Source organism: Scleropages formosus, chromosome 25 (genome assembly GCF_900964775.1).
Source record: "Scleropages formosus chromosome 25, fSclFor1.1, whole genome shotgun sequence".
In the NCBI taxonomy this organism is placed as follows: domain Eukaryota; kingdom Metazoa; phylum Chordata; class Actinopteri; order Osteoglossiformes; family Osteoglossidae; genus Scleropages; species Scleropages formosus.
In genome coordinates this window covers 8300266-8431020 of record NC_041830.1, presented here as the reverse complement: position 1 = coordinate 8431020, position 130755 = coordinate 8300266, and the positions used below count along the sequence as shown (strand labels likewise).

Here is a 130755-nt window from a genome sequence, read left to right as displayed (position 1 = left end):
AATTAAAAGCAATGCACTTCTGAACATCAATATGAGCGACACCACACCTCTTAGTTCATGTCCAGATGAGACCTGCTTTTACCTTCCTAAAGCAGTTGAAAATGTGCTGTGTTTCAGACCACTTTACAAAGAGAGAGGAAAAACACTAAATAATACAGAAAAATACACAAAAAATGCAGAAACTATACTATCCGTGACCCGAAGCAACAAGGGCAGCAGATGGCATAGCGGTGAAAGATTCCACCTTTAAATGCAGCTTTGAACGTCACCTGCCACTGTAATACCCCTGAACAAGGTACTTACCCACAACTGCTTAATTAAAAATGACCCAGCGGTAGAAATGGGTAAATCAAAGTGAGTACATTAACCTCATAAGTGGTTCAGGAGAAAAGCATCAGCTAAACAAGTGAAACGCAATGCACTCAACACGAACAGAATTACTGCATATTTAATGTAATAACATCATAGAACTACATCTCTTGCTTTTCAATATGCCGGTAAGGGTAAATAGAATCTGAAAGCACCAACTAACTTGTTTTTTTTTTTTTTTTTTTTTACAGGGGCTGTGCTAAAATAGAAAAGCATAGTCACAAGTGTGAGGAAGGGGAATGGGGCAGCGTGAACTCTCCATTTAGTTCTGTACGTTGTAAAGTTCGCACTTTTTCTGGTTCATATTTTCAAGTCAGTTCCAGATCTTCCCACAATCTCACATCTTTCCCACAACCTCAAAAAAAAAAAATTTGCTGAGAAATAAGATGTCCCCCATCCTAATCGCTGTAAAGATAAATTTAATTGTGCCACTGTTTTAAATATTAACCCAAAAGACCCAATAGTAACAACATGGGCATAACAGCAGTGGACGGAAATGGCATTAAATTAGAAATGTTAAGGCTGTAAAAAGTTAAGCTTTGAACTATAATGCACTTTAATAAACCAATAAATAAAACTGCATAGGGGCTCAGACATGCAATTATCAACTTGTTTTGCAAATCATATTATCCAACAGCACAAGCTACAAGCTGCATTGCCCAATGACAAGAAACACTGAGATTTCAGTCCTGTTCTTTAACAGCCAAAGGCAAGAATCCCATCCAGTCCAATCCAATCCAAAGGGATCCAAAGCAATCCAATTTCAATAACCGCTTGTCCCGAGAAGGGTTACAATGAACTGAAGACAATCCCAGAAGCTCTAGGCGCAAGGCTGAGGGGGGTACACCCTCAACGGAATGCCAGCAAAAGCAACAAATTTAGTACATGTGGGTATAGCAAAGTAAACTTACATAAGACAGCTCCCATAAGATGCTGGTCTTTCTGGGTATACAGCATAATGCATTATCCATCATGCTTCACTGAGTGCTTTCTGAACAACAGATTAAATGGAAAGAGGCTATTAGTGTTGATGAAGCATTGGTGGTTTAAGTAGCTATCCTGAAGTGCGCAAAGTAAAAGGCTGTGTGGACAACTAATACAAGTTTTTTTGCAAACTGACTAATTATTTTACATTTGAAACTGTTTGCTGCATTCGAGACCCTCCAGGCTACAAGCAGAGTCCATTGTGTAAGGTTACAGCGTAGCAGGTGCAGGGATGGCAAACAGGGCTCAGTTCGAGGTATTGCATAATTTAAAGGAAAGTGACATGCTCTTCTCACCTACTCTTATATGCACTACATCACATCAACGAAGATTTTTTTTTTCCCTCCATTTGGCACAGTCTGCCAAAAAAAAAAAAGTGCCCGAAAAGATTTGCTCTACTCTTAAGGAAGCAAGAAATGATCGAGTGAAGTGTCATTCTGAAACTACTGCGGCGATGGGCTTCAGCAACATACTGAACTCCTAGGGATATTTTATTAATACAAATTAACTTGCCATACATAAATAAAGTTTTTTGACAAAAAACAGCACGATGTAACAAAACAAGACAAAACAGCAGACAGGGGATTTTGGAAGATGGAGCAGAGTTTGTGACAATTGCTGGACAGATTTACATTTGTCATAATATCTTGTGTCATTCCGAAAAGTTTTATGCAAATTGATCATAAGGGATACGGTGAAATGTAGACCAGCACTGTGCCGTGGGAGCACCTTTGCCACGTCAGAGGTATGGATTTTGATTAATCTCCAGCAGATCAGTAAAAACAATACAAACAGGTATCAAAGTATGTGAACTGATCCACACTTTTCAACAATCAGTTCCAGTAAAGAAGCTTGTAAAAACCCAACTTGATGTTATCATTCTCCTTCCTCATGCTTCACATCTCAGGAATGCCTCTGAAAACTGCAATACTCAATTAAGGAGGCAAGCGCACAGAGCCCTCATCAGCCTCATGCAAAACCATCATCTTCCTCGCCGTCATCCTCAGACTCCTCTTCATCCACATTCATTCTGCTCGTGTGACCTCGCAGCGTGCGGCTCTGTGCCTCCACACTGACAGCTCTGCTTAGAAGCCCGCAGAAACCCTCAGCTGAAGCTTGGCGGAATTACGAGGAAGCGAGTGCGATGACTGACAGGCGTGCGCTAGAAGGTTATTCCAGGTAAAATTGGCAGCCATTTCCAATGTAACACTTTGATTTGCTGTCATCTGTTAGAATTCAGTCAAGTGCGTCAAACAAAAAGGTTGTCGACTACAGATGTTTATGGAATAAGACAGTCGAATGTGTAATTAATGGAACAATTCAGGAGAAAGAAAAAAAAATGAAAAAAAATTACTCAGTGGGAGAATGAGCATATTGGCAGTGACCTTGGAAATGACCCTACACTGAGTGGCATTAAAGTGATGCTGTCCATGTCCTGCAAGCTATTCACCACGGTAACGGTGTTCAACGAGGGGCACCCTTCTTGGCAGCCATCCCCCTTCCAGAGAAACGTGTTTCGTGAGCCACTTTGAGCGCCTCCATTCATTCCCTTTTCAGTTTCACTCACTAAACGTGAATCATTTACAAGGCCACGTGATTCTCCTGGAGGAGTCCGCTGAGGGTGGAGGGCAAGGGGGGAGGGGTGGAGTCATGCGTGAGCTACTGCGCATATGCACCCGAGCAGGCGGATTCGAAGCACGATTCAACTACAGTGCAGGAGCAGTGTGTGTCTGAACCTTTCGATTGTCCAAATTAGTGGGCAAACACAGCTGAAATCCTGTATAGTTCTCTGTATTTGGATGGATGGATGGATGGATGGATTGATTTGATTCCAGCAGGGAATGTTCTAGAAAATATGCAAAAGTGTGATAATTCCATCAAAAAAAGTTGGGAAAGATCTTTAGCAATCAAGTATCACAACAATGGCTCGACCTTTATTACAAAAATAATGAAGGGAATCTATTTGTGCATGCGCATACCCACAGCTACTTATAAAAACCCCATGCCCTTACTGTCTATAACACATTAAAGCTCCTAATTAGTCAAAATTCTTTGTGGCAGCCAGGTTTATGGCCACTTGCTGCTGGTAAGAATCAACAAGAATCTGGCTGATGTTTTTCTTCAAAGCACCTTACAGTCATTTGCACAGCTAGGTAACGTTTCATGTAAGATTTCAGGGTAAGACCCTAGCTCAAGGGTACTACAGCAGGAGGAGTGGATGGAATCTGAGTCCTTCAAGTCCACACACAGGCAGCAACACTAACCACTAGACCACCTACCATGCCTTAACTATGTGGAGTGTTAGGTTCAGCAGACCCATCACTCAACTCTCTTGGCCACAACAGCTCCTAGATGCAGGTGTAGCTGAGCCGGAGGCTGTCTGGTCCCTGTGTGTCTCAGCGGTGCTGTGCTCTGTGCTCTTGGAGGAGATGCACGCATTGCCTCCGGCTGAGGTCAGGTCTCGCTGGAGTTCAAGTTTTGCATAGCTGTGCCTTACCCTCTTGTCCAGCTCATCCACCAGGCGAATGCAGCACCGCTCTCTAATTTCCACACCCGGGCCATCTGTTTAGCCTCTCTGCTTATTAGCAGGGGCCAAGCTGAGCCTTCGAATTTCCCCAGAGGACAAAGAACATTTGGCCTCTAACCATAACTTGCAACAGAAGCACTCTTTTGTCGCTGGTATGAGCCGGGGGACAGCGCAAAGGACATCAGGCCAGAGGATGGGCTAAACATGAGCACGCAGCGCTGGGAAACGTCATCAAGGTGATCGCCAGACATGAAATAGGTGTGACCATCCGGGGTGGGGTGACAAACCAGCTCTCTGTTACTGATGTGCCAGACGGCCCTTGGAATGAGAAACCAGCTATTGTTTACAAGAGCAGATTCAAACTCCCCTGTAAACGGATGTGGGGAAATTCAGAAATGCGGTGTAGGTTAGGGCTTTTCTTCGTCTTGCTGACACTTTTCCCTAAAGCAGCTTATAGCGATCTCCCCATTTAAACAGCAGGGTAATTTTTACTGGAGCAATTTAGGGTATCTCCCTCCAGGGCCCTACAACAGGAGGTGGGATTTAATATAGCGGGTAAAGCTGCTGCATTACAGCTCCTGAGCTGCCTGATGGGGAAAAGGTTTAAATCCAGCTCAAGAGTGTGTGGGGTTGCGTGTTCTCCTTGTGCTTGCGCCCTGCAGACATACACAGAAGGCGGCACCAGAACTCCTCTTGCATTCCCTCCTTTGCCTAGAAAAGCAATGCTATGAGCTACCTTTGACTCCATGGCACTTTCGTCTACATGGAACGTAGTAGTGCCAATCATTATGTCACCTTGTCACCTACAAGTGGCAACTGGTAACGTAGTGGATAGAGCTACTGCCTTTTGACCCAAAGGTTGCAGGTTCAAGTCTTGCCTCCGGCTGTGATCCTCTTGAACTAGGTACTTACTCTAAAAATTGCTCCAGTAAAAATCACCCAGCTGTACAAATGGGTAAATAATTCTAAGTTGCTTTGGAGAAAAGCATCTGCTAAATAATGACAACGAATGTAGACGGAGAAAAGAAGTCCATTAAATGCAATAGAGAAAAAATTATCTGTTATTGAAAATATTATCCTTTGGCTAATATTTGTCTACTTAAGACCTCTAAAGCTTCGCCTGGCCATTTCTAAGTTATACGACACCGCAAACACCACAGGTGGCTGAGGCTCGCAGAGTAGTAGGCGGGGAGATGGAAAGAAAGGCCATAAAGGAATATTGTTTAAACATCGATAACTGCTGTAGAGTAAATATTCGCAGCAGCTGCCTCTGAGAGACCTAAATGCACATGGGCCAAAAAGCAACGATATTACAGAATTGGAAGCCGATGCGACCCGTTTGCTCCGGCTCTATCCCGTCTCGTCGCAAAGCGGTTCCGGACACTTCTAGGACGCACAGAAATGCCGCTCAACAACAGCTGGGCATCAGGCCGTGAAATTGCTATCAGTGGAGAGCGGAGGAATGCGATCCTGACAGACGCAGCCGCGGAGGGCGCTCTTTTAGTGACGCCGGCCGATGTTGTGTGACGGCTGCTCGTTGCCGGGCTGAGGAACGTGAGGCAGGCACCTCGGGGATATGTTAACAAAGACGGCAGAACGACACTACATTAACCTCACATCGAGAAACAAAAGTGCGACTCTTAAATGTGTCTCCCAACAAGATTTCGAATCCAAAGAAACTAAACTTTTTTTTTTTTTGCTCACGTCTTTCTATTCTTAAGTTTCCTTGTGTATATTTATATAGCTGTGTAATTTCACTGCATCGATTCGGGGCACGTACCACGACGAGGATGTTATCGCAGGAGGTGAAATTCAAGCCGGTGACCTTCAGATCTGAAGGCAGCAGCTGTAACCACTGTGCTGTAGAACACACAACGTCTCTTTCACATTATTAAACAGCTGTTTCTTGACAAAAGTGGGCCACGTTATAGTGTAAATCAGGACGACTTATTCCAGTTTGATGTGCACCAAATACTGGGGAAGTAGGAAGAAGAATTACTTAAGCCTTGTCTTCTGAGTAACTGCAGTACTGGAGCAGTGTTAACTGGTGATAAGAGTTCCCCTTCTTGCCAAGCCTGAGCTGAGAGCCAGTTCTGCCCTTGAACACCGGCCCGAATTCAGGAAGGCGATCTCCTGCGAGGACTCATGAGAAATGCACCCACCGAGAGCATATTGATCTAAAGCACGCAATTAGAAGTGGGCATCCTGTGCGCGGCTGTTTGAAAGGGGCAGGTCAATTGCTGGAAGTGAACAATAGGGTCAAGTCCGAGGAACAGCAGGCACCAGGAAAAGGCACACTGAAGGGGGGGAGATGGGGGGGAGGGCATAAATCTTATTTTACCGCTAATCTCAAGCTTCGTGTGAGAAGAACGAGGTGACTCTGACAGTGATACACACCGTATTTCATTTGCAATTGCTTCCAATTTCCCTTCTTCTACAGCGGGATTAATGGAAGCTGATATAAAACCACGGGCGCCAGGCAGCATGGCTGTTCAAAGGCAGATGTGTAACACAAAGGCTGCAAATTCAAAGAGGCTGGATGCTCTTCAAGACGAAAAGTAACCTGTTCTTTCCCAAATCAAACTTTATTTTCGTGTTATCATCCAGTTGATACTGAGTGAGTCATGTTTGACCTGCCAAAGTGTTCCCATGATCCTACCCTCCTCAGCTCCCTCTAGCTATTACCTGCACTAAGGTCAAGACGCTGGGTACGGCCTACTAGACCAGCGCCTACAGGACTTGAACTCTCACCACATCCCAACCAGACCGCTACGCTCCTCCACCTCTGGCCACTCGGTGGTCCCACTCATAAGAGGTCCATAAACCAGAAAATTCTCACTTCTGACTCCACTTTGGTGAAATGAGCCCCCTATCTCACTCAGAACTGCTGAATCCCTCTCAACATTCAGGAAGGGTCTCAAAACACATGTCTTTCAGACCACTTCTCTCCTCATCTCCTGTCTTCTCCAAAATACCTTCACACTTCCTACACTTCTACTCATGTAATGTTGTTATCAATATTATCTGCTTTAAAAATGTGCACTGTACAATTTCTACATACAGTTACCCATGAAATGCAAACTGGTTTAAACAGAGACATCAGACAAACTGACAGTACATCCAGAATCACACATCTGCACCCATGTCTGTCAGTCGCCAAAATGCACTTTTGTTTTCTTTGAGCTGTACGTCACTTTGAAGAAAAGCATCTGCTAAATGAATAAATGTCAATGTAAATGTCAATAAACTGACAAAATCATTAGCTATGCAGTCAATGGTTTATTTCTTTCAGAGACATGCCATTTCATTCATAAAAATTACACCAATTCAGCCGGGTGTTTTGCAGAGTCAGGGCCGAGTAAAGCACTTTACTCAAGGGACTCAAGGGTACACGAGCAGGATGGGTCTGGGACTTGAACAAATAGCCTTCATGTATCTCACTGCTGCTCGGATCATCCGATTGGTCGCAGCACACCTTTTAACCAACGGACGACACACAAACGTGGACCGTTTCTAATCCTGATGCCGCCTGCTGCCACATGCAGTGCTGCTGAGACGCATTCGGCCCACTCAGATGCAAAGGTGCTCCGCTTGCCACCCCAGGGTGTCTGACGTCAACACGCACCTCGCTCACCTGTCTCTGACCAGCAGCCAGGTGTTCGAGGTGTTCCGGAGGATAGGGCTCACCTGTCACCAGCCAGACGGCCTGGCCTGCGGGAACCAGTGACAAATCCCAGGATGACAGATCCCAGGATGCTGCCAGACAAAGGAGGAATAGCAGAGCGCTCAGCATGTACAAAAGGTACTCGCAAAAGCGGAAGAGAAGGACCTGCAGGATATTGTGCGCTTAGAAAAGGCTTTTGACACAGCTCTAAATGTGTACATTTATACAGCTGTGTGCTTTACACAGGGAAAAAGGGACAATACCTGTATTCAGTGCTACAGTAACTGCTCTCCTTGCTGGGATTCGAATGTTAAGGCCTTTGGAACGTGCTTCTGACATGGAGTGGAAATGGGACCGCTGGGGGCGACAGGTCAGCGGTTCGCCCTCCCCGTGTCGCCACTCCCCAGACAGGGCATGAGCAACGGCTGAGGAATGCGGCCGGTCGGGAGGTAAACAGGTAACCGCCATGGGAGGATACGACCTTCGCCCGCAGGCATTGTTTTGGGGCGGCATTGTTTGTTTTCGCATGCCACGCGTGAGGCCGGCCCTCCGCACACAAGGCTGCGCGCATGGAGCAGCGTTTCGGCCAGCACGCTTCCGAAGGCTTTGTGTCTGTCGTCACCTCCTGCTGCTCTTCCACACAGAAAGACTGCATTAAAACGTCTCTGTATTATATCCTTTATGTAATATATAATCAGTGTCAATCAATATATATGTATTACATACTTTATTTGCCTAGTATACTAATTATATAATACCTATATGTATATTGACACTGATTATATATTAAATATACAATGTGATTTAATATATATAATCACCCATCATATACATAATACACAACATATATATTTTCTATATAAAATAATCCTGTGACATGATTATGTAGTCTTTATGTTGCTAACCCAGTTCTGTTGCCAATGACAGAATTGAAAAAATTAACTAAAATTGCCAATACATTATGTGATACAGACAACGTTGGGGTTAAAAAAAAACGGCTCAGTTCTATGGCTACGGCTCGAAACACCGCGATTCATAACGATACTCCCAGCTGATCCATATTCAAGATCCCACTCCTCTGCATCATTCTATTGCTTTCTGTCAGCGTGATATGTCTCATGTGGGAGAGACTGTTATGAATTATGGGGGCGAGCAGGAGATACAGAGTGTGATTACACGCCGTGGGGCCCAGAGCAAATAGCTGCCCCCATCGCCAAAGCTTTAATTTAATTTGACACATTTCCCTTGACCCACCCCCTCGTAAGCGTGTTTCTGCCACAACTGCATCAAAAACACAAACCCATAGTGATACACACCATTACATAACTGCTGTCACTGTGTGACATGTGACACACCACAACCGCGGTTTCCACATATTCATATACTGACCATTCTGACATCTGCGGGGGGTGGGAGGGGCGAGTTGTGGGGAAACGGATTTCCGAACCTCCCTTATGGTAAAGCAGGGTGCAGGAGCTGTCGCTCGGGGGGGGTTTCCACTGGAGGTACTGCAGCAAGGGGGGGGGGGGGGTTCCTGTGACGCGCAGAGGACTAATCCTTAATCCTGCCGTGTTCTCCACTGGGAATTAAAAACATTACATGTTCACATCACAATCTGGCCTGAAGAACACCATGGATACCATGCACGTGGTATCACACGCAGCTTTCTGATGTGTGCGTTCAATACAGACTTATATATGACACGAACCCATACAAGAGATTCAATAACAGAACAAAAACACAGCACCCACTGGTTTCGAAAAAGCCCCGGGTAAAATGGAATACTTTGTTGAAATGGAGGGAAACACGGTAAAGCATCCTTAGATTCTCATTTTTGTTTAATGTGCAATGTACACACATTACATTTACTTCTGTAGCTGATGCTTTGTCCCAAAGCTAGATACAATTATTTGTCCATTTGTACATCTGGGTAATTTTACCGGAGCAATTTAAGCTAAGTACCTTGCTCAAGGGTTCTACAGCTGGAGGTGGGATTCGAACCTGCAACCAGCTGAGTCTAAACGCAGCTCTAACCTCCACTTACAGTTCACGAAATCCAGACCCTGAGATCTGCATTTTCTCTTCTGCAAGTGTCTGTGGAACGTTAACGGGCAGTTTTGAGTTACGGCCCTAATCTGTGAAACGAAACCCAGCGGGTTTCATCAACGGACTCCCTGTTCTTTCCTCCCTCCCGTTTAGAGGCCAACACTGGCTCCTCTCTGTAAGAGTCAAAGCCCTTTGGCCTCACGCACCATCTCCGTTGCTCAATCCCCATCTTTAACAGTCTGCCTCTGTTCCTCTCGGGTTATTATTTTTACACACAAAGCCCATTAGGCGAGCCTGAGCTCTGAAAGCACACGGCGGCGGAGACGTCTTTTCCAGTCATAGGGAGGTTCCTGTAAAAACTATTTACTCAGGTTATGGCACAAAACAACCGTGACCCGTAAACGACCAGCGCGCCCATATCATTTACTCTCACACCTTATCACGAAAATTCTTGACAACATTCTGCTTGCACGAGCTGCCCGAGAAGTTATTTAAACTGAGCGAAAGAGAAGACATGGGAATAAAACACGCAGGGCAAGAGGCCTCCTCGGGGAGTCATTCACACAAGTGTCCACTTTTACTTTGATTTCAGTCTCAATAATATCACACGGACAGATGGGCGTCAGAGGTCTTGGTCTGTTACGGCTCAAAACATTTCCTTACGTTTACCTTCATTCATTTAGCAGCCGCTTTCCTCCAAAGCGACATACATCTCATAGAAAATATAATGTGTACATTAGCAGAAAGAGACTTGGATGCATGATTCTAAAGTACATCTGATTTGTTACGTTCCACTGTATGAACCAATGTTCATCACACGAGTAGCTGCATGAAGGTTGATCCAAATAACCCACAATTCCTAATCACATTTTTTAAATTAAACATTTACATTACAGGTGTAACTGTGTGAAAGTCTATCTGTTATTCAGCAGTTATGATCTCAGTGTTATAGGGCCTGAATATATTCCTATTACATGAATTTGAAAGATCATGGGAGAAGTGAGGTTTAAGACCCTTCTTAAATGTAGAAAGAGATTCAGCAGTTCTGAGTGAGGGTGGGAGGTCATTCCACCACATCGGAGCCAGAAGCAAAAACCTTTATGCTTTACCTTTCGGACCTTTCGTTCCTTTAAGGTGATTTGCATTAAACCGCACAACAGAATTGACTAATAACAATAAAACTCCTGAGAAGAATTCATAAAGCATTTTTTTCCTAATAATTTGAAAGGAAGGAATGACTTTCTCACATTAATAATGTCAGACTCCTCATATATCATTTTTGTAAAAAAGAAAAAAATAATACTACCATTACTGCCACAATAAATTAATTAAATGACTAGCTTGTATCCCACAGCGACAGCTCTGAAAAATAGGAACGCACACGCACATACACACACACCGACACAGCCATCTGGTGGTGCTTTACAGTACTGTTTGCTCCATGAGGAACACAATAATTCATCCATCCCCAAGAACCTGACATGAATTTCCATTGGAGATATGCAATGGAAATCAATTTAAAAAACAAAGACAAAAATGTAAGAAAGAATTCATATTCATAACCTTCATAATTCATACAACAGTGAAATTAGATGCTCAAACTTCTTAAATTACATTATTCAGTTATATTTTAAATGTACTACATACATAATAGGTCCATTAACCATTGATAAATGAAATATTTACCTGCAGAAACTCAAGGTTTCTTTTGCAGAGGGCAAGTCAGAGTTCTGAAGAGGGACGGTATGTTCATTGCTCATCTAAATACACAAAGCTAGAGTTCCTTTGGAATCACGGGTGTCATCAACAAAACCCTCCTGCGTGAGATTCTTACATTTACATTTATTTACGCTTAATAGTCACTTGCCATCTCATTTTCAGCAGGTGCATAGAAATTAAAGTATTACATTTATTTATTTAGCCGATGCTTTTTCTCCAAAGCGACTTAAAATGTCAAGGTTAAAATTATTTACCCATTGATACAGCTGGGTAATTCATATGGAGCAGTTTAGGGTAAGTACCTTGCTCAAGGGTACTACAGCCAGAGGTGAGGATCAAACATGCAACCTTTGGATGCAAGGGCAGTAGCTCTAACCACTAAGCTACCAGCTGATTCTTATGAGTTTACCTGACAAAACCCAACGAGAGTCTGTTAATACGGCCAGTTCACATGTTTTTACTACACAATTTAATTATGAGATTTTGAATCTGTGCTCTGCACTCACATAACAGGGTCCTATAAAACATTTGAATGTTGAATATGCAAATGTTTCATTAAGACAGGCTAGCAATAATAATTTTGGGAAAAACAGAAAATACACGGGTGTTGTTGTCCAGGAACCTAGTTTTTCCCTTAAGAAATACCGGTATTTCTCCCTCATAACACGATTAAACGGAAAGAATTAATCCTGTTATAAAAAGAAAGGGTGTAACATGATAAGCAGAGCAACAAATTTATAGAGCATGAACTTTTGTCACTGAGATCTGGAGATCCCATTCTGAAGGGTTTCTACACTTCTTGCATTTAGTGTTTAATTCTGATCAGCTTAAACACAGCTGCCCAAATTGATGATTATAAAGAAGCATTTATAAAGTTTGTATAATACTTTTAGTGGTCAAAGATCACAAAACTAGAACAGAAATTGGATGTAATTATAGCTTTGAAGCACCAGGTGTTACTTCCCCCCCCCCCCATTATTTTCATGTGCTTTATCGTTTATTTCCATTAGATATTTTTCGTACAATCCTGTAATTTAATTTTTAATAGGAGGTTTTAGTATATTCCTGCATTTTATGCTCTCCACCACTAACCCCATTTTCCCCCAAACGGTAACATTTACTATAGAAATTATCATGACGACAATGAACTCAAACTTGATAAGCCAAAATAATTACACAGATTTAAATTTTGCCATTTTTTTGCCATTTATTTTTTGTACATTATTGGAGAGCAATATTATTTAGAAAGTTTGTTTAAAGAAATGAAATTTCATTGAAATAAAGTGTTGCCTTTGCAATTAAAATTCCCCAGAAGAAACTGTGGCGGTAAAACACATCACAAAGACTTTCTTTTGCCTGATAACCCGATGGAGAAATAGCCCATTATGAACAGCTACTTAAAACGGTCATTTTTCCAGGTTCAAATGAAAATACAGCTTAATACATTTTAAACTGTTCAGAACAATACACTGACATAATATGGACGTTACAACGTGCTGCGCTTGAAGTTGTGTAACAAAAAAAAAAAAAAAAAAAACTTCACAGAAACAAGAAATATAAAAACATCTATCAATCCGTCACGTTAGGAGGTGTCCATCTGAGCTGCCTCTGAAACACAAGAATATGTTCGTTATTAAAAATTTACACGAATCATCTGAAGTTGACTGACGAAAGCAGACACCAATTTCCCCAGTTATCCCATTAAGTATGTTTGACTTGCCCAGTCAAATAAGTAACCTCACACATTTTACACGAGAAACAGTAAAGCACTCACGTGTCTCATTAAAGAGGAAGGAGTCCTGGTACTCTTTCATGTACTGCGAGGACCGAGACTCGTCCAGGAAGAGCGAGTACACCCGCTTAATGTCCTCCACCTGTACCTCGGTGCCCTGGACAAAGCAGAAGACGAGGACTTTGTGGTCATTCACCTGAGGCCAGACTTTACAGCGGAATCCATAGGAACACCGAGGACTTGTGAAGTGACCTGGAGATCTCTTGAAAGCTGCACAACAACCGTGCTACCTACGGGCTGGCTTGTTCCACCTAAAACCACTGGTTGAAATAACACAATACAGAAAACTTGTTCCTCTTTTATAATTTTTTGGCTGGGATTTTTATGATTTAATTGCAGACATGCTTTGTACTAGGGGTTGTACAGACTAGGCGACTAGTCAATATGTTGACTGCTCTGCGATGACGCTTTTAGCTTGACGTCGACTAGTCACTGATCACGTGATTGACACTAACAACATGAATACCTCCAAGATGACAACAGGCGAGGAGCCTGGTGGGTCATTGCAGCAAACCAGCAGCGGTTCATCAAGTGAATGGAAATACCTCACTAAAGATGAAGCCTGTGCTACTATCACTTGCAAAAGTACAAGTGCAATGCACACTCATCTGAAAACGCATCCGCTAACACTAGCGGAAGAACGATCCAAATCCTCTCGACAGCAGTCAATTAGCGACTTCAAATGCCCTGCTGTAAAAGATAAAAGACGGCTGTAGATCACGTGACAGTGGGCAAGCCTTCATCCAGCCCACGCAGATGCCCTCATCTTCTTACACACAAACCAGGATCAAAAAGTAAAAACTGTGACTATGACAGCAAGTAGGCTTACAGGCTAGATCGTCAACGAGTTTTGTTTTCCTCCCCAAGTTTTATACTGTTATTTCTTTTGCATCAGTCATTTTTCTTTGGCACTTAAATAGGAGCTGTAGCATAAGCATACAAGTGTTATTGTTGCTGCTGAATTGCAACCCATTTTATATATATATATAGCATATTTACGAGCTGTCTGTTGTCTGCATATGCATTCAGTTTGAGAATACAGATTGTCGACTGTTGCAAAGCATTCCCTTCGCTTGTGTTTTTTATTCATGACATCATCAGCAAGAAGTCAATGTCAACCTCAACCTTTGAAGCAAGTATTGTACCCGAATTAACCTTATGAGTGTTTTTGAACCGCTTAGTACACTTGAGTGAAGTACTTAAGTCAGTCTGCAAGATAAAAAGAAATTAAGGGTCTGAAGAGGTGTGGGCAGTCTGCAGAGTACAGCGGACTGGTACGTACCCCTCGCTTGCGGCAAACCACGCCTGCAGTGCTGATCAGCTGGATGGCATAGCGGAGGGAGGTCTCCAGCCCGATGCGGGTCAGAACCGTGAGTGCCTCCTCGCTGAGTTCAACATCTTCTTCTTCATACCTGGAACAACAGGGAAAAAAAGAGCTTACAAATCAGATGAAAAGCGCAGATTGACCAGATTCTTATATTTATAGCCTAACCAAACAGGCTGTTTGAGAGACCCACTTTGTTGTTTCAGCTGATGGGCTTGTTTAAAGTAATCTTTACATCTAGATCTGCACAACTTACAGAAAATTAGCCTCAGGAGAATTTGAAACCAAAAGTCCCACAATATAGCCTCTGAATCTTACCATTTAAAATTTAAACCGTATGTAGTAAGATTTAACATAAGCGTGACTTTTAAAGCTCCTACAGATTACTACTGGGATTTTGTTTGGTTTAGTAAAGTATTCAAAGTACCTGTTGTACCCTCAGGCCTATCTATGCAGAACAGCACCATCCAGTGGTCACACCTGGTTTTACCTAAAGTCATTTAAGGCTAAAAATACTGGTGTTTGAGTACTTCCCTTAGATGATTTCACATGGAAAGGCACAAAATTAAGCACAAAAATATCTGAAACCACAAGGGTGCTACCAGCATACTAATTCTGAGTAGGACTCATTTAAACAGAGATAACTCCTACCGGATTTTGAGGATTTGGCGGGTCTCCTTTTCACTGTAAGGGGATGTGGCAATGATGATCAGGCGATCGAGCAGGTCGATGGGGATGCCGTGTGGACTCTGGTAGTTGGTCCCACGGATCCTGAGAATATGCACGATTAGGGGGGGGGGGCACAAACACAGGACACTTTTTGCTGGGGAACATTTTCTAATAATAACACCACCCAAAACCATACCTGGTGATGCCTCTGTTGGTGGCCATAATTAAAACAGGCGACAGGTCGCTCTCCAAGGCACGGTTCAGGAAGGAGAAGCACTCCATGTCCAGCATGTGCACCTCGTCAATGAAGAGCACCTGAAACAAAAATAAAAACAGCCCTTAAATATCAAGCTGGTCAGAAAGAAGTATTTTAAATTAGGTAAATGGGCTTGTAGATAATGGTTGATGGTTTCAGGTGCAAGACAAACCCTGCAGAAAACTGCTGAAAATTGAATATGAACTGTTAGTAGGTAAAGGCAAAAAGGCCAAACTAAAACATTTAAAAGTAACATTTAACCATTTATGTGTTGATTTCATAAAATCTCTGGTTCATCTTGTGTAAAAAGTGGATCTTCCCAGAATGCATGTTTTAATGATGTCACGAAGGAAATATTATATACACACACACACACACACACACACACACACACACACACAAGTATATACAGTATTTATATTAGAGTATGGGAACTGACCCCTGGAATAATCTCAGCCTTTCCCTCCTCTCTCCACTCCGAAACCTTGGCATTGATCTGCTCGCGGACCTCTGACTTGATCTCCCCAGTGTCACCTGTCACACAGGACAACAGTCACACATTCAGTCACCAGTGGTTCTACCAACACCCTCCACTCATCAACTGGCAATGACTGGTTTTTAAGAGGACAAAGTGGAACAAACCAGAAAAGAGGGCAAGGAAGCCTTGCGTGCGGCTGTTGATAACGTCTATCTCATGAAGGGAGACTGTGTGGACGACCTCCTTACGCTTCTGCAGCTCCCCCTCGGGACACTGGACAAACTGCGTCTGGAACGGGAGGGCAACATGTTGTGCATGACAAGGACTCCGTAAACGGGGTAGACGGCTGAAAACAGTCTGGATTAAATACACAGCGTGCAACAAGAGGCCAACCTGCGCTCCCATAGCGTCGTAATCTCTGGCTCTGGTGAAGGAACGACCAAGTTTGTTGATCTTGCCTGTGGCCTTATCAATCGTGATCACATCCCTGAAGATGTTCCAGAAAAAAAAAAAAGAAAAAAAAAAAAATCACCATTACTGTCCAAGCAAACTTCCCTGTAGCAGTTCAGTAATGATTACTCAATTAACAGAATTCATTGGATGACAGCAACTCATCTTTCACTTACCCTGCCTGCACACGCTCTTTACTGAGACTCTCAATCATTTTGCTGCCCAGATCATAAATAGTCTCCATTTCTGTAGTTTTCAGGGTCAGTTTGCCCACCTTGGTACCCTAAAAAGCAGAAAACAGTTGGCAATCCTCTTAATGCAGTTTAAGAAAGTCTATGAACAGCAAATGTGGTTGCATGTACAGCCATTAAGATGAATTCTGAATGTGAGGAGGTTGCATTACAACCATTTCTTATGGTGTTTCTTATAAAGGGTGACACATTAAAAAAAATGAATTAAAGTACCAGAATAAAATGTATTTTATGCATGACACAGACACCACAATAATTTATTTCTAACAAAAAATCTAGCTTGTCTTTTAATATTGTCTTTTCATTCATTATCAACAGCATGTTCTCATGTGCCGCTGCAGCAGTGCAGAGTGTAGCTCGTAAGCATAGGTCCTAAAGCAGGGTTCACCCTGACGGGAGATATTTTAATAATTGGGGTTGTGGACATTTATAATACAAAGACATGCCTATATCTTTCAACAGTAAAGCTCACAAACACTGTGCTGTTAGAGGTGTTGTGTGGCTATACCACTGAATTTCTGAACCCCAGTGCTGCTACAGTGTCCTTGATCATGGTACTTATCCTGAATAAACGAGTGAAAATCATCATGCTGTGTAAATTGGCAAATAATTGTAAAGAGCTTAACACTAACTTACTTTGGAGATAAGCATGAGCTAAATAAATGTGCTGTTTCAGTTATGTGGAATGATGGTGTTGATTGTCAATACCATAAGTGTGATACAAAGAAATTCTCCCACGCTGCCTTGCACTACATTAAATTGTGGTGAGTACCTGCTCAGAACTGATAACCAGGGACTGAAGTTGTGTTGTTGGGAATCTGATACAGGATGACTAAATATGGTTGTACTGTTGGTTTCATTTACTTCTAATCTATTGCATGCAAAATGTATAAGGAAGTGGAAAAAAAAAAAAAAAAGATTAATAGGCAAAAAAGCCGTTGTACTGAATCATACTATGTTCTCGGTTCTGGGTTCGTTGTGGTGGAATGACCTTCCCCTGTCACTCAGGACTGCGGAAACTGTTTTCAAGAAGGATCTGAAAACCCACCTTTTCCAGATCCGCTTCACCCAAGATCTCTCCAGCTCCTCTATGGTACAACTGTTCACGCATCGTAACTCCAGAAGCATCCCCAGATACAACCTTTATTCAGCCATTACTCTGGTATTGTACTGCTCATTTGTGTGTCTTATAATATTTAATAAAAAAAAATTTAAAAATTGGTGTGAGTACCGGGATTTGTCTATCTTATGTCTTATGCACCTACTTGAACGATGAACCTCGGTGCAGCAAGTGGTAGGGAACAAACTAGGTTTGCTTGAGACTTTCATGTCTGCAGCTATGTCTACCTCTCTCAATGTAATGCATAAACTGTACTTTCGCTGAGATGTACGTCGCTTTGGAATGAATAAATGTAAATGTAAATATACTATATACATTTTCAAAAGCTGTTGAAGCAACACTTCGCTGCACAAGACCCCTGTTACATGAGTGCCGAGTGCCTGTTTACACTGATACCAAATGTGAAAACATACCGTTCCTGTTGCAGGCCTGTCAATCTGAATCTCCACAACTTCTCCCTCAATTATTTCAGTCTCTTCCCTGCAAAGACAGAATTCTAAATGTAAGTTAAGGCTATTATGCTTTACAGGACAGTATAAAAACACTGCAGACAGAACTGTGAAACACTGAGCTTTGAAGCCGAATTATCTCAGTTTTTTACAACTATTAATTTGTTGCTTTTCTCCAAAGTGACTTACAATGTTAAAACTACTTACAATTATTTGCACATTTATACAGCCAGTAATTTTACTGGAACAATTTGTTTATGGCCAAGTATCTTGCTCAAGGGTTCTACACCTGGAGGTGGGATTTGAACCTGCAACCTTTGTGTCCAAAGGCAGTTGCTCCACACTATCAAACCCCATCTCAAGGATTCATAAAAACGGCTTTTTATGACATGCACAAACCATCAAATTATAACTGGTTTTAATTTGGTTGAGCACAAGGTCCGCTCCTCAATCAAAGGGTCACACACTCACTTGATCCTCACTCCAATGGCCTTGCGAAAAGCCTGGCTGAGGGCTTCCGTCTTGCTCATCTCGAGAGAAAAGATCTCACTTCCAGCAATTGCAGTAAAAGGCGTGTCCTGGCCAAGCGACTGAGCAATGCCTGGCAAAACAAGGCAGGACCATGGATCCATTAACAATGGTAAGGAACGACTGTAAAGCAAAAGCCCACAAAAAGGTGAAATAACTAAGCTGGTTACCCATAGCGATGGCTGTTTTTCCTGTTCCAGGCTGTCCTGCGATCAGTACGGCCCGACCTGCAATGTGGCCATCCTTGATCATTTCCAGGATTATACCAGCAGCCCGGCGAGCGGCCAACTGGCCCACCATGCCCTGGCAAACCTGTGACACATGGGCGCTTTAGTCACACAGTGCACAGTAGAGCAAAATCGCAACTGACCAAGCGTGCGACAAGTGCGAGCTTTCAGCAGCTAAGGCTTACCTGCCGCGGTTCTAAGGCATCATCCAATCCAAGGCCCCTGATATGAGAATGGGCTCCTTCATAGAAAAAAGAAAAAAAAAAATGCTGACTTCATTACTCTTCCATCAATGAAAGGAAGTCAGCAAAACATTTAAAAAAGAAGAAAAAAAAAACAAAAACAACCAAGCTGCAGATGTTACCAAGTGGAGGTTGTCTGACTGAACAGGTTTTTAGAGCAGTCTACAGTAAACTAGTAGCGATCAAGTGCAGCGGTGTAAAAGCTGCTCACTTTCCAGTCACACAAAGTCAATGCTCTTTAATAATGATCTTGAGTCTGAGCACAGAGTTAACAATCAATATAATCAACACCAGTGACATGCAACCAACACCCCCAAGTTCTCACCAATCCTCTCGATCCTGGTGATGTCCCGCACCTCCGGAACTTTAGTCGCCGTCATCTTTACATGGAGAAATAGCAACAAACATATAATTTCAAATAACTTTTTTTTAATGGTCATGGACAGGGCAGCAGGTGGCGTTTAGAGCTGATCAAGAGTAATCTGGAGGTTTCAGGTTTGAATCCTACTCATGCCATAATACCTTCGACCAAAGTCTTCACTCTGAATTCCTCCAGTAAGAATTACCCTGCTGTACAAACGGCTAAATCGTGGTAAATCGATTACACAACACGGTTAGAAAGCCTGAAAGCGGTCAGCTAAAATAACAATATTATTATCTAAAAAAAGAGAACATTTTTGATGCCCAGTAAATAAATAGTGTCCTAAAACATCCATGCATTTCACGGACTCTTGTTCTCCGACACGTTTGTGGCTCCGCGAGCCGTTGCCATAGTGACAGTCGCCACTCAACACGGTTTAGTGCCACGGAACCGCGGATCCACTGCGGGTATAAAAGCCACACATTTAAAGGCAAATTCGTGGTTTAAAAACGTTCAATTATGCGGAGTTAGGCAGGAGAAATTAAGACCCCAACACTGACAGAACAGAAGGCGTGTTGTACAGCCAGGAAGCAAAGCTCTAACAATACACAAACATATCGATGGTTTCTTATTTTTAAATTGCATTTCATATGATTAGTTAGACAACAGAGCAAATCTACAAGATTCGCATTTAAAAAAATTCTTGAAAAAACCGCCCGTCCATCACACAACTGATCAGACTTCTTCTGAGTTGCAGTGGTGAATTGGTTTTTATCATGCCGAATAATATCCAACTAGTAAACTGAACCACAACAAACCACGCTACACGCGTGACTAGATTCATATATAATTAGATTTGATACATAAAGTGAGCAAACTATAAACGTGTATTAATTATTCCAGCAGAGTAACCACAACGAAAATTAGCTCGGTTGCTAACTGTGCTAACCTCTTCATTCATCACCGTGTTCTTGTATTCCCTAGGCTAATTACACTATATTAAAATGCGCAATTCGTCGTTAGAAATTCAAAAACATACAGTAACACAATAAACTCCGAACTGCTACCTTTAAAATATACAGTGAGAAGTAAACAAATAAAAGTCTTTCTCGCGTCACTACGCCGCACACGCGCGCCTCACCTGAGCCGCCATGTTTTTCAAAACGAAGCGGCCGTTCCCCTGTGTGCGCTGTACAAACCCCTCCGACTGGAAACACCACCCGGAAACGTAGTCGCTCTGAACATCCGGGCATTCTTTCTTCCTGCACGCCCTTAGGTGCTTCCTGCTTCAATTAGAAAGCTTCCAGTTAGTGTACATTACTTATTCATAACTTGTATACGAAGGACATGTACATTTTTAAGATAGAAACCGATGTTTAAAAGCTTTACAAAGCTCATACAAAAAGATATTTTTTCTGGTCTTTTACCAAGATTGGAGAATCTTTGATGTAACCAACTGCGGGAGTGAAGGCCTTGAGGAAATGTCTTTTGTCCCCTTTGAACCTTGAGCAGAACCACACACACATACACAGTCAGAATCCACTTGTCCCAAACAGGGGTTGCAGCAAACCAGAGCCCAACCTGGCGGTACAGGGCTGGAGGGGGAGGGGACACACCCAGGACAGGACACTAGGCCCTCACAAGGCACCCCAAGTAGGACTTGAACCCCACACCCACTGGAGAGCAGACCTTGGCCAAACCCGCTATGCCACCACACCACCACATCCCCTGGGCAGAACTAGATACGATTTTTTTCAGGCTTTTTGGGAAACATTGCAGTCCTATATAAAGTTCTCAGTAATGATTTTGCGCGTCTCGTATACGCTGACCTTACAACACCCATGAATGTGCTCAATAAATGAATAAAAATACTGCTTTTACTCTATGCAGACTTATTAAATATCAGTTTTCCACGACAGTTGCTGCGGATATGTTTGAACACCTAATTTCTAGGAGCCGTCGTAACACAATTTTTGAAGAGATTTCAAGGAAAATCCATACGCTTAAAATAAAATACAGACTTAGTTTTCCATATTAAAACATACATCGACGCCTTGTCCGGCGCAGGATCGTGTTTCTCCTGAGCCTATCCTGGAATCGTATCAGCAGGAGGCAGGGTACACCCTGGATAGCATAGCAGTCTATTACAGGGCAATCGCACACACTCATTCACTCGCACCTACGCACTCCGCAGGCCGTTCTGAGTCAACACATGAGTGGCATATTTTCATCTCATTTTGAATTTTTTACTCTTAGAAGTTTGACCCCCCCAAGGGCTCGCAAGGACTTACTGATTACTCTGTGTGTCCTAGAGGTTCAACCTAAGGGTAGTTTTGTTTTGCTTTCCTACTCGTAAGTGTTATTTTTCAAGTGGAGTCAATGGACACCCTGTTTCAATGTTCTGGAAACTCTCGTTGCGAAGTCATGTTTTTTTCACGGCTTTTGAAAATGCGTCCAGAGGAGCAGATAACTGCGGCGTAACGTGGCAGAAACTCCACCGGGAACAGCGCACTCAAAGAATTAAAAGAGGACCTTCGCTGCAGTAACCCTAACTGTGATGAGTAGTAAGACAAGATCTCTTATAGCAGTTTGTAAAATCACTGCTGTTTTCTTGGGAGATTTTCAACCAGATCCGTCTGTGTCTAGTTTTCTTTTGATTGTCAGTAATACAATTGCGAACAAGGAACAACAGAGACAAGTTTCATAATCCTGAGCAGTGAATTTATTGACAGCTTTTCAGATTTTCAGTTATTTCATTCAGTTCAGAGGTATAACAAAGCTCATCATCATATATTTACAGAACATTTACTGTTTCAGATTGTTTCACAGTATATTATCAAAGTAATTCATTTATTTTTTGTGTAATATGCTATAGATTGTTATTGCCGAGAGGCAGTCAGCTGGAAATGTGATTCAGGAAAAAACACACACACACACACATGTTCAGAACCGCTTGTCCCTTACGGGGTCACAGGGAACCGGAGCCTACCCGGCAACACAGGGCGGAAGGCCAGAGGGGGAAGGGGACGCACCCAGGACGGGACGCCAGTCCGCCACAAGGCACCCCAAGCGGGACTCGAACCCCAGACCCACCGGAGAGTAGGACTGGGGTCCAACCCACTGCGCCACCGCACCCCCTCCAGGAAAAAACAATATATTAAAATGCCCATCACCATAACAAATTTATTACTTTTTCCATAATGTCTACATTTGGCAGGATAGGTCACCATCACATTAATGAAGATAATCACAAATAGCTGTACAGATTTTTCCCATGAGTTCAGGAAAAATTCAATTGGGATTTTCATTCTGAATCAAATGATGTAACATATGTGCTTCCCTCAGTGGTACAAAAAGTTATTTTACAAAGAAAACAGTTTAACAGTGTACTCAGAGTTGGCATATAGTGATTGAAGATTCATACCAGACCCAAAACCCAGCATACAGGGTCTCACTAAAAGAAGCCTGGAACCTGTGGATGAGGGACATGGTGTCAGAGACACTGTAGAAGGACAGGGTGCCGCCGGAGGGGTCCAGGAAGACGCCGATGCGGGAGGAGTAAGGGGCGTTGATCTCGATTTGATCCTTGTTGTGGCGAGCGGAGTAGCTGGAATCAGAGCAGAAGAGGCTCCAGGACTTGCGGTTGTACCCGATGCGGGATCCATCCCCATAGCCCGTCCTCTTGATGCTCTTGTAGGTGACGCCGATGGAGGCGCCTTCTCCGCTCCAGTCCACCTCCCAGTAGTAACAGCCCCCGGAGAGTTGCTCCTTGCACAGCACCTGGGGCAGGCAGTCGAACCTGTGGGAGCTCTCGCTATATGACTGGGGTTCCTTCTTCAAGGTCGCCTTCCTATTCCCCCTGGACAGATGCAGTTGTCTGTAGGCTGTGCTTGGGTCCAGTGTGAGCTGACAGGCATCTACATCGAGGGAGAGGTGGACAGAATAGGGTGATCATTTGGATTAGATGTGGACAGAATGTGGGCAGTCCATACAAATGTAGAGTATGCGTTTGGGTCCGTGTTTTCCACTTTATTACTGTATGCAGGTCAGTTTCATTAGCTACCCTGTATAGTATATGAATTCAGACATTTTTTGTGTCTTTATAATTGAGAGTGATCTGTCTGAGATCACCAAACCATGAAACTCAATTCAAAAAGACAGCTAATACACCAAACTTACTATGTTTGGTATAGATGTTGAAAGGGTTTCAGTCCCTAAGAAAAGTACACATACTTTTTCAAGGTCTAAAATATCTGTTTTCATTAACTATGAATGTCTATATTTCATACCTTGACTCTAATGCCACAGGACTGACACAAAAAATGGGAATTAAGGAAGCTGAACCATATTTGTGGGATCCATAATTCTAACTCTGGGTTATCCTCTTTCTTTCTGAATTGTTAATTGTATTATTGTGAAGAGACTTCATGCAGTGGAGTAATAAAAGCAATCAATGAAGGAAAAACGTCTACTTGGTTTCTAAGGTAGAAAAACTCATTACCAGCGTATTTTTGAAGTACTTTAAGGAGTCCCTGAAGTGTTAATCGTGTAAGCATAAAGGCGGAAAAGGAAAACACCAGTACCCAAGTCACTCTTTCCACCTCAAAGTTGCATGTAGTTATTGAACCAAAAATAATTTTTTAAAAATGGGAAGCTAATTATGTGTGAGAAAGGTTTTATTGTGTTAAACGTGATGACACCTTCCCTCCACCAGGTCTACCCACGCATGCGATTGCGACACCTGGAAACGTCACCTGCCTCTTGCCTACAGTTTTCCTGGATCGGCAAGTCAAAGCTGATGAGAGACGTGCAGCAAGTCACTGCCGTATGGACGAGAGCGGTGATCTGGAATGCCAGAAGTGCCAAAAAACTCAGAACTAACTGGGACTCACTTTGCTTTGCCTTCATATGTGCACTGGCTTTGAATGACAAAGTCTATTTTTTGCATGCCACTTGTTTACCTTCACACCTGGTTGGTGGACTCACTCATTTGCAAGTCACCTGAACAGTCTGGACTATGAAAGCAGCCATGGGCAAATCACTAAAAAATGGTGGGGTAAACTTGCCCAGCACCGTATTTGATCATTGCTGCATTGTGAAGATCCCATGAGTCGAAGCTAACATGCAGATATTAAGAACCAGCAATGTGGAAAGAATTTAACTTTCTCATTCCATTCTTAGCAAAGAGATCTTCATCATGTTGTCATTTTTACATTTCATGTTACATTTATTTATTTAGCACACACTTTTCTCCAAAGGTCGGGGGGATGAGGGTGCAGCGGATTTGGCCGGGTCCTGCTTTCTGGTGGGTCTGGGGTTTGAGTCCTGCTTGGGGTGCCTTGCGATGGACTGGCATCCCATTCTGGGTGTGTCCCCTCCCCCTCCAGCCTTATGCCCTGTGCTGGCGGGTTGGGCTCCGGCTCCCCGCGACCCCACTTGGGCAAGTGGTTTTTGGAAGTGTGTGTGTGTTTTCTCCAAAGCGACTTCCAATGGACTCTATGTAGTGTTATGAGCCCACACACCTTATTCACCACGGTGACTTACACTGCAAGATACACTACTTACACTGGGTCACTCATCCATACATCAGTGGAACACACACACTCTCTCTGTCACTCACACACTATGGATGAACCTGAACAGCATGTCTTTGGAGTGTGGGAGGAAACCAGAGCACCCGGAGGAAACCCACGCAGACACGGGGAGAACATGCAAACTGAACAGACTGAGCGGGGATCAAACCCACATCCTCTCACACCGCCCAGGCGCTGTGAGACAGCAACGCTACTCGCTGTGCCTCCGTTTCTCCCACAGTTATTAGAAGAGGTTTCCATTTCTTTATGCTTAATAATTAAGTGCAATCTCATTTTCAGAAGGTGCATAGAAATGAAAGTATTACATTTACTCGTTTAGCTGACGCTTTTCTTGAAAGTAAGGAACAATGTTATACTACCTACCATTTTTTACCCATTTATAGAGCTGGGTAATTCTTCGTGATGCAATTCTTCATAAGTACCTTGCTCAAGGGTACCGCAGTAGCATGTGGGAATCGAACCGGTGACATTCAGAAACGCTCTATCCGCTACACTCTGCATGTTCTCCCTGTGTCTGTGTGTGTTTCCCCCCATAGTCTAAATACATGTGTTTCAGGGACACTTGCGGCTAAATTGACTGTAATGTGTCCGTGTGTCAATAGCAGGGGGGTGATTGCAGGGGGTTTCCTGCACTGTATCTAACACTATAAATTACCTTGGACAAAGGTGTCAGCTTAGTACTGCATAATAATCATTGTACATCGCTTTGAAGAAAAGCGTCTGCCCAATGAAAAAAGGTGAAAGCAAATAAGTTTTCTGAAATACAAAATACTTGTAATGTGTTCAGCAAAAAGCCAAGGGGGGGTTAATCAGAAAATGTGGTTTGACAATAGGGTCTTTTTTTTTTATCATTCTAAATCATTTTTAAATAAGAATTGTATTGTTCCACTGCATGGGCTAATCTTAATAAGGAATGCGGTGAGCACAGTAACTCCCATGTCTGCACCGTGTTTTCTTTCGGCCAGAAAGCCAGATCAAATTTCAAAGAATTTTTTCTTTGCCCTTATCTTTTGGACTGAGCAGCAAGGACAATGGGGGGTCGGGGGGGGGGGGAGTTTGTCAAGCATGCAGCATTGCAAAACTTAATGAAGGGCACCAGGACTTCAGCGTTTCCATGTTTGACCCCTTAAACCATTCCTTACTTCATGATTCCTCCTGTCAGCTGCTTGACATATTAGAGCAGTTTAAAAGAAGAACGAAACTCACATTTTAAAAACTCTTCTCTTTGTCTCGGCTCCTGAGCTGGAGTTCTGTACAGCGTGGCTCCGTTTGCTGGGGACGCAAGCAAAGCGGAGATGCTGATGAGAACATGGGTCGGCGAAGAAATTCTTAAAATGTTTTTCATGCTAAACCGTTCCGCTCATTTCTAGCTGGAGTTAAAAAAAAAAAAAAAAAAACTCAGAATCCGTGTCCTCAAATCAGAGTGATTTCACATGAAGTGCAAACCGGGTGTGTTTCATGAAGGACTCGAACAAGGCAAACAAAATGAACCACCCTAATAATTTTTTCACCCTAATCAGTGAATGCAAAGAAAGAAGAAAAGAACTGTGTGCACACCAGTCCCTAACTGGTAAAGAGCTCCTGACGGCCCTTAGAGGAGGGCAACATGCTGATAAAATTGTTTGCATAATTCTGATAGCATTGAACAGACTCATTCGTAATCTCAGTTAGGTGACTCCCAGCCCGTACGTACATTAAAATATTACAGTCAGACTGTGCGAAAGCCAAGATGGAGCCTTGGCATGTCACAAAATGCCCTTAAATGCATTGGCTATGATATTGGTATTGGTATCGCTTATCGATTATCCCAAACGCCACAGTAGCAGCTGTAGTTGTGGCGAACACAAAGGAGCGAGGGGTCAAAATGCCAGTACACGACGTTGATGAAGATACGCTGATTGCATCTACGTTGCGTGTATTCGTTAATATCCACGTGCATCGCCGGTAGTGAAGCAAAATGCGGTGCGGGATTCCGATTCGCTTACATTTCGTAGTCCGTCTTCTTTTGCGATCATCCAGTTGGCAGAATGGCATCTTATTCACTGAAATTAGAATACGAATCCGTTGAATGCCGTCGCCGCCGAGCATTAACGGCACGGCTGAGACGGCGAGCACCATATATGAATTCAGTAATGCAACGTGAGAAATTACTACGGGGTTACTAAACACAGCTACATCCAAGAGGACGGAGATGAATTCCATTCTCCTCCCACCTGTTTTGGCCACTTTGACCAGCTCCTCATTTGTGTACTCATTCAGATGGACCTTCATTTCAGAAACAGCCTTGGTCACCGTCCCGAAAGAGAAGTAGGGGTTTACGGTGACGCTGGGCAGCTCCTCGGCTTCGGTCTGAGCTACAAGCATCTGGAAGTTCTGCAGAAGAGAACCAGCATTTGTGAGCGAAAGTCCAAAATGTAAGGTATGTGTAATGTATTCGACTTGACGGAAAGCTCTGGATAAGGTCACGCCGTCTTCCGTTAGCGAGTGCTTTTTCTCAGTGGCCTAGTCTTGGCAAAATCATTGCCAGCCTGCTTTATCTCATGTACAGCACATTCCCAGCCACTTGCCCCCACTAATCCTGGCCTAAAGAGAAGAGATGTGTACTTTTCCCATACTCCTCCCCCGAACTATTTTACATGCTCCCCACTGAAACCGCAATTTTACAAACACTGATTCATAGCTCGGGATGCAGGAGTGCGAGGACTGAATGGTGAACAGGCACCGCCCTTTATTACAAGTTAACAGTAACAGGAACAGACTTATTAGGCAACAAAAAATACCTTTCTGATGATGGTATGGAAAAAAGGCTAGTTATTATTCCATATTTAGCAAGGAAATATATTTTATTGCTACTGTTTACACCAGAAATTCCCTCTGTAAACACATGGATGATGGAATTATTTTTCTTTCTTCTACTAGAAAGGTAGAATTTGAGCCACATGATCACACCCACAAAATGTTATAAAATTCCCCCCTTGTTTTATGTACACTGGCGTGTCTGCAATTTCTCGTGTGCTGCTCTGTTGTTAATTAAAAAATAAATGATAAATTCCCTGACAAATTTAAAGCACCGGTTTCGGAAACAACGCCATTCCGCAGCGGCTTTCCCGGCTGCAGGCTGAAGCAAGTGATCTGGCTGAACACCTTTACTGGCTAAACAGTCAGGGGCCCAGATTGTTTTTTGTGTAGCCGGTGCTTGAATCGGATTATAAATACGTAAAGGTAGGACTACTCAGTCAGTGGACACCGGAGCACGTTCCAACACTGTATGCTGTATGGCAGAGGCGGCTTCAGCAACCATCCGTGTCACGGGTCTCAGGGTCACCTGAATGAAGTGTATGTGGTCCTCTGTGCGAGAGAGCTGCGTTAACTCGGCATCCCTCTTCTTCAGGTCGGCGATCTCCTGGCTCAGCCGCTCCATGTGGCCCTCGGCACTGTTGGTGGCCGCCCTCTTATTGGAGGAGATGAGCTTGGTCATCTCAGCTTGCATTCGCTCGATGGAACGCAGCATGTCACCGAACAGCTTCTCGCTCTCCTGCAGGGCTCTCTGGGCCGAGCTCTACGTGGGGGAGCAAGGGCTCGTGAGCAGGAGGGCGGACAGTTCCCCGTTCGGGAGTCTGTATAGAGCTATTGATGTGATACTATAACTGAGAGTAATTTCAGGTATGACATTAAGTGGCGGTAATATGATGGTTGTCTTTTATACACATGTATAAACTGAAGAAGAGTGAATTATGGTTCATTACAACTGACTGATTTGATCTAAATAAACATTGAGCACATAGTGTATTCCTAAAAGGAGCAATTGAAATAGAATGAGAAAAAAAGCGGAAAACAGTGATTTGAGCACCATGCCTTACTTTGAGAGCCTCCACGGCCTGTTTCAATTCCTCCATCTGCTTCACTCTCTCGTGGATCTTCTGCTGCACTTCTGCTTGTGTGGCACCCAGGAGGTTCTGAGCAGGAAAAAGGATTGGACCGGTTATACCGAGGATCTCGAACACCTCAGCAGCAAAACGCAATGGTTTCGAAGGTGGAAAAGCGACAAAAAAGATGTGTAATAGGAGGTGTCTGTCTCACACACAAACACACACTCGTGTGCACGCACACTCACGTAGAGCTCAACAGCTTTTTAAATGTTAAGCCATAGAAAGCACAGGCAATGTGAAAAAGTCCATGACAACACCTAATTCTCAAACCATCACTAGTTCCTCACCCCACCAGGTGAAAACTTTTTTGAAGTATTTACAACACCTGGTCACTTTCTACAGTGCTTACACACACACGGCAGGACGCCAGTCCGTCACAAGGCACCCCAAGCAGGACTCGAACCCCACATCCACCAGAAAGCAGACCCCGGCCAAACCCGCCGCGCCCCCGCGCCCCCTACAGTGCTCACGCCTTTGTAAAAATGTACCGCATCACATAGCATCATTGGATTTGCGTCTCATAAAGGTTCTCCACAGGTGCAGCATATTTCCACTCGCTTTCCGATAACCTGTAAGGCATCCATTGCCTGCTACGTTAGTTCTCCGTGTGTGAGACGTGCTCAAACCTGTTTCTCCTGCCTCTCCTGCTCAGCTGACACCATGTCGTGGCCCTTGTGCTCCTTGACTGTACACAGGACACAGATGCACATCTGGTCCGTTCGGCAGTAGAGCTCCAAGCCTTTCTGATGCTGCGGGCAGATTTGGCGGTCCAAGTGGCCGATCTCGTCCACCAGCTTGTGCCGCTTGAACGTGCTGGACTCAAAGTGGGGCTTTAGGTGCTTTTCGCAGTAATGTGCCAGGCACATCAGGCAAGACTTGACCGCCTTGTGCTTCCTGCCTATGCAAATGTCACAACCTACGTCTTGGGGCCCGGCGTAGTTGTAGTCAGGCTCCGGAGGTGGAGGTGGGTAGGTTTCCGAGGTCCGGTGCCCTGTGGAGTATCTGGAGCTCTGGAGCCGACGCGGCGTCGGTCTCTTGCTATAGGCGACTCGGCACTGGGGGCAGACGTAGGTCCCCGTGTGGTCTACATGGTCCCAGTAGGTATTCAGGCAGATGGAGCAGAAGACATGTCCACAGGGAATGGACACGGGATCCCTCAGGTCCTCCTTGCACAGGTAGCAGAGGTTGTGATCCGAAGACATGACCGCGTACCCGCACTTGTCCCCAAGGACACAAGAATCAGCAGCCGGTTAGGTTGGGCAGAAACTGACGCAAGACTGCCAAGGCAGCAATTTATACTGAGTAAACAGGGAGGGAGGTTTTTTTTTTTTTTTTTCTGGAGGATAAACTGGTTGAGCAGAAACTGGTAAATGAAGTGGGCGGTCCCTACTCCGGACATAGGAGAAATTCATTTCTGCCATAGACCAGAAGTACAGGGAGGAAAGAATGAATGAAATGTACGATCTCAGGACTTTGCTTTTCACTATAGTTAGTCAACACTGCACGAGAAGATGAACCACAGAGGTGTGTGTGGTTTGCACTGCGAAAAACACACACACACACACACACACACACCTTCTGAAACGCTTGTCCCATACAGGGTCGCAGGGAACCGGAGCCTAACCCAGCAGCTCAGGGCATAAGGCTGGAGGGGGAGGGGACACACCCAGGACAGGACACCAGTCCATCGCAAGGCACCCCAAGTGGAATTCGAACCCCAGACCCACCAGAGAGCAGGACCCGGTCCAACCCACTGCACCACCGCACCCCCACTGCGAAATGCAAGGAGGTCTAAACTAAATACGAGGAGTCCGGCCTCGGCGAGGAACCGTGGATTGCCAAATGTAGCACTGACAGGCATGATGGTATGAATTACTGTTGCTGTATAAAATTTTTAATTTCAGTTATTTTAGCTCTTTATGGACAATGGGTAATTTCACAGTTTTATTGACAAATTATAAACTAATCTTGCAATCTTGCTGAAAACGACAATGAAAATGCAATGAAAAATGTGATGAATGTGAAATGAAAAAGGAAAAGTGAAATTACATCAAAAAAATGTACAAAACGCACCAAATATTTCTTGGTTTCATACAATACAATACATCGAAATGTCCTATATAGAAATAGTTTCCAGTATGCATGAAATTCTGAGTAGAAGCTTGTTTGAGAATTTGTGAATCTCACATAATAGATGTCACATATTACAGCTTCAAGGAGAGGCGCTGCACAGCACTTAAACTCAAATGCATCGGCTACAAAGTGTCTTCAGTATAATTTAATTACGTTAACATTCTGAGCTCTATACTAAGGTTTTGGACCTTTTTCTTTCAAGTTGGGTGGCACGGTGGCACAGCGAGTAGCGCTGCTGTCTCACAGTGCCTGGTTGGTGTGGGTTTGATCCCTGCTCAGTCTGTGTGGAGTTTGCATGTTTTCCCTGTGTCTGTGTAGGTTTCCTCTGGGTGCTCTGGTTTCCTCCCATGCTCCAAAGACATGCTGTTCAGGTTCCCCCATAGTGTGTGAGTAACAGAGAGAGTGTGTTCCATGGATGAGTGACCCAGTGTAAGTTACTGCGGTGAATGAGGTGTGTGGGCTGGTAACACTACATAGAGTTCACTGGAAGTTGCTTTGGGTAAAAGTGTCTGCTAAATGAATAAATGTAAGTTTGCACTATGGAATTCTGAGGTGGTAGCACAGACTATAATAAAAGCTGTTTCATTCTCTATAAAAGAAGCAACAGCTCAGATCACCAGAAAGCAGAACAACCTTTCATTGAGGAAGAGCGATATATTCTGTCAACAGCAGCCCCCACTCAGACAGTAAGTAGACGGTGGACGAGTCTGGAAGATGGATAAGCGGCTCAGACCATAAACATTAGAGCGCCTTGAACTCTCAGTCCAAACAGAAAGAAGCCCAACTGGAAGACAATAACAGCTTTAAGACACTTAATGCTATATACAGAGGCCAGCTGGGTACAAATATACGGTTTTATTTCCGAGCAGCCTTCTATTTGTTCTTCATGAAGGTCTTGCAGCCCTCAGGGTCTTCAGAGCAAACCTGCTGTTTTGTTTAGCATGCACGTGACCTGATTTAACTCGCGAGAAGCCGCTGACTACAAGCAGGAGCTGGTCTGCTGCACGGCTTCTGCTCCGATGCCGCTGGTAGGCCAAGATCGTTGAAGTGCAGGAAAAAACAGCAAGAGTTTCCGATTAGACTCAGCAACCCAACTGAAAGGAGGGAGGGACACTCAGGAATCTGGCTGAGTGTCAGGAAAGAGCTTGAAATTGATATACATTCCATACCGTTGATGGTGGGCGGCAAACTTTTACTTCTCATCATACTGCTCTTCTCCGCAAAATTTCAGGTTTCCTTCACACCATCATTTTACTCTCGTATTTCACTGTGATCACAAAGGAGCATGTAAGCATTCAACACCAAGCATCTCCACTTATCTGGCAGATATGGAAAACATGGAGATCTAAGATCTAGAATGTGGTCAAGCCAGATAGGTGAGATAACAGGGTGGTCAAGATGACTTCTGAATTCCATTGTGAAAAGCACAGTAAATTCTGCTTATTTACGACTGGCTTACAGAAAACCTTCGAACCCCTGTTTGCGCTCTACACCTACGTAGGAGGACGAGCCTGAATCGCTCGATTTTGGCAGGCTCACGCTCGGACGCCTTTTGCCGAACATAAACATGAATTCGGAGAAGATAGATACATTTCACGGAAACGTTCTTCTTCACGTTCACCGTTCGCCCTCTTTGCTGCCGATCTCGTAAAAAACTATGGGCAGGGATGTAGCCGCAAGCGGCAGAACTGGATTTTCCGAGTCAGACTTTGTCAAACGGATGTTCTCGGGCGGAGGTCGCGAAAAAACTCTCGCTCGGGCATCGGGAGAACTTGGCCGAGAACATCCGAACCTTTCCGTGCGGACTTGCAGACGCGTCAAAGTGTAATCGAGGCGTCGCAAAAAAGCAGGGTGTACACGAGCATCAAAACAGGCTGCGCAAAAGTATCAGACGATGGTCATCGCTGCAGGCGCGTTCGCCGCGGCTGCCAGCAGAAATGTGAAATGCGATTATCTCAGAAGCAGAGGCTTTCCTTGCCGCTCACAGTACATCTGGCAGGTGTGTCGACCGGGAGACAATTAAAGGCTCGCGGCCGAGAACTTTCCTGTTTGCTCGTTGGAAGCCCGTCGGACCCATTATGCACCGAGTGTCATTATCTCGACATCGTTTTTTGGCAAAACCGACACGTAAACAAAATAATTAACCCCTGCGGGTTGCATCAACACAATTTCAATGGCAGGAAATCGCGCCCCTAGACAGTACAAACTGCAGCAAGTAGAAAGCTTTTGCTGGCTTTTATCTATAGGGCGGGTGAGAAAGTCAAAAGTTCACGGCTGGAGAACAAGAGGACAGGGCTGGCCGGCGCGGCAGAGGGGTCTCCTACAGGGTCCTTATCTTCCCTTTGTGCACGTAGCGTGGAGCAGGGCCCCAAACGCTGTAATAACGGAGTCCGTGACTAAATGCACAGTGCAAAAGCGTCTCAACGGTAATATGGTGCAATCAGCTCTGCTGGGTTGTTCACCACACCTTTCCAGGCGCCACCGGGAGCGCCGCGAAAACGGCACCCGGGCTGCACGACACACTTTCGGATGCGCGAAAACACGCATTCCGCACCGTGCTCGGATCACGCGGCCCTTCCGGAAAACCACGTTTCTTTCGCCGCGCTCGCAGTCGTCAGTGTCGGTTTAAGCTCCCAAACGATTAATGCTCCTCCGAGATTCCGAAATCTCCTTTGAAATATTCGGCCTTTTCTGGCACGCGGTGTCGCCCAATTTCCCACCGCACATGAAATGTTTCCATAATATAATGTGGGTAAAGAGTACAGGAAGGGGGTGCGGTGGGTTGGACCGGGTCCTGCTCACTGGTGGGTCTGGGGTTCGAGTCCCGCTGGGGGTGCCTTGTGATGGACTGGCGTCCCGTCCTGGGTGTGTTCCCTCCCCCTCCGGCTTTTCGCCCTGTGTTGCTGGGTTAGGCTCCGGCTCCCCGCGACCCCATATGGGACAAGCGGTTTCAGATGATGTGTGTGTGTGTGTGTGTGAGCGAGTACAGTGAAATGCAGTAAAACCTTTTATGGTACCGTGAAACCAGAAAGAAAAAAAACGCATTGTTTAAAGAGGTGTAAACGGATGTGAACAATATCTTGCCTGTAATTCATAGAGTCAGTTTTTACGGTTGCTTTTCCATGAGTTGGCAAAAGTCCAACCCCCTTGTGTTGGCCGTGCGTATCTATAGCAGAGCTTACAAAGGTGACCATTGTTCTTTGGAGAGAGAGAGAAAAAAAATGTGTAAATACTTTTCCTCCGTGCACTGACCAATCACATGCACACCTGGGATCGCTACTCCTACTCCGAGTTCTGCTGAGACCCTCCCTTCCCTTCCCTTCCCTTCCCTTCCCTTCCCTTCCCCTCCATCTTCAGTGAAGCAGGAAATACTTTCATATCCAACTGTCAGGGCTTAGTTTTGCAAAGCAGAAATTTGTGCCCTTATTCATTTAATCCTCATGTCTTTTTTTTTTTTACCAGGTTTATTGCATGCAGCTTTTAATCACTGAATTATTTCATTTTTTACAATCATTGTTTTTAATTGTTATGTTTAATTTTGTATTAGAGTTACATTGCTGTTTGGCTTTACATGAGTGATTTTACACACACGTTGTCTGAGACCACTGATCCCAAGCAGGGTCACGGCAAACCGGAGCCTAACCCGGCAACACAGGGCACAAGGCTGGAGGGGGAGGGGACACACCCAGGACGGGACTCCAGTCCATCACAAGGCACCCCGAGCGGGACTCGAACCCCAGACCCACCACACAGCAGGACCCAGTCAAACCCCTCTGCACCACCGCACCCCCCTAGTGATTCTACAATTTTCTTCAATTTGTTTAACTAAATAAAGTCATTAAAATTTTGTCTTCATACATCCAACAGGCACCAAAACACTAAAGGGGATTATGGAGGAAGCTCAAACCACGAAATGTTCAAATGAGCGCCAACATATTTATTTACGGACCAAAAACATAACGTGGAGTATACTGCACCTCTGCCATTAAATTGCAGCAGAAATTAATTAACATTCAAGCTAATGCCTTTTAGAAACATAATGATTTTTTTTTTATATAAATACATATTTTTATCTGGGGGCTCGATGGCACAGTGCCTGCTCTCTGGCGGGTCTAGGGTTCGAGTCCTGCTTCGGGTGCCTTGCAATAGACTGGCGTCCCGTCCTGGGTGTGTTCCCTCCCCCTCCAGCCTCGTACCCCGTGTCGCCAGGTTAGGCTCCGGCTCGCCACGACCGCTCGGGACCAGCGGTTTCAGCCAGTGTACGTACACCTTTTTATAGCTCTGCTTATTGCAGTTTTTGTAGCCGTGCTGGGAGTTGAAGATCTCGTGTACTCATTTACCATTTGCTTACTTTACTGCAAATGTACCTTGTCCTTCAGCTTGCAATCCCGCTTCCCCCAGGAGTGGTTAATCAGTACGAGAAAGTAGGGCTACGTGTCACAAACCGTCTCCTGTGACGCCTGGTCAACACAGAAAAGGGGGGGAGGGACGGAGAAAAAAATAGAAACTGGCTTATCAGAAACTGCCCTTCCTAATAAGGAGAAAGGCGAAACTATCAATCAAGTGATGTAAGACATGTGGAGTGGAGGGGGTTCGAGTGCGGGTTGTGTAACCAGCTGGTAGGCTGGAATTCTGCCGTTTCAGAGAATGCGTTTCGCTCGTAGGTCATAAAAAACCGAGAGGCACTCATACTCGGCGTTGACTCTAACTGTCCGTAGTGGTTCTCGGCCAACAAGTATGTCGAGTGTTTGCCAAAGTGTGTGTGTCAAAGTTCACCGCAGCCCCTCCCACCTGCAGCGAATCCTGCCTTTAGGTGCGTTAGGATGGTACCAAGGAATGTCATCAGGTGAGACTAATCCAAACGGAAATGTACCACCTGCTGCATATTTACATTTATTCATTTAGCAGCCACTTTCCTCCAAAGCGACTTCCAATGAACTCTATGTAGTGTTACTATCAGCCCACACACCTTATTCAGCAAGGTGACTTACACTGCTAGATACACTACTTACAATGGGTCACTCATCCATACATCAGTGGAACACATTCTCTGTCACTCACACATTATGGGGGAACCTGAACAGCATGTCTTTGGAGTGTGGGAGGAAACCAGAGCACCCGGAGGAAACCCCCACAGACACAAGAAGCACATGCAAACTCCACACAAACTAAGCAGGGATCGAACCCACGTCCTCTTGCACCACCCAGGCGCTGTGAGACAGCAGCGCTACTCGCTCTGCCACCGTGCTGCTTATAATATGAACACACAGACCCTGTTTTATTTAATATTTTCAGTTTTCACACCTTCACACACACACCTATGAACGTCGGCGAACAGATTGATGCGAAGAAAAGAGAAGGGATGTGAAACAAAGGTCTCTCGTGCTCCGAATGTTGAAATATTCTACATGCTTCAGTCTGTGTCATGACATCGAAAATATGAGATTCGTTTGTCTCAATGATAAGAATGTAGTATTTTTGGGGATGGGCATCTCTTAACTATGTGGCCAATTTGTCTTTCCCTTTTCGTCTCATTCAGGGTGCAGAACTTGTTCGGCTGGTTGCCCTGTAAACACACACACACACACACACCACACCACACCACACTCATCTCCACTAAAGCACACTTCAGATGACCTGTGCGAGTCTTTGTAAAACATCTAGCAGTAAATTCCTTCCATTTATGTGGGCGCCGGGATTTTGCCGTGAGAATTCGCTCGCGTTGCTTAATTCCCATACTGGACTGTCGGTGCATTAACAGAAAAATAAAAGTAAAGTCCCAAACATTGTTCTAAATGCTGCACGCACTGTTTTAAATGTCCTGAAAATGAAAGACAAGGCCAGACCGCGGCTGAGGCTTATTCCACGTAGACTATAAAACGCGAAAAATGCAACGTGAGAAAGAGAATCGGAAAAGTAAAAAAAAAAATTCTGATGAGTTACAGCCGATGCGCATTGGGGTGGAAAAAATAATCTTGTACTCGTGTAAAAATAAGTGACCTGCGCGAAAGGAACGATGCATATGCAAGAGTACGTTTAGCTGAGCGCACAACTTAGTGGGGTCAGGGCCTCATGTTACACTCATTCATTCCACAGGAGTTTGGCCCCGCCCCCTTTCCTCCTAAACCCCGCCCCTCCTGTTTGGAGTTTCAGCGGCCAGGGCTCTCAGCCTGTTTATCTCCGCCTGGCCGTGCTTACGGGCTCAGAGGAGGGAGCTCCGCCTGTTCTCAGTTGTCGGCTCCTGGAATTCAGAAATACGGGTTCCGCCTCCGCGGCGACGCAGTCCGCCGAGTCTTACCGCGGCGAATCCTGACTTCTCCCCCGACAGGTGCTGGGACGATGGCCGAATCCCTGTCCCCGGACCATTTCAGCTGCCCCCTCTGCGTGGGCATCCTGAGGGACCCCGTGGCCATTCCCTGCGGCCACAGCTTCTGCATGGACTGCATCAGCAACTACTGGAACGAGGCCGACTACACGGGCATCTACATTTGCCCGCAGTGCCAGATCACGTTCACGCAGAGGCCCGTGCTGCGACCCAACACCATGCTCACCAAGGTGGCGGAGAAGCTCAAGAGGTCCGGCCCCAGCCCGCCCGCCGCCAACAGTTACGCGGGGCCCACCGACGTCCCCTGCGACTTCTGCACCGGGAAAAAGTTCAAGGCCATCAAGTCGTGCCTCAACTGCCTGGCCTCGTACTGCGAGAAGCACCTGAGGCCCCACTACGAGTCGGCCACGTTCAAACGCCACAAACTGGTGGACGAGCTCGGCAACCTGGACCGCAAGATCTGCCCCCAGCACCAGAAGACCCTGGAGCTGTTCTGCCGCACGGACCAGATGTGCATCTGCGCCCTGTGCACCGTCAGCGAGCACAAGGGCCACGACATCGTCTCGGCGGAGGCCGAACGGAGCGAGAAGCAGGTAAGGGGCGTCCGTGCGCAAAGCCAGCCCTCGGGGTTCTCCTCTCTGTACCTGGAATTCTTCCTCGACCAGACAACCCCGCGAGTCCCGAAGGAACTCGTACCGCCTAGATCCACGGGAAATAGAAAAATCTCAACCAGAAATTGATTAATAACTCCTCAGATGCTTAAAGTGACACCAGCTCTGAAACGACACGTTGAATCTCGCTGCCTCACCCTCCCGTGTGCAATAAAACACCAGTAAAAAGTGTGGAACGAGTTTATAACACTGTAACGCGCGGCTTTTCAAGGGTGACTTTCGAAGGGGCGGTAAATTGTAAGAATAAGAATGAAAAGCGTGCCTGATATTACTTCATAAAGGTGCTCTAATGAAGAAAAAAAAATTTTTGGGAGTTATGGGAACATAAGGGATTTTTTTTAATAATGCGAACACATCTAAGGAGGGTTATTGTGGCTGGTTTTATAGAGGACTTGTACTTGTGTAGTATTCTGTCCAAAGCACGAGTTTGTGCGTACCTTGCACTTTGAGCCCTCTAAATGATGTCACCGGCTTCGGCAGATACTGGCGGCAAGGAGACGTGCGATCCTGCCGAGTCGCTGGGACGCTCGCCTTGTCCGGTGAACGAAATCCCCAGCAAAGTGTTAAAATGCCGCCAGGCCGCTGCGCCGTCCTCCTCGTTTCCGCCGATTCCGCGAAAGTGATCTCACTGGAACGTCTCTAAATTGATGTATTTAATTTTCAATTATAAGTCTGCTGTTTCACCGCAGCCGCTTTCACAAACCCATCATAAACCAAAAGCATGTGACTAGTGCAATATCCATACATGGCAGGCTGTTTTTCTCAGTTTAATACCGGGAGAGGCGTTTAGTGGACAGAAATTTTGCTTTTATGGTTTGTCTGAACTTTACAAAAAAGAAAAGGTGTGCTTTACTTTAGTAAATCTTTGCAGAGATTTACGTCTTCGCGGCCCATCTCGCACGCGCTCATCGGATTCCCAGAAGTCGCCGAGCTTATCTTAAGGAACGGCCTGGTGATCTCGGCTAACGGTGGAAGCGAACGCCCTTCTGGCTTCCAGGACTCAGTATGCGAGCACCTAGAAGCGAGGTCCGCAGCGGCCCACGTCGCATTCCTATCATGGCTGGGATTCCAGCTCTCGGGTGAGATAAAGCGGCCCTTTGCGAGCCGCCCTCTCCGAAGTCCGAGACTAACGCAATCGCCCAGTTCCCACCGAGAAAGCCCTCGAGCCCGATCCGGCGATGGGACCACGGCGCCGTTTCCTCAGCAAACCAAAGTGTGGAAACAATGCTTTCTCACGCTGCCGTTGGAACTCGACGTCCGGATTCACGCTGCGACGTGCCCCTTTTCTAATTGCGCTACAGCGTGTTTCCTTCTGTTCGCGGGAGGGGTTTCCTTTCGGGCCGACGGAAATCGAAGGAAAACAAAGAAACTAACAAAGGATGGAAAGGAACCCTTTATGCACCCTGTGAAAATACATTGGCAGCCAACGGTGCTTGGGAAACAGCGGCGAAAAAATGACACGCGTGTAAGAGACGAGAGCGTCACGTGATTTTAAAGACCGATTTACCGTATTTCTCCTACGTACAAAATGTAAGTAACATATAGGAATGTGTGGCCCCGACCTGGATGAGCGGTCCATGAAAATGGATGGAAATTTACAAATATGTATGAGAGCTCTGAACCCTTAGCAGAATGAAGTGGGCTGTGGTTCGGTGCCAATTAAACATTATTAATAAGTTGTTAATAATATGAGGACACAGTAATTAGAGAGGGGCAGCAAGTGCCGTAGCGGTTAGCGCCACTGCCGTTGGGCTTCAAGGACCCAGGTTTGAATCCCACCTCCTGCTGTGGTGCCAATGAGCAAGGTACTTAGCCTGAATTGCCTGGTAAAAATTACCCAGCTGGCTAAAGGGGTAAATCATAGTAAGCTGCTTTTTTGGGGGGGGTTGGCAGCATATAAATGTGAATTTTCTTTGAATTTAATTTATTTTAATTTTTTTTACATCGTTTTTGACTTGCAGCTCAAGTGCTAGTGATCACTGGGGGTTCGAGGACTTTCTTTTAAATGCCAGCGCTGTTTTTGACCTCTGCTTTGCCTGGATCGCCCTCAACAGAAACTGCTGGGAGTTTCGCAGACAGAAATCCGGCAGAAATGCCAGGAGAGGATGAAGGAGCTGGATGAGTTGAGAACAGCTGTAGACTCCCTCAAAGTAAGTGAGATCGGTGCAATGGGGAGCCTGAAAACTGCAAATTCCAGTCTCGGGACACAGACAGAAAATTCCTTAACATAGACTGTATAAATCAGTGCTAAAATTATAGGGGCTCGTGGAAAATCGTCCGTACTCCACAGGCTGATAGTGCATGAAATCTGAGCTCTCCAGTTCTTCACGACTGTACTATGTACAATATTCACATAAGTTTGGATCCAGAAACATTAAATACCAAAGATTTATCAAAGCAAATCAGAGCCATATGGTCCATATTTAATTTCAGGGAACCTTTTTCTGTTCATTTCCCTTTCCTGTCAGATATGTACAAGTACAAGTCACAGAAGAGAAGTAGCTTGCAGTGTAACACAGTCTCTGGAACACACAATTAGGGGTTGGACTAAGCGTTTGCAAGGAATTATGTATTAACTGTTTCCATGCGGGGTGGTACGCCAGAGCTCAGCCCAAAGGGCCATGGCTGAGAGCGAGAAGATGTTCCGAGAAATGATCAGCTCCATCGAGAGGATGCGCACCGAGGTCACCAAGCTCATCGGCATCAACGAGAAGGCGGCCTTCAGCCAGGCCGACAGCCTGGTGGAGCGACTGGAGCAGGAGATCGAGGAGCTGAAGAAGAAGGAGTCTGGACTGAAGCAGCTGTACAGCACAGAGGACCACATTCACTTCTTGCAGGTAAAAGGCTCCGGACAAAGGCCGATTCATTCGTACAGCTGGGAGTCATGAACCAAACCATATCATTAGTACAGCTGTGATGCTTTGAGGACACAATAATTACACTGTAGGAAGCCGCAGGGCCAGCAGGTGGCATAGTGGTTAGTGCTACTGCCTTTGGCCTTAAAGAACCCCGGTTGAAACCCCACCTCCTATTACAGGACCCTTGAGCGAAGTACCTACCATGAATTGCCCTAATAAAAAAAAGCCAGCTGTGTAAATGTACAAATGTTTAAACAATAGTCAATAGATTAACATTTAAAATGATTTAAGAAAAGCGTCAGATAAATGAATGCTTTAAGTGAAGTAGTGAAGGGCCAGGACTTAAAGCCTTAAGTCCATTCCATTCACACACACACACACACACACACATTGTCGGAAACCGCTTGTCCCATATGGGGTTGCGGGGAGCCGGAGCTGGAACCTAACCCGGCAACACAGGGCGTAAGGCTGGAGGGGGAGGGGACACACCCAGGACAGGACACCAGTCCATCGCAAGGCACCCCAAGAAGGACTCGAACCCCAGACCCACCGGAGAGCAGGCCCCGGTTTAACCCACTTTGCCCCATTCCATTCAGCTATTTAAATTTTGAGTCTATTTCCACGAAAGTGCCACTTAAACTAATAGCAATAACAACAATAATCACAGCAACGCTTCAATTTCACGTTTCACAAAAACAAAAAACATGCCCAGCTCAGCTATGATCGTCACTCTGGTCGAGGCCAAAATTAATTCCGACCTCTAAGCAGAAAAGCCTCTTGTGCTTCTTCTGGCGGCAGAACTTCAACTACCTATGCACCCCGACCGACGATGGCGTCATCCCACGGGTGACGGTGAACCCGGACTTCTCCTTCGCAGCCGCCAGGAAGGCCGTGGCCGAAATCAAGGAGCGCCTGGAGGAACTGGGCCGAGAAGAGCTGCTGAAGATATCGCGATCAGGTGGAGGACTGTTTCTGGCCTCGATTCCCCCCCATTCTCCGCGCAAGCCGCAGCATCCGCGAACGCCCGGCCAACCTTTGCAAGTGGTGTTTATATGTTGTTCTTTCCGCACAGTGAACGAGATCCCGGTTTACACGGTGGAGAACCGAACCAAAGAAAGATCCATTAAAGGTAAACCTTCGTTTGATGTTTATCTCACCGCTTTCGGAGTCATAACTTAATCTGGGCTGCAGCCGCGTTGAGTTGCACGGCTACGTCCGAGTCTTCAAAAGCAGCGCCAGACGGCTTTGCTTGCGTATTTATCATCCGAGAGATATTTGCATAGCGTGGTAACGCTACGGCAAAATATTTACGCGTTCTGCATAGCTTTGATTGCGCATCTCACTGGTGTTCTTCCTGCTGCTTTGACTCCAGCAAGAGAAGTAACAGTGGACAGCTCACCCCCCCCAGAGCCCAGGACCAGATCTGAGTTTCTGAAGTGTGAGTACGTCTTAGAAGTCTCTCATTTTATTATAATTCTTACATTTAATTGTTTAGCTGACATTTTTCTCCAAAGCGACTCAGAAGATTAAGGTTACAATTATGTATCCATCGATACAGCTTGGAAATTTTTACCGGAGGAAATTTTGGGGTCAGTACCTTGCTCAAAGGTGCTAAAGCTGGAGGTGGGAATCAAACCTGCAACCCTTTGGAGCAAAGGGAGTAGCTCTAGCCACTACGCTACCAGCTGTCCCGCATCATTATTATTACTATTATTATTATCATTATAAAAATATATAAGTTTAATATGTCCGTTGTAGGACATAAACTTGTAAATCAGTTCCTCGATATTGGAAATAAAGATTAAGCAAATGAATGAGACAAATCATGAAGGATAAAATGATCAGTCCAGAATAATTTCATTAAAGGGAGAATTTTTCTATCTTGTATCCCTTTTCCTATATCATTTTTATATACCTCCTCTCCGTCCAGACTTCTGTCAGCTCCGCTTGGACCCAAACACCGCATACAAAGAGCTCTACATATCTGAGGGCAACAGGAAGGTCATTCGAACCCGAGACCTGCAGCCGTATTCGGACAACCCGGAGAGGTTCGACAGCTTCGCGCAGGTGCTCTGCAGGGAGGCCCTGTCCGGGGGCCGCTACTACTGGGAGATCGAGTGGAGCGGGGAGTTCTCGGTCGGAGTCGCCTACAGGGGGATCAGCCGGAAAGGGAAGGGTTCCCTCTGCCTGCTCGGCTACAATAAGAAGTCCTGGAGCCTGCTGTGCTCCGACTCCGGCTACTCGGCCTGGCACAACCGGGTGGACAAGGCCGTAAATGGCCCTCACTCTCCCCGGATCGGCGTCTACCTGGACCATTCGGCCGGGACGGTGTCCTTCTACAGCATCGGGGAGACGATGACCCTCCTGTACAGGTTCGAGACCACCTTCACAGAGCCCCTCTATCCCGGATTCGGAGTGGGCACCTCTGTGAAGATCTGTCAGCTAAAATGAACAAAAAATAAACATATATTACACGTAGATATGAAGACAAAGCCTTTAAAATATACCGTCTCCCTTTTTCACCTTTATTGTGTGCTGCAGTTGTTTTGTTTTTCAATAAACATTAGAGTACATTTGCCTGGATGCTCTACAATTGACCTTATTATTTTAAAGTAAAAGATAAAAAGTCAAAACTGTCAACACCTTTCTCACAACAGTATTTTTGTGTCAAGCGTATTGTTACTTTGTTTCTTATTTTTGTATAATAAACTGCTCAGCAAAGGAAATGCGGTTCTATGCCCATAACAGGAAAACAGTCGAAATTGTACTTTAATGGAAAATCTTGATCTTCTGTATACATTTTTACAGAGCTATAAAACTTTGTCACTAAATGAAAATTTCCTCCCCCTGTTTTCAACGTGATTTTTCCTGTAATTCTGAATTAATCTGATGAACAAGACACCTGTTAATTTCAGAATCACCATTCGGCGTACATAAACACGTTTGTTTAGACAGTAATTTAACTTGCATTGTATGATAAAGTTGTAAAATGACAACTGGGAAAATCTAAAGCGTTTCATTTTGTACTTTTTTATTACCAAATAAAAGGAAACGGATCACATATAATATCGACTTTGATGATCACTTCATCTCACCATTCAGTCAACATTTTTCCATTTAAAAATATGATCGATACGTTACTGGTATATCTGTTACACGCTAATATTTTACTTGTCCTTAAGCAGACGTAAGTATTCTAATATGTGCATTCTATTTACATTCATTTTACAAACACCCATTTCTCACAAAACAGGGTTACTGAGGGTAATTTTTTTTTTTTTTCCCCCCAAAAAGAAAAAAAAATCAACATTTTAGGTAATTTCTCTTTTTTTTGGTGGGGGGGGCTTGAATTCCATTTTTTTATGCAAAAAATTCTGTTCTTTTATGAAAAATATGTCAACTAGAGTTAATTACAAAACATAATAAAAGGTTTTTCGCAACAAAACATTATTAAACTTATATTTATTACAGGGTACCCCGGAAGGACATTTTCAATGATTTGCCTCAAGAATTTATACAGTATGACATAAACACAAGATCAGTGCCTCTGTCTTTCCCTCTAAAAAGGCGGGAAACATGAGAACTATTAAAGCCAGGAGAACAGGCCGACATGTTAAACAAACCCCTCCAACAAACAATGGTGTAAAGCGCTTCATTCACCGACTCGGTGTTACATTCAAACTCTTCCGACGGGCTCTTTCCGGTAGGTTTTCTTTTTTCCTACAACATTGCATTTACATTTATTCATTTAGCAGACGCTTTTCTCCAAAGCCACGTACATCTCGTAGAAAATACAATATGTACATTACATTAGCAGAGAGAGATACGTAGATGCAGACGCGTGACTTTGAAGTTAAATTTGTTATTTTCCCAGTGATACAAATCATTCATGTACATCACATGATTAGCTGCATACATTTTTAAAATTCTGCATTCTTGGTTTCCATAAAATTATTATAAAAACAGTCAAAACCCCGTGAGACTATTTTTGCTTTGTTTAAATTGAAAATAACGTTTCGGTTTCTTCAGCTGTTCGCGGCACACTGAACAGGCGAATCTGCGGCGTTGAAACAGGCGTTAGATGCGCTTTTGCGGAAAGCGCCTAGAGACGCCTTGGTTACCGCGGCAGCGCTGCGCGCTCCTTTCGGCTCCGCACCCGCACTCGGTAAATTCGCTTTTCCGTCGCGATGCGATCACTGTCAACGTAATCCGCACAAGTCCAAAATGCTGAAAGCAAAAATACTCGTAATTGGACCAAGCGAGGTAAGGCATGGTTGAGTAAAACGCAAGAGTGGCGGAATTCAATTGGAGTTAAAAAAAAAAAAAAAGTTGAGCGGATCGCGCGCCGCCGGCTAACTTTTATTTTTTTCTCACTTCACTCTGCCAGAGCGGTAAGACGGTGCTGTCAAACTTCCTCTCGGACACCGTGGAGACGATCGGAGGCGAATACTACCCCACGCAGGGGGTCAGGTACGCACCGCGGACGAAGCAGGGAACCCACTTAACGTGAACGCGCGCGCGGGACCCGGCGCTGCCAAACGCGCAGTGTGTGTCGCCCACCGACCGCGTTTCTCCTTTAGCCGCCGTGTTCACGAGCGAATGAGTAATCGTGAGCGATTTTACTACAGTGACATTTCCGTAAAAGGCTCGTCGCACGTGGACAGTGCGCTCCTCGACATACGTCCTTTCGCAGATCAGACCGACGCGCTTCCACTCAAAAGCCTTTCCGTGCTCTTCTTATAGTTGTGTGTGTGTGTCTGTGCATTTCCCACATTTTAGACTGTTTGGATTGCTGAAATGTCCCGAGTACATTTTTGTTGCAACTGGACTGATACAATGTTCATAAATGACTGTTATTGACACTTTGCGCCGGGTGTCCAAACGGCGCAGGTTGTGCGTTCAGATCCCTGTGTGTGTAGCACATTCCAGGTACAGCTTTACTAAAACCTGGACCATTCAAAAGTTTGAGTTCACTTACTTGAATCTGCCCCACCCCCAACATAAATACTATGTTTCTGTAAATACTTAGAAGGAAAATTGTCTCTAAACCTTAAATATACTGGTGCAATGAACATTGGTTCATATGGTGGAAAGTAACAAAGTTAACTCGACTGAAGAATCACACATCTGCAACTATGTCTCCCTTTCTCATAATGTAATGTACAAATTGTATTTTTCTGAGATGTATGTCGCTTTGGAGAAAAGCATCTGCTAAATGAATAAATGTAAAAGTAATGTAAGTATCTCCAAATATCCACCTTCTTCCTTAGTAACAGTTAGAGCAACAAGCCTGGTGCACCAGGTTGAGACCAGGTATGAGGTGACACAGGGTGCACTTTTCAGTTTTTATTAAGAATCCAAAAAAAAAAAACACACAAATTACAAATATTGAGACACTTTTGTCATCAGCAGCATCCATGCTCTTCCACCTCTTTAGTAAAACAAACTTCTGTCCTCTGATAGTCCTATTATGACCGCACTTGCGTTGTTTCATTTGACTGATGCGTTTCTCCTAAGCAACTTACACTATTTCCTTCAATTATTTACCCATTTATACAGCTGGGTCATTTTACTGGAGTAATTTAGGGTTAGTACCTTGCTCAAGGCTACTGCAGCTGGAGCCAAGATTCAAACCTGCAGTCGCAGCCTTTGGGTCCAAAGGCAGCAGCTGTAACCACTATGCTAACAGCTGTTCCTTAATGGGTAACCAGTAATTCCAGGGGTGGGCGTGGTCGCGGTCGCACGCAAGCGTGCCATAATGTCTCAGCAGGCGTACTCACTTCTGACTGATACTGCATGCTAATGTTTCCCTAGGATTCTGGAATTTGAATCGCAGACTTTGGACGGAAGCGTGAAAAACGGTACCTGCGAAGTGGAGCTCTGGGATTGCGCCGGGGACTTTAAGTAAGGACGGCGCCGCGCTGTAGCCGACGTCGGGCCCGGCGCGCACTCCTTCGTCCGGCCGGCATCTCCTCTTTTCGTGACGAACGTCTAGATTATTTCTCTCATTTATTGTGCTGCATTAAAAATGAATCGGTTTCTCGATAATGGCGATGGGCTGGCATCCCCCCATCCGGGGTGTGTGTTGAGTAGCCTAGTGCGCTGCGCTTCCAGGATAGGCTCTGGATCACCATGACCCAGACTTAGACAAGTGAGAGGAAACTCTCAGTAATATTTTCTAGGGCCTGTTGCACTTGTAGTGTTGTTTACTGAGTTCTCCTCATCCCTCCTGACGCGATCTGAAGGTTCGAGTCCTGCTGGCCGGCCTTGATGAGGGACTCCAGCGGGGCCGTAATCGTATTTAATCCAGACGTGCCCAGCCACCTGAAGGAAATAGAGACGTGGCACTCCTCGTTCGTTTCCTCGCAGGGACTGCAGGACAGCCAGTGTCTGCTCATTGCCCACCGCAAACCGGGGAGTGGGACCGACGGTGGACGACCAGCATTAGGTGATTAAAACATGGTCTTTTTCAACGACTTTACCCTGATGGACCTGTATTTTCAGACTGGATTTCATACTTTGCTGTCTTCAGCAGGCCTTCTTTGATAAGAGGCTCTGCCCATTATAGCGGTGGTATTCTAGGTCTTCTCGTGATGCTCCTCAGATACCAGTTAGTGACCCTCAGTGCCTGTGCGCCTTCGTTGGAACTGATTTTTCCTCCAGTTCGAGGTTTTTTGGAGACTCAGTAACGAGGCACAGTAAAGCTGAGAGTGTTGGTTTAGGACAGTTCTTGCCGGATGCTGTCCATCGCACGTGCACAGCTGCACGTTTCTCCTGTGTCTTTTCAAACACCTCACCGCAATTGTAGCTCCTTGTGCAAGGCCTTCCACAGTCACCTTCACACACAAACACAAACGCACTGGCTGAACCCGCTTGTCCCGAGTCGGGTCGCAGTGAATCAGAGCCTAACCTGGCAACAGAGGGTGCAGGGCTGGAGGGGGAGGGGACACACCCAGGATGGGACGCCAGTCCGTCGCAAGGCGCCCCAAGCGGGACTCAAACCCCAGAGCCACCAGAGAGCAGGACCCGGCCCAACCCCCCCGCACACCCCCGGTCACCTTCACCCAATCCAAATTAAGAGAAACTTTACAAATAACACAAGTACTGTCTTCCAGAAACTTCTACAATAAGCCATATCATCGTCATCTAAGAATAATATACTGTAATGAGGAAATAATAATATAATAATAGGAATATATTATGAGTAAATAATCAAAAGTGAAAGTAAATCATATAAGTAGTACTATAATTAAAAGAATAAAAAATGAGTACCCTCCAACACTTAATTCCCACTGTGACCCGCCCTTCTCTTTTTTACTCATGTAGTGATTGATTCCATGACATATGACCTTTTTTATTCCCCAGGAGAGTCCAACATGGTTCATTTTGTTAACATGACACATTCTTCTTTCTGTTGCACTCTGGGTGGTGGTGCTGAGAACTTTTTTCATCAGATGATGTGGTGTACCATGTTTCACGCCCATAGGTTACAGTGGGAGGCAGGGGGGGGGTGTGTGACTGTTTGGCTTTTCTGCAGATAGATGTGGCTCATGTTTTAATGTCTCGTTTCTTGTGCATTTAATCCAAGCTGCTCTTTCACTTCTGCCAGTTTTCTTACTGATGTCGTAATTCATTTTAGGTGACCCGGCTATACATGTTCATCCACTTTTTGATGTCATTGTTTCAGTATGTACTGTACACCCCACATAGTCCATTTCTCATTCGTTTTTTTTTCCCCCCCGAGTGCATTTCTTCCCAATTTTCCCATAATTTAGCTGATTTATTTAAAGACTGTTAAATGTTTATTACTTCTCATTGTCAAAATGTGTGACGCTGATCCAGACATCTAAACTAACGGCTGTTACTGCTGCCAGAATCTTCTAGATATTGACTTGGAACGGCTGAACACTCGACCTCTCAGTTATTTTTTTGTATATAATTTATCCAGAATTGAATTGTAGAACTGTGTGTTCACTTTGACATTAAAGAGGGTCTTTCGATTCATACAAAAAGCCTAATGAAATCCTTTATTTGCTGCTGTACCCTTAACCAAGGTACTTGCAATGAACTGCTCCAGTAAAAGTTCCCCATGTGTGTAAATGGAGTAAATAACTGTACGTAGCCTAACATTGTAATTCACTTTGGAGAAAAGTGTGAGATAAATGTAGATGTAAAACCATAAAAATGAAAAAGTCAGAGGGGAGTGGATACATTTTATAGTTACTCTGGCACTGTCACTTAGTATTTTGGTCAGTTCATCGTTGCGGTACGGTGCGTTACATTGATTTTTTTTTTTTTCTCTTGTGCGTACATAGCATCACAGTTTAACAAACTGCCCCTCGTTCACTCCACCCTGGAAGAGGACCCGGAGCAAGTGAGGCAAGAGTTCCGGAAGTACCTGGGATCCGTCACCAAGACGCTGTCAGAAAGCCGTGAGCGGGAGGAGATGTCAATCATTGCTTAGAACTGAAGGACAGAATCACTGAGGCTTTTCAGACTTGAGATTAGTCTGGGAACAAAGGAATATAGTTCAGTCTTATAGTTCATTAAACATGATCAATTATATCAGAATCTAAAATGGCACTTTGTATCAATTTGGAGAAAGGTCAGCTATTATGTGAACTATGTTGAATTTTGCATGTAAATAAACATTTTCGAATGGGAAAGGATGCAGGATGGAGTCATTATTTTGATACTCAAAAATGACAATATGGCAACCTTATGAAATTATTTACATATTTAACAGATGCTTTTCTCCAAAGCAACTTCCAATGAACTGTATGTAGTATTATCAGCCCACACACATTCACCAAGGTGATTTACAGTGCTAGATACACTAATTACAATGGGTCACTCATCCATACATCAGTGGAACACACACACACACACACACACACACAATGGGTGAACCTGAAATGCAACATGCAGCTGAGGTCTGGCCCCTAAAGATTTACACACATGTGGCTGACACGAAACCATAGCAGGACTATGGTAACTGTGTCAATAGTTGTAGTATTTACACATCCATGGGTTAATATTTTCTGATGTTGATTTTAAAATTTACTGCCATCTTTGTCTCTTTCCCCTAAGAAGGAATTTAAAATAAATTTATCTTCAGTCACCAAGGACCACATCTATGAAAAGACAGATCCACCATGTTTAAAAATGCCCAGGTCTAACTTCTCTTTCATCAAAGGCGGCATAATATTCAATGATAGTATATAAGTTCAATATTAATATACAGTATTTAAATATTACCCCAAAAATATGGATTACTTTGAATGTTTTATTAAGAGACAAGGTATAAATGATTGTAACAACAGACAGGTGTTTAAGAAAAATAGAGTAGATCACCACTTCATGGACGCCAGTGAAACAGTACATGAAGACGTATGTGAAAGGACAGAGTCACAAATCAGAAATGATCCAGGCTGCCATTTTTAGTTCGGATTCCTTTCATCAAGCCTTTCAGGGTCTTCACAGTCTGGGTCATAAAGGCGAAGCTGTCCTGGACGCCACCCGTGCCTTCCTGCGTCCAGGCGGCTCGTAGCTCTCCGATCCACTTTAGCACACCGTCGAGTTCCTCCTGGACCTCTTCCTGCTCCTTCAGTTCTGCCAGGATGGCCTGTCGGGCACACACCTCCGCTTGGTAGGCCTGCTCCAACCGGGCGAGCTCAGCCTCCAGCTTTAGCAGCTGCTCCGCACCTTGGGGATGCTTGCTGTGCGGCTGATCCTCCGGCAGCAGGACGTGAGAGGGAACGGAGAGCACGTTATCCAGCAGCAGGGCCTCCATGCGGTTCGAGAGGCGCCGCACGCGCTCCTGCAGGAACTTGTGCAGCTTCTGAGTGCACTCCCGGGCCTGGTGGCTCAGCTCGTCCTCGGGCCCCGCGCCCGCGAGCTTCCTCACAAACACGGCCTCCACCGCCAACAAGATGTCATGCAGGCAGTCCTGGAAGGCGCTGTACACCCTGAGCATGCAGGTCTGGGGTGTGAATCCAAAGAACTGGGCCTCATACAGCTTGAGAGACTCAGGAGACAGCGGCTCCACTAGGGTGAAGAGGGAAAGGAAGAGGGAAAGGAGGTACATGAGTCACTTCATCCATCCATCCATCCATCCATCCATCCATCCATCCATAACCAAACACTCTTCCAGTGCAGGGTCACGTGGTCCAGAGCCTATCCTGAAGGTACTAGTATCATGAGTCAGCCTATCACAGAGCGATCATCTCACTCACACACACACACACACACACACACAGAGCAATTTGAGTCACCAATAAACACCTGACTAGGAAAGCCGGGTTCAAGCCCACAAACCAGGATCTGAGGGTCAAAAGCTACCCGCTGCGCCACCGTACCGTACGTACCGCAATTGTCAAATCAAATCAAGCTTTATAATTGTCATATCATCGTCAACACAACATATAGAGAAGAGTGAAAATCTTTAGTGCAGATTTTTGTTACAGATTTAATCAAAATAAAAGCGTAATGTATCCAGTGTCTAGTGTGAAGTCTGGCGATACGCAATACAAGTGTGACACTGTCACGTCATTATGCAAATTAGTTATATATAGTTTTATATAAATATGCACACATTAGTTAATTAGGTCCAGTATTGTCGACTCCATGAGGAGTTTTTAAAACTACTACAACGCGCCTTGCGTCGCGACCGACCGACCGACTGTCTGTCTACACTTTAGCAACGAAACACAGCCGTACCTTGGTTCCCGCTCTCCGCCATATTCCGTGTTTCCCGCGCGAGCCCAAGGGGGAGGGCTTTCTCTCAAAGTCCCCGCCCACCGTCTCGACGTCACAGTAAAGTGACCAATCACAATGACGTAAACAGCGACGGAGTGCCGCTCGAGACAATGGGAATGAAAGGGGTAAGTTTAAAGTATTCCTTAGTTCAGCTTTGTTATAAACGTTACCAATTTAAAAATATTTAGTATCTATTTTATCTAAATTTTTGTCTGCTACATAGAGTAGTAGTTGTTGGTTTACGAGATTTTTAAAATTGGTATATTCTAAATGTAATATATATATATACATAATTGAAACATTCTATTGTTAATACGTATATTATTAATATTTCCCATTGTACCACGCCGTTTTTTGCGATTGGTCACCGGAGCCTCGTCAACCAATCAGACAACGCCATACCTGCCGCGGAGGGAACTGACCTTATGATTGACAGTCCAGCGGATTAATCAGGAAAGGGTATAAAACTAACCAAACGAATGAGCGCTCGAGGGCTCTATTTCCTGATGCTCTCTGTCACGCCTTGTGATGACGTGTCCAGAAAGTCCCGGAAGCGCACAGTCAATTCCAAAATGGCTTACCAGACGTTCCAACAGGAGTACTTACAGATTCCTGTTGTGACTAGGGCGTACACCACCGCTTGCGTTCTCACAACAGCCGCAGTGGTAAGTTAACCGCAGTGTGTTTTTGTCTGCCTTTCACCCTCGCGCAAGTTTTTTGGTTTTATTATTGAAAATTAATGGTATCGCTTGGTAGCAATCGTGTAACACACAGCTGACTGTCACACAGAGTCACTCACGTAAGTAAAATATACGTTCACTGATTGTACATCGTTTTTTGGGATTATGAAGTGGAATTCATTATGTATTGGACAGTGTTTTCAAGGCTTGTGTTAAGAGTGATTTTTAGTGCTACCTCTCCATCAGTGATCACCTCAGCCAAATGAGTGAGTGGTGTGTGTGTGTGAGAGTGAGACGTGTTTGCTACTTTCTTCACGTTAGTTGCACTAGTTTTGTTTGTGACTCCTTAACTTTCACATATTTACCGCCCTTATATACTTATGGGCAGCAGGTGGCGTAGTGGTAAGGGCTTTCACGTGAAGGTTTTTGATTCTCACACCCTTCCTCCAGCTCCTGCTGTAGTACCCATGTTGAAGCTAGTTTACTCTGATTTTAAGCAGTACAAGACCCACCTAGCAGTGTAACTGGGTAGATCAGTATTCAGGAGATTAATATTCTAAGGGCAGATTAGCAGAATGTGATATTTCAGTTTGCCTTAGTTGTGCTCCAGCTGTAGTACCTTTTGAGCAAGTGATTTACCCTGAATTACTCCAGTAAAATTCCTCAGCTGTAAGTATGCAAGTAATTGTTGGTGGATTAACACTGTAAGTCACTTTGGAGAAACTGCTGCGTGGGGGTACATGTGATGTGTTCATTCGGTATCCTGAACGTGTTGCCTATATTCTTTCTCCAGCAATTAGAGCTCATCACACCTTTCCAGCTGTATTTCAACCCAGATTTGATACTGAACAATTATCAGGTGAGCCGCATTGGAGCGATCGTTCGTAAAACATCGTGCTGACATTCCAGAGCGCTTACTCTTGCCCTTATTCTCAACAGGTATGGCGGCTGGTGACCAATTTTCTGTTCTTCGGTCCAGTTGGATTCAATTTTCTTTTCAACATGATTTTTTTGTATCCTTTTTAATATATGCTCTCCATGTGTGTGGTTTTTTTTTTTAATTATAAAGACAGCCTTCTGAAAAACTGTTCATTGTAATAGTATATTTGACACTGTTTATCATCCTCATTATTTCCTGCTTTTAGAGGGATTCCTTAACCACAAGCCCACAGGTATCGATACTGTCGGATGCTGGAGGAGGGCTCTTTCAGAGGTCGCACTGCTGATTTTGTCTTCATGTTCCTTTTCGGTGGCCTTCTCATGACCGTATCCTTTTACACCATTGTCTACATAGTCGTCTTAAAAAATAACTTTTTACAAGAAAAAGTTTTTGGATCCCTTTGGAATTACCTGAATTTCTGCATTAGTTATAAAATGTGGTCTGCTGTTCAAGTAAGTCACAGTAATAGCCAATGTGCTTAAACTGACAACATGCAATTGTACTTTTTGGAAATATCGAAAACGGTGTTTTCCACGGTTTTTCCTGCTTGGACTAGAAATATGTGAACCCTTAGTGAGTGATCTTCTTTAGCAACAATAACCTCCATCCTGTAGCTGCTATCAGACTTGCACAATGGTTAGGAGGAATTTTAAATAACTTCTCTCAACTAATTTCTTTGATATTTCATGGATTCCTTGCATGAACAGCTCTCGTCATGTTATGCCACAGCATCGTAATAAGGTTGAGATCTGGAGTCTTGACAATTCCAAAATACCATTTTTCTTCTTTTAGTCATTCTATTGATTTATTCCTGTTTTTCAGGTCACTGTTTTGTTGCATCACCCAGCTTCTCTTATGCTTCAGTTGATGGAGCACTTGCCTGACATTCTGATGTAAAACTTCTTGATACGATTTTCAGTTTATAGTCCCTTCTGTGACTGCAAGCTGTGCAGGCCCTGAGGCTGCAAAGTGGCCCCAAGCCATGATTCCCCCTCTACCATATTTGACAGCTACAATGAGGTTTTGGTATTGCTGAGCAGTTGTTCTCCCCCCCCCTCGCTTGTCTTCACAGAATGGTGTCCCAGAAGTGAAGTGCTGTAGAACATCCAACTGGTCTTTTGCAAACTTCAGACGTGCAGCAATTTTTTTTTGTGTTCTTATAGTGAACAAATGATTAGAGATATTGGCAAGTTCTAGCAATTTGTGCAGGTTCTTTGCTTTTTCCCTACAATTGTGTTTTTTGCTTCTTTTCTCAGGTGTACTCTTGCCATTATCTTTGCAGGGCGCCTACTCAGAGTGGAATCAGTACTGGATTTCTACCTGTTCATATGAAATGTCTTTTGATTTGTGCCTGCCACATGTGACCATATCATTCTTCAGAAGAGTAGTCAGTAACCAAGCTCTGTCATTTTTATAAGCTCAAACCACATATTTCTTGAATAATTAATGCAGAAATTCAGGTCACTCAGAAGGTTCACAAACCTCCCCCCCCCCCCCCAAACTGTAAATTAACAGTATGCATACAAGTTTCAGAAAATTCTGTGACTTTGTGTCCAGATACCTTTGTTTTGATTTGTTTACTAATGTGTTACCTAAGCTGTGACATTTTTTTCATTGTTGGTGAACCCTGCAAAGTTTTTTTTAAATATAAAAAAGGTCTCTTGAGACTTGATCAAATACATTTAGTGTGCTTCCTTTTGAATCCTGTATTTCAGCTGAACATGGTGATCTCCAGTCCAGATGTTTTTTGCCTTTACAGCAGCTCAGATTTTTGGCACCTTTGTGAGTCTGGTTTTTCTGGGCCAGGCGTTTACCATCATGCTGGTGTACGTCTGGAGCAGGCGGAACCCCAATGTACGGATGAATTTCTTTGGCCTTCTTAACTTCCAAGCACCCTTCCTGCCCTGGGTCCTCATGGGCTTCTCCCTGCTGCTCGGTAACTCCATTATTGTGGACTTACTAGGTATGGTTCACCACAAGTTTTTCTTAATATTGGAATGTTTCCTGCAAAACTGTTTCACAGAATAGCTTGATGAGAATGTTCCGCACTTTCTTGTCCTTAAGGTATTGCTGTAGGACATGTCTACTTCTTCCTAGAGGATGTGTTTCCAAACCAGCCTGGGGGTGGCAGATGGCTGAAGACTCCTACTATTCTGTAAGTCAGCTTTTTTGCTGTTTCAAAGTAGTTTTTTATTTTTAAAGAAATGGAGAGTTTATTTTTAAAGATTAAGACCTTATTTGATGCATCAGTTGAAACAGCTTGAGATATTAAAGTTTGTTCGTAACAGGCTTCTGTCTTTGTCACACAGGAAGATGCTGTTTGACAGTCCAGAACAGGATGCAAATTACAACCCCCTCCCAGAGGATCGTCCAGGGGGTTTTGGTTGGGGTGAAGGTCAGCGTCTGGGGGGGTAACAGGACCTCCCTTTTTTTGGATGTTTTGGACAATACCTTCTGAGAGATACAAAAAGACTTTTTTTCTTTTTCCATGCATTTCTCTCATTCTGGATAAAGAGTGCAAAACTGTTCTGTGTACCAGCAAGAAAGTTGCGCTTTGTCTGTGTTTTGAGGCATGCGTCTCCGTGAAACTTTTGACCACACTGTTCAAATAGGGAGACTGTTGCTAAAGACGAGTACGAAAAAGGGCCGAACAACTCCTGAGTTCATTCTGGAATGAACCGTTGATAAAACTCAATACTGAGCTTTTTTAAATGCTGACATGAAATTAATAATACTGCTCTGACTAAGCAGAGGGTGGGTATACATTCAGATCTTGAGTCTTTTATGATTTTACTTTTTTCTTTTTTGCAAGAAGTATGTAAATATATAAATGATCGTGCTCTGTGTCATTCTGCGGTGATTTTTGGAAATTTCATGCAGAGTATGGTGTCTCAAGTCTATGTTTTAAAACTTACACAAAGAGTATCATAAATTGTTCCAATGAGTATCAGTAGAATTCCATTTCGATACAGACTTTCAGAGCTGCTTCAAAGGTAACAATGTGGTTTGGTCTGGTTTAAGTTTCAGTGTTTCAACAAAATTAAATTCACTTGGAGGAAATAGAAATATATACTTGGAGATATGCATTAGTGTTTTTCTGTGCTTAATTTCATCAGAATTGATGCAAGCAAGCCAGGTTAAGATGCAATGTTAATTTTTAGTTTTTCCTAATTGGATAAACTAGGATGCTCAAAGTGTACTTTTAAAGCACAGTACGTTTTGTGCAACACGTAGTCGCTGTACCCAAGGGTCCTGTCAGCATATTGCTTCGTGAAGAACTGATGGTTTAAGGAAGTTTTCAAAGATACTTCCTGTCCAACAGAGGAAGTCTTTGCAAACATTACACTAACCTAGTGTTCATGGCAACGTAAATATAACATACGAAGTCTTAATCTGAATTTAGGGAGAGAAAATATTCAGTGTTTTAGCTTGTGTATATATGCATAGCTGCACAAATAAGGTTTTACAGTATACATTAGAAATTACTGTAATTCTTATTTACCAATACTATACATTGTTCTAACAAGTTCATTTGTAAAAAATTTCTTTTAAGATCTCACTAAGCATTTAAATATAGTCACTACAGCTAAGATTCAGTGTTTTGTATTAAATATAACTGAGGGATGTGATGAGGTTCACCAACACTTAACAAAATATCCAATACAGGAAAATGAGACTCTGAAGTTATAGTAATATCTAAGCATATGGTTTTATGACTGTGTACGAGGAAAAAGTTAAAATGCTTTTAAGTGCTGAGGGAGTGGTACTGAATTGATTAAGCAGTGGACTGTGTCTAAAGGACCAGACTTCGTCCATCCTTGCGAGGTCCGAGCCCTGCTTTTCTGCATCGGAAGCTTGCAAGCTTATACCACATCATCGTAGTCTTCGCTTTCATATGCGGGTGAAATCACATCATCGTACGAATCCATAGAGGTGGTATCGTGGGCCAGGGATGTAGTCATGGACTGTGGAGTCTCTTTCTGCTTGTATGGGGGCGGTGGTGTCTTCTCGTCCACTTTTATGTAGTCTGGCACGCTTGAAATGTCTTCATAGCTGGCAGAAGCTGCCACAGGAATGCAAGATGTACCCCAGAGGACACAATGAACAGAGAGCAGTATTTTTAAATCTTGACAGTGACAGCATCTGTCACTTTATTAGCAAACAATATCGTTTTCATTTTCTAGGATAGAGTAATTAAGAAGATAGATGAAGGCTTAGCATTCAGATACTAACCAGGGGATGATGGGGCAGCAATATTCCTTGGTGGAAGGGGAGGCAGTTGTTCTTCAAGATGTTTTGGATGGTATTGGCTGTTCCTGATTAAGTGGATCACAGGAGGTTAATCCCTATAGAAATTCCATGTGGTAAAACATAGCATGTGCACGTCATGAATGTCTTTAATTTGGGTTTATGCTACGGGATTTTATGCTTTGCAGAATGATTGTAGGGGTTCCATGAAATGGAGCAAATATGACTGCCTAAACTTTGCCGAGTTGACACAGTGTAAACATGTAAAGTTATATCTAAGGTCAGTTTAAACATAAGGGTCATAGTCATTTGCTTTTAGAAATCCGATTCTGTTCTGGGCACTGAAGCTTTTTGCTAGGACTGTAAGTTATACTTACTGGGTATAAAATTGAGGTTTTGAATTTTGGAAAGTATTTTTGTATTGAGCTGCTGTAAACACAAAAACAGAGAATTTGTAGAGTTTAAACAGACAAATAGCATTTTGTAGCACAGTACTGTTAGGACAATATGATACTTCCACAGTCCACATTTATTCATTTAGCTGATGTTTTTCTCTAAAGCAACTTAAGATGTTCAACTACTTACAATTATTTACCCATTCATACAACTGGGTAATTTTTACTGCAGTAATTTTAGGCCAAGTACATTGCTGAAGGGTTCACAAGCAGGATTAATTCCAGGAACTTTTCATCTAAAGGCAGCAGCTCCATCCATTATGCTATCAGCTGCCTCAGTTATTCATAAAATAGTTGGAAATGGAATTTATATGCCACTTCACAGGGAGATTTGAAATATCAGTTCAAAATATTGGCTCTGAAACTGCAGTGAATAATTTTTATAATTTCTAATAACTTTATACTGTAAATGCAAATCTTTGGAATGGTTTTTCAGCATTAGACATTAATTTGGATTTAACCTTTCCTTTTCAGCACAACGCATGGCCTACTGCAAGGTTTTATACCAGTGTATTACTGGGAATTACCTCTCTTGGAGATGCACTTGTTGATGAGGAGAAATATAAGGCCTATGACCAGTGAGACCAGCACCATTCCAATTACCAGGAACAGCCAGAAGTTTTCCCGCAACGGCACCATCTACAAAATAGGCATTTATATACGTAATGTTATAGGAATAGCAAACAATCCGCCAACTGCTCAAGCAATGAACACTAGAGTTATGTACTCCCAGAGATAGCCATATTTTTCCTATTTATTACTTTTTAATTGCTTTTTCCAGAATTTCTGCTACCGGCCGAGCTCATAGATGGCAGTAAAGCACATTTGAGCGGTACAACTCACTTCTACAACGTTTACAACTTGTGGCTGGAGTTTTGGTGTGCCTGTGATCAATATCAAAATGATAAATATAGCGTGTGTTTGAGTGATGAATCGATCAAGAGCTGGCACTGAAAGGGAACTGCAGAAGTGTTTAATGTGTTGTAGCAATATCAGCAATTTTTACAGAACATACATTCTCTGGGATATTTAGTCTTTACTGATTGATTTTTAGAACTGCAGACGAAACAATTTGTGAACAGATGTCTTGTGCCAATTGTACCCATAAGGAAAGGAGCAATTGTTCAGTAACAGCTTCATCAAAAGGGCATCAAAGTACAAAGCATCGTATTGGAGGTAACAGTAAAAAAAAAAAAAAAAAATCCATCAGTGATTTTTTTTTTTTTTTTTTTTTAAAAATCCACCTTAAAATAAAACTCTCAAAGGGGTTACGCAGATTAACCTGTGGCTATGCAACCGTGCTTTACCAGAAATGCATAGTTTTTCTGCATATCAGCAATGGGTTAAAAGCTATGTTTTTAATTATGGCTGACTATCACTTCCCTTTTCTAAGAACCACATTAGCAGTTCTTTATCAAAACTTGCTGCTATCCAAGTTTTTACAAAAATACCATCACTAAAACGTTGAAATTATATACATTAATAGAATTAATATATTTGGATTAAGTGAATACTTTTTTTCTTAGAAATGCTTCTTTTGTTAAGTGGTAGAGGCTATGAGCCTTATTCCTTGCCACTTCAGACCATCAACAGCCATTATGTGCTGTCTAAATTTTGTACATTTCAAAAATATTTCACTTGAGATGGTTTTTTTGATTTTAATAAAAACAAATATACTATAATAAAAATAAAATTTATATTTCTTCATTCAGTGCACACTTTTCCCCAAAGTGATGTACATGTCAGAAAATACAGTATGTGTATTACATTAGGAGAAAGAGACAGTTTCAGACATGTGATTCTTAAGTTTGTTTCTTTCCACTATATGCGCTGATGTTCCTCCCCAAGTATATATTACATAAATACTCTTTACAGTAGAACAAACTTATGAAATTGACTACATTGCAGAGGACAGGAGGATTGACACGTAATGCAGCCAACCAAGAAAATACTAAGCAGTACAAATTAAATTTTTAACAGTGTCTTGTGACTTATCGGGTAATGACCAAAACATCCCGCGCAGCTGCACAACGTCACGGGACGATACATAAACAGTTTAGTGACTTCCTGAGGGGTGATGGAAACTGACAGCCCCGCATACAAAGCCTAGTTTGTCCTGTATGATCTAAGGGTTGTATATGGCTGATGGTGGAAACTAAAGGGTTAATCTACTTCTCTGTAAGAACAACAGGGCTAAAACACTACACTTCTGTTCTGTCACACCTTGGACATTTATTATCAAGGTATAAAATGTTTTCTAGAAGAGGGCATGCAATCAAAATCCTTCCTCATATTCAAAAAGGAATCACTTGTTCTGTGTATGTCGCAGTGATCTGGAGTCTCTCCCAGGAACCAAGGCTATACCTCGGGTGTACCTCGCACGGAATGGTAATTCACCAAGGGACCCGCTCATCTACGCAACGCACTCTTCAGCGGTTTCATGAAGCCGGAGTACACGCACACAATATATACCCAAAGCACAGGGTAAACATGGAGACACTGCATGGACAAGTAGACAGCCACATTTGAACCAACAACCCTAGGAGAATTTTGACGGTATGAAGGTCTTGATGAGTCAGATCATAGACACAGTATACTATTCAGCAACCACATTTTGCGGATTTACAAGCGTTATCTCGTATTATATTGCTTATTCCTTACCCTCGGATGAAGACCACCTTCAGAGAAGAAGGGTGAGACCTCTAACTCGAAGAACTCATCTGGAAGAGCCAAGAATTACTAAGACCGTGGTCGAGCTCCTTCGTGGATACAAGTGGTACATGTAGTGCTTTCAGAAAACTGTTGCAGAACCCAATGACAAGTGAAGTGCACATTCATTTCCTCCCAGTCCTATTTGAGGAACGCTGTGAACCCAAACCACTTGACCACAGTCCCCACCTCATCAAGATCCAACTCCGCCTACAAATCTCTCATGTCCTGCTCTCAGGGACGTTCTCCCTCAAAGATCTGTCATTCTTTGCTTTGTACTTGTATGTCTTGCTGGTGTTTTTACAAATGTGTACCTTTTTGGGTATGTAGTAAGTAGTCCCTCTATGGTGCACTACTGAAACCGTCTCAAGGTTCGAATAATTTTGTGATTTCTAAAGTCAGTTGTCGAAAGAATGGAGAAAAACAGACCTAGCCGATTAACACAATGCTGACTTTCTGCAGAGCTGATAAAACAAATCTAGCATATCACTGGGATTAAATATGAGTAATTAATGAAGAATACAACAATATTACTTTCCATTTTATGCATGTGCTTCATTATTACCAAAAGACCTAACTAATAAATGTTATTAAATTGTAAAAAATGTTGCATGTTTTTACATTGAGCATTCAAAGTACTTGTGTTACTATTTGTTACTTATTAAGCGAATGAGTAATAAAAATAAGAAAAATAGATTAATACCCAAATCATCTCCAAATCTGTCAAAATCTCTTGCTCCATTTAGTGTTATTTCATAGTACTATAAAAAGATCTTGTAAATATTATGTAAAATGAGGAAATGCTAATCTGGGAGTATAAAATCGTTTAGGTACATAAATCTATGTGATGTGTGTTTTTGATGCATTTGAATTTATATGTCTACTTTTGTGTTTTATGGAATGGCCTAGATAAAGTCCTGACCCGAATCCTATTGCGATGTTGTATCAAGACCTGAATGGAAACGTTCAGCCAACGGGGCAGCACGGAGGCACAGCGAGTAGCGCTGCTGTCTCACGGCGCCTGGGTGGTGCGAGAGGACGTGGGTTCGATCCCCACTCACTCTGCGTGGGGTTTGCGTGTTCTCCCTGTGTCTGTGTGTGGGCTTCCTCTGGGTGCTCTGGTTTCCTCCCACACTCCAAAGACATGCTGGTCAGGTTCCCCCATAGTGTGTGAGTGACAGAGAGAGAGAGAGAGAGTGTGTGTGTGTTCCACTGATGTATGGATGAGTGACCTGGTGTAAGTAGTGTATCTAGCAGTGTAAGTCACCACGGTGAATAAGGTGTGTGGGTTCATAACACTACATAAGGTTCATTGGAAGTTGCTTTGGAGAAAAGTGTCTGCTAAATAAGTAAATGCTCAAGCTCAAAAACCTGGAAGTGTTTGCTGAGCTAAAGCAGTCCTACATGGACGAGTGGACTGAGTGATATGTGACCATATGTGACCACAGTGATATGAGACCACGGTCAACAGCTACCGGAAGTGTTCAGTTGCAGTCATTGCACCTAAAGTGACACAAGCAGTCACTTGAATCACCAAAAGATTAAATTTAATGCCACAAAGCTGCCAAAAAGAGGAAACTGGAAAGTAGGCAAATACTTTTTCACGGTTGAATTGACGTGTGACGTGCAGCAATGATAGTAACATTATAACAAGTTACATATTACTAGACACCTCAGTACAACTTGTAAAGTTCTATAGCTCAATTCCCATCGCTCGTAAGGCGAAGCAGACGCCGGAAGAACAATGTGGTAGAATATGTTTCTTTTATATCTTTTAAATCTGTACGAAAAGTTTCTCGAAAAAAGCACCCTACTACAGTCTTACTTTTTTTGTTCGATGAGCCATAACTGCATGCCATGTGTCCTCTCACACAAATATTGTGTATGTATAATTCCACGTTTTTCACGTTTCGCAAGGGAAAAAAGTTCCAAAAACACTGTCACTCATCATTTTTTAATATATAATTTAAAATTTATACAAGTAGCGATGGAAAGAATATAAATAGTCATTTTTTCTTATAAAATAACCTTTAATTTAACGATTAACAATAACAACAACAATAATAATAATAATAATAATATATTTTTGTTGTTTCCATGTATTGTTACGGTCCCCGTCAGTTGTCATTGAGCCCCGCCCTCTCCTCGCTGGCTCCGCGCCTGCGCACTCCGCTCCGTTTCTCCAATGACGTCCATGTCTGTTTCTGCTCGCTGCAGTCGCTTCTCCCGGGACGATATTCTCCTTCTTCCGTTCGGCCGGCCACCACTAACCAGCCCCGGGGAACCATGGCCGATCAGGCCTCGGGATCCGCCCCGCCACAACAGCTCGACGGTAACGACCACCCTTCCACACCCTGGCTGTCCACAGCGGTTCGGTAGCCCCCGGCGGCTTAGTCGCGCGAACCGAATGCAGCGCGAAGGCCGGCGGCGGCCTTGTAATATGTGCGACCGCCACGCGCGCTCTCGCTAACTCAGCTCCCGCGCTGACACCGTCTCGCGCCTCCTCAGCTGCGGGACGGCGCGCGCCGGGGCGCATCGCTCTGCTGTGTGTTGCGGAGAACACCGTGCGGTTACAGGCCAGGCCAGGGGCAGGGGGGCGAAGGAGGTGCGCGGCTGGTACCGCTGAGCGCACACTCCGCGGGGGTGTGTGAGTGAGTGAGTGAGTGTGTGTGTGCCGGTTGTTTCGCAGCTCGGGGTTTCAGTCCCCACGGGAACGGTGGTACCCATATTATTATAGCACCCTTGACACTTAGTTAGTTGTAGCTCGTTAGGCCGGCCTGAGGGCTGAGCATCTCCTAAACGCACATTATTACATTACACAACGTCGACGAGCTAGCTGTCTTAGCACACAAGTCCACGTCTTGTGTTTGGACTGCAGAGCGGGCCAGGGCGAACTCCTAGTCTTAGCTGGAGGTTTACTTATTAGCTGTTTCTTAGCTAATTTATTTTAGCTAGCTCTATATTATCATGATGATCATTGGATTAAAAAAAAATGCACTAGCACTCCAGATGTTTAATTTTGATTTGCTGGTGTGTGACGCATACCTTAGCTAAGTTAGCTTTTGCTGCTCGAATAACTGCGTGATAATTGTTTGTCTCACGATGTTAACGCTGGCTGTTGACGTGTTTTAGTGACTAGATGTGACAGGTTTTGTTAGTTGGCAGCTAAGGCAGCGCAGTCAAGTTGGCTGTCTGTGGAGCGGTGGTATCAACAGGCTGGTCGTGACGTGGTATCACCATTGCTTGTTGTCCTTGTGACGTAATCGCCGGCGTGCTCGTTTCGCGGTGACGTCATTCTCTTCCGATTAAGGATTCAGGATGCAGCGAGGTGCTGTAGTTTACACTCACACGTCAAGTGTGTTTCTCCCTGTACAAATTTTCTTAATTTTACTGTCACTTGTTTGGCCTTAGTAGTTTCTACCAAAAAAAAAATAGAATGATTGATTTACCCATTTATTACAGGGTATTCTGTATCAAATAAGGGTAAGTACCTTAATCTTGTGCACTGGGTATTGTGGTGGCTGGAGCTGCTTCCTTTGGCCTCAAAGGGTTTTAAGAACCCTGGATCAAATCTCACTCCTTTAGTATCCTTGACTAGGGTATTTAACCATAAATTGCTCCAGTAAAAATCCCTGGCTCTGTAAATGGAGAAATGACTGTAAGCAGCTTAACGATGTAAGTTGCTTTAGAGAACAGCATGAGCTAAATTAATAAATGTAAATGTAGGTATCTTGATCACATGTCCTGCAAAGGCAGGGGAATTCAAATCAAAGAACATTCTAATGGCAAGGTGAAAGCCCTAATGGCTATGCTTCTTGCTGCCTGAAAAGTCAAAATCCTGTGCTTAGATAACAAACATCAGTACTGGGCTTTGGTGTATTTCACCACTGCATAATTCATAACCTTATTCTGAAAGGTTAGTAGATATTCCTGGTGAACACGTTTCCAGTGTGTACTGTTTTGCTTGCAGTGCAGTGCAAAAGAGCTGGCCAAGTAGGGATATGTATTACCTGTTGCAATCCAGCAGTCCCTTGCAGTTAAAATGAGTGTTATTTAATTGCCCTAAGCATGAGAATGGAATTCGATTTTAAATATAGATTTTCAGCATTTTTACATTTGGGGTCACTTTGTAGTGGCATTATGCTAGCTGGGCTGTGTACAAGGTGGTTAAATTATTGAAACGTAAGAAACCTACACAGCTCTTTGCAAAGTCAAACGTGAGTCCTAAGTGACAACAATGAACCTGTTGCATTTTTAACATTAAACACAACTCTTGGAAGTCACTAGATAACCTGAATGTAATGGCGATACATGTGTTTTTTCTGCACTACCTTACAATCACTTTAACTTTTACAATTTAAGTGGGTAATTTTACTGCAGGAATTCATGTGTGTGGCCTTGATCTAGGTCCATAACTACTAAGCCTAAGGTCAAATGTCCAAGTCCCTGCATATTGTCTTCATGGAAAAATGGAGTACGGTAATGGGAGTTTACAGTAAGTTCAACACCACTAGCACATAGTTTTCTGAACAAACAGTGGTGTTTATCAGATGCTTATATAGAAAACAATTTGTGTTTTGGTGTTTTTACGGCATGCTCTAAGCACAGCAGACAAAAACATAACTGCATTGCCCTTCAGAGAGGAAGTAGCTGTTAGTTGTGGTTGAAAATCTGTACGGCTGGTGTTATAATGTGTAACGCAAAATTTAAATTAAGGTTAATAACAGCAGCAAAGTTGCACTGGATATCATTGTAGCTTTAATTCACTTTTACACAGAATAAACAAAATTGTGTATTCATTCAGGGAGCGTGACACTGCAGCGGGTTTGGCCAGGTCCCACTCTCTGGTGGGTCTGGGGTTCGGGTCCTGCTTAGGGTGCCCTGCGATGGACTGACGTCCTGTCCTGGATGCGTCCCCTTCTCCTCCAGCCTTGCGCCCTGTGTTGCTGGGTTAGGCTCCGGCTCACCGCGACCCCGCTCGAGACGAGCGATTTCAGACTGTGTGTTTGTATTCATCAGTCCTTTGCTTGGCTCTCCTTGTTGGGATAAAACAACGCAACCATTTTGTCTTTTTTAGGGTTTTAAGCATCAGCCTTTTCGTGGTTTTTAGCTTTCACGTATTGGATCATAATACAGATTAATTTTGCATTATTCACAACAGTTAATAACAAGGCATAAAAACCAAATTACTCTTAAAATTTATTATGTAACTTTAGAAATCTGTTTTAGCAAGAACTTTGCAGTATACAAATGAAAGTCTAAAGAAACATCTTTCTAAGTCCTCGTGACACATGATGGGTTCAGTCGAATTGGAGCTTATTGGTTGATCAGGAATAAAATGATTTTTTCAAAATTCAAGTTAGTGTGCCACACACACACACGTCAATACTATTTATGGATATCGGTTAACCATAGTTGCTTTAAGGAGCAGCATGTGGCATAGTGATTAGATCCACTGCTTTGCATCTGAAGGACTGAAGTTTGAATCCCCACTTGGCCTAAATTCATACAGTAAAAATTAGACAGATGTAGAAATCGGTCATTTGTAAGCAACTGCAATGAAAACATCAGTTGCTCTGAGAAAAAGTATTGGCTAAATAAATAAGTGAACACAAAGACTTTTCATCTCATGTTTAATGTGGTAAAATGTGTAATTTTAAATAAGTGAATTTTGGGATATTGGGAGACGTTTGTTGTCAGATGTGTGTCAGTGTAGCGTTGGGCATCATATGTGGACATTAGCCGTTCAGAACTTTAGAAATAAGCTTTGAACTTAGACATCAGACCAATGCATGTGTATAAATATTAATCAGCTGCTCTGATTATGATTTTTATCATAAGAGGAACAAGCACTGTTCCCATGGGGACAGTTTTCATAGTTGGACATGTGGGCCTTTTTTAAAATTTTTTTACATTTCCATTTTTGAAATTAATATCCCATGATATGGAGGGAAGTGGACCTATTTCCAATCACTTTTGATCTTACGTGATTACATTTACATATATTCATTTAGCAGACGCTTTTCTCCAAAGTGACATACATCTCAGAAAATACAAGATGTACGTTCCATTAGGAGACATAGTTGCAGACGTGTGATTCTTAAGTACAGTTAGGTTCTTTCCACCATATGAACCAATGTTCATCACATGAGTAGCTACATAAAACTGAGAATATCGATGCTTCACGATCATTTTTTTTCTTGAGATACACACAAACATTTACATTACATTACAGGAGTAGCTGCGTTAAAGCTTATCTGCACGTGATCTTAAATTGGAGAGCATGAACATTTACATTTTACATAACCTTAAGAGATCATGGGCGAAGTGAGTCTGGTAGAGGTGATTAGTTAGTAGTAGTATCAGTAAATAAACGGAAATCTTTGAAATTTGTTTTGGTTGTATTTTAGGGCTGTTTTTCATGTCTGAAGTGTTTTTCTGAAATGTTAGTGCCTTGTAGTTAAAGCTATAGAAATTAATGTGAAAGATTTAAAAAGTTTTTAACTGAAGTTATGGGTTAAATGTCACGGCAACATTGAATATCATCATAACAAAAGGGCGGTGTGGGTTTGACAGATTCATGTTTTAATTAGGTTTTGTAATTGTTAAAGCATGAGCTAAACGGTGAAAATAAAGTACATTTACACACAGTGGTGTATAATGTCAAACTCTGTCTTCTCAATTTCTCTAATAGCTTGTAGTACATACTGTAAACCTTTATATTTTGTCATATGAATATAATTCCATGTTGAAATGTGTTTGTCACTGATTTTAAAAAAATACGATTTTCAGATGCAATTCGTTTAGAAAAAAAACAGATCTGAAATAACTCAATTTCCATCAGAATTCAAGTACTTTAATATTCATATTTTAATTTATAATTAACATTTTTTTTCTGCAGCTTGTGTTTAACATGCTTAAATACAGTAAGTTGACATTCACTTCTGCTTTTCAAGGCTATTCTAGTCATGAAATTATTTTAGCCAAGATGTTCTCTGACACCTGGGAGTAAAATTGAAGTATGTCCAAGGCATTTAGTTGTAATTTATAAACTCTTAATTTTGGGACTTTGGTTTATATTTCATACATCATGTCAAATGTTAGTTTGTTTTCATAACTAATGACTTTTGTAATGGTTTTTTTCCCAGTAAGACTACCTTTTTACCATTTTATACTACCAAGGAGTAATGGAAGGTTTAGGATTTGCACTGAAAAACTTTTCATATAAATTTTAATTTTTATGAACTTATTTATCCCTGAGCCTGTGCAAAGCCATTTTTCAGAGAGAAGGATTTGAGCAAGACCTGTCTGCAGCGAAGATCGTTTCTGTAGAAACGACATTAAGCCAGAGCTGCCAGCCGCTGTGCAACCGACTTTGTCAGCTTAAGGAATATTCTGCAGTCTTCCACGTTCTTAAGTGAAGATGGTGCCTCCGAATATTTGGTGGGCTTTGGATGATGTGGTTTCGTAACAAACAGGCTGAGCTTTCCAGGCTGTCAGATCTGTTTTCAGCAGCACATCAAAGGGGGTCTAATACCTGTGACACCCAGATAATGTATATATTTGTTGAAGCGAGAAGTATTTTTGAGCATAGGAGAGTCCATCTCTCCATTTATTTGAGGAGTGAGAGACCACCCTAATTCCCAGTGGAGCAGACAGTAGATTACTAGCGGGGTCTTTAATATTTCAAATGGCGCGGTACAGTCGTGTTTGACGTATTGTTGTTCAGTTATTCAGCTGCTCTTGTTCTTTGTTGTGAGGTTTTGAGTATTGATCTTTAGCGTCTGACCCTACACGTTTGCTCTCTGGGGGCCAGTGTTGAACACGAGATGGAAATTTTCGCCACAGCGGGTAGAATGTGTCTGCTGGTTGAGTAGATTTTCTTTAGTGCAACATGAACGAAATGCATCTATGCTGTGTTGGATTCAGGAGCAACAAATAGTCCAAATCAAAGAAAGAACCCAACATCAATCATTAATCAACACTGGGCAAGAAATTGATTTTACAACTTAATCTAATTTTAATGTGGTGGCTGAACTTCTATAACAAATGAAGAATGTTTCAGGGCACTCAGTTGGCAGCCCTTCAGCTCATATTTTCACAATGTCATTCATTATTTAAGATTTCACTCCTCTGTGGATTTGTATGTGAGCAAGGGCCTGAGGGTGTGGTTATGGGGGAGGGGGCAAAAGCATCCTTTGTGGGCAGTCCTTGTGGAGGCTGGGGGGGTTGCTGCATTGCTTCTTACATTCTCTTGGTCCTCCTCTCCAGCAGGGGGCCTGCAGCAGCGCGTGGAAGCCCTGGAGAAAGAGCGCGCCGAGCTCTTGAAATTCAAGCAGCAGCTGGAGATGGAGTTCAACCAGAAGCGGGCCAAATTCAAGGAGCTTTACCTGTCAAAAGAAGGTAAAAGACTGTTCTCAAACCACCTTCCCTGCCCTGGGGTAGCAAATAAGAACCAGAAAATAAAGATGCGTTCTGCCTTGTCATCATTCTCGGACGATGGAAGCTTTTTATTTAGCTTTATTTGTTGAACATTTTCAGTTTCTTGGCTTGTGTTGCGCTTTTCCTTTCTACATCTGTCTGTTTGTGTCAAGCCCTTTGTATTTTATTGATCAACATTTTTACACTTAGAAGTGTTCCAAAACTTTCTTTCTTTGAACTGATCCCTTCCCTGGCCCTTGTCTGCTCGTGTGCAGAGGAGCTGAAGAGGCAAGGAGCTTCTCTGGAGACTTCCCAGGCGGAGCTGAGCCGCGTTCAGGCCCAGCTGGTGGAGGCCCGTGCAGAGATGGAAAACATCAAAGCAGTGGCCACTGTTTCGGAGACCACCAAACAGGAAGCTATCGACCAGGTGAAGAGGCAGTGGCAGGAGGAGGTGGCCTCGCTACAGGCCATCATGAAAGGTACAGTTCCACCACCGGGCCCTTCAAACCTCAAAGTCTAACAGATTCCTCTGGTCTCATCATATCTTCATGTGTGCTGTTGCTTGGTAGAGTGTGAGAAAATTGTAGTGTTTCTGTAAAGTGTCATTGAGTTGATGTCAGCTCTTTGCAATCAGAGTATCTTGGAAACTTCAGTCCTCTACTTGTGTCTTCAGTACTGAAAGGAGTGTACGCACTGCTGCTGTGTTTGAGTCCACCCATATAGGTCCCTGTCATTCTCTTTTCGTTTCCCTCCTGCTTTCCCAAGCACTTCTGTTTTTTTGAGACTATCCAGACTTCTTATGGCATGTCCAAAATTCGATAACCACAGTCTCCTCAAATGCGCTTCTAGTGACAGTTTTACATCTGATTTGATCCAATATTCTTTGTCTTCCTTCCTGTTTGTAGTGTCTTTAAAACTTTCATCCAGCATCAGTTCAAAACAGTCCCATGTTTTCCTATCCTTTTTAAGGTGCATCTTTCACATTCCCCTGGTATAGTAGGAAGCACTATTGCTTGAACAATTCCCATTTTTGTTCTTACAGATATAAATTGTACTGAAACTGCACAAATATCCATTTATCTAGTTCATGTGAACTTTTTCTAGAACCCAGTTAATAAGTGATGCAATGCTGTACTTATTTCATTGTTTAGTATTTATTTTAAAGCTGTAATTGCATCCTCTTAGCCTGGAAAAATCGTAGAGAAAAGTGTCTACGAAATATGGAAGCACATAAGTCTGTGGAGGGGTTTCGCGCATCATTCTGCTCTCTCCAGCGCTCCCTGCTTCTCCCCCCAGATACGGTGCGGGATTATGAGGTGCAGTTCCACCAGCGGCTAGAGCAGGAGCGTGCTCAGTGGGCCCAGTACCGCGAGGCCATGGAGAGGGAGGTGGCCGAGCTGCGTAGGCGGCTGTCTGAGGGCCATGAGGAGGAGAACCTGGAGAACGAGATGAAGAAGGTGCAAAATGTTTTTCATTACACCACACATTGTGTTTTATTGCACTTCTCCCAATGTTATTAGATCTTTGATATTCAGTGAAACATAACCATTTCTGATTTCATCTCTCCAGTATTACTTTATGGCAGCTGAGGGGAAGTGCATTTGTTATATTCTGTTGGCTTGTTGCTGCAGTGTGTTGTGTCCCTTGTGTTCAGCATTGGACCTGGATAACTAGTGCTGATTTTAATATGCACGGTTTTTAACACTGTACACAGATTATTCTAAACCCTTTTATAAGGCTTGATGTATTCTTTGAAGAAATGGCATGCAGTGCCTGCTTTTGGTTTTGCTTTTGGTTTCCTTCATGAGAGCCGCGCGTTCAAGTGAATGCCTTTAAGGGGAAATCCACCACCTGAAACACAAATTGTGATTCTTGCTGTGCTTCCTATATAGAACAAATAAGACTGACTGGTCTCTAGTTTTTCTGTTTTCTGGGATGTGGATCACAATTTACTTGCTAGTGAATATCAAAGAATATTGTGATGTGTGATTTTTGAGCACATTGGTTGAAAATTAGATGGTCAAGAATGGCTGTGCAACATATTCATATCTATATGTGAGAAATACTTAGTGTTTCAGAAATACTTTTCTGAGTATAAATTCTGCAGTCTGTAGACATTTTTCAGAAAACAATGGAGCAGTTCTTTGTGAAAGATGCTTGTAATTTGATTTCCTTTGGATAGCCTTCTGTGGGTGGACAAATGAGCTCAGTGTTATTCTGGGGTAGAATTCTGCTCTGGTGTTACAGAGCCAGAGATGTGGAGTCTTCTTTCAGTTAAATAAAATGGTAAATGGTCTTACAGTTTTGGACCCGTTAAAGGAATTTCTTGATATAAGTATTGCAGTCTGTGAAGAATCTGACCCACGAAATCGGTCTTTAATTCAATGACGTGAATGAAGCTTTTGATTCCGTTGAATATCCCTAGGCCCAGGAAGATGCAGAGAAACTTCGCTCAGTGGTGATGCCGATGGAGCAGGAAATCGCAGCTCTGAAGACCAAGCTGACAGCAGCAGAGGACTGGGTGAAAGAACTGGAAGCCTCAAAGGTTGGTGCTGCCGCTAACAGCTACCAAATCTATTTTGTGCACTGAATTTAGACAAAGATATTGCAGAAGCTAAGTAACTAAATGGCATGAACATCTGGCAGGTGAAGGAGCTCAATCACGTACTGGAGGCAGAAAAATCCTGCCGAACAGATCTGGAGATGTATGTGGCGGTGTTGAACACCCAGAGAACCGTCCTTCAGGAAGATACTGAGAAGCTGCGGAAAGAGCTACATGAAGGTAACTTTGCCTGACTGTTCATTTAACAGACCCTTTTCTCCAAAGCGCCTTCCAATGAGCACTATGTAGTGTTACCACCCCAGACCTTACTCTCCCAAGGTGATTTACACTGCTAGATACACTATTAACACTGAGTTGCTCATCCATGCACCAGTAAAGTCTTGCTGTGAGTAGTGTGGGGGGGGGTCTTGAATGTCTGTTTGGTGTCAGCAGTAGGGCTTTTTTGTCACCTCCCAGTGTGTCACCTGTTGGAGCTGGAGCGGCAGCAGCACAATCAGTTGAAGCACACGTGGCAACGGGCCAATGACCAGTTCCTAGAGTCACAGAGGCTGTTGATGAGGGACATGCAGAGGATGGAGAGCGTGCTGTCCTCAGAGCAGTTGCGCCAGGTCGAGGAGATGAAGAAAAGGGACCAGGTACGACCTGCCTCCGAACGTACATTCGGATTTGTTCCCGATGCCCCTCTGATCATTCCTGACAGCTTTACTCCTACCCAACTCAACAGTGTGGAACCCAAGTTGTTGGGAGCCACAGGTTATACCGTGTTTGATCTGCTTGAACTCTTTATTGCTTTATTGGTGTCCACTCGCCTTGGGTATCACATGCATGCCAGGTGCAAATTAGTTAGTTTTTTTTTTTTTTTTTTTTAACCTTTAGGGCTTTAGATTTTGAGAATTGCTGGTTTTTAACATATACATAAATATAGGTGAATGCAGCTGGCTGTCAAGGGCTAAAATGTAAGCCAGGTTGTATTAGATGCTCTAGGTTATTCAGTCTGCAAATACTTGCAGCTGATCCTGCTGAGTGATGTTTCTTTTGATAACGGGAACTTAAAAGTGAAAAAGAAAAAGTGAGAAACTTGCTCTTGTTATCGATGTGAAAGGTGACAGCCCCGAAACTGACACGGAGAGCAGAACAAACATGATCAGAAGGCTGCCACGTGTCAAAGGGTTGCAGATGAAGTCTGAAGGCCTCCATGGTTCATTTCCTGGGAATGGTTTATAGGTTGACTGATACAGTATGCTCATTCACTACTGTCACTGAGTGGGGTTTTTGCTTTCCTTTTTATACGTAGGAGGAGGATGAGAAACTGAGGATCAGCCAGGCCAAAGAGCTGAAAGAGGAAGAGGGGGCTGAGCAGACTGATGCAACAGAGGACTCACTTCTTGGTTTGCCTATTGATGATGTAGGTTTTGAAATTATACCCTGTTTGCTCCTTGCTTTTGTGATCAGTTTGCTTAGTGCTCATTACTGACAGCTGTGTATCAGCCAGTGAAGTACAGCCGTAATAAACAAAAGCAAAATGTTTATGTGGGTTAAGGTGTAATATCGTGTAACGGAGCTTAATTTAGAGTTACGAAGTACAAGTCAGTCATTCAGCTGAGTCATTGCAAACACCCATTGAAAGCTGATCGCAGTATAAGGGATTCTATTTCTGTTCTTCAGCTTTAGCTTCACTGTGGTTCTTGGTTAAGGTGTAACTAGGTTTTGCGCCCCTAACCCCATTCACAGACCCACACGAACCACAGCATGCACAGCTCCATACAGTCTCTGGATGCGGACCTGGCGGGCGGCCCGGAGTGCTCTGAGCTCTACAGGGATGGGCTTAGGAGGGTGCAGTCCACGGACAGCTTGGGCTCCTCGGGACCAGGGGCTCAGGCTCGCAGCCTGGGCAGCAACCACAAGGCCAAGTCGGCCAGCAACCTCGATGAGTCAGACTTTGGGCCGCTGGTGGGGGCCGACTGCAGCGGAGGCTCAGAGCTGCTAGATTCAGTTTCTCTGAGCTCTGTTCAGCTGCCTGCCGGCCACTTCCTGCTCACCAAGGACCAAGAGAAGGCCATCAAGGCCATGACGCCTGAGCAGGAGGAGACGGCATCCCTACTGTCTAGCATCTCGCAGGCTCCCGATACGTCGTACCTGACCCCTGCTGGCTACCGGCTGGTCAGCGAGTCCGAGTGGAACCTGCTGCAACAGGAGGTCAGAGCCCTGTCGTACGCTGCTCACCGCTTTGTTTCATAATGCAGCCTTTACACTTGTTTCTACTGCACTGACTCATTGTGCCATTGTCATGTCATTGTAATAACTGCATATCTACATTTCCTTCAGAAGCTTATAAGGAGAGTAATATGTCAGTAAATCACTGTTGAAGGAAACTCTTGAAATGGTTTCTCAAATGTTGAGTTGAAATATGCACAAGAAAATGCTTTTGGTTTTGTGAATCTGTTTTTCAATATCTTGTGTATAAAGGTTAAGAATGCTGGTAGGAAGCTGGGTCGTCGTTGCGACATGTGCTCCAATTATGAGAAGCAGCTACAGGTCATCCAGGGCCAAGAAGCAGAGACACGAGACCAGGTAGATATACATGACCTTATTTCACTAATTTAATATGTGCTAAATTAGTTTAAAATTTTTAGTTTGGGCATGATTCAAAAAATCTTTGCAAGCTGACTCTTAATGTTTATGCAGTTTGTCTTTGACTAATGCGGGATTGACTGGTCATTCCAACATATCATAATATTGACAAAATGAGACAGTAAAATAGACATTTCTGTAGTAAAACAATAATAAAATAAATACCGTACCGTGCTGGTGCAGTGCAGGTAAATCCCACAAATTATGGAAAGTATGATTTAAATTTTTTTTCCTTTTTTCAGATTTTTCCCAGATTTTTTTTGGTGTTCTAGAAAATGTATTAGAAATAATATTGTGACACACTGTGCTGTTCTGTCTTCCCAGTGTCCAGTCACTTGAGGTGCAGTCATGTGAAGATAAACTGCATATATGGCGTGTATTAAATATGGAGCCAGCAGGTTCTAGCAGATGAGGTCAAGGAACTAGACTTAATGAGATGAAGGTTGCAGGGTCAGATCCCTCAAGGAACCGTGCTGGTGTACCACAAGAGAGGAGAGATAGATGTGAACCCACTGTGCACCACGCTAGCTATCTGTGCCAAGAAGACCCAAGGATCTGGCTCTAGTCCCTTGATGTTGATGGCCACGGTTTTCTCCCTGTCATAGCTCGCAGTGAAAGCTGCGGTCACTTTGGTGACTAAAAAGGAGACGGACGCAAATGTCACCACCTTCTGGTTGTGTTACATCATCTGGGAAAACCTGCAGAGTGAGAAGTGGGAAGGTTCAGAGTTCTCATACTAGAAGAGTTGTGTGTCTTTTCGCCTGGGGTTGCCTGAGTACCGTAGCTCAAGGGGGAGACGCTTCATATCGGGCATGGAAAAAAAGCTCTTTTGGAGCACCTTGTTTCCCTAAAATCTGATTACAGAGGATGACGTACTAATGTCTAAGTGAAGCCCTCTTTTTATGTCTTGCGCACCAGGTGAAGAAGTTGCAGATGATGCTTCGACAGGCAAATGATCAGCTGGAGAGAACGATGAATGAAAAACAAGAGCTGGAGTCCTCTGTGAAGGTCACCAATGAGGAAACTAACACAAAGGTCAGTGTGTGGCTCCAGTCCCGGGCTCAGGACCGGTCACATTTTTTGTGCATTCTTCAACAAAAAAAAAAAAACAGAACTACAGTCTGCTTTGGCTGACCAGGCAAGGGAATATTGAAATACTGTGAATATTAGCGAAAGGGCTTTTTTCTTGGCCATCATGCAAATTGCTGTTAGAAAACGCACTTCCTCCTGCTGTGGTGTCCAGGCCTCAGAAATAAGGGCTGGGGTTCCCTGACGAGCGGTTTGGAAGCCACTGCCTTTGACATTTGTGGGATTTCTTTCCGGATGGCTTCGTTTGTTTGGTTTGATAGTGGTGTTGCAGAGCTCCGAGAAACAGATTAATTTTGCATCTCTTTACCTTTAGTGAGATAGATTTGCGAAATGACGGCAGAAAATGTGGTTTGAATGCCAATCAAGCAATTCAGCAGAATAAATGCTCCGTCAGGCCTAATGAATTATCACAAAAAACGTACTTCTTGAAATGACTTTTCTGTGTGGATAGTTTTGAGCAAGTTAGTAATGAAATGGAAGTTGACTTTTTTCCCCTTTCATCAGTGCTCTTTGTCACACTTTGTAACACCATTTTCATTTTTGTTGCTCGTATTAAAAGGTGCACGCCAATTTTTCAAAACCCGGATTAATTAGCAAATTCCTGTTGCGAGGAAGGTGAATGACCATTATTTCTTATTGAAAAATGTAATTTGTTTCCAGACAATGTTGCCTTTGATTAATTAAAATGCCAAACTAAGATATTTTATGTGCAATATATTTTAGTAACATTTTATATTCGTAGAAACATTATTGTCTAGCTTTCCTTTTATACTTCCATTCTTTTGTTATGGATAACCACTTGTGCAGTGCACGGTCATGGTGGTCCAGAGCCTATCCAGGAAGAATAGGGCATGAGGCAGGGCACAAAAAAAAAAAAACTCGATAAGATCACCTATGTTTTTCACTCTGTAAGGTGTGCAGACACTGTGCTATTAGAGGCCCCGTGTAGCACTACTCCCCTTGCTGTAGTGCCCTTAAACATGGTACATATCTTGAACTTAAGGTATAAATGAGTAAGAAATTGTACTAAGTAGCTGTACACTATAAATCACATTGGATAGTAGTAACATGCAATGCGAGGAGACGTGCGACTCCCCTCCCTTACAGCTTGTGTTAGCAGTAACTACAAGATGATGAGCGTACTTTTGATTAAAAAAAAAAAAAAAAAAAATTTAAATCCGTTTTGATTTTAGTAGTGTTTGAAGGTAATACAATAATGACATTTTTAAGTGTTTCAAAAATTTATTATAGCTTTATCTAGGTTTTTGCAGTGTCTAACCAGGAAATAAATCGATGGATATATTAAGCTTGTATTAATTGTGCCTTAGTGGTTAAAGCAACTTTTACAAACAAACTGAAGTTACGAACAGACTTCCATTCTGTTGGCTTCAGAAGCCGAGGAGCCAGTGTGAGCAAGCGAGTTCTTTCTTTGCACACGTAGATTTTAAGCCATGACACAGATTTCCATAAATCTGCTTCTCTGCACTCGGTGTTACTGATTGAATGAACTGCTGGTTTCCGTGTGTTGCGTCAGGACATCCTAGTAACCCTTTGGGTCTCCTACAGGTCTCCACGCTTATGCAGAAGGTGCAGGAGTCGGAGACACTTCTCCAGACACTGCAGCAGGCCTTTTCCCAGGCTAAGAGGAACACGCAGGAGCAGATGGTGAGAGCCAGCGCTTGGAACGCTTGCGTCGTCAGGTGTTCCGGATGTCGGGAAGACCTGACAGTCCAGCGCATCGTGATATTATGCTTTTCTTTGTGGGGTGGGTCATAGTGGCACAGCGGGTAGCACCGCTGCCTCACAGCTTCTGGGCTGTCTGGGCATAAGTTGGATTGTGGCTCAGTTTGTCTAGTGTCTGCGTGGGCTTCCTCCAGGTGCTCTGGTTTCCTCCCACACTCCAAAGACATGCCGTTCAGGTGAATTTGTTTTGCTAAATTGCCATGTGTGTGGCTACCTTAAGATGGACTGGCATCCTGTCCGGGGTGTCCCCCACCCCCTCAGCCTTGGAGTCAGTGATTTCGGGTTAGCCTGTGGACAACCACGACAAGAAATTACTTGAAAATTACTGAAATTAAAAAGTTTTATACAATTTAGGAACAAAAAGCTTAATAAATCGGCAACGTTGAAAGCAAATTATTAAGAAAAAATCACTTTGTAAATATTTAAAGTCATGCAATTGTGCAAAACATTTCATTACCCAAAAAAAAATCTTTTAGATTTAGTAAACAAATGATGTAAATGCTGTGCCATCATGATCATTGGTAATTTCATCTTTGCAGTGGTTGATTAACTGGCAAAATGAAGCTCCAGTTGTTGTCACCTTACGTCAGAATGATAAAAAAAAGACGTATGCGATACGATCTAATGACACGAGGAGACCCCTCCACTCCCGTCTTGCCGGGATGAGCTGTACTTTTGTCCTCATGTTTTGTGTTGCGTGCAAAGTCCACAAAACATGGTTTCAGCTCGCTGTCAGTCGCACCTTTCGTCGTAGTCACGCCTTAGATATGTCATTGTGAATTTCTGAAGTTGCGGTGAAGTTACAGGGCTGAGCTGCCTGCCGTGCCAGTGTTTTAGACATCTGAACAGAAACTCTGCTTTAGAGTTTATACACAAGTTTTAGTTCCTTGTTGTTCAACACCCACATCCTTGAGCAGATTACTAAGTGGGGGTGTGAGAATACCACACATTAAGTACAGGCCAATATTATTTGTCTTGTTACATTGCGTTGTGTTAGTGGCTAAGGATGTCATCTTGTTGTTCAAGGGTTTTTGGTTCAAATCCCACACCTGCAGTGGTACCCTTGGTTGATGTACTTATTCTGAATTGTTGCAGTAGAAATACCCAGTTATATTTAGGGTTAAATCATTGTAAAGTTGAATAAGTCACATTACATAAAGGAGTAAAGGTTAAAAATTGTAGTAATGTGTTGTATGTTTGTCATATGGCTGACTCCCTACCCTCGACCTTCCACCCAGCCCACAGGGCCTTTAAATGCCGTCTTCACCCGTCCCGCAGTTGCGTCTAAAGGCGTTTTCGTGGCTCTGTTCCGCAGGCTGTGCTGATGCAGTCGCGGGAGCAGGTGGCCGACGAGCTGAGCCGGCTGCAGCGGGACAACGAGAGCCTCCAGGGGAAGCACCGGCTGCACCTCTCTTTACAGCAGCAGGAGGATTTCCAGCTGCCCACCGCTGTGCCGGTATGAGGAAGTCGCCGACTCGAGCTACAGCTGCATGGATATAATTGAAGAGATGATCGGAGGGCATTATTTTTTTTTATTACTACTACTATTAGGGTATTATCGGGCAGCAGGTAGCACAGCAGTTAGAGCTGCTGTCTTGCACTCAAAGGACCCAGATTTGAATCCCACCTCTTACTGTACTTACCCTGAATATATAGAGGAAAAATTTCTCAGCTCTGTAGATGGGTAAATCGAAAAGCGTCTGATAAATAGATGTAAATAAATAAATGTGAATGAGTGTAAGTAGCATAACGTTGTAAGTCACGTTGGAGAAAGGCATCAGATAAACAAACAAATGTAAATCTTTTTGTAGGTGTGTCGCGAAATCATCTTTACAAGGGCTTTGGGAAGACAGATTACGTTTTTGTTTTTCGGTGTTTTTAATTGCCTGCGGCCTGTGCCGTGTGAAGCACTTTTTGGCGGCTTGCTTGTGAAATGTGTGTTGCGTGAAATTAATTCTGCCTGAAGAAATAGAATGAAAAGCACACCTTTCAGGGTAATTTCAGAACATTTCATTAAAACATTCAAAAATGTTTTTCAGGTCCCCAGTCTTGTTCAAGCAGTAGTTGTTCTGATCATTGTTAGTGACCTTTTTTTGGCATTTTATGATCAATGCACCTAAAAGGGTGGTTTGGGGACAATTATCTAATGCTTGTGGGTTGAAAATTATTATTTATCAAATGATTGATTGTAGAATCACACACCTCCCCAGAAAAGAGCCCTTTTGGGGTTTGTCGCTTTTACGCCTCTTGAAAGTTTGTTGACGTCAGTAATGACATGTGATGCGTTGCCGTTATTGACGTATGGAAGACGTCCTTTAAGTCTGACCGCACATGCTGCCCTCCTAGGAGCTGCAGGCTCTGGTGCTGCGGTACAGGGAGGACATCGTGTCGGTTCGCACGGCCGCCGACCACCTGGAGGAGAAGCTCAAGGCGGAGATCCTCTTCTTGAAGGAGCAGATCCAGGCAGAGCAGTGCCTGAAGGAGAACCTGGAGGACACGCTGCAGCTGGAGATCGAGGGCTGCAAGGAGGAAATCGGTAAGGCAACCCTCCCGCCACGCAGGATGGCTTTGGAGAACCCGTGTGGTCTCTGACGTATCTTGTTTCGACACGGTCGCTGCATGTGGAGAGGATGTAGTCGTTGATCCCCTCCCACTGAAAAGCCCCGCATCTTCTGAACTTGTTTTTTTGTGCCTCTGCTTTGTACCAGCTAAAACTTGTCTCTTTCTCCTCTCCTTCCCTCCCTTTGGTGACTGTTGTTCAGACATCTTGGAAGGTATGGTGCACACTGTCTGACTAGTCCCCCGTACCTGAGTGTGTCTGTACCATGGGCTGTTACCACAAGCAGATTGCTTCTCATCACCACATTCATCTTCTGCACGTTAGAAAGGGCAACGTAGCAAAGATACGGCTGAATTGAATTTTTTTTTTTTTGCCGTTTTCACCAGCAGGGTGGTAAACTTGGAAACTGTGCACAAATATGTTTCGCTTGATAGCAATAAGGTGTTTTGTGCGGTCTGAAGCAAATATGTTTGTGTACTTTCTTTTTTTTTTTTCCCCCCCTGGTAAAATGTAATCTTAGAAACAGAATGGAGTGTTCAGACTAGAGGAATGTATCATCACTGGGAACCAGCCTGTCCAGAAGGGCTGTATCTGCCTTATGTCAAAGTCGTCTGCTTGCGTGTCCTGCTGTGGATTAGACTTGTAGCACGTTGAATCCTACACCTGTGAACGCATCATTCCCCCCCCAGACGAATCATAGGTCCCAATATCTTAGTAGGTCTGAAAGTTTCACAGTTACCGGTAAAGTTCGACATGCTCGTCCTCCTCTGTTGATCGGTAGCGCACTTAGTGTCCCGTGTGCCACGTCACCTGTAGCAAAGCAGATGGGGGGGAAAAAGCTCCACCTTCTTTTTGGAAATCAGAAAAAGAATTAAAAGCAGCATTTTTATTTAAATATCCCGGACTGTGTCGGGACGTTTTATCGAAGTCGCTCATCATTTGTGTGCTTCAGTTTTAACAATTTTGCCTTGTTTGCTTAGTACATCACTAACAGTCTGCTTCCTAACATTGCCCTGAAAAGGCCGTTCTGTATGCACGTCTTAGGTTTTCTTGACCAGGTTGCAATACAAAAGGTTTTCTAAACTGTTTGATTGTCTCACAGCATCATTCTCCAGTTTGAAAACGGAGTTGGAACGAGTGAAGACGGAGAAAGAACAGGTACTTACGGTGGTCTGTGCTAAATAATCAGTTTATAAATGCAATTGGGGCAATTTGTTATCCAGTTTGTAACTCCAAAGTGACGAGTGGAATTAATGGTATCCCACACTCCTGTGCTGTCCAAATGTGTTTTGTTGCCGACTAATGACCGGATGCGGAAAAACTGGGGGTTTTGCTCATAAATTTTAGAAGATGGAAGAGCGGAGAAAATGCATTGGAAATTAAACAGGCCTGAAAATATAATCTCTGAAAATATGCATCTCGAATGTTCATAACATGAGGATCCAGTGTACTTGATTGGTTTGCTTATTCGTACCACCGTTTAGTGTGTTTTTGGAAATTACTCTTCTGCGTGAAGAAGTTGGTGTTAACGTCTGGCTTCTGGTCATGTAGTTGGAGCGCAGTCTGGAGGAGAAGACGCAGGCGCTGGATGGTATCCAAGGACTGAAATCCAGCCTGGAGGAGCAGCTGAAAGATGCTGTCGGCAACAAGGTAAAGCACAGTACTGACTGGGCAGCAGCCAAACACACTCTGCTCTTCTCCATTCCTTCCTCGCTTCTGTATCTCCACATTTCCTCAAGCACTTCCCCACAGGGATTCGGTGACCGACTTCTGGTACCTACTGGTCTGTTGATCTGTTAACGTAGCTGGGGCAACAGGTGGCACAGTGGCTAGTTGCCACCTTCTCAAAAGACCAGGGCTCAAATCCCACCTCCTGCTGTAGTACCCTTGAGCAAGGTATTGACCCTGAATTGATACAATAGAAGAGTTGTATAAATGGATATTCATAAATTGCTTTACACTGCAATCTAAAGACATGCAGTTCAGGTGAGCTGGTGACGCTAAATTGCCGTAAGTGTGTGGGTGGCTGCACTGCGATTGACTGGCGTCTCGTCCAGGGTCTACCCCCCTCGGCCTTGCACCCCAGTGCTTCCAGGATCGGTTCCAGATCACTGCGACCCTGCTCAGGCCAAGCGGTCATTGGAATGGGATAGATCGGTTAACGCTGCAAGTAGTTTTGCAGAAAAGCTTTGACTGGGGAGGAGTCACAGCTTTTGTTTAGCAGGTTAAGAAACTATAAGAAAGTTATTTTTCTAAATATCCAGCTGTGCTGAGGGGTTAAATTGTATCCCGCATGGCCTTTTAGCAGAAAGGATCAGAAGAAGATGGTGAAGCTAAGCTCCTGTCTGCTCTTTAGGAGTTTCTTGATTCGCTCATATTCAGTTGTCACTTGTGCCGCGTGGTCAGCGCTTTGTCGTTCTGGTCCTAGACGGCCTTGGAGAGCCAGCTGTTTGACGAGAAGGACAAAGCTCAGCGCCTGCAGACGGAGCTGGATGTGAGCGAGCAGGTGCAGAGGGACTTTGTCAAGCTGTCGCAGACCCTCCAGGTACCGTGCAGTTGATGTCTCTTTCTGTGTTCTTGTTATGATCTTCCGCCTTTTGCGTTGAAGCTCCTAGATCCTCAGCAGCATTTGTTACTTAGCTAGGACTGGTAACCATGGCGATTGTTTGCCCTTGTCTCCACCCCCGTAGGTCCAGCTGGAACGTATCCGCCAGGCCGACTCCTTGGAGCGAATCCGCGCTATCCTCAACGACACCAACCTGACCGACATCAGCCAGCTCCCCGAGACATGATGCTGCCGCCCTCCCGGCCGCCCAGCAGACCACTGAGCCACCCGTCTCCCTGCCCCCCACCCCAGCGGGAGGTCTTGGGAAGGAGGAAGGGTGTTCCTTTTTTGCTTTTCTTTTTTCAAACACTTATACAAACCTGGTGGAGAGATGCTGAACCTAAACAATCATTTGCGTGGGGGAAGAAGGCCTTTCCTGCAGACACGTGTAGGTTGTCCTGAGGCAGGGAGGCGCAGACAACACTACTAGTGCGGTTTTACATGAATTGTTGACCACCGTGGCGCTTCGGGGATCTGAGGAGCCCACGTCTGTCCCCATGTCCCTGATGTAAGACTGTCTTTCAAGCCACCTGGAGAAGAGCTTGTCTTCTGCCTTGACCGTTTCGCAGCTTTGACATCAGGTAGCGGGAAACGTTTGGTTTCCGTAGGGGACCTCGAGCCCCACAAAAAAATCGCTCTTCCTCTCGGGTTTTGGTGTGGCTCTCGATTCCACTCCGCAAGGTGACTGCTCAGAGGAGAAGATGAAGGACACACGCTAAATATTTCTGTGTAAGCATTATGTAGACATTGGGTGATTGAAGTAATCCTGTGTAGTTTGTGTTCTCCCCAGCCCGTGAATCCTGGACTACTAATATAATCGCATCTTTTAGTTCCTTCACATTTCTCGCAGTGTTACCGTGTTATGTTGGCAGTTTTATTTCCACCACCTCCCATTTGCTGCTGCTCCTGGTGGTCGTCTTGATCTTCTTGAATGAAGCCTCGTCTTTTAACTCCCAACTTCTGCAGTTCATCGAAGACCTCGAGCCTTTAGTCGCGCACAAAACTGTGATAAACGGGCTGTAAACGACGTGCCCGTGGGCTGCCGTAGCGCTTCCTTTATTGACGCTTCAAGGTTTCGTCCGAGTTTTGATTGGGCATTTACGGTCATCATTTGGGAGGTTTTTTTGACTACCGTGTACGCGTGATGTTTTTGCCAAGTAAATTTTGTCATTTTTGTCCAGAAATGTTTGGTGCAGCCACCTCCACATGGCAAGTATGAAGTCTCTGTTATAATTAGTTGAAATGAAAGCGTAACACTTCTGTGAGGCATTTTGAGCTCGTTGGGTTATGTGTTCATGTTCGCGGAGGGAACTGGTCATCATTGCTGTGGCCAGGGACTAAACGTGGAATTGAACATCGAATATTTTTTCATACATGGGTGGTAATTGAAATTGCTACATTCGGCATGTCAGTTGCTGATACGCTGCTGACTCGTTTCTTCAGTGTATTGATAAGCCCATTAATGTCTTGTTTGGGGATCAGTTCTTAATTATAGTTGTTCCAGCAGTGCTGATCATCCCCACTGTTACACTTAATGAGTCAAGTGGTTTATGATGCACTGAGTGCCGCGTACCAGAGTCGACAGAACACTAAGAGCTGAAATGCATCACAGGGCACTAAGCTGATGCCTGGAAGACACTTGTACGAAGGAACCTGTGCTGGACGGCCATGCAAAATTGTGCAACTTTGCTGAAAGATCAGCCAGACGGCAGTCGGTGCCTTTCCCGATCCTTCATGTTCCTGTTATGATCTGATCCTCTTGCTATCAAGTCTGAAGAGTCATGAGGTGATAACTTCACCGAAAACCACTGGTCTGAGATATTTTGTCTGGAGAAATGCTAAGATGTGAGACAGTGATTCACTAACATGCAGACTGTCAAATTTAAAATGCCTTTTTTTTTTTTTTTTTTTTTTTTTTTTTGTTGGACTGCTAACACCAAGCCTAGTTCGATGTACAAATGTACGTATTTTCAGATTTTACAAGCTCGATGCTCATCCTGGTAAGGAGCAGTCGAGATGAAGTGTTAATACGTTTAATTATTGTAACAACTTGTTCCATAATTACCTTGTGTAGGTCTGGCCATGCAGCTGGAAGCTGATTAACATTCTATACATGCAGCGAAAATGATTGTGGTCGATAGCGGTTTGCTGCGTTCGGCCTTGAGGGAGTCATCGTCGACTTGACGGAGTAAGTATTTAAAGAAGGTTTTTAGGGCCTTTGCTCAGTCATCTGAGTGATGTCTGGGGACTGTCAGGGCAGCAGCTCTGATGAAAAAGGAAGTGAAACACAGAGACTGCCGGTGTCTAGTTACGACACAAAAGAAAGCTTTATGAGTACTGACAGATTATCTTGTAACACTACGTCTACGACCAGAACGCAGACGGTGTTCATGCGAATTATTGTGAAATGGGCTCAGCGGGTGGTCATACGTTCAGTGGAGAACGGAACTCATCAAAGTCGGTGTTTCGCTGGCTTCCGCATGTCTCATTCTCTCTACATTATTTCTGGAAAAGTTGTCTTCTGCGGCCTGTTGAGATTATTCATGTTTGCCATGTGTCAAAAAAATACGCTCATAGGAAAGTGTTTGTCATATGCAGCTGATCTTTGTTCCAAATTTAAAACCTTCCCTTGTGTTTTGCTCCCAGGATACATCACCTTACATATCATGGTAAAATTATTTTTTTCTCCAGTAAAAGCTACTTACTGATGCATATGTTTCAACTATATATATATGAATCATATAAAGGCAGCAGCCTGTGGGCTGATGGATGTTAAGAAATGTGTTAAGCAGTCAGAGGGGAACTGGGCTTTCTTAGAATTATCTGGAATGGGAAATGTACCAAAGAACGTTGTCTGTAAGTTGTAGTGTATGACCTGTGCTGCTCGGGGGTTTCCTTCTTTCTTAAGCTGTATTGTGCATGGGTGGTTTGTCTGTCCGTCTGCCACCCACCCCCCGTCCAGTATAGTGCTAATGGTACCTTTTTTTAGGTTCCGCTGTGGGCAAGGATCCTTCTGTGTTGTAGAGATTTGGCAGAAGGAAGTACAATCAACTGTCCCTCAGGAGATTTTGACACCTAGAATTGAAACCTATTCTGGGACAGCAAAGGGACAGGGGCTCCTGTCAAAAATGCTGATGTATTACAAGGTAAAGATGGCAAAAAGGGGGTCAGAACATGAAGTGCTTTGTAGCAGGAAAGATGATGGATTTTTCCATTGCCATTGCTCTGTTTTACCCCCTGCGAACTTCCACATCATGTCACATCGTACCTGTTAATTTTTCCCTTCACTATTTGTAACCTGACCACAAGTATGAACCAGAAAAAAAGTTGCAGATAAACATAAGTTTAGCAAGATTTATGCTTCTGTTATTTCTAAAATGTTTATTTGGAGGAGAGCTCTTTTGGTAGCCTGGTTCTTCAGTTGTGTTTACAGAAATTTTTTTTTTTTTTTTTTTTAAATCTGAGGTTCCCCTTCATTCTGAACCCCCCCCCACCAACAGTTGTAGCGCTGTTGTCTTGTTCAGTAATAACATTAATTTGGTAAACGAAAGCATGGTGATAACCTCTGGCTGGTTCTATCTGCGTGTATTTAGAACCACATTGTTGAACATAAGGCTCCTCTGAGGGAGCGTGTGTTGGTCTGGGTGGAGTCTCAGCTTTAGAGCCAATCCGTTTAACAGTTCTGTCCGCATGCTTTTCGCTGCTGGGTGAGCCCTTGCAAACGTACATACTGTACTGTGTACATATGTCTGTACATATCTAATAAACCAGAGTGTAATTTGAGTGTGAATGTTCATCTGCAGAGATTTCCCACTAGAGGAATTACTGGTTTAACTCAAATGAGCCGCTTTTCCCGTTGCATAGCGTAGCTTTTGGGCACCGAGAGCAGACTCCATTTTTGAAAGCAGTAGAACATCACCTTTGCACTGGGTGTCTGATAAAGTTGATCTACCAAAAGCAGAGAGCGAGGAAGAGGCAGTGCAGTATTTCTGGAATTTTCCTTCCTGCAGTTCCATATATATATATGTGTGTGTATGAACAGTGATTCAGGACCACAGCTTCTTTAGTCACTTGAGGGGGAGGAGAAGATGCTGGATGACTCAACTCACTGAAGACCTGACTAATGCAAAGCCTGAGGTTCTGATACATCTAAGGTGAGCAGAGACCTCCACCCCCACTCCTTGTAACACCTGAGTGTTGGTCACCATCAGACCAAAAGCCTCTAAAACAAGAGGAAGCTGCAACCTTATACAAAACAATCTTTATTTTTTAATGATGCAAAGGTACATTAAGCATGTGTACAAAAAGTATAGATGAATTACGTGAGGTATATACACCTTAAGTGCATCTTAATTTATGCACGTTACCTGTGTACCTGTTTACCTTTCACTAAAAAAAACAAATCTGGCTTTTTTTTTTATGGGGGGTGAGAAAAGGAGACCTGTTAAGTCATCTCCACCCATCTTGAGAGCTGCTGCCAGAACAGAGTCCAGGAAGCCACCTTGTAGGCATGTGCTGAGAAACTGTTTCAGAAATTGAACTGGTTCTTGATGTCCTTGATTTGCTTCATCATGTCTGCGATGTGCTCTCCTCTGTCAAAACAAAACGGTCATCAGAAGGGCCCTCGCTGCAACCGGGAACATAGTGTCAGGAACTATCAAGTGCTGCTATGGCGCTCACACAGCAGATAAGATGTGACAGTCAGGGCCCATCATAAACACAGTCCACATCCCCACCAGCGGAGTCCATGATACTCACTGTTCCTTAAGGACCCCCTGGACACATTTCTTCTGGTGGGCGCTCAGTACAATGCTGGCCTTTGCTGGAACTGCTCCTTTCTCCATCTGTTTTTGCTGGTATTCCATCTTCATTTTGACCTGGGCCAAAACAAATAGGATCAGTTATTCACGCCTTAAAATGATCTGAAGTGACTCATTTCACAGCACTATGTGAGGGAACCCCAGCTTACTTGTGTCAAGGGTGCAAGTTCCCCTGCTGTACTTTGTTTTAATCCACAACTGCAATTTCTTAATCTGAATACTTCGAATACACCCATCTCTTGCCTAATAGGGTTAATTCATTCTACGAAATCCCTCCGTTAGGTAAACTGCCCATGCGAGAGGATCGCATTACCATTATTACTTATGGGGAAATGATGGGTTCCAGGACAACTCTCACAAAAAATAAAAGGTTTCTTCTTGTGACTTAACACCATATTCTGTCATATTTGACTTCTGAATTTATTTACATTACAGTTCATTCCTAAAATTCTGTATTGAAATATTATAGGTGTGAGTAGCTTTATCAGTGTGAAGGGAAGCATATGTGTTATGCTTTGCAGAAACACACAGTAAGCAGTGAATGAAAACTTGACTGCGCAGCTCACCTGCTTGATCCCATTGCCCAGGTGTCTCAGCTGGTCACTGATTGTCTGCAGCTCCTTCCTCATGTCCTTCTCGCTGTCTGACAGCACGGGCAGCTGCCTGCGCAGACAACTCAGGGCCTGCTTCACCCTGCCAAAGGGATAATTGTTGTGTATCTAAAGGGTAACTCAGTCCACAAGTCCCACAGCTACACACCAGGCAAGAGTTATGCAGGAAGCCAGTCATTTCTTCTAAAGATATAGAAAACAGCTGGCAGAGGACAGGAAACCTGCTCATGATGGCTTCCTGGCGGTATTTGGCATCCTCATATTTATCTGCCAGGCGTTCTGCGGCCTCCCGCAGGCTTTTCCTGCAATGCACATGGTGGAAAAGATAAAGGTAAAACAATGGTCACAGACCATGGGCACTGTTAATATGACCTTATATGATCCCAGAGCCGCTTTGAGCAGAAAACGCGTGCATGTAAAGGTGCCACACGTCTTTAAAGAACAACTAAGTGTGGAGATGCTGTGGATGTGGGACTGAGGAGTGCTGCTCACCTCTCCTCCCTGCAGAGTGAAAGATCCTCCAGTTGCTTCTGCTTCTGCCCGTAAAGCAGTTTCACTCTGATGGGAGGGAGAGTGAGACCACACACTCCAGTAACGATGTACAATATCATGCTAAAAACATGGTGACAATGCTACCCAGCAGCTTAGTGACAAGATGGAAAAGTCCCAGGCAGATACACACACTGGATCTGTACCTCCTCTGCATCTCCTCCCGGGCCATATCCTGTTTGAGGATGTATTCTTCCCGAAACACCTGGGTGGCCCTGCTCAGGAGCTGAAGGCATTCTGGTGGGGGGGAGGAGACGTCCTTGTCCCCAGCCCTGAAACATGGCCCAGCAGCAGGCAGTCAGTGAGGAGGGTCTCATTTAACTCAGTCCAGGAAATGCTAGATTAACCACACACTTCCTGTGGAATAGACTTGTTAGGTTTGCAGATGATGTTTGTTGGACTCAGACATTCACATTATGGTACAGAACACCTGATTGTGTTCAGGGACTAAGAATTCCATCTTAAAAGTAAGCAATACAAATTTCTTTAGTCAAACCTTTCATTTGCCGGTTGGGAAACTGTACAGTTCTGACATGGATAAAAACTGGCGATAAGCAGCCATATAATGTAAATGGACATTAGGTGTCTTCAATATTGCTGACTCTGCCTATGAAAGGAGCAGCCTCAGTGCAGATGCCAATGTGGCTGTTTTACCTCAACATAAGAGGATTTGTCGAGCTGCGTGCCAAGATATTGCGGATGTGCTGCTCGAACGAGTCGTCTGCCAAGCCACGCAGAGGGGAGCTCCCGGGGAGCATCCCCGGATGGGAACACAGCAGAGGAGGGGAAGGTGGACGGATCGAGCTCCTGCGGAGCCAGCAAAAGAGCAGTGTTACGGCTAACAGCGAGCGGTGCGATGCAGTGCAAACCCGCAGGATGAACGGAAGTCTCTCAGCGGACACTCACAGCAAAGGCAGCAGGAGGCACTCATAGGTGTTGGAGATGCAGATCATGGTGGCTCCAAGTGACAGATCAGACACAATCCAAAACCCCTGAACAGGGGCTGATGTGCTGGAGGGAACACAAAGCAGAGAAACGTACGCAATACATCATCAGGATACACCATAGCCAAGGAAAATCACTTTAGGGAGCTTGAGGACCCCACCTGACCAGAGTCTATCCCAAATTTGTTCACAGCATTCTTATGTTTTAACTGAGTTTACTTGAGGACAGGTTGAAACACAGAGCTGACAGTTATTTCTTCTCTGTTATGTGGTAAATAATATACGCCCCAGACTGACACGCCTAGCAGGGTCAGCAACACCAGGCTGAATGTGGATGTTTGATTCTCCTAAAGAAAATAACTCAGAGGAGGGAAGAAGGGAGTCATTTTGTGGTAATGTGGTAATGCCCTGGTGGGGGTGCGGTGGCACAGTGGGTTTGGCCAGTGTCTGCTTTCTGGTGGATCTGGGCTTCAAGTTCTGCGCGGGGTGCCTTGCGACAGACCGGCCTCCCGTCCTGGGTGTGTCCCCTACCCCTCCAGCCCTGTGCCCTGTGTTGCCGGGTTAGGCTCCGGCTCGCTGCGACCCCCCTTGGGACAAGCTGTTTCAGTCAGCGTGCGTGTGGGTAATGCCCCGTTGTACTATACAGCATTATGGGACCAGGGGATCCAAAATCTGCCCACTGGATCCATTTCACTGAAAACTGCGACCCAGAGCGGAACAATGCGGTCTTTCATTGAAACAGCCCAAATGCTGAAACTTGTTCTTTTTTCCAAGAATGCTAAATTACACAACAACACATTAAATGTGCCTTGGTTTATTCTTTCCAAGTGAATGTGTGAAATGGGTTATATCGATAAAATTTTGCTATCTACCTGCTGCTGAGAGGTTTGGTACAAAGGATATGCTCCACAATGCAGTGCTGTTCGGCTGCGAGCTCCTGCAAACTGTCCTTGTCTTCCTCATCTGTGTAGAGGGAGGGAGAGAGAGAGTGGAAAAACTAATCACACTTCCAGCTCACTCACATTCTGTTAAAAACAGAGCCCTGGTCCCTTTCTGCTTTAAAAAAAAAAAAACAAAAAAAAAACCATACTTACACTACCGGATTGAGTTGGATTGTGCTGTGGCACTCACCAGAGAGGAGGAATTTCTGAAGCTTGTTGAACCAGGTGAGGCCCACACTGTGCACGCCCGCCTCATGGGTGCAGTGGTACCTGTACTGGCACAGGGGGTCTACAAACACATGGACACACAGCACACAGTCTGTTTATAAAAGCTCCCCTTATTTAGAAATAGTCACAGTTTCCCAGGGCTCCCATTACACATTAAACAAAGTGAAACAGGATGCAGGAGTTGACAACCTTGCAGCTCTTGCATCACTTTAATCAATTATCCAAAAATGGTTCCAGAGACCGTAGCCCTGAGTTTAACAACCTGTTGTACTCGACAGCATGAAGCACAACAGGCAACTTCTCTAGACAGTGTGCATCACACTGAGGCATTGAGGGTGAGGTCAAGGAAGGAAAATGAGGTCAAGGCTGCAGAGTGAAACATGCAAATTGAGCCTAATACATAGTGGGAAAATAAGACAGTGTGTTTGAAAACACCTGCCTCTGTGCGGGTCACATGAAGATATTTAAAGATTACATGGCTGAAAGATTCTCCAAGCAGCTGCAGTCTATACTTGGGTACTGACTCCCTCTTCGGCAAGAGAACAAAGCGCCCCCTACTGGACATCTCCAGACCAGTTATCACAAATGGCGTTTTCCTCATGGTATGCTTTGCCTATTCTACGTGTGGGTGGGTGGGTGGTGTGGTGTGACGTGGCCTGGGAAGGGGGCAGCCTCACCTCGCTGCAGTTTGATTGGGCAGGTGAAGTCAGACTCCACAGGCTCCTCCTCCTCCTCCCCCCCGGAGGCCAGTTTTAGAGTCAGTTCCAGCTCCACACACTCAAACACATACAGCGAGGGGATGGCTTCGGATCCGCGAGTCCACCTTTCCACAGACTGGATTCAGAAAGGAAGGAAAAAAAAAGTTACATGACCAGCAAGCATCATTAACTGCCTGGTTATCAGCTGTTTGCTCCTGCTCCAATGTTCTTACATCCTCTGCTGCAAAGTTTATGAACTACATAATGACATTCTTACTGTTTCATTGTGACTTTGTCACTGCATCCTGGCCCAAAGTTACTAAACTCAATATCTTCAGCTAGATGGTTATTGGAATTCTTGCCAAATGCTTTCCACATTAAAAACATTTCTGAAATCACCTTAGGTTTAATAATGCTAAAAAAGACTTGCACTGTCTTCACAGCTACTATTTGCACCACTTTGTTTCCAGGCAACTAAAGTTTGTTTTTAAACTTCCAACTTTTACCTCATGTTTTCCCAAAGTACTCACCCCTGCCTCTTCCTCCGCCTCTGCCTCCAGCACCACGCAATGGTACAGCATTCCCGACTCCGTGGCAATAACCAGGATGTTAGGCACACACGGAAGGCAGGCCACTGCACATGCGTCGTAGCCATAGTTGTCTTCGGCTGCAGGATACATGGGCAGAGGTCCGAGGGGCTTCCCCAGGTTGCTGCTGTTGACAGATTCAGACCGCCGGGGTCACGGGACATCAGGGATAAACTCACTCAATCAGACAAAAATGGGCATCTTTGGGAAGTCATGAATACAGGATTAACATAATGGGCCACCAAACCTGCCAGGTCCACTTAGGTTCACTTTTGCCTAGTCACCATCCCAGGTTCATGGGGACACACACAAACTGCAGAGTTTCTTCAGTAATATTATTATTATAATAATAAACTGATTACCTGTGTGCCATGCTAGTGTAGCTCAGATAGGTTTCGCCGTTTTCATACAAGATGTACAGTGGATACACCAGTATCTCCTTCTCTTGCTGAGGCACAAACTGCCTGGGAGCAACGGCCACCGGGCCAAAGTCGAAGGCAACTGCGATCTCTCCGAGTGAGGCGGCATAGGACCTCCTGTGGGGAAGCAGAGTCAGCATGACAGCGTGCACTCATTTAGCAGCAGGTGCCTCCATACTCCTTGTCCTCAGGGAGTAATAGTTTAGAGGGATCTGTAAAACGTATTAGCCTGACTTAATATTATTAATAAAAAAAAAAACACAGGGCTGTCTACCCTGGTCAAACATTTACATTTATTTATATAGCAGACTCTTTTCTCCAAAGCAACTTCTAATGAACACTGTGTAGTATTTAGCCGACACCTTTCCACATTTACACAGTTTACACACTGTGTTGAGCAATGTTTAACAGACTGGAAGTCATTAAAAATGCACAATGCTGACGATGTAGACACACTTCCGACAACCCTCTCTGTTGACTCAAATCACTCTCACCTTAAACAACGTGCAGCATAACAGACAACTCCTGACTGCACTGCTGCGCCATCATTTAGAAAACACAACCACTTCTATCACCTAACACCTCCGAAATGAGGAATATGAGACAATGACATGCTCACGTTAACAGTACGTGCCTAGTACTTAAACAGTAAATGGGGCCCCAACAATTGCATTTGGGGAACGGAAGTGTGTGGGATGTGGAACCTAGAGAGAAACAGGCTCACCCTCTCGTAGTAATGGCACCATCTTCATCGGACTGGGACACGTTCAGGAGTCGTGCTGTGCTCTGTGGCTCTTTCAGGCTGTAGAACCTGCAGCCAATAATGCAGTATAGACATGACTCAGGGCAACCAGGACATGTTATCAAGCAAACATATGATCACAGATGGCTTTGTGTGCACCAGTTTGCAATGAATAATGCATGCATTTATAAATTAAACATTACCACACAGTGGTCAAAGATTCCCAAAGGGTTGGTTCTGATTCCAGTTAATTCCCACCACATAATTGGTCTAATCACTTAAGCAAAATGCAACATTCACACAGATGCTTTTTGTCAAAATCAATTTAATACAAATAGTCATAACTAGACATGCAGTTCTAAGGGTTACATTCACATGTAGTTTATCATTAAAGAAAATTATTCCATCAATTATCTGCAGCAGCTTATTCTATGTAGGGCTGCTGCGATCCGGAGCCTATTCTGGAAACATAAAATGTGGAGCAGTGTGAACCTGCACAGGATACCCTCCCCCACAAGGCAGCCACAAACATTCACTTATACTCAAACACAATTCACATGAAATGCATGCCTGAGGACTTGGGAAGAATCCCACATGAACACAGGGAGAACATTCAAACTGCACACAGACTGAGCTGAATCTGAGACCTAATCCAAACACACAGCCCAGGAGCCGTGAGGTTCGGTGCCATCTGCTGTGCTGCCCCCATGTAAGAAATACAGTGAATGTTAAAGAGTGATTGGACTAAGAGGGGTGCAAAGACCTACATACACAGCGGAGGCTTACTGTGTCCTTCCTTTTGGCAGAACTCCTAGAAAGGAGTACGGTGGACACCAACCTGAGTGTGTTGTCTGACGTCAGTAGCACCAGGTGGGGCTCCTCCGTCTCGCTCGGGTACCAGGCGGCATGCCGGAGAATAACAGATGCAGAGCTAGTGAAGAAGCGCTCTGCCACAGGGATCGTTCTGTTTGCAAGAGTGCAGCAAGAGTTAGGGTCCTGGAATGGGTACAGGAGTACCGCAAGAGCAAGGGGGCGCTGTTTGTTCTCAACTACATGGAACAGCAGCAGCCCCCTTACATGAGGCAACACAAGTGACGGCAGGGGGCTGGATGCAATTCCTTCCTGTGTGTCCCAGTGACTTCCTTCCAAATGTTTACGTAGGCATCCCTCCTGCAGGAGGAACATGAAAACCGGCCAGGTGGTTCCTTAAAGTGGTGGAACTCTCTTTGAAATCTACTGAGGATGCTTCCTGAGACAGGATGTTCATCGTTGTCTGGAATCCAGCTTCTCTGATCCTCAGGCATTCCCCTCTTAACCCCTTCAGCTCTTTTAACAACATCCTTTAAGTTCGACAGGGAATTTGAAACCTAAATAACTTCTCTGTCCCAAAAAGCCCTGTGATACTAAAGGCTATCTTAAAAAAAAAAAAAAAAAAAAAGACAGAAATACAGCTGCATGAAGCTGGTATTTTCTTCAAATTAAAGACAGCTGGACCCCTGTCTGTGCTGTTAACTATTAAGAACCACCTGTTGGCTACAGCTCCTTCCATTTTAACTCTTTTTTTATTTAAATACCAATTTACAACAAGAAGTACGTCAAGGACACTGCGGTCTTCGCTGTTTCCAAGGAGACCGTTTGCCATTTACTGACTGTACTGGATTTTCTGAGACTCTTGTTGTCAGAAACTTAAGTCAAAACACCAGTAATACACAGGAATGAAATTAAAATATCTTCTGAAACAAAAAAAACACCAGATGGGTCATTTCTAATCTTACTGAAGAATTCACATTAACCCAAAAAAAAAAAAAAAAAAAATTCAATTTTAGGACAATAAACTTAACTACAATCATAAGTACACTAATCACCTGAAGAATGCGTCCCACAAAAACAAAAATTCAATAAAGACAGATGAAAATGGGTACCTAACAGGCCTTTGGCTCAATACAACAGAATTTTTAACTGTTACATGGGCCATTTTTAGTACTACAGAGTCTGACACGTGCATTTAACACCAAAAAATGCACTGTTCTTTAGATACACTGTATTTACATGCAAACAAACAGGTACAATATTTACTGCCATAAAAAGGTGTTACAGCACCTTTTGCTACACATATACCTTTTAGTTTGCCCTTTCGCAAGACCACATTCTGCTCCCGTGTTCTTGAAAGGAAACCCTTTTAATGAGTTCACATGAAGTCCTCCACCCATCCTGTGCTACATACTATAAAATATGCTGGTGGGATCATTTTATTGCTTGCAATGCCATGATTTTGGTGTTTCGGAGTTTTTACGTGGACCCATTTCATTCCTCCATAAGAAACAACGGCCAGCTGTAACGGTCAGCACTCACTTGCAGTTGATCTTGCTGCGTCCCCCCTCAAACTCAGACTTCTTGCCCCAACGCTGTGGCAGTTCCAGGACCGTGGCCCCGCGACGGCCAACGAGAGCCACATGGTACCGTGTGGGGCTCAGCAGCACCTCACACACCTCAAACCGTGGCGGATTAGTGCACAGCAGCGTCTGATAGGAAGAAGAGGATTTAAGATTAAGCTTAAGATTCACTGCTAAGTTGTTTGTTTTCTTGCAAAACCTTTGAGCAGCATGACACACTTTCTCAAACACACTTTATCATTACTTCAATTGCTCAAAAAATATCCAGTGCATCCTCAACTTACAATGGGGTTGTTTTAACATTAAATGAACCACTATAATATACAAACAAATAACATGCATGAATACTACATTGTATCGTAGGGCTTTGTTATATTTTTTCACTAATTTCACACATTATCCATGTCAAAATAACACCAACACAGTTCAATAACTACAGTACAACATAATGTTTATTTTTTCATGCTACTCCACTATTTTTCACTTTAAATGTTTTCCTTCTTTTCAACACCAGCATAACTCTCACTATGTGCCATCTATTTTAAACAGAGAGTTAAGTTGAAAAGAATCAGACTAAATGTTTTGTTCCGATTAGACACCCGAACACCGACTGGGACCCAAACAATAACAGATACGGCAGCAGATGGAGCAGTCATTGTTAAACATTGCAATCAACCATCAGGATGTGAAAATAACATATTAAGATTAATGGAATGGCCATAGTAAGTGCAGGTGGTCCTAACTCATGTGTCGTAACTGGAGGTCCACCTGTACTGGACATTTTTAGCTGATGAAAATTAGAAGATGATCTTGATGTTAATGTTGACTAAGCAACAATGTTCTCTCTTTCTCTCTCGGCATGACGTTGCGAACAAAGATTAGGATCCACGTCTACTGCAGGCATGCTGGTGGCTGATGAGGCCAATGCGAGACAGGCAGTCAGCATTGGAGGGACTGGTTTATAGTCGGTGCTGAGGGAATAAGGTTCTTTCGCCTTCTCTTCTCCTCCATGCTGGCCCTAAAGCTTGCGCAAGGAAGCTTTTAGGTGGAATACAGTGTGTGCGGAGCTGATCCCACCCCTTAAGCCTGAGGTTCATCTGCCATAGCCTAGCAAGCTGGGACGGTGACGGTGAGGTCCTCAAGCCGTGGGTTTTATGTCGGCGTTTCCCTCTCCTAGGCAGACTGCTGACCAAAGCTGAAGAGGTCTGCCTCCCCTGCTATTTCAACCATAGCTGGTAGAACCTACCACCTAAGCAACATTATTAACTTTTATTTAACTTAAATCTCTGACTGTGGCGAACGAGCGTCAGACATGCAACTTTATACAACAGAAATCATAACCGATTCCTGATTTCTCAATTCCTACAGCACGACCGTGATTTCACTCAAGATTTGTGGTTCGTGACCGAAATCAAGAGAAAAACTGATGTTCTAAATCCAAACGTTGAGGTCTTGGAAGATTTGTTAATAATAATAACAACAACAACAACAACAACAACTACTACTACTACTACTACTACTACTATTTAGCTGACACCTCCATCCACAGTGATTTACAATGTCAGACAGTAAGCTTTACAATGATTTACCCATTTACACAGCAGACCATTCTTACTGTATCAATTCAGGGTCAAGACCTTGATCAAGGGTACAACGTCAGGAGTGGTACTTGAAGCCAAAACTCTCATCTGTGATTACTCCACCAGTTGCTGCTCCAAGCTGTCACACTATGTTAAAGGAACACCATCGCACACCAAAACCAAGCTACCACGCCTCCCTCACATATGCTCAAAATTACAGTAAAGCACCTTGTTGCCATGACTCCTAACAGCCTATAGAATCGCTGTTCACACTGTGAGAGGGTCATGACTGATGTGGGCAGAGAGAATGACCAGAAAGCAGTTATGAACTTTGAAGTTCTACCATACATTTTCCCAGTATTTTGCCTTCTTCCCAGACTGCATTCCAGTCCCACGCTCTAGCCTAGGAAAATCACATTTACGTTTATTCATTTCGCAGACGCTTTGCTCCGAAGTGACGCAGATCTAAGAGGAAAAACACAAGGACCGCGTTACATCAACAGAAGGAGATTTGGATACAGAATTGTGATTCTGGAATACAGTTAGTAAACCCTGCTGCTGAGTGCAACAACCTCAAGTCCAAGGGTTATCCTTGGAGAGGGGAGAGCGCTGCCGTTTTACCTTATTTACATTTATTAATTTATTTAATAGATGCTTTTTCTCCCCCCCAAAGTGACTCCCAATAAACTCTATGTAGTGTTATGAGCCCACACCATATTCACCGTGGTGACTTACACTGCTAGATACACTACTTACAATGGGTCACTCATCCATACATCAGTGGAACACACACACACTCTCTCTCTGTCATTCTCACTATGGGTGAACCTGAACAGCATGTCTTTGGAGTGCGAGAGGAAACCAGAGCACCCAGAGGAAACCCACACAGACTGAGTGGGGATCGAACCCATGTCCTCTCACACCACCACAGTGCTACTCGCTGTGCCTCGTGCCACCCAAACCTAACCACAGCACGAGTTCCAGAATGGCGTGAAGGGATGTTTGATCAATTTATCGCATTGCTGACACTGTGGAGAGGCAGAAAGTGCCAGAAAGTGCAGAGGAGGAAGGTGACACTCTGTAGGACACTGGAAATTACCACAACCAGCAGGTGGCAAAGTGGTTGGCTACTCTAACCTGGAGGGTGCGGGGTTGAATCCCACTGTGGTAGCCTCGATAAAGACACTTATCCTGATTTTACACAGAATAAACTGCTATAATATATATTATAAATGTGTAAATCAACTGACCACGTCAGGTAATACAAACTGACATCCACACCTAAGATAAACAAAACAGCCACTGGGTCCAGGGAAGAAAATTGAAGAAGGCCCCTGTGCCTACAGTACTTAAGTCTGAATTGGTTTTATTACGAAATGCGACTTTATAAAAATGATAAATACGAGAGAGCTGGCCTCTCTCAGTCTCTCGCGCTGACCTGGAACGCGGCGCTGTCCGCGCGCTCCGAGTTCAGCTGCCTCAGGTTCGTCGTGTAGAAAACGCTGTCCGCGTTGTCCCACACGAACAAGTCTCCATCCAAACAGAATATGAGGTTCTTCGCGCAACCCCTGCCGGCCGTTTCGGATTCCAAACGGAGATTCTCACGCAGTTTCTTGAAGATGTCGTGTCCCGGTAACTCATTCCTCCACGATTCCGCGGAAAACGCCGCCATTTTCCGCGCAACACGAAACCTGTATTGAACAACCAATAAGATCCCAAGTTCTTTCGACTCCGAGCGTCTTCCCTCCTATCAGACACACCCTGTAGAACCCAGCGGACCAAGCCATTCTGGGAACTGTAGTTCTTTCTAAAAAAAAAAAGAAATTAACTCCGTATGACTTTTCTTAAAAACGGGGAGAACTTAAACATCTGAGAACAGAATTTCGCTAAGGCGAATACAGCTAGTGCTGGCGATAACATTTTTAACGGCACTCGCAGCAATTTGTAAGCAAATATAGCTAACACGCTTTTTGCGTGAAGCACGTGAAGGCGAACTGTTGATGAGTGCGGCGCTTCGTGTTTTCGTTTAACGCCATTGGCCCACGCGTGTTGCGGTGGCGCCGCCGTGCGGCCAACACGGCCGCTGCAGTCCACGCTCGCCGTGTCACAGGCACTCGCATTGTCTCCTCCAGCGGCGGCGTGCCGCGTTCCCCCGCTCGTCCGCGCCACCGCCACCGGCAGCGTGCCCGTCCGCGCCGCTCGAGCGCCGGCGATCGGAATGCGCCTGAGCCGCAGGGGGCGCGCAGCGCTGTGAGCCGCTCCCGCAGGACCAGCAGCATGTCTCAGAAACGGGACTCGAACCCGAACCCGGACGGGTTCAGGGCTCTCAGCACCAGCGAGCTGCGGGATCTGCTACAGGACGAGCACAAGATGGATCAGATGGTGAAACTGAGTGAGAAGGTTACTGTTTCCATTTTTTTGTCCTTCTTAGGGAGCGACTTAAATATTAAATATTTGCTTTATAACACACACTCACGTTCGCAGCTCGTGGTTACGAGTCCGATGCGATCGCGGATCATTTGCAGAAAGCTGAATTACTGTCCTCTTCTCGTTTGGTAAAAACAGAGAAATAAATACCAATATTTATATAAATAAACATGATATATATCTGTATATATTCGCATCACGTTTTTTTGAAATTGGAGTGCTCATTGATGTATTCAACACAATATTCATATTCTGTTTTGCATGAAACTATTTTACAGCAGCGTTACACACTGTGTATTGCAATTCAGTTGTTCACGTGCGTGTGTACCGCTGCACCTTATTATACACACACACACACACACACACACACACACACACACACACACACACACACGTATTTCGATTGTCTTTAAATATCAGCATAAAAAAATTGAAAAAATTATGTCGGAAAAGCACATATAAGTAGGACACGGGGTGAATCAGTGTAAAGCTACATAATCAGGTTATCAGTGTGTTCATGAATGTATGATGTATGTATGAATATATGTATGTAGTGTGTATTACCAAGCAGTGTGTAATCTGTGTGTACTAATAACTCCCCTGCCAGATAGAAAGCTCTTTTACATTACAGTGAAGCATCCACAGGAAATTCACTATTAAAAAGGCAAGATTTAGTTTAAAACTTTTTCATATGAATTACTAATTAAGTATACCAAAATGTGGATATTGTGCTTTTCGCAGCAGTTATGTGGCTTTTGAGCTTAGTCCGTGTTGTACAGTTTCAGGGATGTGTTTCTTCACTGTCCAGGTTCATCAGGCCTGCAATATGTTATAGGGCACAGAGAAAATGGGTACTTTATGTGGAACTGCTGGGGTGTGTGTGCATGTGTGTGTGTGTGTGTGTGTGTGTGTGTGTGTGTGTGTGTGTGTGTGTGTGTGTGTGTGTGTCCGTCCAAGTGCTGTCCAGGCCATGACATTTGAAACCTACGTTGCTGCCCGGAGGAAGGAATCCGGCAGAGGCCGACTGACCCGACTGCACGAAGACGTGTGGAGATCCGCTCTTCGAGGAGCTGGGATTGCCGCTGCTATGGCAACCCTGAGGCCAGAACGACGGCCGCGGTGGCGCGGCTCTCGATAAAGTTGTAGATGCGCTTTCTGCATTTTTACAAGTCTTGAAGCTTGGGATTTTTCATTTAGAAACCCGTTCCTACCCATTTGGAGCAGCACAAACAGGAGAATGGGAGATGAGAGTGTGGTTTAATAATACCTCCATGGCGGGACGATGGGCACACCTGATCGTCAATGAGTTAGACATGTCCTGCACAAAGTGTTCTCCCATACTCCCAAGACAGATGTGTTTCAGGTGGATTGATGACTCTACATTGCCTGAAGTGTGTATATGTGCCAGTGAATGGGTGCGGGTGACCGCCATGTGATGGAGCGGCATCCCGTCCGGAGCGCTCCCTGCCTACGCCGTGTCTTCCCAGTATAGGGACTGCAGCGCGGTTACTGATGGTGGATGGATGAATGGATGAATGACCGTCCCACGCATCTCTGTCCCTCCGGGGGGACGCGCGATTGCTCCGCAATGTGTAGCGTGAAGCGCCACATACACGATCGCACGTGGCATAACCGTGCAGCGGAGCTCAAGCTCATCTTGCGTGCTCGCTGCTCCACGCACGAGCGCCCCATTTGGGGTCAACGGGCCACAGCTCTGGAAGGACAATTATGGCCCAATGAGGACACTATAGGTCCATACATGTGCTTTGTTTATGATTCTGTAGACATGTGCTGTATACATTAATGAGGTCCACGCACTGTATGGGCTGTTTTTCACTCTTCTTGCCACGCAGCTCGGCTTCGCTTTGTCCTCTTGCCTCAGCGCGAACAGACTTGGAATGCACGTCTCGCTGGTGGCAGAATGAAAGGGTGCTTTCTCCCGCGGAACCCCCAGCTGGGCCATTAATCGAGTGGGCTCAGATTTTTAATTAAAAGCGGATGTATCGCAGCGAAAGCACGCGGACGCGGCTGTCAACCGCTGCCAGTTGGGGGGTGGCGGTGGTAGGGGGCCGCAGTGGCTGCATGTCTTCCTGATGTTGCGAGTTCAGTTACGGAAACCAGGGTGGTTTTAACGTCTGCTCGGTACTCCCTATTATGTCTTGCTAGCGCCACCATCGGGCCGGACGAGGGAGCACCGGACCCGAAACTCCGCTCGGCAGCGGATTCCTTCCTTGCAGCTCCACGCTTTTCAATGAAAATGGAAAAGCGGCCGTTATCTGCGCACACACGCATGGCCGGCGGGTCATTTTTCATTCCTCTCCCGCTGAATCTTTCCAATCTTTTACAGATAATGGGAAAACACAGTTCAGGACATTTCCTCATTAATGCACAAATACGAAGGCCCGCTTTTCCGAAATGTCCAAGAGCGACTTTCCTTCCGTTTTCCGTGTTTCTCGCAACTTTCCTAAGCGTGTTAGAAAATTTCCAGCATGCCCAAATGTGTGCAGGCGCCTATAAACAGTGTCAGCTTCGGTTTATTGGGGAGCGGGTCATCCCAAACACAGAGTCCCAGGGGCTGTAAAAACATGCGCAGAGTAAATAGAGTTTGGAGCTGCCAGGACAGGAAATTGATATTGCTCAGATCCTGTTTAGGTGAAATGTAAGCAAATGAGGAATGGTCCATATGAGCGGGATTTGTTCCCGTTAACCATTGTGGGGGGCGATTCCACTCCCGGGAGATGCTCAGGGAGCCAAAGGTATTAAATTCCTGAGGGATCTCACAGCCGTGCTGTAAATAATGGGGTAAAAGACTGTGATCTGCCGCTCCGGGTAGTCGCAGCAGCTGTCAAAGGTATTATGAGCCTCAGCACCAGGGCGTGCAGTGAAAACTTGTGAACTGTCATCTATACCCGTGAGCAAAGCACCTCTGAGGAAGTGGTTAAGGCACACGTCGTTCGTGAGGTTCACCCGAGATCTGCTGTCTGAGGAAGTCGAACGAAGCAATGACCCTTTGCGATATGCAGGTTTTGTCTTAGTGGCACATCGAAAAAGAAAAAAAACAGCACCGCACGTAGCCGTGCATCTTAAATCGTCATTAAAATCCGTGATAGCATGTGAAACCTCCTCAGGCATTAATCAGCTTATTGGGAAAGGGGCTTTCTTTAGCAAAAGCCTCACACTGACTGGGACATTATTATTCTTATAGAACATTGTATGTGCCTTTAAATATTTCATTCTCATTTAAAATTCATAAGGGAGCAGGGTATTAAATCTAGAGTGCCGTATCTACGGGACTGGTAAAAAAGGAGGGAAACGCAAAGCACAACCCATTGGAAACATTTGAGCAAATCCCTAATGGTAGAATTTCTCTCCTGAGGTTATGACTGCCCCCACAAATAAACAATAAGCAAGATCTCCATGCTACAAAGACAGTGGCATTTTTTGGCTGAATGGAAGGACATATCTATTATTCCGAAGTTTTTTCCTCTTTGTTCTTATATCGCAGAAACAAAAATCCAACATTTCCAGTTTTCCCAGCCAAGCAGTTCAGTATCTCCTGGGAAAACACATCAACAGCTCTGAATCCAGTTAGAATGAACATTTACCTAATTTCATTTGCACTAACACTGAATTGGTGGCTGCACGTGTACGTTAATGCAGTGTAAATGCGTTCGAGAACACATTTTATGGCAACCAAAGAGAAACACACACACACACTTTTGGAACCGCTTGTCCCATACAGGGTCGCGGGGAACCAGAGCCTAACCCGGCAACACAGGGCACAGGGATGGAGGGGGAAGGGACACACCCAGGAGGGGACGCCAGTCCACCACAAGGCACCCCAAGCGGGACTCAAACCCCAGACCCACCGGAGAGCAGGACACGGTCCGACCCACTGCGCTACCGCGCCCCCCAAAGAGAAACAGTACATGTTTAATGATGGCTATAGTGGGCCTCAGTCTTGATGTCTGTCGAACCACCGAAATATCCATCTACGGGTTACGTTACCAGTTAAACCTTTTTCAGCAAACAGTCAGTATTGCCTCTCACTGTTAGTTATTAAATGTCAACATAATAGAAGAAAATTCTAAGAAATTTTTCATTCACAGCTGGGCCAGCAGGTGGTGTAATGGTTAGAGTTTAGTTTCTTGAAATCTAAGGATGCAGATTTGAATCCCTCCCCTGCTTTAGTGCCCTTGATCAAGGTACTTACTCTGAACTGACAGAGTAAAAACTACACATCTGTATAAATGGGTAAATCATTGTGTGCAACTTTGGAGAAAAGCATTAAAAGACACCCTCAACAGTGAGGCACCAATTGGAAGCCCTAGTACGCACACACACCATCTGAAACCACTTATCCCATATGGGGTTGGGGGGAGCCGAAGCCTAACTCAGCAACACGGGGCGTAAGGCTGGAGGGGAGGGGACACACCCAGGACGGGACGCCAGTCCATTGCAAAGCACCCCAAGTAGGACTGGAACCCAAGACCCACGGGAGAGCAGGACCTCGACAAACCCATCACGCTACTGTACCTCCTGAAGCCATAGTACAGAAGTTCGAAGTTGACAATGATTTTGTGCGTTAATAATGTTGGCGGCTTTTCCATACGTTTATATGCAAATGACAAAACGGGCGCTTCAAATGTGTTAGTTTATTTATAGAGTCCCAACATCTGTAACCTCTCAGACTCCTCGTGGAAGAGGAGATGATTCACGAGAACGCGGCCGGGCTCGGGAGCGGAATGCGCACTGTGAGCGGGTTACCAGAGTCGCCGGAGAGCAATGTCCTCGGTCCCTGCAAACAAGTCCAGCATTGTCAGGCCTTTATTGTGCCCTGACTGGTTGACGCAATACGGAACGGAAGGACTTTAATTAAAGGCTTCTGGGTTCCCACTCCCCTTCCCATACTGGTACCAGAAAGCCCATTTTACAGGCTTCCCTCTTTAAATATATATTACATTCGCCGTTTGACTCTTCGAATTTGTGTCTGCTCTTAGAAATATAATCTGTCCGTGCAGAATGGTACAATATGGTAGCGAATGGAAATTACTGTACTGGAACTACATCCTCTGCCATGCCCACTTTTATCTTCCCTCTTTAATATGATGTGTCAAGTTTAATAGAGACAGACTAATGCGCTGTGAGGCGGGATCAGGATAAATATTCGAAATGCTTCTTTCCACCCTGCAGTTTATGTGCTTTTATTACTCACCGCTTGCAGTGATCCCATGTTAACTAAACTTAACAGAGCGACGCGTGCTCCGTGCTCTAACCGGCATGTAATTTTCTGCAGTGAGTAATGCATTGATCCGAGGGTTTTTGAGCAAGTACGTTAGATTCGTAGCATTTTTATAAATCGATACCAAATGCTTAGGGGTTTTTACTGGGCACTAAGTATTTTACCTTAAAGTACTGACAGGATAGAAGGTTAGAAGCAGTTATACTGCGTCGGGCTTGAAAGGTGTTTACATCCCTCATTATTGCCACACTTGGAAAATATACAATGAAATGGAACATAAATGTGCATAATACATTTTTTGTTGAGTTGTTACTCTGTCTTTCCTGGGAAATCTAAATAATTCTTATTTACTGGAGGGGGGGGGGGGGGGCGTGGTGGTGCAGCGGGTTTGGCTGGGTCCTGCTCTCTGGTGGGTCTGGGGTTTGAGTCCCCCTTAGGGCGCCTTGTGGTGGACTGGCATCCCGTCCTGGGTGTGACCCCCCCAGCCTTGCGCCTTGTGTTGCCGGGTTAGGCTCCGGTTCGCCGCGACCCCGCTTGGGGTGAGTGGTTTTGGACAATGTGTGTGTGTGTGTGTGTGTGTGTGTGTGTGTGTGTGTGTGTGTGTGTGTGTGTGTGCGTGCTTATTTATTGAGTGCATTTTATTAATGGGGATGTGTTATTTGTTTGACTGGCAGTGAAGTGTTATCAAAACAAGAATGACTTTTTAAAAATAAGATCATGCCCTGTGATTTATACAAGAGCATGGATTTTCATGAGTAGCTGTCCACTTCCGCACAGAAATGGCCCTTTCCGTAAGATATTTAGCTATTAATCAGTTAAAAATTATTCAACCAGTTGTCCAAGATAATTACATATTCCACTGGATGTTATAGATTGATGAAGTTTCAACACATGTAAGTTCTGAAAAAAGGGAATTCTGCTCAGATCCTTGTTCGGTATAGACTGTCGAGCAGAAAATAAGTGAAAAATGGGCACATCCAAATGCAGACAGGGAAACGTTCTCTTGAACCAAGGGAACCATGTAAAGCGTAAAGTAATATGTCAGGGTCCTTCAGAACATAAAATCTTGGGTATTTTATGTGAACTGGGTTGGTAAAGCCCTAGTGGGTAATGATGACTCCAGCTGCTGGTGGACAAAATGAATGTTACACTACTGGAAGCATGACAAGTTTTCTAAAAAAAAAAAACAAACATTCTCGAGAGTTGTCGAAAAAAGGAGATAACATTTTCCAGGCTTCTATCCACAAGCAAAGCTGTTAACTGCAGCTACAGAATCAGATATTAATAACAGCAGTTTGACCAATTCTTCCACACACCATTCTAGCATATATGATTTTTTTTAAATGAAGTCCCTGCTATGTGGAATCTGGACTTCTCTTCCTTTTCTTTGGCAGCCTAAATCAGGGCCAGTCGCCCGCTCTTGGCTTGTCTCTTTAGTGGCAAGTTTATGAATAAGTTTTTGTTTTTTTTTTTTTTTTTTTTTTTGCTGAACCAAATAATTTTGGAGGGAATTCGGCCCGTCGCGGAAAATAAAAACCACATTTTTTGTTTTTCAGAAAAAGAAAAAAGCAGATTTGTGTGAGGAAACAAAGGTCTGCGCATACGAGTTGGTAGCAGGACGCACGGTTTTTCGTGCTCCCTATTTGCAGATGGAAAAAACGACAGGCGAAAAAGTCTTTCTGTTATTTAGCTCTGGACACATGACTTCCCACAAAGATTAAACGTCGCTCTTTGGTTGGAGACAGTGACTTGCAAAGTCAACATTCGGGCGCTGTGGTTTGAAGGGATGCCGGGGCGGCTCGCATGCCTGGTGCTGGGAGGCCTGGGAAACGCCAGCTCCGCCGGTTGGGGGGCTCCTCTGGTGGGCCCGATCGAAAAAAGCGCCTCGTGGGAACATTCCCGTGGCCGAGCCCGGGTGCGAGGAGGAGCGGGCCGACATGCCGGAGAAACTATTCATGTAATTGCGGGTGTTTTTGTCGTTGTGTCCCGAGGAGATGCTTAGCTGCTTGACGGGAAACTCATCGAGCCCCTTGTGGTCCGTGGCCTTAGGATCTCCATGAAGCTGAGACAACATTCATCATAGACATAACTTACTAAAAGTATTCAGTGCAATGTTCTTATATTACTCTTGTCTGTTATTTTAAAAGTTTGGACTCTGACTTATCATAACCTGTCAGTAATTAATACGCTGAAGCGGAATTTTTCTTGCCCGTTTTCGGATGAAGTCCAACAAGGTGTACATGGGTTGGTTGAGAAGGTTTGAGACTGTGCCTGTCATTCTGCGCCTGAGGGTTCCTAGGGGTTTTGGACCTTTTCAAAGCACCTTCCTTCACGTTCTATACAGTACACTTCCTGCAGCGCCCCAAAAACTTCTCAAAGATGCGTGGCATCGGATTTTTTTCGGCATCGTCGTCAAGGCAGCGGCCGTAGCTTTTATCCTCCTCTTCATCAGACGAAAATTTTCTCTCCCGCAATTTTTTTGTCTACATTCCATATGCTTCATTCAACATCTCAAAAGTCTCTTGAGCACTTTACACAAAATTCAGTGACCCGTGTTTGAGGAACCACCCCGTTGGAAATGAGGGCTTATTGGGCAAGTCAAGGATTAAACAGAAAGCGGTCCTACTTCTGGTGTACAGTCACAAGGCCTTGCAGTACAATCAGTCTCTGAACTTTTCCATCAACCCTCATACAGCAATGGTCGTTACATCGTAAAGTCACATATTCAGTAAGTGGAACAAATGTGTGGCCTGCGTCTTCATTAAAACCAATTTGCATGTTTTAAAAGTCACAAGGTTGTGTAGTGGTTAGAGCTGGCGTCTTACGCCGGGGTTGGAATCCCACGTCTTGCTGTTGTATCCTTGATCAAGGTACTTACCCTGAACTGATATGGAAGAAATTATCCAGCTGTACACGTACATGGGTGAATCACTGTGAGTCACTGGAGAAAAGCATTGTTAAATAAATGAATGCACCATAATCACCTCACTGAGTTTTTCATGGGCTTCGGCATATGCTTTTCATTTAATATAGCGGCGCAAAAGCCAATCTGTCAGTGTAACATTGGTTTTGTGTTTACTTAACTGCTAAATCCACACTGATAAAGAGTAGCAAATGCCCAGTTATTTTATGGGCTTGGGTTCGAGTGCACCCCCGTGAAGCAGTCAGAAAATTGCCATCCCTCCCGCGGCTGTCAAAACCAGCATCTGCAATGGAGGCCAAAGCCTCAAGATCAGTCTCGCTGGTGGCAGGAGTAGCTCATTGCCGGGCCAGAATTCCACCCGTCATCCCTGGGTGGAAAAAAAAAAAAAGGAATTAACACTCTCCCTTGCCCTGGCTCACCTCATCTTGTACGTTCTTTCTTAGTTTCTAATTCTTGTGTTTCTTTTTAAATTGTGTGTTTTTATGTGTCTCTGCATATCTGGAGAAACCCTGTGGGCTAATTTCAGGGAAGACCCTGATTTTTACAGATGACACATCCATTGTCATTAGGAAAATGAAAGAAGGGTGATATATTAGCCACATTCCCCTGTCATTTTGAATTTCATACTTGTTGCCAGCCCTGCTTTTATCTCTGTGTGACTCTGCTGTTGTTTTATTCTTAGTCGCCATGGCGATTAAGGATGTAACACTCAGCGCTAGTCTGCTTGTGTCCTGTTGTGAACAGCTATTTTGGCTGAGAAAACAGAAATAGAAAGGAAAGAAGAACGCAGTTGCTGGAATGGAAATGGTAGTTTACACTTTGGACTCATGGTGGAATTACGTTAAGATGAGCTTCGTAACGGAGCGGCCGTGCCGCCCGATGGTTCCCTATATACGAATTTCGAAAGCAGTCCGCAATCAGTGCTTTGGCATTTCTTGGTCTCTGTTTTTTGACCTTGGCCATAGTGTTGCTTGAATGCTGTTTTTCAACCCTATTTATTGTGACGGTTGAGGACTAGAGCTCTGCCAGGAACACAGAATCTGTGTCAAAGACAAAATTCAATTATATTATTAGATCATTAAATCTTGTAAAAAAAAAAAAAAGTGAAACCAAGTATCGATTTCCTCCTTTTTTGTTATCGATGTTTCATTGCATCGTTGAATAATTTTGCAAGTTGCAGTTTTTTATTATTTTAATGCTCTGTGGACACTTTTTTTAAAAAAACAGCATTTTTCAGAATTTTAATGAAGCAGCTCAGGTACCTTTCTCAAGGGTACAGTAAGAGGGGGTTCTTCTGGAAACTGAACCAGCAACCTTGATGTTTCGAGTCCAGTCACCGGTTTACCTTTTGTAAAGGATGAGGCACAGCTGCATTTGCCATCTTGCCTATATTTACCATTTCACTTCAGAGCCTTCCAGAAGACAGGCTTTTTTCAATGACCTCACCTCTGTACCCTTGTACCTCAATAGTTGGTAGATAGTGGGCGGAGCCTAACTGTTTGTCCCTTCCTGCCATCCAGTTCCAGGAGCTGCAGGTGGAGCGAGAGAACCTTCTGACCACTAACCGGAGCCTGGCGGAGGAGAGCCTTGCTCGACGGCCGTGCCTCCAGAACGGCAAGATGCGGCTGGCCCAGAAGTACCAGGAGCTGGAGAAGCTGGCAAGCACCTGTCGGGAGAAGCAGAGCCGACTAGGTGAGTCCCGTGGCCGATGAAGGGCAGAAACCAGCTTCCGTGGGTTTGGGGAGAACGAATGTGTTATAACTAAATAACATCAGGTAAAGAGCGTTAGAATGATCAAGTAGGAATCAGGTATAGGTCCTCGGTTGTCCAGTCAAATGCATTTCTGATTTATTAAATCAAATTGCTGATTTATCCAATGACAGCAGATTTGGCTAATTGCTGATACCTTAAATGCGATCGCTGTTTTATCCAGTCAAATGAAATGTGGTTTGATTTTGACAAACAAATTAAAAGTTGCTGCCTATCCAGTGCTGTGATTTTGGCGGTCACTAAAAAAATGATAATAAAGGTAAAGACGGTAAGGCAGTGTAGTGGTTAGTGCTGTTATCGCAGTTAAACAACTCAGGTTTGAATCCCACCTCCTGCCGTAGCACACTTGATAAAAGTACACACACACACACATTTTCAGAACCGCTTGTCCCTTACGGGGTCACGGGGAACCGGAGCCTACCCGGTAACACAGGGCGTAAGGCCGGAGGGGGAAGGGGACGCACCCAGGACGGGACGCCAGTCCGTCACAAGGCACCCCAAGCGGGACTCGAACCCCAGACCCACCGGAGAGTAGGACTGCGGTCCAACCCACTGCGCCACCGCATTGATAAAAGTACTGTCCCTGAATTTGTATGGTAGAAGTTGCACAGGTGTATCCATCCGTCCATCAGGGTTGCGGTGGTCCGGAGTCTATCCCGGAATCACTGGATGCAAGATGCAAAGCTGAGGGGCGTACACCCTGGATGGAACACCAGTCCATCTCAGGGTATGCCCAGGTGTATAAACAGGTAAATCGTTGAAAGTAGCTTAGTGTACAAACCTAACAATTTGGGTTGCTTTGGCAAAAAGTCTCAGCTAGAAGAATAAATCAGAATGATAGTAAAAAAAATGGGCACGGTGGCACAGCGAGTAGCGCTGCTGTCTCACAGTACCTGGGTGGTGTGAGAGGACATGGGTTCGATCCCCGTTCAGTTTGCACGTTCTCTACATAGGTTTCCCCTGGGTGCTCTGGTTTCCTCCCACACTCCAAAGACATGCTGTTTAGGTTCACCCATAGTGTGTGAGTGACAGAGAGAGTGTGTGTGTTCCACTGATGTATGGATGAGTGACCCAGTGTAAGTAGTGTATCTGGCAGTGTAAGTCACCGCGGTGAATAAGGTGTGTGGCCTGATAACACTACATAGAGTTCATTAGAAGTCACTTTGGAGAAAAGCGTCTTCTAAATAAATAAATGTAAAATCAAATTTAGTCATGGTTGCTGAATCAGACTGAAAGGATAAAGTCAGAAATGCTGAGTGTACCTTAGTAATTAGTAACATACGTCAGTTGTCAATGCACTCAAAACGTTGAGTTTCAGAAACATCCGTTTTGTGTTTCGAAGGGCCTGAGTTAATCCAGCAACTCACAGCGTTTGTACGCCGGTTTAATAATAGTATGGAAACACTGCAGGGTGTGTGCTGCTGAGATCATATCACTTCACTGAGCAGTAACATTCCATAGTAACGGATCCTGTCGCCTGTTGAACGGTGCTTATGAGGGCAGCAAGGTGACTGGTGGGTCTGGCCTGGGCTAAATCATGTCCGCTGCCCAACCCTCTCATCGTATCCGGTGACGGAGGCATAGCAGTGCTTTCGGGTCCCAAGGGAGGTGAGCTCTGGCCAAGCGGTCCCCACCTGGCGTTCCCACACTCTTTCAACTGCGGCCAAGAACAACCGCAGTGCGGCGAGAACTGGGAGAAGGAGGCTGGTGGCTGATGATCTGGTTTCGGCTCTTCGGTCGGAAGCCCGGGGCCAGCGAGGCTGTTTCAAATAAATGTCGAGTTGAGCGTCGCCCAGCACCTCACGGCTTCTTTTGTTTCTCCTTCGCAGCAGCGTTCAAGGCCTCCTTCTCACGGCTTGTTTTGCAAGATGCCTTAGGGGTTAGGCTGCTCCGGCAGAACCGGAGGCGCCCCGACTTTGGCGCGCCCTCTGACGACACGCCGCCCTGATCCGTGCTCGGTTTTAAAGCACGCTTATGATGAAGCAGTTTTCAAGCGGCAGCTTTGTTTACGTGTTTATTTTTTTTTGCCATCGGTCTCTCTCCAAACCACGCGATCCCAGAAGGGTTCCATCCTTCTCAGTTCCGAATAATTGTCTGATTGTGCGCCGGCTCGCCTCTCTTTGTGTGGAAGACAAAAGTGCTCTTTATTGGATGTGATGAATCCTCGCTCGCGTGGAGACTTGAAAAGGGGGCCGATCGGAATTCAGGGTTTCTCCCGTCTTTGAAACAGCCACCCCCCCCCACCCCCCGTCTAAAGACCAGGGGGCCTTTTTCACACTCCCTGCTCCTTACTACATATATGAATTATTGAGAGTATGGAAATGGAGGCGCCGCCAGGATTAGCTGCAGGTGTCCCAGGTGGCTTAGCTCAAGTAACGGGAGGGGTTGTCAGGGAGCGGGACATATGACCTCCCGTTACCGAACTGGAACGGTGAGGTATTAATTGTTCGCTGAAGTGTACCTTCGCTCTTGGCTGCCAGAGTAACCCAGGCACCTTTGTCCCACCAGCAACTTTTGCGATAAATTCAATAGCCCGGCATGTTTGCCCATATGAGGAGGCGAATACTCCTTCTGACACATTCCCCATCGTACATTTAAATTTCTATTTATTTATTTTGCAGACGTTTTTCTCCAAAGCAGCTTCCAGTGAACTCTATGTAGTGTTATGAGCCCACACACCTTATTCACCGCGGTGACTTACACTGCTAGATACACTACTTACACTGGGCCACTCATCCATACATCAGTGGAATACACACACACACTCTCTCTGTCACTCACACACTATGGGGGGACCTGAACAGCATATCTTTGGAATGTGGGAGGAAACCAGAGCACCCAAAGACTTACGCTGCTAGATACACTACTTACAATGGGTCACTCATCCATACATCAGTGGAACACACACACACTCTCTCTGTCACTCACACACGCCTTTGCCTTTGGACCCAAAGGTCGCAGGTTCAAATCTCATCTCTGCCTGTAGTACCCTTGAGCAAGGTACTTACCCTCAGTTGCTCCAGTAAAATTACCCTGCTGTATAAATGGGTAAATAAATGTAAGTAGATTAACATTATAAGTCGCTTTGGAGAAAAGCATCAGCTGAATGAATAAATGGGAATAAAGATGGAAATAGCTGTTGGATTAAATATAAATAGATGTAGTCTGTGACAAGTTAATATGTAGTTATATATGTATAAGTATCTCGTATGGGCTGGGTGTTTATATCGAATACAAGTGTTGTGCAGTGCATTTTTTATTCTCTCTGTGCAGTTCTTCATCACACTCCAGCTCATCCTCCTTCCTCCACCGCGCTGTTTCGTTCTCCTCTGATGGTGCTGGAGGAACACGACACGGTCTTGCCCGAATAAAGCAGAACGCAGCGCAACGAATAGGAGATTGTGGACATAATGTATTTCTTATTTTCCATAATTTAAAAGTAAGCTTAATTTTAGTGTTGCTCGTCATTAGGAAAAGGTAATAAAATAAAATCTCTGCTGCAGACCGTGGCCCCATCTATGATTCCCTGTCTCATAACTGTATTTCCAGAATAGACTTTCTGAATAGACACCCTGCATTTTTTCCGGCTGTTGATGAAAATAGAATAAATAAAAGCGTTACGGAGAATTTTCATTAATTAAAGCTGCACTTCAAGTTTTTACAGAACTTGAGCAGTGAATCAGTTGAGGGATCTTTGTACTACGAAGCCTATATTGATCGTAATGCATCGTTGGGACGTGAACAATTGGAACTGCAGTCAGAGTTCCGGTCCTAATCGTGTTCGTAGTTGACGTCTAGGTGTAATAACAGCGCGGAGGGGGAAATAGCAGCAAGATTAAATATAAATAGGCCCAATCCTTGTCGTGTTAATAAATGCATTACTCTAGGCCGTACATCACGCTACCAGCGGAAACTGCAGTTGCATGAAATTTTTTCGTAGCTGGACGCCAACAATGGAATGTTAATGACCATTCAAGCGTGGATATGGATTATGATGTGCGTTTCAGAGGCTGAAAGGGGTACTACCTGAGGGGAAGAACTTGTTGTGCCTTGTCGTTTGAGTCCTGATTACCCTGTATCTCTTCCCAGAAGGGAGGGTTTGGAGCCCCTTGACACAGCTCAAAAAAGCCCCACCCGTTGGATGAGCGCTGTAAGCCCCAGAGAGTGCCTATGGGTAAGGCTTGGTGCGATGAAATCACTTCTCAGGCAGTCTCGGGGACATTTCAAGTTAATGGAAGTCATGGTTTCTTGCGCTGCGCTGGAAACTTCTCCGCGCAAAAACACTCTCCCGCTGAGCGGTGCAGCTGGCCAGAGCAGCTGTCTGCCACCGGAAGGAGAGTGGAATGCTAAACTTCCCGTTGCCGTGCTGCAGGTTCCCGCCGCTACACGGACAGGCGGATGGGTGGGGGTTCCTTCCTCCGCAAAACATCTGATTCTCGTTTTGGAACGAAGAGGTGAAAAGGAGGTTGGATTCTTGGAGTTGGATGGGGCGGGGGTTCGGCGGTGGAACAGCCGGAGCGGGTCCTGGCCGACCGCACATAGCCATTGCGTAACGCGGTTTTTTTTTTTTTCTTTTGTGGGGGGAGGGAAAATGGAAGATATTAGCGTGGAACCCATCCAGAGCCGCCGCGATCCCAAGGCGAGTGCGTGGCTGCAGACCATGTCGAGGAAGTGCGCCCCCTCCCCTCGGCCTGTCTGATAAACTTCCCCGCGGTCAGGGAAGGGGGAGCCCTGGAAGCCGCGCGTTTGCGGTTCGGCTGCGGCCCATCAGCAGTAACAATGGAGCGTTACCTTCTCAACGGGGTGTTTCGCCGCCTTGCTTTTGCAGCAGATCGCGTACGGCTGTGCCTCACATGCGATTCTTGAACGCACGCGGACTCGGATTTGTCCGGAGTTTCCTGGGGATCGGCCGTAGCCTTTGCGGCTTTTGCGGCCGCGAGCCGTTCCGAAAAGGATTGCGCACGTTCCGTTGTTTGCTCGCGCGGGAAGTCTTTATGCTTCTCTCGGGCTTGTGTGTGGACAAACACAGCTCAATATTTACATTTACTCTTTTTCATCTACGTTGGTTGATTTAGCAGCCGCTGTTCTCAAAACCGACGTACACACACACACACTACGGGCAATTTAGAGTCGTCTGAAATACATGCTGTTGGACTGTGGAGGAAAACCCAAAAGAACATGCCAGCTCCACACAGACTGAGCTTTGTTCAAACCCGCAGATGAAGATGGACTGGGGCAGATATAATATGATCATCTACTGCTGTCACGAAGGCCTTTAATGCGTTGATACCACGTAACACTATTAATAGCACTTGATAGCACTGTTACGATAGCTCGACCGTTGTGAAGAGTCGCAGAAGACCTTGCGGTCAGTCCGCCAGCCCACCAGTTGCTTCCGAGCAGCAGGAGGCTGGAGACTCGCAGGAAGTGGGTGCAACTCACCCACCCGCCCTCGAAGGAATAGGCGAGGAGGCGAGCTACGGGCACCTGGCGTCACCATCTGGAGGCCATACAAAGGGCGTGGGTGGGGGGATCGGTGCCGCCGACGGTGCAGATGTGACGGAGCGTCGTCTTGCCCTTCTGGCCCCTCCGCGGCGAAGTAAAACCCGCTACTTTCTGCAAACCGCAGAACTCGGTCTACCTGGTGACTCACGGCTGCGGCGGATCTGCAGCCGAAGGCAGTGCGGCGCATTGCTTCACTGGTGACAATGTGTGTTGAGCGAACAGTGCTTGTGTGTGTGTGTGTGTGTGTGTGTGTGTGTGTGTGTGTGTGTGTGTGTGTGAGAATGCAGAGGTGTCAAATGTCATGCTGTTAATACCTTAAGACTGCCATTTAAGAGTCACGGTTCCTTCCACTGGCTGCCACATATCTCAAAACCATGTTGAACCGTTACTCTGCCCTAGAAATAATCTTTAAATCGAAACCAAATGCCCTACACAAGTGGGACGTTTCTTTCTTGTGTCTTCCTTCCTCATTTTTATCTATATACCCGACATTTTTTTCCAAATCCACTGACAACATTAAGCAACTTACACTGATTCGCCTATTTGTACAGCTGGGAATTTTTACTGTACCGGCTTAGGGTAAGTACCTTAATCAACGGTACTACAGGAGAAGGTAGGATTCAAATCTGGGTCCTTTGAGTACAAGGCGGCAATACAGCCACTTTTTCGTGAGTCATCTTCTGTTCCACAAGCAATGTAAGGCATTAGAGATGTTGGAACGCTATAAATAAACCGACAAAAATGAAACACCCACTTCGCCGTTTATGTGTAGACATATGAAAAAACCCACTGACATTAAGATAATAATTAATGAAAGAATTATGTTAACTTAGAAGTTAACAACAGCCTTTGATTGACTCCCAACTGCTGACTTCATGGCTATATTTATTTATTTAGGTAATGCTTTTTTTCAAAGCAGGTAACAATGATTTATCCGTTTACACAGCTGGGTAATTTAGAGTAATTACCTTGTTTCAGAACCGGGGTCGGTCCTTTGAGCGCATGGTGGCAGCTCTAACCCCTACACCACCCTACAGCCCCTTTATCCACACGCAGATTTCACCAGTAAGTCATGTTCTGAAATCTGGTCAGGAAATCTGCCTAATTTTCTCCCCAAAAAGGCTCTCGAATTGTGAGCCAATGAAAGCAGAGCATGCCCACACACACATTTAAATTCATATTTTTGTGCGGATAAGTATTTTTCGCATAAAAACGTTTTGCTTTTTTTGCGAATTGTAGAGACACCAGGTAGCATGATGGTTAATGCCCCTCAAAGGAGATTCAACGATTCAAATCCCTCCTCTTGCTGTAGTACCTTTAGCAAAGTACCTTCCCAAGACTGATAAAGTAAAAATGACTCTGCTGTGAAAATACATACATCATTATGAGTTGCTTTGGAGAAAAGGGTCAACTAAATAAACAAATGTAAATGTACTATGTCATGGAAATATTGTGTCGCCCAGAATGCAGGGCAAAGTGGGCGAATAAGGTGTTTGTGGGCTCAACTGATGCGCTATGACAGGAAATGTCCCCAGTGTGTGAAGGGCGTAACAGTGGGTAGGACAATTTGCAGAGTGGTCTCAACTGAGAGCCTGGCTCCAGGGGTCTAGGGGGATGGTTCCTGCTATGAACTCATGCCTTATCTCCAGCCCGACATGGATGTCTGAACCCCACCAGACTGCACTGCGATCTGTTAAGAGTAGTTTGTTGGGAGTTTGGCCTGCGCTGCTTCTTATCCAGCTGATCTGGTGCTAAACCAAAACACATGCTTTAAAATGATGCTCAGAGTTCTGTCGAGTGCTTGTCTTTGCATTGGTCAAAGTGGAAAAGGACATTTGAGTAAGTGAATAGCCATAGCTCACCCAACCCCTAATCCCTGATCCTAAACTGAAAGCTCATTGCAAAAGGTTCTGTAGAGCACCTCATGAACTTCATTTTGCTTTTGAAAACCACTCAAAATCCTCATCCTGCAAAGGCCATGGCTGATGCAAAGTCCCCGGTGGCTTCTTTTGTTGCCAATGTTCAGTCAATAAATCTTTCAGCTCCTTTTGTCCCTACATACACTTCCAGCCACAATGCAAACTTATTTCAGACCGACTCTTGATGCAAGCTCTTCCTCTCTTTCTTCTTCTTGGTACGTATGCAAGCTTTGGGTTTTCATGTTATTGTTGCATTTTACTTCACTCCCTAGACAGGCAATATGTTGTGGGAGCAGAGCCGCTGGGGTTTTGAGTTTTGGACGTAGTGCAATGGTCATGCATTCCCTCCTTTTCAAATATCATGGTGGCTGATGTTCTCCATGCGTTGGGTTCGCTTGCTCCCAAACCAGCTGCACAATTTCTCCTCCCTGCCCTTCCTCAGGAGTGTTTTTTCCATTCAGCAGCACAAATGGGCAGAAGAGAAGAGCAGAAGCCAGGCCTTCAAGTGGGGCTTGAATTACACACCCTTAGAACAACGAAGCTCACAAACATAAACTCATGAATACACTAAATGAGCCAGTTTGGAAAGAAGTGATTTATCACATCTCTGCATGTGTACCTTTGGTATGTGCCCTTCGTCATATACTAAATAAACTAAATCAAGCAAGCGATTTTGAAATTACCATGATGGGCAAGTTTAGGAGCAGGGAAATAGGAGACGCTGTCACTGAAGTATGTTAAAAATGTGAGCGTTTTTCTCAAGCACTGATAAAGACCTGCACTGTGAACCCCTCTCTGTCACTGGTGATATTGTTCTCCTTTGTGGTGCGCGTAGATTAGAGGTGTTCTGTTGGAGGAAGCTGGTGCTCTTCACTGTAAATCGGTTGCCATTAACAACGGAAACAACATCAACAACTGGTTCGCGGTCCATCTGAAGAGCGTAATCGTAATGAGTTAACGGGCACATGCTGTGGATGGACAAAACAGACTGTGAAAGCTTCAAGCTGAAGCCACTAGTGCAAGAGCTACAGATGAGTGTGTGGTTGATGTTGCGCAGTCTTTGGCAAACCCTCTTTACTCCTGTCAGTGTGAATTGTACAACGGAAGAGTGAATGCATTGGACATGTTGACCCTTTCTTACTCAAAATACTGTTGGGAATGAGCTTTCAGCTGTGTTCTGTCCAGCAGGCTTACGCATCGACACGCGGGTATTATCATAATGGCGTGTTTCCATAGTTACCACGGAGCTGTTCTTCAAGGGACAAGACCCTTTGTTTGTTGCTGGAATGAGCTAATAGGAAGTGATTGCCTTCCACTATGGCCCCGGGACCCAGTGACGGCACCGTTTCCTGCAGCTTCAACATGAAACCCTTGTGGGTGATGGAGTTGAGGTCTCCAGAGAAATGATGGCTGCCGGACAAGCGGTTTGGTTAACCAATATGACATTCTAGATGTTTACATTTATCTGATGCTTTGCTTTGAAGCAGCTGAAGATTATTTACCCATTTATGTAGCTGAGCAATATAGGGTAAGTACCTTGCTCAAGGGTACTACATCCAAAAGTGGGATTTGAACATGCAACCTTTGGGACCAAAGGCAATAACACTAACTACTACACTACCAGCTGTACCATCCTGGGAAATCCAGCTGTTACCCACTACTGTATACCAAGATGGGATATTCCAACCTGAGATACCTCCACCTTTGTATTTAGCTGTACATTGTGGTAAAGTTCATCTGTACATGACTGGAATCTGGTGACTAGATATTGGAATGACCAGATGCATCAAATGCAAAACAATGCTATTTTTTCCAGAATGAAAAAAAAATAATTGGCAAATTGTGAAAAGAAATAATGGTTTTAGGGGGATACTTAGCAACTGGGTAATTAGCTTTGATTAATGTGGAAAAGAAGATAATTTAAAAATGACAAAAATGTTTGTACGGTTCATCTGCCTGTGACTGGGCCTCAGCTAACCAGATGTTGGAATGACTCTACAGTTCATTATCTCACAATATTTTGTTATTATTATTATTATTATTATTATTATAATAGTTATTTACCAGAAGTTTCAAAAAAATCAAAAAAGGTGGTTGGTTAAATGTCTGAATGAAAGGGAAATGTGAGTTTCAAGCATATAATTCTCAGTACATAATATAAAATATTTTTTTGAAAATCCAGAATTGGATTGAATTCTTTCTCATTAATATTGTCAGTATTTTTCTTCCTTAGTTGCAGGGTACTGGGTGAAATAATAGACAGTTTGTTAAACAAATAACTATATTTCAAGCATAAAACTCCAAATGCAGAACTCAAAAAATATTTTATTAAAATTTGTTACAACATACTGTATACAGGATGCCCCCCCCCCCCCATTGGTCTGGTCATGCAAGGATGAACTGTATCACCATGCTGATATATTAATACCAATATTCTCCTGTGGTTCCAGAGTCTCACATGCAGAAGCACAGCCCCCAGACGGCTCAGAATCTGCTCCAGGAAGAAGTAGCTCGTGCTGAGGAGGAATCCGAGGTAATTTTAAACCGTTTTCGCCCTCCCTATCGATCCGGCAGCCCACTCGCAATAGAACCTGCAAGGAAACAATTTTCTTCGGTTCGTCCATCTTCCTTAAAAGCAGCAATTAAACCGGGCCATTTCAGCGCGTTAAGTCCAGTCACCTCGGTACGACAATCTTGGGAGGAATCCATCATGTCGTAGAAGTTTAACATTTGGCCCTTTGAATGTTCTTCCGCTTCCCTGAAACTGAATGACCACTCGGTTCCCCTAACCAGAAGGAGCGGGTGTCTGGAAACAAACAGGCTACGCTCCACTGAATCTAAACTATAGTTTGCATTTACATTCATGTGGCCCAGCTGATGATTACCAAGAGCTGCATCGGGGATGAATCACGCTGCCTTTTGCCAAGGTGAACAAGAGCCTAATCAATAGTGTGAATCGATTGACAGCCCATGCGTTAAAGCGAGAAAAGAGACATAATGGGGCTGAAGCAATCTGGTGGCACCCGGAGCGAGCGAGTCTCTCTCCAAGTGGAGAGCAGCCACCCCCCCCCCCGACCCCCCCCAACCCCCACCAGCCACACGTCTGATGAATAACGTCTGTACTGTATCAAATCCACCGAGCAAACCGTAAGCATGCAGCTTCCATCTATTTGTGCTCGCATTACATCTTATCGCCGTGCCGTATTAATCTTTATGTCCAAAATTGTAAAGCCCGAAATGTTAACACCATCAATAAGGAAGCGTACCCAAAAGACCACCCCCCTCCCACGAACATGCGTGATTAATAATAATTGCACTGCGCAGCCTGTAAAATTGTTTAAATCCATTAGGTAAATGATCAGTGTGTCACTTTAATTTACTACATGTCGTCAGTATGACTTGTGAGATACATATCTTTATTTCAAGAGCGTCAATGATCTACATGTTGATAACGCATCCCGCATGGGGTAATACAACGGAAGGGAATTATTACTCTATTACCATTTGTTGCATGTGGTTATAAAATAGTTATTTCTGAAGCACACTCGTAATGCCCTTGCAGCTGCATGCAGAAAAGTTGCGTCAGTATGTGCAATATATGCATATAATATCGATATTTTGTCACGTATTCATTTTACATTATCGTTGAAATCATTTTGTAGTGGGGGAATCACAGAGGTACAGCAGGTAGAGCTGAAGCCTTACGGTTCCTGGGCTGTGGTTTTGGACATGGGTTCAACTTTGGCTCAGTCTCTGTTGGGTTTGCATCTTCTCCCCATGTTCCCGTGGGTTTCTTCGCACAGTCCAAAGACTCATGTTTCAGGTAAACTGGTAACTCTGAATTACTCATAGTGTGTGGTATCTGTGTGGTCGCCCTGCGGTGAACTGGTGATCAATCCACCATGTGTGTACCCTGCCTCACACCCCGAGCTTCCGGGATAGACTCTGCACCGCTATGACCCTGCATTAGACAAGCTGTTACTAATAACGAATGGAGCATTGCTATCGTTGAAATTATTCATTTCCAACACCAAAACTAAGATAAATTATTTATTTGTGATTGAGAAGTAAAGAAAGAAAGGACTATAGATGAATGGACCGCTTTTGAGTTTCGGCTCACGAAGGTTAGATCCGGAGCATGTTGGCGAGTTCCTCAGCTTTCACCACAAGATGAGTCAGAAACACGAAAAACACACCTACTGGTCCGGAGAGAGACCTCTTGTCAAGGAAAAGCTCTTGCGGTGTTCAGTACCCTCTGCTCCTTCCGCACTCAAGATTTATTTACCCAAGGCTGCCCAGCTCGTGGACATAAATAAAAAATGCTTTCACCGCTTCGTGCAGCCTTGATCAATGGGTCCAGAGCTGTGAATCACGAGGCTGTGGAAACCCGATTGATTGGAGTGGCCCTCCTGTAGTGCAAACTGGCTGCAGCCAGTTCCTTTAACATAAACGGCATTGTAAGCCATCTGTTTATCCAATGGACATCCCTCCCATTCAGCAAGGCAAAGCTGTTATCGCGGCCCTTCTTAATCCACACTTGGAGCACCTATTAGAGCGTGTTTATTATCTCCAGAGTGTGTTGAAAGTATTCACCCCCTTAGACTGCTAGCAGACTTCTCTGTAACTACGAGTTACGATATTTTGATATTTTCGCGTGTTGGTCACGTTTACATGCATTCATTTAGCGGACGTTTTTCTCCGAAGCGACGTACGTCTCGCGGAAAATACAGTGTGTTCATTACATTAGGAGAAAGAGACGCTTAGATGCGGACGTGTGATTCTTAAGTGCAGTTAGTTTCTTTCTTTCCACCATATGAACCAACGTTCATCACGCGAGTAGCTGCATAAAACTCACAGTATCGACGATTCCTGATCACCTTCCTAGTAATCAGCAAAACGAGATAAAGTTTAACTCATTAACATTTTGATAGGCCATAATTACTTTTATTACGAAAGTAAATGGAAAAAATACAAAAGTTAAACTTCAATCCAGCTTCGAAAAGTGTTCGAAAATGATCCCTCCCCTTATGATAATAAACTGTATGTATTTGCATAGTTTATCGGCAGCCTAGTTAAACTTTGACGCTGCAAGGTCTGGGATTGCAGTTGAGAAGGGAACAAAAAGGTGTCTGTCATGGCAGATGTCAGCCCTCCCATCCAGGAGGCAGGGGCCAGACTTGTGGCGAGGACTATCGATCGCGCTGCTTAAATATGCGAGAGAGGCAGCTGAGGCCCAATAGAGAGCACAGCTTTCCCGCCATTTAGCGTGTCTGTCGCGTGGCCTAGAGCATCATCAATTATTCAGCGCCACATACTGGGACAGACAGGGCCTGGCACCTGCTCCCCGTCCCCGCGACCGGGGACGCTTCCAGACAGATCGGGTCCGTGCGATTTCGCTGGAAATGTCAAAGAGATCCGTTTCGTTGAGTCTGGGTGCCATCCGTTTGCTTTGCGTCCAAGCTGCGTGATGCACTCGGGATTTTCCTCCGTGGCGATGAATGGCCAAAAACTGTTGTAACATCAAGCAACTGGTTTCAACAGACATGCTCGCTGGCAGCCGACAGGCTCGGCTAACGATGTTTTACATTTTGTCTGTCCGTTTTTACATAATTCGGATGACGACCTTGTGGGAAAACTGCGAGAAACCCTTGACACCGAAGAAGTGTAGGCGATCACGTTAAATGTACGTTACATTTATTCATTTAGCCGATGCTTTTCCCTTTTATGATGTTAAGCTGCCTGCCATTATTTACCCATTTGTACAGCAGGGTAGTTTTCACTGGAGCACTTCAGGGTAAGTAACTGGCTCAAGGGAGCTATAACCAGAGGAGGGATTCAAATCTAGGTCTTTCAGATTCCTTAAATCCAACGGCAGCAATTCGAACCGCCGCACTACCTGTTGATCCCACAATCTCTGTGGGATCTGTGTGAAATGTGGTACGGAGGCTGCGGAATTGAGGTCGATAAGAGTTAATAATATACTAAGATGGAAATTGTGAACTCTGCCCGTGGTGTGTAGCTGTGGTTAGGTTTTGACTTGTTAATACCTGTTTCTGTCACAGGATCTCCTGGAGAGGTTCATGGAGGCCAGCGTTCCACTGGAAGGATTCCTGGAGTCCTTCCAGAGCTCCAGGAGAACATACCACATCCGCCGCGCTCAGGCAGAGAAGATGCAGGAGTTCAACAGATCCGAGCGGAACCTGCGGACGCATAAAAAGGCGGAGGAGGAAGGTGGGAAGAGGGAGGAGGTGCAGGAGGCCCGGCCCAACGGCTTCATCGCGCAGGGTCCGGCTCGCGTCTTCCAGCTCCGCTATGGCCTCACCCCCGCCATCCTCTTGCCCAGCTTCCCTCTTGCCTCTGCTTCAGGGCAAACCCATGCCGTGAGTCTCCCTCCGCTGGACACCCAGCCTGGTCAGGCCCACATGCTGGGGTCCGGTTTGTCACATTCCGGCCCCGGCCAGCCGGTTGGCCTGCGGGTGATCGGACAGCTTCCTGGCTGGCCCGCCCGGCCCGTGCGGTTGCAACAGCTCTATAGGCCCAGTCATCACCAGCCGGAGCCACCGTATCGATAAGACCACCACCTTGATCTCCTGGACATGGAACAGATTTTGGGTGACAAGACACACACCCAAGCTTTCAGTCTCAGAAGGGCAGCTTGGGAGGAGTCCTGCTTGGTCTTCTCTTTGGAATCACAGCTGGGCCACCCATAAACCATTTCAGAGTCTTCAGAAGGGAGTTCATCAGAAGCCATACAAATACCATTAAAATGTAGCTACAAAAGCAGCAGTCGCGGAAGGAGGACGTGTGCGACGCCTGTTGTTTTTTTCGTCTAAGAATGTCATTTTGTCAGGGGTTTATGCAACATCCAGTGCGGCCGGGACATACCAGGAGATTGAACTTCAGCAGCCTTGTCTGGCTTTGCACTTCGTCATAAAGGGATTATCGTCTGCTGATATAACTTGAGAACGGCGGGTTATCACGCATGGCTAGTTTTTCTTTTGGTTTTCTTTTGGTGATGATCAATAAAATTCACATAATGGTGTTTATTACAAACCCAAAAGTCTGGTTGTTCTCTAGTTCATTATGCTTCTCAGAAACAGTTTGAGGCTTTGGCATGCTTTTTCCAAGGAGCGATCGTGAACACCCAAACGTAAAATTAATATCATAACAAAGGGTTAGCGGAGAACAAAAACTCGGACGCTGTTCAAGCCAGCATGTTTGTCTGACTTTGCGTTTTTAATGCCTAAGCGCAGATGTTCCAAAACCAAATTATTTATACAGCTGGGAGACATCTACTAGCAACAGCACTGCTTTTTCAGTCCTGACAAAATGTGCTGTTGTCATATGGGTTTTTATTATTGATAATAGAGCTGAGTTTGTGGACAAAGCACATGTTGTCTTTGGACTTGATCCCAAACAGGAATGAGTTTTTCAAAGGGTACCGTCTCCAGCCGAGACCAGCATCGCAAATATATCCAGCGTCGTACAAAGCGCCGCGTGCCTCCCCGTGCAGGTCCGCTACATAAAATTTCCTCCATAATCGATTCGCTTATTTTCACGAGATTGTACACATGATTTCATGTGCCTGCTCATTTGTCTGTATTTGATGTAGCCAGAGAGATGTGGTTTTTAATCCGAAAGAGCCAAATATTTCATTATTGTAAACACAGCCCCGCGGTGGAGAAAACAGATCCTTTTCCCCCAGATTCCAGGGCTTGGAGCAGTTGACTCGAAAAGTAAACGTCTTTTTTTTTTTTTTTTTTTTTCCAGACCATGGCGAAGTATGTTTCCGCTTACAGTCTGACGGAGTGTGAACTGTTCACGAGCTGTCAAGACAGCAGAGAGAGAGAGGGCCGTGCGGAAAAAACCTAAACATATCATGTGCGCAGATTTGACCGTGTTTGCCTGGGGGTTTTGGGAGGGGGGGGGGTGGGTGGTGGTATCTGTGTCTTAACTCAGCCGAACCCTCTCACCGTCTGCCGCATCTGCCGCACACCGACGCTCTCCCAAGTGCGTATTCCCAAGGTCCTCCCTATCCTGTTTCGTGTTGGATTTCAGAGCTCCTCGCTTTTGAGCGTTTCGAACTGTGGGTCTCTTTTCATAGCGCTTTGATCTGCAATGTTGCCTGAAGGGAATTAATAAAAGGAGGGGAAAAAAAAATAAAAACATTTAAGAAACTGGGCAGTTTGTGCCAAGAATGTAATTCTGGTAAGTGTTCTGCTGTTCGGGATGAATTGTTCAGCTTCTAAGGCGGCGTGCGATCCGTGTCCTGGCATGGTGGCCCGGTGCGGTAGGGTGACATGAACGCCTGCCCCCCCCCCCCACCCGCCTTGATTTCGTGTTGACGGAGCCCCGTTGACACATGGGGGCAGTTAAAGGACACCCCCTCGAACCCTAACCCGGCAACAGGTCATCGAGGTCAAACTGAACACGATAGCTGAGGTCTTTCGGTTCCCACGGAGCTGCCGTCACCGCCACCTGCCGGAGCGCGTAAGGGGTCCCGAGCCGGGGGCGGTTGTAATAGTGTCCAGCTCACAAATCCTTCCCGTCTTGGCTGACGTTACACCGCTGTTGATCAGACGGCGATCGCCGCCTCAAGCGTAGGCCTCGTGACTACTTGAAAAGCTCGCGCAATTTTCCCTCCTTTTTAAGCTCACATTTGTTTTCGCTCCTCCAGCAGCTTTGCATGTCCCAACAGAAAACAGATTGTTTTGATACCACGCGCAGATTGTTGTCTGTTTTCGTCTCTGCGGCACGGGCACAGACAGTGGAACAAAAAAGCATTAACTTCCCGTCGAGCTGGGACACAATGGAAAGGGTGTGACCCAGAGGCAACAGGGGCCAGGAACTGTTTTCACATGGGTCCAAAGGAGGCCAAATCCATTGTTACACTTATTGTGTCACTTAGGTGACGCTTTTATCGAAAGCGACGTGCGGTTCTGCTCATTTATGCAGCTGGGTGTTTCACTGAAGCAATCCGAGTTACGAGCCTTTAGCTTAAACGCTACGGCGCCTGCAGGCCAGAGCGGCGTACTTTTACAAACAAGATTCAGTGAAGTCATGTCTGGAACTCGTACTTAAACTGCTCCGGCAAAACATCCAACTGTATAGGTCTAACGGTAGGTCACTTTTGCTTAATCACAGCAGCTAAGGTAGCAATAATAAGAGCCCTGTAGGATGGAGGAGTTGTCATGCCGGAAGCAAATGATAGGCTGTGCTGCGGGGTGCCGACTATCGCGATCCCAAGGTAACTCGCTGTGTTCCGTTGGCTATGCCCTGACAATGGAAAAGGAGGATCCTCCGCACGCAGTCTGGATTATTCTAATTTATTATTAATTATATTAATTATTATTGTTAATGTGTGGAACAGTCACCTGGGCAGTAGCACATTGTCTGGAACGTACTCATAGGAATAACTGAAAGGTCAAATAAGGTCAAGTCATATTCGTCCAAACAATGGTAGGCTGTTTCTTTTAAGTCTTGGACCAAAGAGACCATTTTGGCACTGGAGACTTGGCACACCATAAGGTTTTGAAAAAAGACAGACTCCCCCTTTTACCTTGAAATCCAGACGAGTACTTGTGTCCCTTTATTTCACTGTTTTTCCCTTCAACTGCTGCACTTAACCAATGATGCATGCTTATTTTTCCAGTGCTGTCATCTGTCTTACAGCAGGTTTGCATTAAGTTTTTGTTGTGGACTAACCATTGCCTTCGTCTCTTAAGTGCTTGCTTGAATTACCTGTGCTGATTCCCCATTCGGAGCAATGTGTGTCTGACTCTTAATTCCAGACACAAGTCGCAGTGTTTTTATATGCATGAAGATGGCTGCTTGGAAAAAAAAAATAATCATAATTAAAAATATGCTTGTCTGCAGAGAGAATTCTGTATTAATAATTCATTTTTGCCTCAGCTGAAGTTATTTTATTAATTTTTTGCTTATGCTCCTACTCAGAGCGACTTAACAGAAGTCCCTTGTCACCTTACGACGAGCGCAACAATACAGCAGCTCCCTGATGTTAGGGCCGTGAGTGTGTTTGTGAGTTATTACTGGGTCAAAGCGCCTCGCTTGTGTTTTGATGAATAAACAAGCAAGGTCGAGAACACTTATTAGGGATCCCTAGCAGCAAAACACAGGATCGCAGAATCAGGTTACGTACACCGTACGATATTCCCCTGCTGGTTTGGCAGCTCCTGCTGCAGAAATAACGGAATACGTCTCCCCCAGCTCTTGTTGGCAAGCGCCTGAAAATATTGACTCTAATAATATCGGCTGTAACGTATTCCGGCGCGCAGAGCCAACACCCACAGCTTCCTCTGCGAAATTTCAGCCGGCGAAGGCGAACCGCACCACGGAGCATCGGATTGCCTTCTGCTCGAGTTCGTTTAAGACCTCATCCTCGCCCGTGAGTGTTTACAGCAGCGATGCTGCACGGTGATAAGATGTGACAGGGAGAGGTAGGCAGGCAGTGCAGACGGTCCCCCAGACAGGACTGATGTCAAGTGATGTCTCAGGGGAAATGCCAGTTTGTATGTATGCCCAGATGCTGGCCTGCGAGTGACCTAATTACCTGCTGTAATAATACAACCTGCCTCCCCTCTTTGGTGGGGTCGAGAAATGTTAAAAAAAAAAAAAAAAAAAAAAAAAAAAAAAAAAAAAACAATTCAAGGACCACAAGTTCAGATGAAGTGATGTAAAAAGTATTTGCCCCTTTCCACTTTTCTGTTTTCGCAGCTTTTTGACATGCATCAGATCTTTTTGTCAGTTGTAGGGGTATGTGAATGGAGCATGAGAGAGAAAAAGTGACACCAGTATTGTTTTTAATGTCCTTGCCTCGTGGTGTGGAAGAGCATGAGATGTCCCACCTTAAGTATGAAAAAGTAAGGAGGGGGGGAAAAAGGTACAGCCGGTAGCATAATAGTTACAGCTATGGCCTGTGGACCCAAAGGTTGCAGGTTTGATCCCCACTTCTAGCAGGAGCATCTTTGAGCAAGGTACTTACCCTAAATTGTTCTAGCTGTATAAATGGGTAAATAATTGTAAGTTGCTTTGGAGAAAAAGTGTCAGCTAAATGAATTACTGTAAGAGCTGCTTCACAATCAGCAACTGGTTGCATCACCTTTAGCTGCAATGACTGCAACTAAACACTTCTTGTAGCTGTTGATTAAGGTCTCATATCACGACAGAGAATTTTTGTACCACTCGTCCGTTCAGAACTGCTTTAGCTCAGCAACATCTGCAGGTTTTGGGGCATAAACAGCTATTTTCAGATCTTGCCACAACCTCTCAGTCTGAGTCAAATCAGAACTTCATCTTGGCCATTCCAACTCTCTACATCATTATAATCAAGTCACTTACTTGTGTCTTGCACTGAAACTGTGTTTTATTTCAATGTACCAGTTAGGTTCCCCCAGACGACTTAAAGGGACGTTTTTCTTCCCTCTAGATTGGAAGCGTGGCTTGTTTTCGGAAGCCCGGCAGTCATTTCTGGACTTGTGAGACCCAGTCGATTCCCGCAGGGGTCAACGAGAGGTTCACCAGCCCTGACCCAGCTCGTTGCACTAATTACCCCCGGCAGCAAAGACAAGGGCTCCAGACAGAAGGAGTACAGTACGTGGGAGGCTCTAGGGGAGCGCTTTGTTCAGGCTCGGCTCTTCTTGTACCTTCAATCAGACTTGTGTTACATCAATGTCAGCGGCCACCATTGTCACCCATGGCTCAAATTGGCCAATTTTCTTATCTGTCAGCAGCTCATTAAGCCCTTTTGAGGCTCAGTGTCTTTGGACTAGGCGTGTTATTGGATGATTGAAAGTGACTTGTGCTTTTCTCTAACAAAGAAAAAAGGATAAGTAAAGAGCAATTCCTCACAAATATGTCAGTAAAGCTGTTTTAACCATCAAGGAGTTTCATTGCCTCATGTAAATGATTTAACATAAAACTGGGTGTAATACAAATATGCTTTTGCTTTCCTTTAAATTTAATATATTTTTAATTTAATAAAAAATGGGAAAAAAAAAGAATATTCATCACACCAGAGTTTTTTGGATCCTTCTCTGACATTCCAGTGAACGCCAAGATCATAACCACCCTGAAATATTACATGTAACTTATATTTACGGTTTCCAATTCCCATATTTTGTAGAATCATGAATGATGAAATGGCCATTTTAGTGGAATTATGCTTTCGCGATCGGTATAGAATTTCACTTTTTAAGTCTCTGGACTGCTCAATATGCTTGCTGTGAAGAACAAATCAGAGTAATGAAAATGTCTGAAGCAGATTGATGACGACGGCCTTCAACCTTCCGAAACCTGAGTTAATTCCTGACTCATATCATGCGCCGTGCAGCTCCGATATACAGCCACATTCCATATTTCGGAGGTATGTTTAATCCGTCAAAGCTGATTATTTCTTGTTTGCCTTTCCCTTCGTAAAATTGTCATTTTTTTTTGTCTAAATAGGGAAAATAACCTTAACTGGGGTTATCATAAAATTGCGGGGGGGAACACACTAAATCTGGACTTGTATAGTGGTTGCACAGTTATAAGCCAAGACAGAGGAGGAGGAGTCATGTTCACCCTAAACTCTCAGATTTGATCTTGCACCCAGAGAGGGGCATGTGGGAGATAAAAGTGAGAACGACACAGCCGGAGAAATAGAGAATGTGGGGGGAGGCACGCGGTGTAACCTTGGGAAACCTACAGGGTCGTATTAGATAACGCAGTGCAGGAGACCGTACAGCCACGGCAAGAGTATCAGTAGGGCGTCTTAGTTGTAAAAAAATTCAGTTCAGCCGAAATTATATTTATGGAACGCTCTTCTCAACAGAATCATTGCGGAGCACTGAACAACTGAGCACACACACACCGTCTGAACTGCTTGTCCCGTACGGGGTCGTGGGGAACCGGAGCCTAACCCGGCAACGCAGGGCGTAAGGCTGGAGGAGGAGGGGACACACCCAGGACGGGACGCCAGTCCATCGCAAGGCACCCCAAGTGGGACTCGAACCCCAGACCCACCGGAAAGCAGGACCCGGTCAAACCCACTGCGCCCCCCTCTGAGCGCACATAACTAGAATAAAAATATAAATGAAAGCAAAGGTAACGGTAGGAACATTAATGGGGTAAGACATCTGGCAGTTGAGGAGAAGAAAACAAAGAACACCCAGCTGTGAAGAAGAAAACAAACAAACATCTGGGGGTCAAAGTACTAGTGGCTGCCTTCCCTTCGTGGGCGCTCTTGTCTATTACACTGGACCAGTGCCGGTAGAGTCCATGACTAATAAAACCAGCTAGTCAAGGCATCATAGAGCTATGAATACAAAAGTGATGGTCCGGTCTTAAGGCGGCTGTTCCCGTGTGTGTAAAAAAATGCTTCTTGACACATCTGGCTGCTTCTAAAAGAATGCCGTCGGACCACGGGCCAGCCTGACCATGCTGGACAGCTGCCTTTGATTCTTTCCCGTTTTGCTAGGACCGCCTATCTAAATAGGTCTCCGACACACTGACAACACACGCTTCCACAAGGATGACCACACGCGGAGTCAGGGACACATGCTTCTACCGGGAGTCCTACGAGGAAGCGCCCCGGGAGGCTCGCGTTCCTGGGAACGCGGGGCGGAAGGTCACCGGCGGTGCCCGCGTCGGCCAGGGGAAGCTGTTGCGAAAGCTGCCACCGCACATTAAGACGTGCGGATGCATTAATGAAGGCGGCCTGCAGGTATATCCGACCAGCTCGGGCTGGCTCGTTCGAGAATCCAACGCTGCTCCATCCCAGCTTCCCTCAGCCATTTTCACGCTTGGCTCGCTTGCACACATGCATACACACATACCTGCACACACACACTGTATACATATGCACACTGACAGGCAGGGCATTTTTATGTACATTTTATCCTCTGTATGTGTTTTTGCCCATGGCGGCTGAGCACGTTACAGTCAATCTGAGTTCATATCCGCATTTGTTTGCACACATGAGCAGTGATGGACTTGTCTGTTTACATCTTCATAAGTGTCTTTTCCTGCTTTGTGGACACAGGGCAGAACAAAAGAAGTCAGAGCAGGGTTAGGCCTAGTGAATGCGTTCGAG

The 130755-nt window shown here is 44.6% G+C and overlaps 10 protein-coding genes across 13 annotated transcripts; 5 read left to right on the top strand and 5 right to left on the bottom strand.

Annotated features, from left to right (window-relative positions):
• Nucleotides 1-12886: 12886 nt before the first annotated feature.
• ruvbl2 (RuvB-like AAA ATPase 2) lies at nt 12887-20665 on the bottom strand. Its single transcript, XM_018741909.2, has 15 exons — nt 20598-20665; nt 19421-19475; nt 19039-19094; nt 18797-18938; nt 18570-18699; nt 18063-18129; nt 16455-16561; nt 16222-16315; nt 15993-16116; nt 15790-15884; nt 15291-15409; nt 15077-15196; nt 14384-14513; nt 13084-13198; nt 12887-12917 (listed from the first exon to the last, which is right to left on the bottom strand). Exons 1-15 carry the CDS (start codon nt 20607-20609, stop codon nt 12892-12894), a joined length of 1392 nt encoding a protein of 463 aa, XP_018597425.1. The 5' UTR covers nt 20610-20665; the 3' UTR covers nt 12887-12891.
• Nucleotides 20666-22602: 1937 nt separating this feature from the next.
• ftr83 (finTRIM family, member 83) lies at nt 22603-30229 on the bottom strand. The gene is made up of 7 exons (XM_018741801.2): nt 29606-30229; nt 28911-29006; nt 28376-28609; nt 27264-27423; nt 27036-27092; nt 26257-26322; nt 22603-23373 (listed from the first exon to the last, which is right to left on the bottom strand). Exons 1-7 carry the CDS (start codon nt 30179-30181, stop codon nt 22847-22849), a joined length of 1716 nt encoding a protein of 571 aa, XP_018597317.1. The 5' UTR covers nt 30182-30229; the 3' UTR covers nt 22603-22846.
• Nucleotides 30230-37303: 7074 nt separating this feature from the next.
• ftr82 (finTRIM family, member 82) lies at nt 37304-44017 on the top strand. The gene is made up of 7 exons (XM_018742046.2): nt 37304-38030; nt 40163-40258; nt 40712-40945; nt 41765-41924; nt 42039-42095; nt 42339-42404; nt 42897-44017. Exons 1-7 carry the CDS (start codon nt 37452-37454, stop codon nt 43415-43417), a joined length of 1713 nt encoding a protein of 570 aa, XP_018597562.1. The 5' UTR covers nt 37304-37451; the 3' UTR covers nt 43418-44017.
• Nucleotides 44018-45071: 1054 nt separating this feature from the next.
• ift22 (intraflagellar transport 22 homolog (Chlamydomonas)) lies at nt 45072-49629 on the top strand. The gene is made up of 5 exons (XM_018742048.2): nt 45072-45229; nt 45354-45436; nt 46781-46870; nt 47212-47414; nt 49282-49629. The coding sequence occupies exons 1-5, from the start codon at nt 45191-45193 to the stop codon at nt 49428-49430; spliced, it is 564 nt and encodes a 187-aa protein (XP_018597564.2). The 5' UTR covers nt 45072-45190; the 3' UTR covers nt 49431-49629.
• A 626-nt stretch (nt 49630-50255) lies between these two features.
• On the bottom strand, nt 50256-51727 carry mis12 (MIS12 kinetochore complex component). The gene is made up of 2 exons (XM_018742047.2): nt 51686-51727; nt 50256-51013 (listed from the first exon to the last, which is right to left on the bottom strand). The coding sequence occupies exons 1-2, from the start codon at nt 51705-51707 to the stop codon at nt 50382-50384; spliced, it is 654 nt and encodes a 217-aa protein (XP_018597563.2). The 5' UTR covers nt 51708-51727; the 3' UTR covers nt 50256-50381.
• A 320-nt stretch (nt 51728-52047) lies between these two features.
• Nucleotides 52048-58606, top strand: derl2 (derlin 2). The gene is made up of 8 exons (XM_018741798.2): nt 52048-52389; nt 53198-53263; nt 53344-53417; nt 53577-53670; nt 55112-55307; nt 55409-55499; nt 55654-55739; nt 58522-58606. Exons 1-8 carry the CDS (start codon nt 52204-52206, stop codon nt 58596-58598), a joined length of 870 nt encoding a protein of 289 aa, XP_018597314.1. The 5' UTR covers nt 52048-52203; the 3' UTR covers nt 58599-58606.
• Nucleotides 56947-60857, bottom strand: scimp (SLP adaptor and CSK interacting membrane protein). The gene is made up of 5 exons (XM_018741799.2): nt 60709-60857; nt 58575-58686; nt 57970-58021; nt 57578-57660; nt 56947-57407 (listed from the first exon to the last, which is right to left on the bottom strand). Exons 2-5 carry the CDS (start codon nt 58684-58686, stop codon nt 57208-57210), a joined length of 447 nt encoding a protein of 148 aa, XP_018597315.1. The 5' UTR covers nt 60709-60857; the 3' UTR covers nt 56947-57207.
• A 2072-nt stretch (nt 60858-62929) lies between these two features.
• rabep1 (rabaptin, RAB GTPase binding effector protein 1) lies at nt 62930-86161 on the top strand. Of its 3 annotated transcripts, none has more exons than XM_018742149.2 (19): nt 62930-63088; nt 69031-69159; nt 69453-69656; nt 70474-70634; nt 71603-71722; nt 71824-71959; nt 72197-72375; nt 73035-73145; nt 73472-73936; nt 74207-74311; nt 75290-75406; nt 77027-77125; nt 78519-78659; nt 79550-79739; nt 79966-79977; nt 80866-80921; nt 81315-81413; nt 82192-82308; nt 82454-86161. In XM_018742149.2, exons 1-19 carry the CDS (start codon nt 63043-63045, stop codon nt 82553-82555), a joined length of 2589 nt encoding a protein of 862 aa, XP_018597665.1. In that variant the 5' UTR covers nt 62930-63042; the 3' UTR covers nt 82556-86161. The 3 variants fall into 3 exon arrangements, with proteins under 3 accessions (XP_018597665.1, XP_018597664.1, XP_018597666.1); XM_018742148.2 differs by having other exon boundaries at nt 69028-69159; XM_018742150.2 differs by lacking the exon at nt 79966-79977 and having other exon boundaries at nt 69028-69159.
• Nucleotides 86162-86748: 587 nt separating this feature from the next.
• nup88 (nucleoporin 88) lies at nt 86749-98632 on the bottom strand. Of its 2 annotated transcripts, none has more exons than XM_018741839.2 (17): nt 98319-98632; nt 95260-95429; nt 93746-93871; nt 92890-92976; nt 92109-92282; nt 91690-91870; nt 91139-91295; nt 90424-90522; nt 90165-90255; nt 89255-89359; nt 89003-89155; nt 88495-88620; nt 88292-88357; nt 88021-88101; nt 87755-87881; nt 87127-87245; nt 86749-86960 (listed from the first exon to the last, which is right to left on the bottom strand). In XM_018741839.2, exons 1-17 carry the CDS (start codon nt 98550-98552, stop codon nt 86897-86899), a joined length of 2160 nt encoding a protein of 719 aa, XP_018597355.1. In that variant the 5' UTR covers nt 98553-98632; the 3' UTR covers nt 86749-86896. The 2 variants fall into 2 exon arrangements, with proteins under 2 accessions (XP_018597355.1, XP_018597354.1); XM_018741838.2 differs by having other exon boundaries at nt 91690-91873; nt 98319-98630.
• Nucleotides 98633-98826: 194 nt separating this feature from the next.
• vps37d (VPS37D subunit of ESCRT-I) lies at nt 98827-123726 on the top strand. Its single transcript, XM_018741872.2, has 4 exons — nt 98827-99280; nt 108993-109164; nt 119117-119199; nt 122729-123726. Exons 1-4 carry the CDS (start codon nt 99158-99160, stop codon nt 123236-123238), a joined length of 888 nt encoding a protein of 295 aa, XP_018597388.2. The 5' UTR covers nt 98827-99157; the 3' UTR covers nt 123239-123726.
• The last annotated feature ends 7029 nt before the right edge of the window (nt 123727-130755 follow it).

Bases quoted from the DNA above. Each gene is read 5' to 3' on its own strand.
- nup88 (XM_018741838.2), bottom strand. From the start codon at position 98,552: ATGGCGGCGTTTTCCGCGGAATCGTGGAGGAATGAGTTACCGGGACAC. The intron at 92,283-92,889 runs GTGAGCCTGTTT...GCTTCCCCACAG, and splicing joins GGTGCCATTACTACGAGAGG to GAGGTCCTATGCCGCCTCAC. The intron at 91,874-92,108 runs GTAATCAGTTTA...ATCTGTCAACAG, and splicing joins TACACTAGCATGGCACACAG to CAGCAACCTGGGGAAGCCCC.
- scimp (XM_018741799.2), bottom strand. From the start codon at position 58,686: ATGGTGCCGTTGCGGGAAAACTTCTGGCTGTTCCTGGTAATTGGAATG. The intron at 57,661-57,969 runs GTAAGTATAACT...CCACTTAATCAG, and splicing joins AAACCTCAATTTTATACCCA to GAACAGCCAATACCATCCAA. The intron at 57,408-57,577 runs GTTAGTATCTGA...TTCCTGTGGCAG, and splicing joins TGCTGCCCCATCATCCCCTG to CTTCTGCCAGCTATGAAGAC.
- derl2 (XM_018741798.2), top strand. From the start codon at position 52,204: ATGAGCGCTCGAGGGCTCTATTTCCTGATGCTCTCTGTCACGCCTTGT. The intron at 53,671-55,111 runs GTATCCTTTTAC...ACAGCAGCTCAG, and splicing joins TCGGTGGCCTTCTCATGACC to ATTTTTGGCACCTTTGTGAG. The intron at 55,500-55,653 runs GTAAGTCAGCTT...TTTGTCACACAG, and splicing joins CTGAAGACTCCTACTATTCT to GAAGATGCTGTTTGACAGTC.
- ruvbl2 (XM_018741909.2), bottom strand. The intron at 16,117-16,221 runs GTTGGCCTCTTG...CTCCCGTTCCAG, and splicing joins ACGACGCTATGGGAGCGCAG to ACGCAGTTTGTCCAGTGTCC. The intron at 15,410-15,789 runs GTCAGTTCCCAT...TTTTTGTTTCAG, and splicing joins AGGCTGAGATTATTCCAGGG to GTGCTCTTCATTGACGAGGT.
- ift22 (XM_018742048.2), top strand. From the start codon at position 45,191: ATGCTGAAAGCAAAAATACTCGTAATTGGACCAAGCGAG. The intron at 45,230-45,353 runs GTAAGGCATGGT...TCACTCTGCCAG, and splicing joins TCGTAATTGGACCAAGCGAG to AGCGGTAAGACGGTGCTGTC. The intron at 47,415-49,281 runs GTGATTAAAACA...GTGCGTACATAG, and splicing joins CGGTGGACGACCAGCATTAG to CATCACAGTTTAACAAACTG.
- vps37d (XM_018741872.2), top strand. From the start codon at position 99,158: ATGTCTCAGAAACGGGACTCGAACCCGAACCCGGACGGGTTCAGGGCT. The intron at 109,165-119,116 runs GTGAGTCCCGTG...CTGTGGTTCCAG, and splicing joins GGAGAAGCAGAGCCGACTAG to AGTCTCACATGCAGAAGCAC. The intron at 119,200-122,728 runs GTAATTTTAAAC...TTTCTGTCACAG, and splicing joins GTGCTGAGGAGGAATCCGAG to GATCTCCTGGAGAGGTTCAT.
- ftr83 (XM_018741801.2), bottom strand. From the start codon at position 30,181: ATGTCTTCGGATCACAACCTCTGCTACCTGTGCAAGGAGGACCTGAGG. The intron at 27,424-28,375 runs GTGACCCTGAGA...TCTCTTCTGCAG, and splicing joins ACCACATACACTTCATTCAG to AACTTCCAGATGCTTGTAGC. The intron at 26,323-27,035 runs GTAAGCGAATCG...TTGCGTCCCCAG, and splicing joins AAGAAGACGGACTACGAAAT to CAAACGGAGCCACGCTGTAC.
- ftr82 (XM_018742046.2), top strand. From the start codon at position 37,452: ATGGCCGAATCCCTGTCCCCGGACCATTTCAGCTGCCCCCTCTGCGTG. The intron at 42,096-42,338 runs GTAAACCTTCGT...CTTTGACTCCAG, and splicing joins CAAAGAAAGATCCATTAAAG to CAAGAGAAGTAACAGTGGAC. The intron at 42,405-42,896 runs GTGAGTACGTCT...CTCTCCGTCCAG, and splicing joins CAGATCTGAGTTTCTGAAGT to ACTTCTGTCAGCTCCGCTTG.
- rabep1 (XM_018742148.2), top strand. From the start codon at position 63,043: ATGGCCGATCAGGCCTCGGGATCCGCCCCGCCACAACAGCTCGACG. The intron at 74,312-75,289 runs GTAGATATACAT...CTTGCGCACCAG, and splicing joins AAGCAGAGACACGAGACCAG to GTGAAGAAGTTGCAGATGAT. The intron at 78,660-79,549 runs GTATGAGGAAGT...CTGCCCTCCTAG, and splicing joins AGCTGCCCACCGCTGTGCCG to GAGCTGCAGGCTCTGGTGCT.
- mis12 (XM_018742047.2), bottom strand. From the start codon at position 51,707: ATGGCGGAGAGCGGGAACCAAG. The intron at 51,014-51,685 runs GTACGGCTGTGT...TCTTCACCCTAG, and splicing joins GGCGGAGAGCGGGAACCAAG to TGGAGCCGCTGTCTCCTGAG.